Source organism: Fringilla coelebs (genome assembly GCF_963513975.1).
Source record: "Fringilla coelebs genome assembly, chromosome: 29".
Lineage (NCBI taxonomy): Eukaryota > Metazoa > Chordata > Aves > Passeriformes > Fringillidae > Fringilla > Fringilla coelebs.
The window spans coordinates 497,539-607,110 of NC_140055.1; the positions used below are offsets into that span (position 1 = coordinate 497,539).

Below are 109,572 nucleotides of genomic sequence, written 5' to 3' on the forward strand. Positions count from 1 at the left end.
GAGGTTGTGATGTTCCAAACCACAAAGGGAAAGTGTCAATTAAACCCTGATTATTTGCTGGGGAGGTTACAGCTTAACTACTCTGAGCTGGGCTTTGATTCAGGACGGAGGAAAATGAGAGGAGATCTCGTATTTATAGGGCAATAATTCCTTCAATCAGGAAATTGCAGATTTTATCATCCTGGTGATTGTGTAAAGGCCCAGATCTCCTTGAACATTTTAATTTTACTCCAGTGCTGCAGTTCTCCCTCTATCACAAAAAATGCTGTCAGGAATCTTTCCAAACTCTCCTTCCCCCCTTTTTTCCTGCCCATGGAAGGCACCAGAGCAGGATTTCTTCTCCCTCTGGAATCTGGGCACCGCAGTTGTGATTTCTGTGCTGCCGCAGGTCGCCGTCCATCCCAAGAATGTCGTCAGGAGCGATGGTGAGCAGCGGCTGCTCGTCCCCGTGCGAGGTGTCCTGTCCCCAGCCCTTCGCGGACGCCTGGAGCCAGCCCTGTGTCACCTCCTGCGGGGACTCCCGGGCCATCATCCAGCCCCCACCCGTGGTCATCACCTTCCCAGGGCCCATCCTCAGCTCCTTTCCCCAGGAGAGCTTCGTGGGCTCCTCCTTCCCATCGGGGGCCATGGGATCTTCTGGGTCTGGGGGCTCCATTGGGGGATCCTACGGAGGGGGCAGCGGCTCCATGGGGGGAATTGGGGGATCCTACGGAGGTGGCTCCATGGGAGGAATTGGGGGATCCTACGGAGGTGGTTCCATGGGAGGAATTGGGGGATCCTACGGAGGTGGCTCAATGGGTGGATCCTACGGAGGTGGTTCCATGGGAGGAATTGGGGGATCCTATGGAGGTGGTTCCATGGGAGGAATTGGGGGATCCTACGGAGGTGGCTCCATGGGGGGATCCTGCGGAGGAGGGAGCAGATCCTTTGGCTCCGGGGGCTCCTATGGAGGGGGCAGATCCTTTGGGAGCAGAAGAACCTTTGGCTCCTCGGGCGGGGGCTTTGGGGGCTCCTGCGGCGGGGGCAGCTCCTTCGGGGGCGGCTCCTGCGGAGGGGGATCCTACGGGGGCGGCAGCTCCAGCTCCAGGAGGTTTGGAGGAGGAAACTGCGGCTCCTTTTATTACTGAGGCAGCCCCGGCTCCCCCGGCAGCAGCCGCGGGCTGGGCTCAGCTCCTGGGGAAGCTGCAAGCCAGGCAGATCCCAGGAATTGCCTTCTCCAGCCTTTGTGGATCTGCATCGCTTCCCAAAGCCTTGGGAATCATCCTTTGTGCTCCCTGCGTGTGACTCTGCTCCAAACCCTTCCCTGACATTAAAGTTCTGTTGCATTCAAATTCCCATTGTTGGTTTTTTTTTTCCTTATAACTCCTTTTTCCAACTCATCTTTTTTGCCTAATTCAGGAATTTGGGAGTGTTGGAGCCCACCCAGCTCCCTCCTGACCTCTCCAGACCCTTCCCCATCCCAAACTTCCCAAATAATTCATATTTATTTAAATTTCCTTATCTCAACACCTTTTGTCACTTCAGCAGTTTGAAGCCTGAAATCCTTTTCCAGCTGGGATTCCACAACCACTTCCTCATCCCCGATTTTATCCATGTAAATAATAAAAACATGCAGGAGAGGAAATTCCCTCCTGCCTGTGCAAGTTGGGCTGGTCCAAAAGCTCCCTCTGGAGCTGCTCTGGGGAAGGGAATTCGTGCCAGGAAGGGCAGAGCAGCTCTTCCCTTCCAAGGGGCTTTTGGGGAATTCCTGGGGTTGGAACCTGGCGAGGGATGAGGACCTGGGGCTGGGAATGCCCCTGAGAGAGTCAAAAACAGGATAAAAGCTGCAGGAGGCTGCTGCTGTTAAGGAGAGAGGAGGAGGAGGAATCCTCCTGGCACGGCTGGCACTGCTGGAAGGAGCTGGAAAGGAATTCCAGTGTCTCCAAACTTTTCTGAAGCTGCCAGAGGTTGCTGGGTTGGGCTGCTTCAGGGAAAGGTGCCCCTAACAGGGGCTGATCCTGACCCTGATCCATTAATTCCCCATCCCTGGAAGTGTCCAGGGCCAGGCAGGATGGGAATTGGAGCACACTGGGATGGTGGGAGGTGTCCCTGCCCATGGCAGGGCATGGGATGAAGGGATTTTTAAAGTCCTTTCCCACCCAAACCATCCCATTTCTGTGATTCCTTTAAAATCCTCTCTCAGGGGCCCGTCCCACCTTCCCAGCTCTGGAATTCTGTGTCACACTCAGCTGAGGAGCCCTGGATCGCATTGACACCACAATCTCAGGGCCTGCCACCCCAAACCAGGTGTTTTTGAGCACCCCCAACATTTCCTGGGCTCATTTCCCTCCTTCCTGTTGGGTTTGGTTTTTTTTTTTGTTTATTTTTGTCACGACCTCCGTGCTCCCTGTTCCCTCCTGGAAGCAGAGCGATCCCAGAGGCTCCTCTGGGCAAAAGCACTGACGGGGAATGCTGTGAGGAAATGCTTGGGGATGGTTTTGCAAACACCCACTCATGTTTTACCCATGCAAAGCGCCGGGGCTCTCTGAAGTTAATGACAGGCTGCGGGTATTAAAGCAGGACTGAATCATAGCGTCCCTTCCAAACAAATGTGTCAGGGCCACCCACGTGATTCCCCTGACTCAGCCTGGGGAATTCGGATCCCTCTGGTTCTTTGGGATTAAAAGCCTGCCCCTGTGTTTGTTATCCTAATGATACCATTTCAATCCACTTGGCCAAACACTCACCTTCCCAAATCGGGCCATATTTGGGGATTTAAATGGGACCGGGCTTCTCTCACCTCGGGGGCTGAGCTTCCAGCATGCCATGAATTTCTGCTTTGCTCCAGCACCAGCTGGGGCTGTAACTCTTTGTCCTCTGGATCCAAAGTTGTCCTGAGTGACCTGAAATAAATCCCTGGGTTTTTTCCTGGTTTTCCCTGTGTTAAACAGGGAATGATTGTCTTTGGTGGCTTCTCCCCTTGCCCCGAGTTTCCCACACTCCTACGCACTCCAACATTTTTCTGGTGACCAAAACCACCAGGAAAGGAACTGGGGATGGAGTGATTTGTCCCATACCAGCCTCCCTCTGACCATCCCACTTTTCCCAAAAGGGACTTTCCCACTTCCGATTTCTTCCTGGGCACGAATTTTGTGGCAGAGGAGGAGTTTTGTGCTAAACCAGGGCTCCACCGACCTCATCAACTCCCAGTGCTGTTTTATATCCCAGAATCCCAGGATTGCTGGGCTTGGAAGTGACTCTGGAGATGTCCCAGCACAGGTGACACAGGGACACATCCACGTGGGTTTGGGATGACTCCAGACAGGGACAATCCGAATTCCGCCCTCCCTCCATGGAAGGAAGTTCTCCCTCACGCTGAGGTGGAACTCCTGGAGGTTTGGAATTGGGATGAGTCGGATCCTGGACTCGGACACCAAACGAGGAGCCAGAGCCCCACGGGCTGAGCCGGGAGTGGCTCTGGGAGCCAACGTGTCCACTCCAGTCTGGTCGTTCCCATAAACACGTCCCAGCAAGTTTGGAAGCAGCCGGGAACACTCACGGCTAATGCTGGGTTAGGCTCTGCTGCATTCTTGGAGGCCAGGAAAACAAATCCTGGGATTAAGGAGCTGCAAGGACAAGCCTTGCAAAGCTCAGGAGCTCCTGCAAAGCTGAGCTCAGCCTGGGTTTTCACCTTGGCAGAGCTGCAGGGATAAATTTGAGCCTCAAAACTCTGAAATGAGAGGAATCCGGGACCAAACGACAGCGGTCACGTGCCGGTGAGAAAAGGGTAATCAACACAAACAGTGAGCAAAGCAAAGCAATTACTGTAATTACCCCTCAAATTTGGTTTGGGGAGTAATGGGGCCTAATGCCCAAATATGACGTTATTTTCTTGCATCAGCCTGGTGGTCCAGCCGGGGATATAAAAACCATTCCTGACTCAGGGAGCTTCCAGCGGGTCCTGTTGGCTTCTCCTCGGTGAACTGAGTAAGTTGGATTCTGATATAACTTCTTCCTAAAATAATAAAATGAGTCTAATTTTAAACAACGTTTACGTTTAACTCAGCGCTGAATTTTGGATTCGTGTTCTGCCGCTCTGGAAAGCAATTCCATTTATTTTCATGGAATAATCAAAATAATTTTGATTATTCATCTAGAAGCGCTGCGGGATCAAAGTTTAAAAATGTATTTGCAATCTAGATAATATTAAAACCATTTAATTCCATCGCTTTATGGAAATTTAATGGATACAACCTTTAGGTAACCTTAAAATACCTCAGCCAGCAGCTTTCTCCTGGCGGGGCGGTTCTGCCCTTGTGGCTTCCGATTTTTATCTGATTTTGGGCAGAGGGGGTGTGGAAATATAAACACAAGTTTTAGAAATATTGAGATGGGCAGAGCTGCAGTCGCCTGTGGGTGAAGACACAACATCCCTGTGGATGTGGCGCTACAAAATTCCTGGTTTTTCCAATGCGGGAGATACAGGAATGACCCCAAAAATGTCAACTTGGGAAGCTGCTTTAGGTGGTTTTGCTCTGTTTATGCAAAGCTTTTGTTTTATGCAAAGCGAGAATATTTGAATCTGCTTGGGATGTGTGGCGCTCTGTGTTTAGGTCTGGTTTTAAGTTATTCCTTTCCTCTGGTTTGGTCTCTGATCAGGTTCAAGTCAAGGACGGGGAATTCAGAGTTGTAGCAGATTTGAAGGGTGGGAAGCTCAGGAGAGCACCTGGATTAGGGTTTAAATTTGGGTGAATTATGCACATTCGGGCATTGTGTTTAGAACGAGCAAAGAAAACAAAAATGACTTGAGTCAAACTCAACCCCACCCAGGCTTCTCCAATATGCAGCTTGAAAAAGAAATAATCACCTGGGCTGAGCCCAAAATATTCAATTTAATCTGCAACAACAGATTAAGCGGCTCCTTCACTCAGTGCTTTGAGGTGGAATTTGGGTATGGTTGAAATGACAACTTGAAATGGACTTTTGTGCTGTTTTCCAAATCCCCACCCTTAAATTTATTTCAAAACAAGAAAGAAGAATTCAGCCCTGGTTTGGGAACAGTTTTAATCCCTCTGAAATTTAAATTTGGGACAGCTGCTCTCAGGTTTTTGTTGTGCTTCAGTTTTACCTCATGATCTTGCAAAAGGCTTTTATTGAATTTTCCGAGTGAGTTTTGTGCTCAATATCTGTGGCAAAGGCACCTGTTATGAACTGACTGGACTAAACCGAAAATTATTGGTATCCTTATGGATCAAGTCCATCATAGGGATGATATTCCATGGATTTTTATCTTCTCAGCCCAGACTTTGTCCAAACTGGGTCCAGTAAAACATCTCGTGTTCTCCATTCCTACAGTGGTTTAGGTGTTACCCTCATTTTACTGAGCTCCACCTCTGGAGCCCAAATTGCACAGGAGAAAACAGATTTAATTAAACAACAGCTCCAAAGTGGTCATTTGGTGTCCCCAAAGTGGTGTTTTGGTGTCCCCAAAGAGGTGTTTTGGTGTGCTCCAAGAGGTGGCTTGGTGCTCCCAAAAGAGGTGGCTTGGTGTTCCCAAAAGAGGTGGCTTGGTGTCCCCAAAGAGGTGGTTTGGGGTCCCCAAAAGAGGTGCTCTGGTGTCCCCAAAAGAGGTGTTCTGGTGTCCCCAAAAGAGGTGGTTTGGTGTGCTCCAAGAGGTGGCTAAGTGTTCCCAAAAGAGGTGTTCTGGTGTCCCCAAAGCGGTGTTCTGGTGTCCCCAAAAGAGGTGGTTTGGGGTCCCCAGGGAGGTGTTCTGGTGTCCCCAGGGAGGTGTTCTGGTGTCCCCAGGGAGGTGTTTGGGATCCCAGGGCTCTGGAAGTTCACCAAGAAGTGCCAAGCCAAGCAGAGCAGGGCAGTTATCCACCCACCCACCACCTCGTGCCTTTCCAGGGGTCGATCCCATCCCTCCGGCTCCTTGGCATTGACATTTGTCCCCTCCTTTCAGGTCCAGCCCAGCCGCAAGATGTCCTGCAAGAAAACCGTGTGCGCCGAGCCCTGCCCCGAACCGCAGGCCGCCGCCTGCAACGAGCCCTGCGTGGTGGCCTGTCCCGACTCGCGGGTCATCATCTTCCCGCCACCCGTGGTCGTCACCTTCCCGGGGCCCATCCTCACCACGTACCCGCAGGAGACCGTGGTGGGCTCCACCGAGTCGGCCGAGCTGGCCGGGGCGCTGGAGGCGGGCGTGCCCATCGGGACGGGCCAGAAGGGCCTGGAGTGCCTGGATTCCTGCTGCGTGCCGCAGTTTGTGGCCAAGTGTGACCCCCCGTGTGTCACCCAGTGCGCCGCGCCCTGTGTCGCTCCGTGCGCTGCCCCGTGTGCCACCAAATGTGCCCCGCCCTGTGCCCCGCCCTGTGCCCCGCCCTGTGCCCCGCCTTGTCCCCCGCCCTGTCCCCCACCCTGTCCCCCGCCCTGTCCCCCGCCCTGTGCCCCGCCTTGTGCCCCGCCCTGTCCCCCGCCCTGTCCCCCGCCCTGTCCCCAGCCCTGTGCCACCAAGTGTGCCACCAAGTGCGCCCCGCCGTGCCCCGCGCCCTGCGGCACCAAGTGCGTGACCAAGTGCGTGCCCACCTGCACCACGCCCTGCGCCACGCCCTGTGCCACACCCTGCGCCACGCCCTGCGCCACCAAGTGCGTCCCCGAGCGCTCCTACACCTTCTCCACCCGCTGGAAGCACCCGTGCCAGAGGGGCCTCTGCAAGAAGATCTGAGCGGTTTTTGAGGGAAAGAACCACGGAAAGGAACGAGGGAAGAAGTGAAGGAATACGGAATGTGACCCGAAGGCTGCCGGAGAGGGAAGCGCCGCTGGAAACCAGGACCCGTTTTAAGTCTACGATAGAGCTTTAGTTTAGTTCAGGCTTTTCTTTCTTCTTGGGGCTTTGCCTCTTCTGTCTGTGCTTTGGACTTTCTCTGCCCAGTTCGACACCGAGCGTGGATCAGAACCGAGGGATTTGGGGAATGGTCGGGATTGGAAGGTCTCAGCAAGTGTGAAGGGAGGGGGTGTCGGGCTGGAAGGGGTCAGGCTAAAGCGGGTGATCGCGATTTTGGGTGATTTTGGGTGGTTTTGGGCTTTTCTCGGAGTCGGCTCCTCTTTGTCTGCATTATTCTCTCTTCAAATGTTCGACTCCACTTTGCATTCCCATTAAAATGGTGCCGCATCAAACCTGTTCCGAATTCCCTTTTTCCTCTGCTCCTTGGGCTCTCTTGGGGACACTCAGCCTTGGGTAGAGGGACAGGCGACCTCCAGGCTCTTCCCGGACTGCTCCAAACTCGACTAAAGGTAAAATTTAGGGTTAAATTCCTGGGATAAGAGATTTTATCCCTAAAATAAACCCTGGCTCTTCATTTTTCTGGGATAAAAGATTTTATTCCTAAAAAATCCTGGCTCTGCGTTTTATGGGATAAAAGATTTTGTTCCTAAAAACATCTGGCCCTGTATTTTCCAGGATAAAACCTTCAGATTGAAGCAAAACGGGAACTTTTAGTGTCTTGTTCATACCCAGCTCTGTTTGGGGATTTTCTTCCCTCTAAACAAAGGGAACTGAGCCAAACCCAAGCTTTTTTCCACATTTCTGCATCCAAACTTTCCTGAACTGCTTTTCCAAGGACTCTTCTCCACCTCTCGGCGGTGACAGGGAGGGACCTGGAGCTCCAAATTCCAGGAGCTGGTGCCAGCAGCGGATCCCTCCGGGCAGTTTGGGATGCCAGGCGTGTCCTGCTCATCCCATCCCGAGCCATTCCGGGCACTGTTTTTATCCTAAAGACCATGTTCGGTTCGTTCTTCCCTAATGGCCACCTTGGAGCTGGAATTCCGGGTCATTCCCCGCAATTACCCCCGCCCCAAAATATCCCAGGGCTTCCTCACAACAAAGGGAGCCAGAGCGCTTCCCAAACACTCCCAGGCTGGATTACACCTGGACCTGGAATGTTAATTTAATGTTAATCAGCTCTTGTTTGGGTTACGTGCCCTAAGACTGGAATAATCGATTTGGGAAAGAAAAAAAAAACAGGCAATTGTGGCAGCTGGTGAAACCTTCCCGGGATTCCAAGGATGAGGGGCTGAATTGTGAGGAAAGTGGGAATTCTGGTGGGAATTTGGGGTATTAAAGGTGTCCTTGTTAATTCTGTGTTGTGAGTGCTCCTCGTGCCCATTAAAAACCATTTTCTGCGCCGCCCTGCCCTGGGGTTATTCCACCTCTCTCTTCCTCCTGGGATTCCTCATTTCTCTCCCAGATGCTCCGTTTGATTTCCAGGAATCACCGATGGTGGTTTCCTCCCAGCCACAAGTTCTGGGTAATTTTGGAAAATGGGAATTTGGGCCCTTCAGTGTCAGAAACAAATAAAATTTCCAGGGGATAATGAAATTTTAATTGCATTAATCATGCTGACAAGTCCCGGCCATGCCCGAGATCTCCTCCCAGAGGCTCCCCGCATTGCCCCAGGATGTTTTTATAAATCCTCAGGGTTTCTCTTCATCATCTCCGCCAGGACAAAAAAAAAAATTAAAAAATTAAAAATAAAAACCATCAGAGGAGCCTCCCGTGATTCCCTGTCTGGCATGGGAGGTGTGGGCCTGGAAAGGGCAAGGGAAAAGGTGATTATTGCTAATTAATGCTTAATAAAGAGGGATTTTCTGCGGGCTCAGCAGCTCCCGGGGGAAGTGTGGGGCGGGCGTGGGGTCCTGAGTCAGGAGTGACCCTGGGAGAGGCAAAGATCTCTGTCAAAAACATCTCCAAATTCCTGAATCATTGTTTGCCCTTCTTCATCCTCACCCCAAAACCTTCCTCCTCCTCCTCCTCCTGAGGGGCTGGGAATGATCCAGATCCGGGATTCCTGCGTGGCTCCTTCCCTGGAAATCGCCTGTCCCTGTGATGGCACCGGCTGGAGCTGCTGCCAAAACAATTTAATTTTAATTTAAATTTCGGTCTCGGCGCTCTCTGATCTCGGGACGATGCCAAACCCTTGTTTTTCACACCCAACCCCTGGTTTGGCCCGACACCCCGAGGGAATTGGGCAATTTTTGGGGCCGATTTCCTCACGGGGATTATTAAAAAGTCTGAGGTGAAATCCCAGCCCCGGCTGTTGATTCAAGGGGAAGGAGATGCAGGGAGGAGCCCGAGGCCTCGCTCCTTTCATCTCCTGCGCCGGCTCTGAGCCAGGAATTCTTTGTTTGGAGAAACAAAAAACAGGGGATGGAGAGGGGATATTGAATTGGGGGATTTTGGTACAATTTTGGGGAAAAAAATCGATATGAAATCTCACAGCAAAATGAATCTGCAGCTCGGGAGTTGTGCCAAGGGTGGGAATCGCCCTCCCCGTCTGACATCCCAAAATCTCCGGGATTTCAGATGGAGTTTGGGAGAAACAATAGCCAGGATTGACTGAGAGACAAAAGCAAAAATGCAAAAAGTCTTTGAGGGATAATGGGGACAAAGAGGACAGGAGTGGTTCCCTTCCCCCGGGGCCGAGTGAGGCTCTATAAAAGCTCCGGCAGAGAAATTTTAAAGCATTTTTCTGCCATTCTCATCCCATCTCCCGCTGTGCCGCCGTGTAAGTCAGGTCTGGGGGGTCGGGCAGGGTTTGAGCTCGGAAATTGTAAAAATTGTGAATTTTTACCTCTAAAAATGTCACAGGGAGGCGTGGGAGACGGTTCAAGATTTGGGAACAGAACAGTCAGAAATAAAAGGGGTAAAAGGCGTTAATTCTGAGATTAATTTAATAAATGAACAGAATAGATATGAATATAAGAAGTATTAGTATTATAAATATGAAAGTTGAAAATATTAATAATGGAAATATGAATATTGAAAAGATGAATATTTGAATGAATGGATGGATGAAAGAATGAATGAATGAATGAATGAATGAATGAATATTGGAAATATATATATTGAAAAGATGACTTTTTAAATAAATGAATAATTGAAATATGAAGAAAAGAAATATGAGTATTAGAAATATGAACATTGGAACTATGAACACTGAAAATATTAAAATCCGGAATGTGGATATTGGAATATACAAACATTGGAAATATGAATATTCGAATAAATAAATAAATAAGTAGGGGTAATAATAGATAATAACGAACAACAACAAATAAATAAAATTATTCATAAATAAAAATAAAAATAAAAATAAAAATAAAAATTAAAAAAAAAAAAAAGAGGGTTCCCCTTTGCTCTGTCCCCTCACGTTGTCCCCTCTCTGTCACCCCCAGCCCCGCGATGTCCTCTCAGCCGCTCTGCGCCGTGTCCTGCCCCCAGCCCGAGGCCAGCGCCTGGAGCCAGCCCTGTGTCACCTCCTGCGGGGACTCCCGGGCCGTCATCCACCCCCCGCCCGTGGTCATCACCTTCCCGGGGCCCATCCTCAGCTCCTGCCCCCAGGAGAGCATCGTGGGCTCCGCATTCCCCGCGGGAATGGGAAATTCCTTCGGGTTCGGAGGCATCCAGAGCTCCTGCGAGCCCGGAGCCTCTTCTGGTGGCCGGAATTTCTCCTCCTCCTCCTCCTGCTTCTCCCAAAATTCCTACCCCTGCTATCCCCCCAACCCCTTCCCCTCCCGCCCCCCAAAACCCTTCCCCTCCCACCCCCGCCCTCCCACGCCCAGCAAAGGATCCCCGGGGGACCAAAACAAGCAGAAAAATAAATAAATCTGCAAATTGTGAGCGAGGGGAGGGCTCTGAGAGGGGCCAGGGCTGCTCCTTCACCCCAGGAACCATCCCGGGAACCATCCCAGGATCGATCCCAGGAGCAATCGCAGAAACTATCCCAGGAACAATCCCAGGAATGATCCCAGGAACCGTGCCAGGATCGATCCAGGGGCAATCCCAGGAATGATCCCAGGAACAATCCCAGAAAGAATCCCAAGAATGACCCTGGGAACAGTCCCGGGAATGACCCCAGGAAGGATCCCAGGAATGATCCCAGGAATGATCCCTGGAACAATCCCAGGATCAATCCCAAGATCAATCCCAGGAACAATCCCAGGAACAATCCCAGGATCAATCCCAGGAACAATCCCAGGAACAATCCCAGGAACAATCCCAGGAACAATCCCAGGAACAATCCCAGCCCTACAATTCCCTCTGGGTCGGATCCCCCCTCGCAATTCCCATCGATTCTTCCTTGGTGTGAATTTGCCCGAATTCCTCTGGAATTCCCTTGGAATTCCAGGCAGTGCTGCTGTCACAATAAAATCCTTTCTGCATCACAATTTGGAGTTTTCTGTCCCGGTGGGATGAGCTCTGGGAGCAGTTCTGGAGTCCATATGTCATTTTTCATGGAATTTTTTTCCAAGGATTGCGCAGCTCTGTCCCACCAGATTCCCTGGGAAGGTGAAATGGGAATTTTCCCACAGGTGAATCCATAAAAACATTCCCTGGAAGAGCCAAACCCTCCTCCCAAGATCTCTGGGATAATGGCATAGTTTGCTCCCGTGGGTTTGCAGAGGTTTTATAAAAAAGAGAAGAAATCCAAGAGATTTGAATGCAAACACAGAAGTTTATTGGGACAAAAGTGGGCAAACAGTTGGGGGTTTGAGGAGGGAAGAGGCAAATTCGGAGAAAAGTGACATTAAAAACAAGAAGGGGGAGAGGAGGAGCAGCTCCTGGGGGTGCTGAGGAGATCCCGGGGGTGCTGAGGGGTTTGCATGGATGCTGAGCACTTCCCATGGATTCTGAGCAGTTCCCACAGGTTCTGAGCAGTTCCCATGGATGCTGAGCAGTTCCCATGGATTCTGAGCAGTTCCCGCAGGTTCTGAGCAGTTCTCATAGATCCTGAACAGTTCCCATGGATCCTGAACATTTTCCATGGATCCTGAGCAGCTCCCATGGATCCTAAACAATTCCCATGGATCCTGGACATTTCCCATGGATCCTGAGCAGTTCCCATGGATTCTGACCATTTTCCATGGATTCTGAGCAGTCCCCATGGATCCTGACCATTTTCCATGGATCCTGACCATTTTCCATGGATCCTGAGCAGTTCCCATGGATCCTGAGCAGTTCCTATGGATCCTGACCATTTTCCACGCATTCTGACCCTCTCCCAGCCCCACGCAGCCGCATCCCCCCCTCTCAGCCCCCGCCCCAGGTTTCGCCATCCCTGTCCCGGTTCAGCAGGGCCCGCAGCCCCCGGAGCGCTGGCTCCAGGCGCTCCTGGAGGAGGCCAGGAAGCCTCCATAGACCAGGGAGCCCTGCAGGCCGGCGGGGCGCTCCATCCCCGCGGGGAATGCGGAGCCCACGATGCTCTCCTGGGGGCAGGAGCTGAGGATGGGCCCCGGGAAGGTGATGACCACGGGCGGGGGGTGGATGACGGCCCGGGAGTCCCCGCAGGAGGTGACACAGGGCTGGCTCCAGGTGTCGGCGCAGGGCTGGGGGCAGGACACGGCGCAGGGCGCGGAGCAGCGGGAGCTGAGCTGGCTGGAGAAGGACATCCTGGCAGGAGAGAGCCGGAACTGCTGCGGGAAGGGGAGGAGACAGGGTTGGAAATCAGCGCAGCGGAGCCCCTGCTCGTATTGCTCTCTCTTTCCCTTCTCCCTGTCCCTCTCCTCCTCCCTCCTTCTCTCCTTCCTTCCCTCCCTCCAAAAACTCTCCAAAATCTCAGAAGATTTTTCTCTTTCTCTCTTCTCCCCGTCCCTCTCTCCTCCTTCCTCCATCCCTCCCTCCCTCCCTAGCACCTGCTCTGGAAAAACTCAGATTTTTCTCTCTTTTTCCCCTTCTCCCCATCCCTCTCCTTCTCCCTTCCCCTCCCTGCCTCCTTCCCTCCCTTCCAGGCATCTCCTCTCCAAAAGCTCAGATTTTTCCTCTTTTTCCCTCATCCCTGTCCTTTCCTTTTCCCTTATCCCGGTCCTTCTCTCCTCCCTCTCTCCCAAGCACCTGCTCTGGAAAACTCCGATTTTTCTCCCTATTTCCCTTCTCCCTGTCCCTCTCCTCCTTTTTTCCCTCCTTCCCAAGTAACCCCCTCTCCAAAACCTCCAGATTTTCCTCTCTTTTCCCCTTTTCCCTCTCCCTTTCCCTCCTTTGCTCCTCAGGGCTCTCCCAGTCTCCCCAAGGAGCGATTCCCACCCCGGCCACCCCCAAAGCTCCCCCAGACTCACTCAGATCCCGAAGAGGAGAAGCCGGAGGAGCTGAAATCTCAGGAATCCGGAGCTGGGATGGGAGGAATTGGCAGCCGGGAGCTTTTTATCCCATCCCGGGATCGCCCGCGGGGGTTGAGCCATCCCCGGCGTTTCCCAACCCTCGGGAGGCGATCCCTGCCCGGGCTCCGGTTGTTTTATCCGCCCCAAAGCAATTATCAGTTTCTCCCAACACCCTCCAGTTTCTTCCTTGAGTTTTTTTGGAAGCGGTTTCGCTTCCTGCAGCGTTTTGCTGATTTTGCCAAGTTGGTAAAAATGTTGGGGAATTAATTTTTTTTTTTTTTTTGTGGAATTGCTCCACAGGCAGGAGCAGCTTCCATAGACCAGCCTGGCCTTGGATGCTTCCAGGGGTGGGAAATCCATGGAATTCCATGAGCCAGGCCCTTACAGGGAGCAATTCCTCCCCAAAATCCCGCTCAAATTCCCCCTCTGTCCCCCTGAGCCCATTCCCTGTGTCCTGTCCCTGCAGTTCCTGAGGAAAGTCCCTCTCCAGCTTCCCTGGAGCCCCTGCAGATCCTGGAGGGGTTCTGGGGTCTCCACATTCCCAACATTTCCAACATTCCCAGCATTCCCAACCAGGATCCAAAGGGGAGCCACTTCATGGCTTGGGGACCCAGAACCGGGCACAGAATTCCTGGTGGGATCTCAGCAGAGCAGAGCAGAGGGGGAGAATCAACCACCAGGACCCAAAAGGAAGAATTTTAGGGTTTGTTTGGGTTGATCCCACTGGGTTTCTCCTTTTGCCCTTTTAGGAGGATGGGGAGGTTCAGACAGGGATTTCCAGCAGCTCCCAAGGGTTGTGGCCCCACAATTTCTCCTTCCCTGTTTTTTCCTAATTCTGGTTTTGGTTTGGGTGAATCCTCTTAACTGGAAATTCCAAAGGTTGGGAAAACTCGGAGAAACCCCAGGAAAGGCTCCCTGAGGCTTCCTACCCTAACAGTTCCCAATGGAATAAAATGGAATAAAATGGAATAAAATGGAATAAAATGGAATAAAATGGACATTTTGGGACAGAATTCTCAGGGCTGCTCCAAACCCCACTGTTCAGTTTATGGCTCCATAAAAGTGAGGGATTTTTGGGGGGGAAAGCTCATTTCTTGAGAAAATTTGGGAATAATTTTGGGTATGGAAAATGGAGACACAGCAGGAAATGCAATCCGTGAATGACTGGAGAGGGAGAAATCAGAGGAACAAATCTGCTGAAGTTGCAGCCAGACCTCTGCCTCAGCTGGAGCTGCACCTGGACATTCCCAGGTTTTCCCAGGGTGATGCAGCATCCCCTCCCTGACCTGGCTCACCCCAATCCATGAATCCTCCTCCCTCAGCGGTGCTGAGCCCACAGATTCCCTAAAAATTGGATGTGGATTTCTCCTGGAAAGCTCCCAGGTTACTCCCCCTGGACATTTCACAAGGCTGGGAGCATTCCTTGCCCAGGAGGACGGGAAGGAGCTCTTCCCATTCCCAAATTCCCTAGGAAGGCGCCTGTGGACGAACGTGCCTCGAGTCGGAGTCACCGGAGTCACTGTGGGTCAATGATGGGAGAAATTGCACAATTCCCTTTTCCTCGGAAAAAGCGGGGTGGGATCCGCGCCCTGTCAGCGCCTCGTGTTGACGGATCAAGCTCTGAGCAATCGTGAGGCAATCCCAGAAGTAGGAAAAAGCAACGACGAAAATTAAGAAAAAGAAATCATTAGTGCGCCTGAGTAATGCCGTGGATGTAACAACAACAGGAATAATTGCTGAGCGAAATAATCGCTTGATCTGGGCCAGTGAGAGGTGGAGGGAATTTTTCTTGGATCATTCATCAGCCGTGGATGTTTCAGCTCCAGCTGATTGCCCAAGAAAAGGTATAAAAACCCTCTCGGCTCTGGGCTGCTCCAGCAAACCCTCCCGACTCGCTCCGAGCTCCACAGGGGTAAGTCCGAGCCTGGAACTGCTCCTGGAACTGTCGGGGTCTGAACTGAGCTTTGCTTGGGTGCAGAATTGTGGAGCCAGCAGGGCCAGGGCAGGGATTGGAGTTTACTGGTAATTTTGGGGGTTACAGCTAATTTTGGGGGTTACTGTTCATTTTGGGGGTTACTGTTCATTCTGGGTGTTACTGTTAATTTTGGGGGTTACTGTTCATTTTGGGGGTTACTGTTCATTCTGGGTGTTACTGTTCATTTTGGGAGTTACTGTTCATTTTGGGATTTACTGTTCATTTTGGGAGTTACTGTTCATTCTGGGTGTTACTGTTCATTCTGGGTGTTACTGTTCATTTTGGGGGTTACTGTTCATTTTGAGATTTACTGTTCATTTTGGGATTTACTGTTCATTCTGGGTGTTACTGTTCATTTTGGGGGTTACTGTTCACTTTGGGTGTTACTATTCATTTTGGGGGTTACTGTTCATTTTTTGGGATATTTTTGTGTCAAATTGACTCCATAATTAAGAGTTGGGAGGCACAGGGGACCAGGACATGAGAAGATGGGAACCCCCAAACTTTGAGCCTCTTTGTGATCTTTTTGCCGTCCCTTCTTTCTCCTCCCAGCCCAACCTCCCTTCGATCGGTCTCTGACCTTCCTGCTGCCTCGCCTTCGTGGTTCCAGACCCGTCCCCAATCCCAGAAGATGTTTTCCTACAGACAGAGCTCCAGCTCCCGCTGCCTGACCCCCTGTGGGATCTCCTGTCCCCAGCCCTGCGCCGACACCTGGAGCCAGCCCTGTGTCACCTCCTGCGGGGACTCGCGGGCCGTCATCCAGCCCCCGCCCGTGGTCATCACCTTCCCGGGGCCCATCCTCAGCTCCTGCCCCCAGGAGAGCATCGTGGGCTCCTCGGCACCCTCCAACTTCCTGGGATCCGGAAACTTCCTGGGATCTGGGAGTTCCTACGGCTCCTACAGTTACGGGAGGTCCTACTCTTCCTACGGATCCTCTGGGAGCTGCAGACCCTGCTAAACATCCCAGGAATGAGCAGGAAGGAGCCAAGAGCCACCACGGAGCCCCCACAAATCCCAGCGGCTCCCGGAGCATCCTCAGCCCCGCCCTTTAATGCAATTTCCCTTTTTTTTCTTTTTGCAAAAGAAAAAAAGCCCACCTGGGAATGGTCCCATCCATGATCCCTGGCTGGCTGAAAGTGGGATGAGATCGTTCCACCTTCCCACACCCAAAACCCCAGGAGTCACCCCTGTGGAATGCCCGGCCCTGGGCATTCCTCCCTTCATTTCCCCCGGGGTTTTCCATCCCCACCGCGATATTCCCCTTCCTCCTTTCTCATTAAACCATTGCGCATCAAAATCCAGAGTTTTCCTGTGGTTTTTATCCGTAATTTTGGGGGTTTTCCCCCAGTCTGGGTGAGGGCGGCAGCTTCAGGTGCCTTTCCACACCCGGAAGGCGCCCAGGTCCTGTCGGCGGTGACACAAAGTCATTCCGAGAGGGATAAAGAGGTTTTGGAACCCTCCCAATCCCGTTGGGATCTTCCCTCAGGGCAGGCGTGGCCGTTCCCTGTTCCCAAAGAAAGTCAAACACGGGTGACTCGGATTATTTGTGTCTCAATGCCTGCCCCGGGCTGCCATTTAATTACATCCCCACGCGGTAATTTTACAGGGTTTTTTTCATTGTTTAAAAACAGCCTGGGGAAAAAAAAAAACTTTCCTTGGAAAACTTCCCTTGGAAATTCCCACAGGATTTTTTTTTACCTGAAAGGCAAATTTTTGGTGGAATTCTGTGAATTCCTTGAACTTTCCCCAGAAATAAAATAAATTAAAGAGTTGTTAAAGTGTACCCTGCAGAACGACCCACTCTCCCCTGGGAGGGTGGGGAAATTCTCTTTTCCAGGGAATTTCTGGCTGCCCCATCCCTGGAATTGTCCAAGAAGGAGCTGGAGCAACCTGGGATGGGGGAAGGAATCCCTGCCCGTAAATCAAAGATCTTCAAGGTCCCTTCCCACCCAAACCATTTTCGGGTTCTGTGAAACCCCAAAGACATTTATTTCACCTTTAATTCCTTAATTCTCCCTGGGCTTGGAAGGAAAATAAAGAAACAGAGGAGAAAGATCCGAAAATGTCTCAGAATTAAGGGGGTTTTCTCCTCCTTTTTCCATCTCTGTTTTGGAGTAGCCTCTGTGACTCCTGATTATGGAGCCAATTTGATACAAAAATCACCATTTTCTGGCCACTGCAACACTGGGATGTGTCTGTGGCAATTCCTGAAGTTCTCGGGCACAATTTGAAGAGGAACAGGACAGAAAAATTCCGACGGCAGCAACTGAGGCTCCTGATCCCCCTGCCACCCGAACAGGGAATTCCCGGGAGAGGGGAAAAAACTCCGAGGGTGAGAAAAACTCCGCTCTGAACCCCAGAGGTCACTGCGCCCTTGTCTTACCCCGTGCTCAGTCCCAGGACAAGGGAAGAGCTGTTAATTGAGATGCAATCAGCAGCTGACTAATTAAAGGCGTTGCAAACGCCGAATCCCAGCTCGGGGCAGATCCCGATGCCGATTAAATCTCTCGTGTTTGATTTCCAGGCTTTATTTAATGGGTAAAATGTTTATTTAGTGGTTTTTAGGTGCTCCGGGCGGGCAAAATCTTTATTTAATGGGTTTTGAGGTGTTGCAGGCTGGCAAAAATCTTTATTTAATGGGTTTTTAGGTCCTCAGGGCTGGCGAATTCCCTCCCTGGGGAAAAGCTTTCCTTGGAAAACAAAGGCCCGGGGATGTGCCCTGCAGGATTCCAGCATCCTTCCAGGCCAGATTCCCGTGGGATTGTCAAAGGGAGGACTTGCCATTTTTCTCATTTTGCTATTGGAGGAGCTGCACTTCAATTTTTTTCAGGTGTTTTAAATGAAATTCTCAATCAGGCCCATCGAAGAAAATATTTTTTTAGCTCATTCCCTTACTTATTTATTTATTTTAACTTAATAAATAGGAATGTCTGAAATCTTTGATTTTTGTAGTGTTCAAGGGGCTTTGAGCAACTTAATCTAGTGAGAGAAAACCAGAGGGGTTGGACTGGATGATCTTTGGAGGTCCTTCCCAATCCAAACCATTCCCTGATTCCATAATTCCTTGTTAAATAATAAAAAAAAAACCAGAATAACTCTGCCTGATAATTTCCTTATGTCATGTCAATTTTGCTCATGGCCTTTTCCAGCCTGAATGACACTGGAATTATTTTATTTTTATTTTTTTTTAATCTTCAAAGGATGGAAAGCTGCTCCCGAGTAGTTTTATTACAGAAACATTTGGAAAACCAAATAAACTCAGGCTGGGCTCTTCCTTGGGGAGCAGCTCGGACCTGCCTGTGGGCAGATCAGTGTGGGAAGGGAAAAAAAGGGGGGAAAATGGGGAAAAGGGGGCAAAAAGAGGAACCAGGAGGCTGCTGTGTGATGCAACAAAGTTTTAATGAGCGAGAAATGCCCCTTTGCAAAGCCAGAGATCACAGAAGGTGCAAAATCAATTCCTGGACAATTTTGGAGAAAATGCATTCCCAGATAATTTTGGGGAACATCCATTCCTGGACAATTTTAGGCAAAGTCGAACCAAAGTCCTGCTCTGAGACGTCCTCAGCCGGCTTCTCCTGGCTGCTGTCCGAGGGTATTGGTCATTGTGGGTGAAATCCATAGGGAATGGGCTGTCCTACACCGGTCCAAAAAATCGGGAATGCTGGAACAGGGAATGGGCTGTCCTACACCGGTCCAATAAACTGGGAATGCTGGAACAGGGAATGGGCTGTCCCACGCTGGTCCAGTAAATCAGGAATGCTGGAACAGCGAATGTGCTGTCCCAAACATGTTAAATAAACTGGGAATGCCGGAACAGGGAATGGGCTGTCCCATGCTGGTCCAGTAAATCAGGAATGGGCTGTTCCATGCTGGCCCAATAAATCAGGAATGGGCTGTCCCATGCTGGCCCAATAAATCAGGAATGGGCTGTTCCATGCTGGTCCAATAAATTGGGAATACTGGAACAGGAAATGTGCTGTCCCACACTAGTTAAATAAACTGGGAATGCCAGAACAGGGAATGTGCTGTCCCACACTTGTTAAATAAACTGGGAATGCCAGAACAGGGAATGGGCTGTCCCATGCTGGCCCAATAAATCAGGAATGGGCTGTCCTACAGTTCAATAAATCGGGAATGCCGGAGCAGGCAGCGAGAGCAAACAACGAGGAGGTGCCGAACGAGAAGAGGGAGAAAGATCAGGAATGCGAAGGAGGCTGCGGAAACGCCGACCCCTCACGCTCGTGGCCGTGGATTTGGGCATTCCTGGGATTCCCTGTGGGCTCTGGTGCTCTCAGCAGGGCCCGCAGGAGCCGCGGAGGAGGCGGCTGAAGCGGCGCGAGGCGGAGGGGCCGCAGGAGCCGCCGGCCAGCGCCGAGATCCCGTATCCAGAGCGGGCGCCGTACCCCGGGAAAGCCGCGGAGCCGTAGAGACTCCCAAAACCCAGGGAGCCGCCAAAAGCTGGGGCTCCGGCAGATCCCACCACGGCCTGCTGCGGGAAGGAGCTGAGGATGGGGCCGGGGAAGGTGACCACCACCGGGGGCGGCTGGATGAGGGCGGTGGAGTCCGAACACTGCCGGACACACGGCTCGTTGCAGCTGTTGGCCACGGGCTGCGGGCAGGAGATGCCGCCGGTGGTGGGGCAGAGATCGTAGCAGGACATTTCCCGGCAGGGGTGGAGGTTCCTGGAAGGCAGAGAAGGAGCTGCTGAGAACTGAGGATCTATGGAAGGGGCAGGTGGAGGTTTGGGGAAGCTGGGAAATGGGGGAAAACATCCCCGGGGGAAAAATTGGGGTGGGACAGGAGCAGGTTTGGGGTTGGGAGAGGTGGGATGGGATGGGAGGTGGAAATGGGATGGGATGGGATGGGATGGGATGGGATGGGATGGGATGGGATGGGATGGGAGATGGAAATGGGATGGGATGGGATGGGAGATGGAAAAGGGATGGGATGGAGATGGAAATGGGATGGGAGATGGAAATGGGATGGGAGATGGAAATGGGATGGGATGGGATGGGATGGAGCAGGATGAAACAGGATGGAGATGGAAATAGGATGGGATGGAAATGGGATGGAGACGGAAATGGGATGGGATGGAAATAGGACGGAGATGGAAATGAGATAGGATGGAAATGGGATGGAGATGGGATGGAAATAGGACAGAGATGGAAATGAGATGGGGTGGAAATAGGATGGAGATGGGATGGGATGGAGATGGGATGGGATGGAGATGGGATGGAGCAGGATGAAACAGGATGGAGATGGGATAAGAAAGAACGGGGTGGGATGGACACAGGATAGGATGGAGATGGGACAGAAATGGAGTGGGATGGAGATGGAATAGGATGGAAGGAGCATAATTCCTTCATCAGATAAAAATATGGATTTAAAACATTTTGCCATGTGGATATCTGGGCATAAAAGCCTTTGGTTTAATGGGTTTTTTCAGTAAAAAAGTAGAAATATTATTTTATTCACTGGGTCAGAGCATGAGTCTGCTTTCCTTCATTTTGGCTGTGGTGAAAATAACTAAATAATAAATATTTTTATATATATAAAAATGACTGGAATTAAAATAAACTCTTTCTTCAGCTGGGTAGCTCAGGACATGGACGAATTTCCCTGATTCAGTCATGGACTAAAATGCAGGAAAATCCAGCATTTTAAAGCTCGTGCCATCCTTAATTTTCATTCTGCTGTCAGTCCAAGAATGGCCGCATACAAATAACAGGGGGGAAAAAATTCCAAAATGAAAAATGCCTCACATGGATTTGGCTCCTAAAGCCTTGCAGTAAAATACTTGTCAGGATACTGTAAAAATGAAAATTTAAAGAATAAAAAGAAGGACACAGGAAAATTAAAGCCCTGAAAATTAATGTAATAGCTGCAAACAGCAACTGGAATGAAAAATCAGAAAGCAAAGGCATTCTGGAGCTGGGAGAGGAATGAAAAGGCATCGGACTTACCTGACAGAGAGGAGAAAAGCAGGAGAATGATGGAAAAGCTCCGCGGAGCTGCTGCTTTTATACAAACCCTGGGATGCCCCGGGGCTGAACACGCCGGCCCCGGGAGTCGCCACCTCGGACGAGCCCAAATCACTCCCCAAAGTGACGAAACTCTCCTGGCTTTGCAAAACCACCCTGAATCTCTGCCCAGCACATTCCAGCTGCCGGCTCCCTTTCATCTCGGATCCTGATGGAGCAGCTCCATCCCTCCCGGCGGGAATTAAATCCCATTTGCTAAGCCCTTCCTTCATTAGCTTCATTAATGATTTTAATCAGAGTCAGAACCTGCTGCCGTGCACAGGTTTGGGATTTGGGGCTCCGGATCTTGGCTCTCATCACTTCTGCTCCCAGATTTTGCAATGGAATGCTTGGAGAGGTGCAAGGAGCCTCCTGATGGGTTTTGAGACCACAGCCACAAACCTCAGGTCGCTGTGGGAATTGTGGATTTGCCCACTGGGATTGGGAAAGTCCTGATTTTCCTCAATGCAGAAAACACAATATTTTAGTCCCTAAAACAGGGCTTAAATCCAAGTTTGGTTGGTTTTTTTTTTCCTCTGGAGGGATATCAGTGTTTTTTCCCAGATGAACATTGCCAAGTCCCACCTCAAACCCCATCATTTGTTGTGGATGAGTTATTAAATAAACACATTCCCACCAAAGTTACACTGAAACTGGGAGGTTCTTTCCCCCAAATTCAGGGTGTCCCCAGGGGATTACAGGAATAATTCCCCCCCAAAAGTCCGAATATTTTTTTGGGTGTGTTTTTAAGCAATTCCCAAACCCTCCTTAATAGTTTATGCGTGAAATGGGGTGTGATAACTGCTATATAAATATGTGGTTGTGTTCTAACAGTGAGCATTTTGAAATGTAATTAAAATTAATCTTAAAAATATTATTAAAAATAAAACATTAAAAAAAAACTTGTCCAAGTGAATTCTTCCTGTTCCCTTTACCAGCTCATGGCTTCTCACCTCAGTGGATTTTCTTGTCTAATTTAAATTTTCATTTATCTGGGTGAGTTTCTTCTTCAGTGCTGCTGTTTTAACTCTTGTTTTCTCTGTCTGTAGCCTGAACATCTGTGAGACAAAACACGGATCTGGATGGTTTAAAAAATATCTATAATTTCCTCTGAAAAGTTCTGAATGGTTTTGTCCAAATCCAAATTCCAGCCACACATAAAAGCTGCTGATTTCACAAGGAAGGCACCGAGGTTTTCATCAATTTTTTATCTACCATGGGTGAAGAAGAAAGGAAAAAATCTTGCACCTTCAAGCAGATGAAAATGATGATTAACACCTGAGCCAGCATCATTATGCCAGCTAATGAGAGGTGAATAAATGAAGCAGCAGAATCCGTGCTGTCATTCTGAATGTGTTTCATGGAACGTTACCAGGCGTGAACCTCGGCCAATTAAAGCGCTGAGATGAAAGAAATCTTGGGGTTGTAATTTGCATTTTGTGCCGCGTCAGAATTTGAATCAACTCATAAACAGAAACATTGAGCAAAACCCTTTCGTCACATTAGCGTGTTTATCACACCTGGGTCGCCTCGCGGTCTCCAGCCGCTCAGAGGACGTATCAAAAGCCCCTCCTCGAAACTGCCTGGAGTTCCACAGAATCCCAGAGTTATCTAAGTTGGAAAAGAGCTCAGAGGTCACAGAGTCCAAGCGGGAACCAGCCCCTACCTGGTCATCCAGACCAATGTCCAGGAATTCCTCGGACACCTCCAGGGGTGGCCACTCCAAACCTCCCTGGACAGCCCCTTCCAAGCTCTTTCCAGGAGGGATTTTCCCAAATTTCCAGCCCTGGCACAGCTCGAGGCCGTTCCCTCTTGTCCTGTCCCTGTTCCCTGGGATCAGATCCCAAATCCCTCCTGGCAGATCCCAAATTCCCCCTGGATCCCCCTTTTCTCGAGGCTGAGCCCCCCCCCCCAGCTCCCTCAGGATTCTCCAGACCCTTCTCCAGCTGCTCCAGCCCCGTTCCCTTCCCTGGACATTCTCCAGCCCCTCAATGTCCATCTTGCCATGGAACTGGACGCTGGATTTTCCCATTTCCGTGAGATTTCCAAGCTTTTCCCCTCGTCCCTCAGAAGGTTCTGCTGGGTGATGGCCACGCTCACGTCACCTGATGACTGTCACATTTCCCGATGACCAACTCTAGGATTGCCCTGACCCGAGGGTGGTGGCTCAGCCACCCTCCAGTGTCATCACACGGATCCTTTGTCCCTTCCCTCCGGAAGCACCGGGATCTCCGTTAGAGCCCGGCTTAAACCCTGCTTAAGGGCTCCCTTTGTAACCTGAGCTTTTCTTACCCTGCTCTTCACCACCACAGATTTTCTGGCAGATTTTTCAGGTCCTGGCAGGAGGAAGCAGATTTTTCAGACTGATTTTCAGACTGATTTTCAGACTTATTTTCTGACTGATTTATTAGGTCCTGGCAGGGGGTAGGCAGATTTTTCAGGCTGGTTTTCAGGTCCTGGCAGGACGTAGAACATCGACTCCACGTGTCATTTGGATACCACCAGGGAAGCTCTGGGTTCTGCTGGGAGTCGTTCCATTTTGCAGCAGGTTTTGCCTTTTTTAATTCACGTTTTCCCTTCAGTTTTCTGTTCAGAAGTTCCCTAAACGTGGTGATATTCAACAAGTCTTTTTACTGCAGGAAAATGCGTACCCTGAGATCTTTTGGCAGCAGAACCAGATAAGGAAAACTCCCAGTGAGATAAGGATCTGCCTGAATCAGGAGGTGGCTCTGTGCTTTGCTGATGACATAAGAAGATAATGACATTTGTGGTGCAGTGCTTTTGTTGGGTTTTAGGCTACTTATAAAATATGGACACAAATTCTCTTTCTATTTAATATATAAATAAATTAAACCCATGGTCCTGATGATCTTCAAGGTTCTTCCAAGCCAATTCAGTAATTCCAAGACGCCTCATGAGGTCCTTGTTGTGGATTTAAAGAAGTTCCCTCTGCACACAGGGCTCAACATGTGGAGGAAACTTCTGATCACCTTTGGCCACCATGCTGCGACCATGTTGTAATTGCTTAAATGCAAATTTACTGAAATTGTTAATTCATGGCTAAAAACTCCCCATGAGAAGCTCTCCATGGAGACTCTTTCCCCTCTGGGCAGGGTTTGCTCAATGTTTTTGCAGCCTCATGCAGAGCAGGGAGCTTTACCCAGCGAGGTTGGCAAACTCAGGGTGGGTGAGGACACAAAAGCCCAACACAAGGATTTTCAGTGATGCAACAGTTTTAATGAGAATGAAAAGAACACAAACAACATGGTAACATCAGGATTGTAAATGCAGGCAGAGCTTGAAAGGCACTTCAGTCTGTCACTGCATTCAGCTACAGGGGTGATAAAGAAGATAACAAGGAATTGAACTCAAAGAGGTATCGTGAAAGAATTTAAAGGGAAGAAAAATCTGCATTTTGCTTTGCTCTTCTACATCATCCAGAGGTTTTTCCGCAGGGTTCAGCAGGAGCCCCAGAAGCCGCGGCCGTAGCGGCCGTACCAGGAGGAGTAGGGGCTGCAATAGCCAGAGCCAAAGGCTCTGCCAGAGCCATACAGACCCCGGTACCCCCCACAGGACCCCAGACCACCATAGCCCCACAGACCCCCGTAGCCCAGGGATCCATAACCCCCATATCCATAGAGACCCCCGTAGCCCAGGGATCCGTAACCCCCATATCCATAGAGACCCCCGTAGCCCAGGGATCCGTAGCCCCCATAGCCCAGGGAGGCCCCAGAGGCTCCAAGGACGGGCGCTCCGGCAGATCCCACCACGGAATCCTGCGGGAAGGAGCTGAGGATGGGGCCGGGGAAGGTGACCACCACGGGGGGAGGCTGGATCACGGTGGTGGAGTCGGGGCACTGGCGGACGCACGGCTCGTTCCCGCTGTCGGCCAGGGGCTGGGGCCGGAGGACGCCGCAGGCAGCGGAGGGGTACAGGTCGTAGCAGGACATCTTGTAGGGGTTGGAGGTCGGTGGATACTGAGGAGTGAGCAAAAGGCAGAAATTCAATGGTTAAAAGATTTCACAGTTGGACATGTGGGTGAAAATAATTGTTACGTCTCAAGTCTTGGTTGTCCTTCGTTCTCAGCAGTGTTTTTGTAAATCACTCGCTCTCTGAGCTGTCATCTCTCCTGGGGTCTCATTCCCAATTTCTTGCACTTCATTCCCACCATAGAAAACCCATAGAAAATTCTTATTGGCTGAACAAACCTTCTGCAAGGTTTTGGAAGCTGCTTTGGTTTCTAATTCTAAATTTTTCTAATTTCTTCCAAGAAGAAAGAATGATTTTACCATTCAGAACTTATAAATATTCAGCACCAACTAAAAATAAAACCATCACAAAATAGCCCAATTGTTAACAATCTTAGAATCCTTATGGATGATCCCAACCTTGATTAAGACCTGCAGAAAAGAGAGACAGGAATTTTCCAAGGGAAAATTCTAAGGGGAGAGATCCCTTAGAATGGTGCTTACCTTTCTCACGGAGGTGAATGAAGCGAGGAAGGCGAAGTGAAGAGCCCCAGGTTGGGAGAGCTTTTATACCATTCCCGAGATCCTGGGGAACATCTAAGGTGCAATTTGGGGATGTGCATAATTGGGACAAACCCCAAATGAATGTGACACGTAGGTCCTCAAAGTTCTGCTGACTCTTTGTTTATTTGCTGGTCCGAAGTCTCGTGAAATGTGATAGGTGTGTTTCATCAGAGCCCTCTTTCATCTGGAATGGTGACAAGTCATCCTCATTCCTGTTATCATTCCATTCACAGCAGGAATTATCCCAACGCTCTTCTGGAGCTTCTCCATCATTAATGGCAAAACCCATCTGCTCGCTTGGGGTGACCTGATGTGCACCTGATGAGCTTTGTTTTCCATTTAAAAAAACAAAATATCTGGAGAAAAAATGATTTAGAGCAACTTTGGGGTGGTCATTTTTGTCATTATCACTCTCTGCTTAATGTGAGAACAATATGGAACCCAAAGGAAGGCATGGAAAGCATCCTGTGGTCCTTAAATGGTTTTTGTTACAGAATCTTGGAATTATTTGGGTTGGAAAAGTTCTCCAAGACCATCAAGTCCAGGCTGAGACTGACCCTCACCCAAGGCCATTCCCTGTTTTCCTGTGCCTTGTTCCCTGGGACCAGAGCCTGTGGTTGCCCCATCCGTGGAATAAAACATATTTTAAATAAAATACAGTTGGTGAAATTCGGGGTTTTATTCAGAATTTTTTATTTCAAATTCTTTTCCATTGGGGAAAAACCTGAAGGGGCACAAGCCCCCATTATTTGGCCTTGAACTGATGATACCAAGGACACAAATATCTTGACTGAGGTGTTTGAATGTGATGTCATTTCATAATTGTGAGGCATCTAAATCCAGCTCCGTGCCTTTAATCTACTGGATCATCTACAGGATTTGCATGGGCTTGCTCCCTGGAAGCTTGAAAAGATTATTGTCCAAAACCCCCTGCCCCCCAAAGGCTGAGCACCCCACCTCCCCATTTAGGGATCACCTATGGCGTGGAGTCTGCAATATTAAAACGGCCCACCCGTAAACGAGGCCAGAAGGAGCCTTTGTGTCGCACGTTCCAAATTCCTGATTGTTCCCTCACCCCAGAAATTTCCAGCTCAGCCCTTTTTGGGATTTATGACTTGCGTATCACAGGAGCTCATGAATTCCTAAGAACCCGAGGCAATAATTCAAAACATTTGCGTCACATTTTGACTTTTGCACCAGAGGATCCATTTTTTCCCAAAAAATCTCACGTTTCCTCAGGCCCATTCAATGTTCTCAGGTGCCACCTTTGTCCAGAAAACATCAGACCCTCAACACCTTGGAAAATCTCTTCACGACCTCCAATCCCTTTGTGGTTTTCATTAACTTTGTGAATTCATTCCTTGTTTATCTCCCGAACCCAAACAAGCCTCGGGAAGACAAAAGTTCCTCTCTGTCTCCTCTGTGGACCTGGCCAAAATTTAGGATTTCACTGTTTTTCCTGCACAGGATGAAATTCCGGTGGAATTTGTGATTCTGATGAACCCATGAGCCACTATCCAGGTATTCAGTTCATACCAAGAGGAGCTGTCTTGGCAATTCCTGGTGTAATTCCAAGGAAGTGACAGGAATAATGCCGGGTGTTAATCTCCCCCCCAGTTCGTCACAAGATGAAAGAATTCTCTATAATCTCAGGTGATGCTTAGATCATTATTACAAACAAATTTGAAAGGCCTCATAAACGCCAATAATGAACCCAATAATTTCATCATCCTGATGGTTGCATGAGTTTGCAATTGGGGCGGGCAAGAGATGCTGATCTGGTACCTCCAGCTGATATAAAAGCTCCTCTGTCTCCTCGCTCCTCCAAACGCTTCCCTTGACTTCTTGGAGACTTGGGTAAGTCTGAATCTTCTTCACTGCTCATGGTGTAGTTTTTATTGCTGGCTTCAACTCCAGTTGATGTCCAGCATCCTTTCTGTTGGGTGAATCTGCATGGACTTGGGAAAGATCAAGGACCTTTCTGTCTTTTTGGTGTGTGGAGTTCTTGGAGTCAGGAGCTCCAGAGCTTGGAGCAACTGGACAGTGCTCTGAGTCAACTGAGGTGACTGGATTCCCTCCCCTATGGAGTCAGGCTGGGAATGTTCAGCCGGGAGGAGAGAAGGTTGTGTGGAGACCTCAGGATCTGCAGGGGTTCCAGGGAAGCCGGAGAGGGACTTTCCTCAGGAGCTGCAGGGACAGGACACAGGGAATGGGGTCAGACTGACAGAGGGGAAACTTGGGTTGGATATTGGGAAGAAATATTTCCCTGTGAAGGTGGGGAGGCCCTGGCACCGGATATTCCATGGATTGTCCATCCCTGGGAGCGTCCAAAGTCAGTTGGGAGAGGGCTTGGAGCAACCTGGGATAGTGGAAGGTATCCCTGCCCATGGAGGGGGTGGGATGGATGATCTTAAGGGTCTCCTCCAAACCAGGCAATTCCAAGGTTCTCTCTTTAGCTCTAAATAACCCTGCAAAGAGCAGAGAGTTGGACTTGAGACTTTTGAGTCACTTCCAGCTTGAGGAAGCCTGTGATTCTCTGATCCTCATTTTGATACGTTTAACCCATCTCTACATTTGCATAAAAGGTTCAGGGTTTGATGAGGGTGTCACCCCTGCAGCCGTTCACACGTGATAAAGCCATTTGTGTCTTGCTACCACAAATCCTCAGGCTCTCCTTCACCTTCTTGCTTTCAAGTTCCTCCTCGGAACTCTGTTCAGGATTTACAGAACATCGCTGGAGATTTGTTCTTTATTGTCTTGTCAAATGCCTTTCTGGGAAAGCCAGGTGCTCACAATCCTATAATCTGTTGTTCCCTTGACTCTCAGCAAAATTGGGATGAGTGGGATGATGAAGCTACTGTAATTAAGTTCTCTATAAGCTCCATCTCATGCAAACCTGCTGAACCCAAATCTGAGTTTTCCTAATGACTCATCCAACGACCTTGGACAAAGTCACTTTGCTCTCGTTGTTTTTGCTTCCCAGGTTTCAGTTTAATGTGGAGAAATCAGTCGTAGTTCTCAGCAGGATGTTACGAGGGAAAAGGTTTTTAGAATATTCCCCACATGCTCTTGTGTGTGGACACACTTTAGAGAATTTTTGAAAAAAAACCACTTTTTGAGAAAAAAAGAGCACTGAGATTGCGAAGTTCTCAGAACACTCTACTTGTTATTTTAATTTAAATTGCTGAATTTTGAACTCCTTGCCTTCTTTTTTAGCCTGTGTTGACCTCCAACCCCTACAAGATGTCCTGCTACGACCTGTACCCCTCCGCTGCCTGCGGCGTCCTCCGGCCCCAGCCCCTGGCCGACAGCGGGAACGAGCCGTGCGTCCGCCAGTGCCCCGACTCCACCACCGTGATCCAGCCTCCCCCCGTGGTGGTCACCTTCCCCGGCCCCATCCTCAGCTCCTTCCCGCAGGATTCCGTGGTGGGATCTGCCGGAGCGCCCGTCCTTGGAGCCTCTGGGGCCTCCCTGGGCTATGGGGGCTACGGATCCCTGGGCTACGGGGGTCTCTATGGATATGGGGGTTACGGATCCCTGGGCTACGGGGGTCTCTATGGATATGGGGGTTATGGATCCCTGGGCTACGGGGGTCTGTGGGGCTATGGTGGTCTGGGGTCCTGTGGGGGGTACCGGGGTCTGTATGGCCTTGGCAGAGCCTTTGGCTCTGGCTATTGCAGCCCCTACTCCTCCTGGTACGGCCGCTACGGCCGCGGCTTCTGGGGCTCCTGCTGAACCCTGCGGAAACATCCCGGAGTAAGGAATCACCGGCAATGGAGAGACACAATCCTGGCCCCAGAGGAGGTGTTGTGACCGTGGCCACCCCGCTCAGGTGGAGCTGGAAGCACACAACTCCTCCTTGATTCGCTCACCTTCTGCTTGTCGTCTTCTGGGCTTTTTTTTTTCATCTGTGTGTGTGTAATACGTGGGATGAAACAATGATTTATCTTCTTCTAAAATGCATCTTCACTGTCCAACTGGAGAAGAGCAACTACAGAAGGAGTTGACTGTGATCTGATATTCTTCATACTATGCAATGCTTTTCTGTGAATGCTTTTTTCTCATTAAAGTGATTCTGTTCTGCAAAAAACAAAGTTTTAGTTTCAATTTCTCTGGCTGTGGGTTCGCAACACTTCTCTCTGTACAGGGTGGGGGGAAATGCAAATCCTTACAATAGGCTGAGGTTCAGACTTCAAAACCACCTGGAATGTCTTAGCTGTGAGTGAAGTTAGCCACTGTTCCTTGATCCAGAATTTGGGAGCAGGAATAATAACATTACAGAGTCATGGACTCATGGAATGGGTTGGACCCTAAAGAAAGGGACCTAAAGGTCTTCTCCTTCCACCCCCTACCATGGGCAGGGACACCTCCCACTAGACCAGCTTGCTCCAGCCTGACACTGGACACTTCCAAGGATGGGGCAACCAGAGATTCCCCTGTGCCAGGACCAATCCACCCTCACAGGGAAAGATTTCTTCCCAATATCCACCCTAAATTTGCCCTCTGTCATTCCAGTTCCCTCTCCAGTTTCTCTGTAGATCCTGAAAGGTGGAATCCCACCAGAGCAAGAAGGGTGGATTTGCTCACAGGTTAAGGCATTTTCTACCTTTTCATTTTTCCAGGTGCCATTTTCCCAGGTTCTCTCTGCTCCAGCTTTTCTTGCTGGGGTGAATGAATCCTTGAAGGAGCTGATTTTCTGTCAAAAGCCATCCAGACAAATCATGTTTAAATTTCATGATTATTCAGAAAGACTTCAGATTTCAAAGCTCCACTCTGTGGTCCAGAAAACTTTATTTAAAGATTTGACAGGAAATTGATTTAATTTTTTTCCAAGGTTGTTCCTGAGGACAGAATTTAAGTATTTGAGGAAATATTTGAGTCAGAACACAAAGCTCAAAGAGCCAAAGGCTTTACCTGGAATAAATTCATATGGAAATTTAATCTGCCCTGGTTTTTTGGGCAGGACATTCATCTCCATGGTTTAGGGACAGGTTGGATGAAGCTCTGAGCCACCTGGGCCAGCGGGAGGTGCCCCAGCCCACGGCCGGGTGTGGAATGAGATGAGCTTTCAGATCCCTCCCAACCCAAACATTCCATGATTCCAGGATATTTTCGGCTGTTACTGACACCTGCACAGGTGAGGCTTCTCCAAAGGCAAATAACAGTGGTGAAAACAGGAGAAAAGACCACCAGAACATGGCAACTTTGATGCAATAAACTTTTAATGACAGCAAGCAAAATAATGCATTTGCAGAATCTCCAAGAAGCAAGAAATTCTTCTCCAGCCAGAGGCACATTCAGATGGGATTGATTCGGGTTCTCTTCCAAATCCCAGCTGTTCATGTGAACAAGCAGGACCCATTTTGAGCCCTTTTGTTCCATATTTACCCCAGGCAGCACAGAAATGGGGTGGGAGAAGCTCTGATTCAGAAGTTGAAAAAGGAGAAATCCAAAAGGGGCTGGAGAGCTACAAATCCATGGTTTTGGAACGGAGCAGCAGTGGTTCCAAGCTCTTTGGCCGTGAAACCATCACATTTCATCTTCTGGCGAGACATTCCTTGGGATTCTTCCCTCGGGTTTAGCAGGAGCCGCAGCTGCCGCGGCGGTAGCGGCCGTAGCGGGAGGACCAAGGGCTGCAGGAGCCAAAGGATCTCCCAGAGCCATACAGACCCCGGTACCCCAGGGAGGAGCCCCCACAGGACCCCAGACCCCCATAGCCCAGGGAGGAGCCCCCATAGCCACACAGACCCCCATAGCCCCCAGAGCCAAATCCTCCATAGCCTCCAGAGCCAAATCCTCCATAGCCCCCAGAGCCAAATCCCCCATAGCCCCCAGAGCCAAATCCCCCGTAGCCCAGGGAGGCCCCAGAGGCTCCAAGGACGGGCGCTCCGGCAGATCCCACCACGGAATTCTGCGGGAAGGAGCTGAGGATGGGGCCGGGGAAGGTGACCACCACGGCGGGAGGCTGGATCACGGTGGTGGAGTCGGGGCACTGGCGGACGCACGGCTCGTTCCCGCTGCCGGCCAGGGGCTGGGGCCGGAGGACGCCGCAGCCGCCGATGAGGCTGGAGCCACCGGTGAGGTCGGAGCCCCCGATGAGGCCGGAGCAACCGCTGGAGCACAGGTCATAGCAGGACATCTTGCAGGGGTGGAGGTTGATCTGTGGAAGGGGTAATTTGCATTAATTTTAAGGGAATAGCAAGCTTTAGGCTGTGCTGAAGCAGTCTAAGGGTATTGGTAATAAATCTGGGAAGTGAATTTATTTCCTTTTTTTATTTTTCCTATGGCTGTGTTCTCCAGGCTACTCTTGACTTCAACACAGTCTGTACTCTTCAGCTGTATCTTTGAATTTCCAGATCAGATCATTTCATCAGTATTACATTACTCTTAGCTGATGATCCCTACTCAGATTTTATCTTTCCTGTTACAAACTCAGCAAAACTCTGAGTTTTGCAGCTACTAAATGTAGCCACATATAGAGGTTATTCTTTATGTCCTAAAATACAGACAAAGAACCCTTTGGAGTGCTAAAATTATACAAGTTTGGGGTTCAATGCCACTCAGTGAATCTCTCTCTTAAAAGATAGAGAGGTAAATGAGAAATTAAATTCCAAATATCCTACAGAGCAGCAGCAGCCTGACCCCAACCCCCGATTTCTTGACAGAAAGTTCATTTCAGAGAAATTTGAGACAAGAGTGGCTTACCTGGTTCGCAAAGGCAGAACAGGTGAGAGAAGTGGATGGAAGGACCTGGTGCAGACACCTTTTATAGAGCTCCCTGCTTGCCCACAGGGCACTGGGCGCCTGATGCGCCAGCTCATAATTGGGTCCCAACCCCAAATTGCAGGCCACATAATTCCCCAAAGTGCTGAAATTGTCTTTGCTTATTGCTGGTGCATTTCAAACCCACACATAGCGTGAGCTGCACATTCCATCCCAGAGCTCTGTTGTCTCCAGGCTTTATGTGGGGAATTATTTTTTATGATGCCATTGCTTTCCTTAGCGTTAGGGGAGGAAATAAAGCTGACTTGATTTATTTATGAGTTCTTCATAATTAGGGTGACTGAAGGACACTCATGGTTTTGTCCAGGTAAAGGTCCCTGAGTGAGATCAACAGGAGACACGGAGCCAATGGAGTTTCTTTTAGGAACTGGACTGGGGACAAATAACAAAGGGAAAAAATGTTGGTTCTGCAGGCTCAGCATTTCTCCCTCCACCCACTCAAGGCAAGGCAAACACAGCAGTCAGGAGCATCTTTGAATGGACTTTACACCACAAAATGCTATCATGGAACGGGTTGGGTTGGAAAAGACCTTAAAGATCATCCTGGGACACCTTCCATAGACCAGGGTGCTCCAAGCCTCGTCCATCTTGGCCTTGGACACTTCCAGGGATGGGGAATCCATGGAATATCCTGTGCCAGGGCCTCCCCACCCTCACAGGGAACAATTCCTGCCCAATATCCCATCCAAACCTCCTCTCTGTCAGTTTTAATCCAATCCCTCTTTTCCTGCTAATTCAACCCTTAGAAGAAGTCTCTCCCCATGTTCCTTTTTGAACTCTCCACTGGTTCTCTTTCACTTTGTGGAAGCAGAGAAATATTTCACCTGGCAGCCACAATTCCATGGAAATTGAGTTTTCTGAGTTGTTTCATCGAGCTTTCCTTCCCTTTAATTTCTCATGCTTTCCCCTCCTATTTTTACATGTTAGAGACACAACATTCTGTGTATTAAATAAAAATGAAAAATAGATTTTATTCTTAAGGTCAAAGACAGGAAGGTCAATATTAGAAACCAAGAGCTGATTATGGGAAAAACTCAAGTGGCCTCAATTTATGCATTTTAATGAGATAATCTCTTGTAATTGTGGGGTGTTTACACCTAGGCAAAGATTTTATATAACTCTGACACAGTAGGAACAAGTCAGTAATGGGTGTTGAGGAGGAGCTTAAAAATCCCTTGGAATGTTCTTGTAAAACTTCCAGGTGAAGTTTTTTTTTCCAGGATAATGGCTCAGGAACTCCCCATATGTATCTCCAGATTTGAAAAAGCTCATAATTTATAAATAATACATGGTGTGAAGATAACCATGTGGGCGATTATGATAACGATGATAATGATAGAGTAGGACAATCGTGGTGTAAACAGAGACAGAAACCTCAGCAAATCCAACATTTGCTTTTCCCAGCAGATTCCCACCTTGTAATTGCTCTGTGCTGAAAGATGACAGCAAGGATGGGATTAGGTGCAAGATACTCTAAAAACAAAGGGATTTTATTTCCACTACAGGTAAATTTGGGATTTCTCCTATATAGAATCATGGAATGGTTTAAAATTGGCAAGGACCTCAAAGACCCTCTTGTCCCAACCTTTGCCATGGATAGGGACAGCTTTGACCATCCCAGGTTGATCCAACACTTCCAGACATGGAACCATCTCAATAAAACATAAATTTGATTATTAATTCAATGTACCATCCAACTATTTTGAGCTTTCCATTCTAATCCTTAAAATCATATCTCTCCCTTCAGGACTAAACTCAGGTTTAAAGGTCAGAAAAAACATAAGACTTTTCTGGATATTTGTGTCTCCAAACCATTCTGAGAGTTTCATAATTTTTGTAAATGTCTGAGCATAATTGTCTTATAAGACAGGACAAAAAATATTTGTGTGTAAATATCTCAGTACATGGTGTCACCCCAGAAAACTGACACGAATTCATGAATCATGTTTTAGGATGAAAGATGCGCCAATTTCACCCATCAGCATTTCAGATCAAAGGACCTCGTGTGACGTAACGCGACATTTGAAATCAACAATAAACACAAAGTGCAACAATTTCGTCACTTTGAGGAGCAATCAATACAAAAGAAATGTTCTGTGTCAACTAACGAGCTCCTCTGAGCCCTCAGGCAAGTCTGAACTGTATAAAAGCTGCCTCCACTTGGGGTTCTCCCAAACCTCTTCCCTTCACTGGTTCTTGTCAACGACTTGGTAAGTCTGCAGCTGCTCTTTGCTGCTCCTGGAATTGCTCTTTGCTGCTTTTGGAATCTCTCTTTGCTGTACAGTTCATCCAGGGTGCTCTCTTCCACTGGGAACTTGTAGGCGAAATTTTAGATGAAGAGATAAACCTCACAAAAACCTTATGGAAGGCTGCTCTCTGCTTTCGAGGCTGGCGCTCTGTTCCAAACCAAACCAAAAGTTCCTTACCAGAAAATTCTGTTGGAAATTGGGTTGCCTTTGCCAGTTGTATCCATAATGTGAAAGGTTCAATGTTTATTCCTATCCTCTGTTTGGTTAAATGGGTAACTGGAAATTATTTCTTCTGGAAGTTTAGATCTTCCTGGTCCACGGGGAAATGTTGAGCTTAGAGGCAAACCTGCCATTAGATCCAATTTGTTGTATTTCAAATCCGAAATAGATTTGAAAAAATCTAATATAAATCTGAAATGCTTTTAATTCAAGATAAATGGGCATGAACACCCCAAGAGACCAGGCACTGGCTTGGAGTAGGACACAAAGAATTGAGAATTGTTTCAAATGCTCTGCATTAGATTTATTTAAGATTAAAAGGGATCCTGGAGGGAACTTAAGGAGCTGAAACGTGAAGCGCTGGGTTTTTCCAAGCTAATGCGGGCAAGTGGTTTGGTGTGAGAATTTTTCAGAAGAGTTCGTAGCTAAAAATCAAAATACTGGGGAGTTAAGCTCTTTGTAGGGATCTCAAAGCCCTGATTCAATGTTTGGAAATTAGGGACAATCATCTTTGCAATTCCCTTGTAATGGTCTCATCCAAGAAGCTACTGAGCGAATCTGAGCAGACAATGAGTTGTAATCCCTGTTTAGACAAGGATCAGCACAAAGGAGATCAGTGGGAATGAGGAGCTGGAGTAATGAAATCCTGAATAACAACACACTCAACTCCTGGAGCAGAGTCCCACTCCTTGTTGATCCCCTGACTCACCAAAGTGCCCCAGCAAATAATTTTTGTTCTTATAATTTAAGAACAAATAATTGTTCTTATTCAATTTTCATCTTTAAAAGGCATGGGGAAATTCCACTGCTTCCAACCTCTCCTGCCTGGGGAAAAGCAGCCAGCTCCAGAGCCCTTTTCTGTCAGTAAATAACATCTTGTGCTTGCTCCAATCAACTCTTGCAGATCAACCTCCACCCCTGCAAGATGTCCTGCTATGACCTGTGCTCCAGCGGTTGCTCCGGCCTCATCGGGGGCTCCGACCTCACCGGTGGCTCCAGCCTCATCGGCGGCTGCGGCGTCCTCCGGCCCCAGCCCCTGGCCGGCAGCGGGAACGAGCCGTGCGTCCGCCAGTGCCCCGACTCCACCACCGTGATCCAGCCTCCCGCCGTGGTGGTCACCTTCCCCGGCCCCATCCTCAGCTCCTTCCCGCAGAATTCCGTGGTGGGATCTGCCGGAGCGCCCGTCCTTGGAGCCTCTGGGGCCTCCCTGGGCTATGGGGGATTTGGCTCTGGGGGCTATGGGGGATTTGGCTTTGGAGGCTATGGAGGATTTGGCTCTGGAGGCTATGGGGGTCTGTGTGGCTATGGGGGCTCCTCCCTGGGCTATGGGGGTCTGGGGTCCTGTGGGGGCTCCTCCCTGGGGTACCGGGGTCTGTATGGCTCTGGGAGATCCTTTGGCTCCTGCAGCCCTTGGTCCTCCCGCTACGGCCGCTACCGCCGCGGCAGCTGCGGCTCCTGCTAAACCCGAGAGGAAAATCCCTTGTCTCGTCAAATGGCACCAGTGGATCCCCACCTGAGCTCCTGAGGAAGGGGCAGAGCGTCAGACCTTCATTTCAGACCGTGGAGACAGAACCCCTCTAGAAATTCTCCTTTTTGTTTCCTCCTTCCATTGTTCAGTCTCCTCTTCCCCGCCCCTTCCAGTGGCCGAATGTGTGGCTCCACCACCCACTGGCTTCTCCCTGAAACTGCTGGCTCCTGCCACAAAGCTAAGGGAGCAGCTCTAGTGAGGGACAACCTGCCTGTCTTTGCCTCCCGTGTCCTTGTCCAGTGGGGCCTGCCCTGCCCTTGCAATAAAAAAATCCTGCATCCAACATCTGCCTTTGTTTTTCTTGTTAAGCCCCAGAGTGGGATTCTTCCCCCTCAGAACCATGCTTTTGGTCAGACCTGCAGCTGGGAGTCCTCTCTGCCTTACACTGATTCCAGTTCTCAGACTTCCAGTAGTTATTCCAATTATTTCCATCCAGTTTGGCGCAGGGACAGGGAACTCTCACATCCCCAAGGCTGCCAGAGCTCAAGGACAACACTCTCAGACACAGGGTGGGATTCCTGGGGTGCCTGTGCAGGGCCAGGAGTTGGACTCAATCCCCATGTGGCCCTTCCAACCCAGGATATTCCACGTTTATTTTTTTAAGTCATTAATTTGGTGCTGGAATTCCTTTTATTTTTACATCTTCCAGTCGGTGTATTAGAAATCATCCAACTGCCTTCAAAGACAGAGCTAAAAAATACTGCCTGAAGTTCTGCCAAAACACGTTCTGAAAAGGAATGATAGCAGGAAGATGAACAAAGGGAAGCAATTTTTGAGATAGGTATCTGATGAGCAAAGATGAGGCATTACCTTCTCTTTTTTCCTTAATCACTGCCACGATAAAGTTGCCTCGGGGAAGGTTTGGCTGAACCTGTCAGCACGTGAGGCAAAAAGAACATGAACTGATGCATTAGAGAGGATTTACCTCTTCCTTCAGCAAGACTCTTTCAAAGAAATTATCTTGATCAGTGTCAAGGAAGAGCAAATCTTATTTTTCACGGGTAATTTCGATACTCTTCCTTGTATTGGACTGGATCTCTCGGATGGCTGTAAGAAATTGAAATGAAAATTAGTCCATGGTACCTGTGAATGCTGCTTTTATTTTCACAAAAAAAGACTTAATTTTTATAGGTAAACAAACGCTTATTTGAGAATATTTTGACAAAAAACCCACAGAATTTTTTGGGTTGGAAAAGACCTTTGAGATCATCCAAGATGTGCTGGATCCCCACCTGGTCACCAAGCCCAACATCCAGGAATTCCTTGGACATCTCAAGGGATGGGAATTCCAAACCTCCCTGAGCCCCTTCCAAGGCCTGACTGCCCTTCCCAGGAGGAAATTCCCATCTCCAACCTGAGCATCCCCTGCTGCCTCTCCAAAAGCTCTCCCCTGGCAGGTTCTCCTCTCTCTCCCTGCTTCATCCTCCCTGTCCCCTCTCCTCTCATCCAGGGCAGCTCCTGCAGCAACTTTACAAAACACCGATGCTTTTCCCCCCGTTTCTCTTCTGATCTTTTCTTCCACCTGCAGCCTCCAAGAGGTGCTTGGGTGTAAATCATGAGCCATTAACACCTGAGCTGCGACTGCCAAATTTCACCTGATCCTCTCAGCCAGGCAGTGCCAGGCAGGTACCAGCCTAATTAAGTGTTGTGTCAGACAAGTTCTCAGCCCAAGATAACGCCCCTGAAGAGAGCCATTAACACCTCGGGAACCACGATTACACAGCTTTAATTTGGGCTGGATGCCTGCTCAGGGTGAGCTCATGTCTGATTGCAAAATCCAACAAATGGCTGACCTTTCTCTCAGTGGAGTTATGGGGTGGAGGGAGTTCACTCCATTTGTTACTCAAGGATCCATCCCGAAAAGCCTCTAATTATTCATCTGCGTTCCTGGCATTGGCACATCTCTTGGGAGCCCTGATAACAGAAAGCTGAGTGGCACTGAGCCGGAGGGAATCAGAGTTTCAGACTGGAAAAACGAGGTGGCTGAACTGCTGGGAGCAGCAGTAACGGAGTGACCATCATGGGACAGGGCAGAGCTGGGTGCCTGCTGACTGTAGGGAAAGGAGGTGCTGCAATGGCAAGGAAACCTTCCTGTCCCTCCTTCCAGGAGCCACCTCAGCATCCCAGGAACCAGGAAAAAACACCTCCAGCATCATCGAGTCCAAGCCAGGACTGATCCCCACATTGTCAACCAGCCCAGGACAATGAAGGTCACGTGCAGTTGAACAATCTGAGCCACCACCGGTTCCAGTGACCTCTGCTTGAGTCCCCAAACCTCTCACAGTCACAATCACACAAGGATTTCTCACTGCCTCGAGCCCAGGTCTTCCAAGAAGAATTTCAGACCTCTGGATGCTTAAAATAATTTAAATCACAGTGCAAAAATAGAATAACAGCTCCAGATAGTACCACCAAGGAGGGACAAAAAAAGGCCTCGCTGGGATTTTGTACCCTCAAAGCCTGGGGATATCAGCTCCTGCTGTGACCATGAGTGTGCCAGAGATCCCTGTGCCATTAATGAGCTCTGGAGAGAATACACTGCAAACATAAAACACCCAAGAGTCATGGTAACATAAGCAGAAGCTGTAAAACCAAGGGAAGAAGCCCACCCGATTTCAGTTTCACTGCTAACACGCCACTGCCTGTCTGACAGACATACTGAATCCAGGAAAAAAAAAGGGAAATAATCCTGAGTAAACCAAAGGGTAGAACTTGAATTGATACAAACAAACCAGAGATCACCTGATATCTCAAAGAGGAAAAAATCATATGAAAGGCCCGGGCAAAAAAAAGAGTGATCAGAATCAACCCTCAGGATGAAGAGGGAAAAAATTTCCAGAAAAATACACAGAGAGACAGGAGATGGATGCAGGGAAACTTTATTGTAGGAAGAAGGGCAGGAGAGGCAGGGAGAGGGAGGGTGGGCAGGCCCCGGGCAGGCCGGGTGTCACGGGCTGCAGGAGGCCAGGGCAGCTTGGGCACAGCTCAACTTCTCCATGCTGGGCTGAGGCGGCCACAGGGGCTGTGGGGCTGTTGCTGGTGGCTCTAGCAGGGCCCGCAGGTGTCCCAGAGCTTCTTGCTGTAGCGGGGCAGGGCGCAAGGGCTGCAGGCGGGAGCAGCGTAGGCTCTGCCAAAGGTGCAGAGGCCCCCCGAGGCCTGGGTGGCGCCGGCGCCGTAGAGGCCGCCCAGCCCCAGGTTGGCGCCAAAGGCCGGTGCTCCGGAGGAGCCCACCACGGCCTGCTGGGGGAAGGAGCTGAGGATGGGGCCGGGGAAGGTGACCACCACGGGCGGGGGCTGGATGAAGGCAGACGAGTCGGGGCACTGGCGGGCGCACAGCTCGTTGCAGCTCTCAGCGATGGGCTGGGGCACAGCCACGCTGGTCCTGGGCGGGCACAGGTCTGTGCTGGTCCTGGGGGGGCACAGGTCATAGCAGGACATCTTGCAGTGGGATCCGAGGGTGCTCTGCAAGAGAGGGCAGCCATGGCAGGAGAGCAGCCCAGGGCAGCGCCCGAGCCACAGGGCCAGGGTGCCAGGGAGCCGTGAGCAGAAGCGCTGGCACACTTACCCTTGTTCCCGAGGAGGAGAAGGTGGCCAGGGCAGTGCTTGGTCCAGTCTGGCCCAGGCACGGCTTTTATAGCAGCCCTGGCATTGCTCAGCTCCAGCCTGGCCAATCTGCAAAGGGGACACTCCCTGCTGCCCCTGCCCCTCCCTGAGTCAGCATCTCCAAGGTGCCAGCCCAGCAGTGCCCAAGCGATCATGTCCTTCCTGCCACATGAGGGACTTGAAAGCAGGGATGGTACCCAGGAATGGGCTCCAGGAACACCAGGCAGGGGATGGAGTGTGTGCGGCTGGATTAGAAAAAGATTTCACCACGGAGTGAATGTGTGCATCACAGGAGAGCCTCGCAGAGCCGGGCCCATCTCCCTAGCATCAGTGTCCATGGGGTTCCAGAAGGCTGGGACCAAAAATATTGCCTGATCTTCTGAGGTCAAAGAAAAGAGATGTCCATCTGGCACAGGCTGATTCCAGCCTTGCCCCACCCCTCTGGACAATTAAAATTGTTCCTGGCGTCAATTCCTTGGTGCTATCCCTGCTATCAAGAATCTGACGTGGCAGGAAGGCTAAGATCTCTTGGGCAGCGGGATGTGCTGGGCTGGCACCTGGGGGATGCTGACTCAGGGAGGGGCAGGGGCCGCACAGCCCTGGTGTCAGCAGCAGCAGCAGCAGCAGCAGGGAGTGTCCCCTGAGCAGATTGGCCAGGCTGGACCTGAGCAATGCCAGGGCTGCTATAAAAGCCCTGCCTTGGCCAGACTGGACCAAGCACTGCCCTGGCCACCTTCTCCTCCTCGGGAACAAGGGTAAGTGTGCCAGCGCTTCTGCTCACGGCTCCCTGGCACCCTGGCCCTGTGGCTCGGGCGCTGCCCTGGGCTGCTCTCCTGCCATGGCTGCCCTCTCTTGCAGAGCACCCTCGGATCCCACTGCAAGATGTCCTGCTACGACCTGTGCCCCCCCAGGACCAGCACAGACCTGTGCCCGCCCAGGACCAGCGTGGCTGTGCCCCAGCCCATCGCTGAGAGCTGCAACGAGCTGTGCGCCCGCCAGTGCCCCGACTCGTCTGCCTTCATCCAGCCCCCGCCCGTGGTGGTCACCTTCCCCGGCCCCATCCTCAGCTCCTTCCCCCAGCAGGCCGTGGTGGGCTCCTCCGGAGCACCGGCCTTTGGCGCCAACCTGGGGCTGGGCGGCCTCTACGGCGCCGGCGCCACCCAGGCCTCGGGGGGCCTCTGCACCTTTGGCAGAGCCTACGCTGCTCCCGCCTGCAGCCCTTGCGCCCTGCCCCGCTACAGCAAGAAGCTCTGGGACACCTGCGGGCCCTGCTAGAGCCACCAGCAACAGCCCCACAGCCCCTGTGGCCGCCTCAGCCCAGCATGGAGAAGCTGAGCTGTGCCCAAGCTGCCCTGGCCGCCTGCAGCCCGTGACACCCGGCCTGCCTGGGGCCTGCCCACCCTCCCTCTCCTTCCCTCTCCTGCCCTTCTTGCTACAATAAAGTTTCCCTGCATCCAATTCATGTCTCTTTTCCTCATCACAAGTCATGAAGACCCCTGGGGATGGGGACTTCTGGGTTGGGAGGGGAATAATGTTCCTGGGAAGAATTAAAATGGAGTGGGCAAAATGGTAAAATAGAATTGGGAATGTTAAATTGGAGGTTAAAGCGGAGAAGGAAATGGCATCAAAGGGGAAGGGGATGGATATGAAGAAGTGGGACTGCGTCAGGGAAGGAGTAGAAAGAGAAAGAGAAGAAGAAAGAGAAGGACAAGGATAAGGACCAGGACCAGGACAAGGACAAGGACAAGGACAAGGACAAGGACAAGGACAAGGACAAGGACAAGGACAAGGACAAGGACAAGGACAAGGACAAGGACAAGGACCAGGAGCTACCAGGGGTCTAACGGAAGACCGATAGGTGCCCTGCTCACAAGTCATGATACCAGGGCTCTTTACAGTTCTGCAGCCCTGCTGGCAATGAGTAGGATTGTTCCCATATGTGGAGCCATCCAGGGGCAAAGGGCATCAGAGCTCCAGCCCCTCTGTATCAAGCCTGGCTCTCCTAAAGGAGGGAATGAAATCAGAGTGAAAAATCCAAGTCATTCTGCCCTATACATTAAATATCCTCCCCAACAGCTCTCTGTCTTTGTATATCTCTTTGTCTTTGCATTTCTCTTCATCTTTATCATTGCAATTGCCATTTTCTTTGTCTTTGACGACCTCTGTCTCTTTCTCTTTCTGTCTGTGTTTTTCTGTTTACACTTATCTTATGTATTCCTTGTTTGGTTTGTCTTTCAGTTTCTCTTTGATTTCACTTACTGTTTCTCATCTTCTTATTTTTATTGTTCCTTCTTCTTGTTTTCTGTTTTCTCTTCCTCCACCTCCCTCTCTACCTCCTTCGCTGTCTTCTTCCCCTTCAACGCATCCTTAACTGAACGTTTCAAATCTATCTCCTTCTACTACTTCTATGTCAGCTTCGATTTAATTTTCTTCCCCACCTCAACATGCACTCTTCCATCCCCACTCCTTTTAAGCCTTCCCATTCTCCTTCCATTTTCCATTTTCTGTGGTCTTCCAAGCACCATGATTTCCCCTCCCAATCAAGGAACTCCTCCATCCCCAGGGGAATTTATGACTGCAGAAAAAGAGACAGGAAAACAGAAGTTGGATGCAGGAAAACTTTATTGTAGCAAGAAGGGCAGGAGAGGGAAGGAGAGGGAGGGTGGGCAGGCCCCAGGCAGGCCGGGTGTCACGGGCTGCAGGAGGCCAGGGCAGCTTGGGCACAGCTCAACTTCTCCATGCTGGGCTGAGGCGGCCACAGGGGCTGTGGGGCTGTTGCTGGTGGCTCTAGCAGGGCCCGCAGGTGTCCCAGAGCTTCTTGCTGTAGCGGGGCAGGGCGCAAGGGCTGCAGGCGGGAGCAGCGTAGGCTCTGCCAAAGGTGCAGAGGCCCCCCGAGGCCTGGGTGGCGCCGGCGCCGTAGAGGCCGCCCAGCCCCAGGTTGGCGCCAAAGGCCGGTGCTCCGGAGGAGCCCACCACGGCCTGCTGGGGGAAGGAGCTGAGGATGGGGCCGGGGAAGGTGACCACCACGGGCGGGGGCTGGATGAAGGCAGACGAGTCGGGGCACTGGCGGGCGCACAGCTCGTTGCAGCTCTCAGCGATGGGCTGGGGCACAGCCACGCTGGTCTTTGGGGGGCACAGGTCTGTGCAGGTCCTGGGGGGGCACAGGTCGTAGCAGGACATCTTGGAGTGGGATCCGAGGGTGCTCTGCAAGAGAGGGCAGCCATGGCAGGAGAGCAGCCCAGGGCAGCGCCCGAGCCAAAGGGCCAGGGTGCCAGGGAGCCGTGAGCAGAAGCGCTGGCACACTTACCCTTGTTCCCGAGGAGGAGAAGGTGGCCAGGGCAGTGCTTGGTCCAGTCTGGCCCAGGCAGGGCTTTTATAGCAGCCCTGGCATTGCTCAGCTCCAGCCTGGCCAATCTGCACAGGGGACACTCCCTGCTGCTGCTGCTGCTGCTGCTGACACCAGGGCTGTGCGGCCCCTGCCCCTCCCTGAGTCAGCATCCCCCAGATGCCAGCCCAGCACATCCCACTGCCCAAGCCATCTTGTTCTTCCTGCCACGTGAGGGACTTGAAAGCAGGGATGGCACCAAGGAATGGGCTCCAGGAACACCAGGCAGGGGTTGGAGTGTGTGTGGCTGGAGTAGAAAAAGATTTCACCACGGAGTGAATGTGTGCATCACAGAACAGCCCGGCAGAGCCAGACCCATCTGCCTGGCATCAATGCCCACGGGGTTCCACAACGGTGGGAACAAAAACATTGCCTGATCTTCTGAGGTCAAAGAACAGAGATGTCCATCTGGGACAGGCTGATTCCAGCCTTGCCCCACCCCTTTGGACAATTAAAATTGTTCCTGGCGTCAATTCCTTGGTGCTATCCCTGCTATCAAGAATCTGACATGGCAGGAAGGCCAAGATCACTTTCGCAGCTGGATGTGCTGGGCTGGCATCTAGAAGATGCTGATTCAGGGAGTGGCAGGGGCAGCAGGGAGTGTCCCCTGTGCAGATTGGCCAGGCTGGAGCTGAGCGATGCCAGGGCTGCTATAAAAGCCCTGCCTGGGCCAGACTGGACCAAGCACTGCCCTGGCCACCTTCTCCTCCTCGGGAACAAGGGTAAGTGTGCCAGCGCTTCTGCTCACGGCTCCCTGGCACCCTGGCCCTGTGGCTCAGGCGCTGCCCTGGGCTGCTCTCCTGCCATGGCTGCCCTCTCTTGCAGAGCACCCTCGGATCCCACTGCAAGATGTCCTGCTACGACCTGTGCCCCCCCAGGACCAGCACAGACCTGTGCCCGCCCAGGACCAGCGTGGCTGTGCCCCAGCCCATCGCTGAGAGCTGCAACGAGCTGTGCGCCCGCCAGTGCCCCGACTCGTCTGCCTTCATCCAGCCCCCGCCCGTGGTGGTCACCTTCCCCGGCCCCATCCTCAGCTCCTTCCCCCAGCAGGCCGTGGTGGGCTCCTCTGGAGCACCGGCCTTTGGCGCCAACCTGGGGCTGGGCGGCCTCTACGGCGCCGGCGCCACCCAGGCCTCGGGGGGCCTCTGCACCTTTGGCAGAGCCTATGCTGCTCCCGCCTGCAGCCCTTGCGCCCTGCCCCGCTACAGCAAGAAGCTCTGGGACACCTGCGGGCCCTGCTAGAGCCACCAGCAACAGCCCCACAGCCCCTGTGGCCGCCTCAGCCCAGCATGGAGAAGTTGAGCTGTGCCCAAGCTGCCCTGGCCTCCTGCAGCCCGTGACACCCGACCTGCCTGGGGCCTGCCCACCCTCCCTCTCCCTGCCTCTCCTGCCCTTCTTGCTGCAATAAAATTTTCCTGCATCCAATTTCTGTCTCTTTGCCTCCTCTGCCACAACTAGGAAGTCTGTGGCCATGGGGGTGTTCAAAGAGCGGGAGGAGAATTGGTGTTGGGGGATAGCCAGGGGCAATGGAAAATGGATGGGGAAGGGGAAGGAAAAGAGATTAGGGAGAGGGAACAGTGATATGGACAAGAAAATGAAGACAAAATGGACACTGAATTAAAATATAGAGAATATTGGGAAGGGATTGGGCTAGGAGAACAAGAAGAAGGACGAGAAGGATGAGAAGGAGAAGCGGAAGGAGGAGAAAGATGAGGAGAAGGAAAAGAGGAAGGACGAGAAGGAGGAAATAAGAAGAGGAAAGAGAATGTGAAGAAGAATGACAAGAGGAAGTAGAAGAAGGAGATGAAGAAAGAGAAGATGGTAAACAGGGAATGGGGGAAATATAAAGAAGATAGACTGAGACATTGCATTGGAAGCAGAAGTAGTTGATGACAAGGAAATTTGATATCAAGGGAAGAGTGAGGGAGAAATCTCACTCTGATTTCTGTCCCATATCCTTCAGCTGAGCCATGGTGGCACTGAGGGGCTGGAGCTCTGGTAGCCTTTGCCCTGGAATAGCTCCCATCGCCATCGCCAATCCCACTCTTTGCCAACACAACTGTACATGTGTAAGAGCTTCTGGTCTCACGGCTGGCAAGCCGGGGGATCTGTCTGTCTTCAGGCAGAGAGCTTGGGGATCCTTGTCCTTGTCCTTGTCCTTGTCCTTGTCCTTGTCCTTGTCCTTGTCCTTGTCCTTGTCCTTTCCTTGGCCTTGGCCTTTCCTTGCCCTTGCCCTTGCCCTTGCCCTTGCCCTTGCCCTTGCCCTTGCCCTTGCCCTTGTCCTTCTTCTTCTCTTTCTTCTCCTCCTGCCTCTGTTTCTTATCCTGTGTCTCAGTCCCCTCCTCCTAGTTCTTTTTCTCCTAACCTCACTGGTTCCCAAAGTTCTCCTTTGTATCCTTCCACGGCCACTTTGATTCCATTTTGACCTCAACTTCAACCTCCGACGACACACTCCATTTTCTGTATAACCTTCCCATTCCATTTAGAATTCCTATTCGCTGTGGCCATCCCAACATCACCAATTCCCCTCCAACACTTGAAACACCACAAATCCAGGGGTCATTATGACTTGGGAAAATGAAGGAAAGAAACAGGAGTTGGATGCAGGAAAACTTTATTGTAGCAAGAAGGACAGGAGAGGCAGGGAGAGGGAGGGTGGGCAGGCCCCGGCAGGCCAGGTGTCACGGGCTGCAGGAGGCCAGGGCAGCTTGGGCACAGCTCAACTTCTCCATGCTGGGCTGAGGCGGCCACAGGGGCTGTGGGGCTGTTGCTGGTGGCTCTAGCAGGGCCCGCAGGTGTCCCAGAGCTTCTTGCTGTAGCGGGGCAGGGCGCAAGGGCTGCAGGCGGGAGCAGCGTAGGCTCTGCCAAAGGTGCAGAGGCCCCCCGAGGCCTGGGTGGCGCCGGCGCCGTAGAGGCCGCCCAGCCCCAGGTTGGCGCCAAAGGCCGGTGCTCCGGAGGAGCCCACCACGGCCTGCTGGGGGAAGGAGCTGAGGATGGGGCCGGGGAAGGTGACCACCACGGGCGGGGGCTGGATGAAGGCAGACGAGTCGGGGCACTGGCGGGCGCACAGCTCGTTGCAGCTCTCAGCGATGGGCTGGGGAACAGCCACGCTGGTCCTGGGCGGGCACAGGTCTGTGCTGGTCCTGGGGGGGCACAGGTCGTAGCAGGACATCTTGCAGTGGGATCCGAGGGTGCTCTGCAAGAGACGGCAGCCATGGCAGGTGAGCAGCCCTGGGCACCAACTTACCCACAGGGCCAGGGTGCCAGGGAGCCGTGAGCAGAAGCGCTGGCACACTTACCCTTGTTCCCGAGGAGGAGAAGGTGGCCAGGGCAGTGCTTGGTCCAGTCTGGCCAAGGCAGGGCTTTTATAGCAGCCCTGGCATTGCTCAGCTCCAGCCTGGCCAATCTGCACAGGGGACACTCCCTGCTGCCCCTGCCACTCCCTGAATCAGCATCTTCTAGATGCCAGCCCAGCACATCCAGCTGCGAAAGTGATCTTGGCCTTCCTGCCATGTCAGATTCTTGATAGCAGGGATAGCACCAAGGAATTGACGCCAGGAACAATTTTAATTGTCCAAAGGGGTGGGGCAAGGCTGGAATCAGCCTGTGCCAGATGGACATCTCTTTTCTTTGACCTCAGAATATCAGGCAATGTTTTTGTTCCCACCGTTGTGGAACGATGTGGGCACTGATGCCAGGCAGATGGGTCTGGCTCTGCCGGGCTCTCCTGTGATGCACACATTCACTCCATGGTGATGTCTTTTTCTACTCCAGCCACACACACACTCCAGCCCCTGCCTGGTGTTCCTGGAGCCCATTCCTTGGTGCCATCCCTGCTTTCAAGTCCCTCACATGGTAGGAAGGACAAGATGGCTTGGGCAGCGGGATGTGCTGGGCTGGCACCTGGGGGATGCTGACTCAGGGAGGGGCAGGGGCCACACAGCCCTGGTGTCAGCAGCAGCAGCAGCAGCAGTAGGAGGGAGTGTCCCCTGTGCAGATTGGCCAGGCTGGAGCTGAGCAATGCCAGGGCTGCTATAAAAGCCCTGCCTGGGCCAGACTGGACCAAGCACTGCCCTGGCCACCTTCTCCTCCTCAGGAACAAGGGTAAGTGTGCCAGCGCTTCTGCTCACGGCTCCCTGGCACCCTGGCCCTGTGGGTAAGTTGGTGCCCAGGGCTGCTCTCCTGCCATGGCTGCCCTCTCTTGCAGAGCACCCTCGGATCCCACTCCAAGATGTCCTGCTACGACCTGTGCCCCCCCAGGACCAGCACAGACCTGTGCCCGCCCAGGACCAGCGTGGCTGTGCCCCAGCCCATCGCTGAGAGCTGCAACGAGCTGTGCGCCCGCCAGTGCCCCGACTCGTCTGCCTTCATCCAGCCCCCGCCCGTGGTGGTCACCTTCCCCGGCCCCATCCTCAGCTCCTTCCCCCAGCAGGCCGTGGTGGGCTCCTCCGGAGCACCGGCCTTTGGCGCCAACCTGGGGCTGGGCGGCCTCTACGGCGCCGGCGCCACCCAGGCCTCGGGGGGCCTCTGCACCTTTGGCAGAGCCTACGCTGCTCCCGCCTGCAGCCCTTGCGCCCTGCCCCGCTACAGCAAGAAGCTCTGGGACACCTGCGGGCCCTGCTAGAGCCACCAGCAACAGCCCCACAGCCCCTGTGGCCGCCTCAGCCCAGCATGGAGAAGTTGAGCTGTGCCCAAGCTGCCCTGGCTGCCTGCAGCCCGTGACACCTGGCCTGCCCGGGGCCTGCCCACCCTCCGTCTCCCTGCCTCTCCTGCCCTTCTTGCTACAATAAAGTTTTCCTGCATCCAACTCCTGTTTCTTTCCTTCATTTTCCCAAGTCATAATGACCCCTGGATTTGTGGTGTTTCAAGTGTTGGAGGGGAATTGGTGATGTTGGGATGGCCACAGCGAATAGGAATTCTAAATGGAATGGGAAGGTTATACAGAAAATGGAGTGTGTCGTCGGAGGTTGAAGTTGAGGTCAAAGTAGAATCAAACAGGAACTGGAAGGATATGAACGAGCACTTTGGGGACCGGTGAGGTTAGGAGCAAAAGAACCAGGAGGAGGGGAATGAGACACAGGGCAAGAAATAGAGACAGGAAGAGAAGAAGGAGAAAGAGAAGAAGAAGGAGAAGGGCAAGGACAATGGCAAGGGCAAGGACAAGGACAAGGAAAGGACAAGGACAAGGACAAGGACAAGGACAAGGACAAGGATCCCCAAATTCTCTGCCTGAAGACAGACCGATCCCCTGGCTTGCCAGCCGTGAGACCAGAAGCTCTTACACATGTACAGTTGTGTTGGCAAAGAGTGGGATTGGCGATGGCGATGGGAGCTATTCCAGGGCAAAGGCTACCAGAGCTCTAGAACCTTAGCGTCACCATGGCTCTGCTGAATGATAGGGGACAGAAATCAGAGTGAGATTTCTCCCTCACTCTTCCCTTGATATCAAATTTCCTTGTCATCAACTACTTCTGCTTCCAATGCAATGTCTCAGTCTATCTTCTTTATATTTCCCCCATTCCCTGTTTACCATCTTCTCTTTCTTCATCTCCTTCTTCTACTTCCTCTTGTCATTCTTGTTCACATTCTCTTTCCTCTTCTTATCCTCCTTCTCCTCCTTCCTCTCTTCCTTCTCCTCATCTTTCTCCTCCTTCCTCTTCTCCTTCTCATCCTTCTCGTCCTTCTTCTTGTTCTCCTAGCCCAAACCCTTCCCAACATTCTCTAACTTTTAATTCGGTCTCCATTTTGTTTTCATTTTCTTGTCCACATTACTGTTCCCTCTCCCTAATCTCTTTTCCTTCCCCTTCCCCATCCATTTTCCATTGCCCCTGGCTATCCCCCAACACCATTTCTCCTCCCGCTCTTCGAACACCCCCATGGCCACAGACTTCCTAGTTGTGGCAGAGGAGGCAAAGAGACAGAAATTGGATGCAGGAAAACTTTATTGCACCAAGAAGGGCAGGAGAGGCAGGGAGAGGGAGGGTGGGCAGGCCCCAGGCAGGCCGGGTGTCACGGGCTGCAGGCGGCCAGGGCAGCTTGGGCACAGCTCAGCTTCTCCATGCTGGGCTGAGGCGGCCACAGGGGCTGTGGGGCTGTTGCTGGTGGCTCTAGCAGGGCCCGCAGGTGTCCCAGAGCTTCTTGCTGTAGCGGGGCAGGGCGCAAGGGCTGCAGGCGGGAGCAGCGTAGGCTCTGCCAAAGGTGCAGAGGCCCCCCGAGGCCTGGGTGGCGCCGGCGCCGTAGAGGCCGCCCAGCCCCAGGTTGGCGCCAAAGGCCGGTGCTCCGGAGGAGCCCACCACGGCCTGCTGGGGGAAGGAGCTGAGGATGGGGCCGGGGAAGGTGACCACCACGGGCGGGGGCTGGATGAAGGCAGACGAGTCGGGGCACTGGCGGGCGCACAGCTCGTTGCAGCTCTCAGCAATGGGCTGGGGCACAGCCACGCTGGTCCTGGGGGGGCACAGGTCTGTGCTGGTCCTGGGGGGGCACAGGTCGTAGCAGGACATCTTGCAGTGGGATCCGAGGGTGCTCTGCAAGAGAGGGCAGCCATGGCAGGAGAGCAGCCCAGGGCAGCGCCTGAGCCACAGGGCCAGGGTGCCAGGGAGCCATGAGCAGAAGCGCTGGCACACTTACCCTTGTTCCCGAGGAGGAGAAGGTGGCCAGGGCAGTGCTTGGTCCAGTCTGGCCCAGGCAGGGCTTTTATAGCAGCCCTGGCATTGCTCAGCTCCAGCCTGGCCAATCTGCACAGGGGACACTCCCTGCTGCTGCTGCTGCTGCTGCTGCTGCTGACACCAGGGCTGTGCGGCCCCTGCCCCTCCCTGAGTCAGCAACCCCCAGCTGCCAGCCCAGCACATCCCACTGCCCAAGTGATCTTAGCCTTCCTGCCACGTCAGATCCTTGATAGCAGGGATAGCACCAAGGAATTGACGCCAGAAACAATTTTAATTGTCCAGAAGGGTGGGGCAAGGCTGGAATCAGCCTGTGCCAGATGGACATATCTTTTCTTTGACCTCAGAATATCAGGCAATGTTTTTGTTCCCACCCTTCTGGAACTTCATGGGCACTGATGCCAGGCAGATGGGTCTGGTTCTGCGGGGCTCTCCTGTGATGCACACATTCACTCCGTGGTGAAATATTTTTCTACTCCAGCCACACGCACTCCAGCCCCTGCCTGGTTTTCCTGGAGCCCATTCCTGGGTGCCATCCCTGCTATCAAGTTCCTCACATGGCAGGAAGAACAAGATGGCTTGGGCAGCGGGATGTGCTGGGCTGGCACCTGGGGGATGCTGACTCAGGGAGGGGCAGGGGCCGCACAGCCCTGGTGTCAGCAGCAGCAGCAGCAGCAGCAGCAGCAGCAGGAGGGAGTGTCCCCTGTGCAGATTGGCCAGGCTGGAGCTGAGCAATGCCAGGGCTGCTATAAAAGCCGTGCCTGGGCCAGACTGGACCAAGCACTGCCCTGGCCACCTTCTCCTCCTCGGGAACAAGGGTAAGTGTGCCAGCGCTTCTGCTCACGGCTCCCTGGCACCCTGGCCCTGTGGCTCGGGCGCTGCCCTGGGCTGCTCTCCTGCCATGGCTGCCCTCTCTTGCAGAGCACCCTCGGATCCCACTGCAAGATGTCCTGCTACGACCTGTGCCCCCCCAGGACCAGCACAGACCTGTGCCCGCCCAGGACCAGCGTGGCTGTGCCCCAGCCCATCGCTGAGAGCTGCAACGAGCTGTGCGCCCGCCAGTGCCCCGACTCGTCTGCCTTCATCCAGCCCCCGCCCGTGGTGGTCACCTTCCCCGGCCCCATCCTCAGCTCCTTCCCCCAGCAGGCCGTGGTGGGCTCCTCCGGAGCACCGGCCTTTGGCGCCAACCTGGGGCTGGGCGGCCTCTACGGCGCCGGCGCCACCCAGGCCTCGGGGGGCCTCTGCACCTTTGGCAGAGCCTACGCTGCTCCCGCCTGCAGCCCTTGCGCCCTGCCCCGCTACAGCAAGAAGCTCTGGGACACCTGCGGGCCCTGCTAGAGCCACCAGCAACAGCCCCACAGCCCCTGTGGCCGCCTCAGCCCAGCATGGAGAAGCTGAGCTGTGCCCAAGCTGCCCTGGCCTCCTGCAGCCCGTGACACCCGGCCTGCCCGGGGCCTGCCCACCCTCCCTCTCCCTGCCTCTCCTGCCCTTCTTGCTACAATAAAGTTTTCCTGCATCCAAATCCTGTTTCTTTACCTCCTTTTCTGAAGTCATGAAGAGTCCTGGGGATGGGGGATTCTGGGTGGGGAGGGGAAATGATGTTCCCGGGAAGAATAAAAAAGGAGTGTGTAAAATTGTAAGATAGAATTGGGAATGTTACATTGGAGTTTAAAGTGGAGAAGGAAATGGCATCAAAGTGGAAGGGGATGGATATGAAGAAGTGTGACTGAGTAAGGGAAGGACAAGAAAGAGAAGGAGAAGGAGAAGAAGAAAGAGAAGGACAAGGACCAGGAGCTACAAGGAGTCCAACTGAAGACCAACAGATCCCCTGCTCACAAGTCATGATACCAGGGCTCTTTACAGTTCTGCAGCCCTGCTGGCAGTGAGTGGGACTGCCCCCAGAGCTGGAGCCATCCAGCGGCAAAGGGTGACCAAGCTCCAGCCCCTCTGCATCAATCCTGGCTCTCCTAAAGGAGGGAATGAAATCAGAGTGAAAAATCCAAGTCATTCTGCCCTATGCATTAAATTTCCTCCTCATCAGCTCCTTGTCTTTGTATATCTCTTTGTCTTTGCAATTCTCTTCGTCTTTATCATTGCCCTTGCCATTTTCTTTGTCTTGGACTTGGACTTCCTCTGTCTCTTTCTCTTTCTCCTTGTCTTTTTCTGTTTACATTTTTCTTGGGTAATCCTTGTTTTGTTTCTGTTTCCTTTCTCGTTCATTTCACTTATTGTTTCTCATCTTATTTATATTGTTCCTTCTTCTTGTTTTCTGTTTTCTCTTCCTCTGTCTCCTTTGCTGTCTTCTTCCCCTTCTCCGCATCCTTAACTGAACCTTCACGTTCATCTCCTTCTTCTACTTCTATGTCAGCTTGGATTTAATTTTCTTCCACACCTCAACTGTTCAATCCCCACTCGTGTTTAGCCTTCCCATTCCCGTTCCATTTTCCATTTCCTATGACCATCCAGCATCAACATTTCCTCTGCCATGCTTGGAACTCCCCCATCCCCAGGGGTATCCATGACTCCAGAAAAGGAGGCAAGGAAACAGAAGTTGGATGCAGGAAAACTTTATTGTAGCAAGAAGGGCAGGAGAGGCAGGAAGAGGGAGGGTGGGCAGGCCCCGGGCAGGCCGGGTGTCACGGGCTGCAGGAGGCCAGGGCAGCTTGGGCACAGCTCAGCTTCTCCATGCTGGGCTGAGGCGGCCACAGGGGCTGTGGGGCTGTTGCTGGTGGCTCTAGCAGGGCCCGCAGGTGTCCCAGAGCTTCTTGCTGTAGCGGGGCAGGGCGCAAGGGCTGCAGGCGGGAGCAGCGTAGGCTCTGCCAAAGGTGCAGAGGCCCCCCGAGGCCTGGGTGGCGCCGGCGCCGTAGAGGCCGCCCAGCCCCAGGTTGGCGCCAAAGGCCGGTGCTCCGGAGGAGCCCACCACGGCCTGCTGGGGGAAGGAGCTGAGGATGGGGCCGGGGAAGGTGACCACCACGGGCGGGGGCTGGATGAAGGCAGACGAGTCGGGGCACTGGCGGGCGCACAGCTCGTTGCAGCTCTCAGCGATGGGCTGGGGCACAGCCACGCTGGTCCTGGGCGGGCACAGGTCTGTGCTGGTCCTGGGGGGGCACAGGTCGTAGCAGGACATCTTGCAGTGGGATCCGAGGGTGCTCTGCAAGAGAGGGCAGCCATGGCAGGTGAGCAGCCCTGGGCAACACCTTAACCACAGGGCCAGGGTGCCAGGGAGCCGTGAGCAGAAGCACTGGCACACTTACCCTTGTTCCCGAGGAGGAGAAGGTGGCCAGGGCAGTGCTTGGTCCAGTCTGGCCCAGGCAGGGCTTTTATAGCAGCCCTGGCATTGCTCAGCTCCAGCCTGGCCAATCTGCACAGGGGACACTCCCTGCTGCCCCTGCCCCTCCCTGAGTCAGCATCCCCCAGGTGCCAGCCCAGCACATCCCGCTGCCAAAATGATCTTGTCCTTCCTGCCACGTCAGATCCTTGATAGCAGGGACGGCACCCAGGAATGGGCTCCAGGAACACCTGTAATGGTCCAATGTGGAGGGCAAGGCTGGAATCAGCCTGAGACAGATGGACATCTCACTTTGACCTACAAAGACAAGGCCTGACAGGAGAAGTTTTTGTTCCCAGCCTCGTGCAACTCCCTGGGCACTGAAGGCAAGCAGATGGGGTCCGGTTCTGATGGGCCCTCCTGTGATGCACAGATCCGCTCAATTGTGAATGCGCCGGACACTCCTGTCCAAGATGCTCCTGCCCCTGACAGGTGTTCCCGGAATCCATTCCTGGGTGCCATCCCTGCTATCAAGGATCTGACGTGGCAGGAAGGGCAAGATCGCTTGGGCACCGGGATGTGCTGGGCTGGCACCTGGGGGATGCTGACTCAGGGAGGGGCAGGGGCCCCACAGCCCTGGTGTCAGCAGCAGCAGCAGCAGCAGCAGCAGCAGGAGGGAGTGTCCCCTGTGCAGATTGGCCAGGCTGGAGCTGAGCAATGCCAGGGCTGCTATAAAAGCCCTGCCTGGGCCAGACTGGACCAAGCACTGCCCTGGCCACCTTCTCCTCCTCGGGAACAAGGGTAAGTGTGCCAGCGCTTCTGCTCACGGCTCCCTGGCACCCTGGCCCTGTGGCTGGGGCGCTGCCCTGGGCTGCTCTCCTGCCATGGCTGCCCTCTCTTGCAGAGCACCCTCGGATCCCACTGCAAGATGTCCTGCTACGACCTGTGCCCCCCCAGGACCAGCACAGACCTGTGCCCGCCCAGGACCAGCGTGGCTGTGCCCCAGCCCATCGCTGAGAGCTGCAACGAGCTGTGCGCCCGCCAGTGCCCCGACTCGTCTGCCTTCATCCAGCCCCCGCCCGTGGTGGTCACCTTCCCCGGCCCCATCCTCAGCTCCTTCCCCCAGCAGGCCGTGGTGGGCTCCTCCGGAGCACCGGCCTTTGGCGCCAACCTGGGGCTGGGCGGCCTCTACGGCGCCGGCGCCACCCAGGCCTCGGGGGGCCTCTGCACCTTTGGCAGAGCCTACGCTGCTCCCGCCTGCAGCCCTTGCGCCCTGCCCCGCTACAGCAAGAAGCTCTGGGACACCTGCGGGCCCTGCTAGAGCCACCAGCAACAGCCCCACAGCCCCTGTGGCCGCCTCAGCCCAGCATGGAGAAGTTGAGCTGTGCCCAAGCTGCCCTGGCCTCCTGCAGCCCGTGACACCCGGCCTGCCTGGGGCCTGCCCACCCTCCCTCTCCCTGCCTCTGCTGCCCTTGTTGTTGCAATAAAGTTTTCCTGCATCCTATTTCTGTCTCTTTGCCTCCTTATCGCAAGTCATGAAGACCCTTGGGGATTGGGAATTCTGGGAGTGAGCGTGGACATTGTGTTCCCGGGAAAACTGAAAATGGAGTGGGAAAAATGGTAAGATAGAATTGGGAATGGCTACATTGGCAGTTTAGGCGGAGAAGGAAATGGCATCAAAGGGGAAGAGGATGGATATGAAGAAGTGCGACTGCGTCAGGGAAGGAAAAGAAAGAGAAGAAAGAGAAGGAGAAGAAGAAAGAGAAGGACAAGGACAAGGACAAGGACAAGGACAAGGACAAGGACAAGGACAAGGACAAGGAGCTACAAGGAATCTAACTGAAGACCAGCAGATTCCCCTCTCACAAGTCATGATACCAGGGCTCTTTACAGTTCTGCAACCCAACTGGCAGTGTGTAGGATTGCGCCCAGGGCTGTAGCCATCCAGAGGATGTCAGAGCTCCAGCCCCTCTGCATCAAGCCTGGCTCTCCTAAAGGAGGGAATGAAATCAGAGTGAAAAATCCAAGTCATTCTGCCCTATGCATTAAATTTCCTCCTCATCATCTCTTTGCCATTGTATATCTCTTTGTCTTTGCAATTATCTTTGTCTTTATCATTGCCATTGCCATTTTCTTTTTCTTGGACTGACATCCTCTGTCTCTTTCTTTTTGTATTATCCTGTTTACGTTTGTCTTTTTGTATTCGTCTTTATGTTTGTCTTTCAGTTTCTCTTTGATTTCACTTACTGTTTCTCATCTTCTTATTTATATTTTCCTTCTTCTTGTTTTATGTTTTCTCTTCCTCCACCTCCTTCTCTACCTCCTTTGCTGTCTTCTCCCCCTTCACCACATCCTTAACTGAACCTTTCGCGTCCATCTACTTCTTCTATAGCAGCTTGGATTTAATTTTCTTCCCCACCTCCACATGCACTGTTCCATCCCCACTCCTGTTGAACCATTCCATTCCCCTTCCATTTTCCATTTCCTGTGGCCACCCAGCATCAACATTTCCTCTGACATGCTTGGAATTCCCCCATCCCCAGGGGACTTCATGACATGGGAAAAGGAGGCAAAGAGACAGGATTTGGATGCAGAAAACATTTATTGTAGCAAGAAGGGCAGCAGAGGCAGGGAGAGGGACGGTGGGCAGGCCCCGGGCAGGCCGGGTGTCACGGGCTGCAGGAGGCCAGGGCAGCTTGGGCACAGCTCAGCTTCTCCATGCTGGGCTGAGGCGGCCACAGGGGCTGTGGGGCTGTTGCTGGTGGCTCTAGCAGGGCCCGCAGGTGTCCCAGAGCTTCTTGCTGTAGCGGGGCAGGGCGCAAGGGCTGCAGGCGGGAGCAGCGTAGGCTCTGCCAAAGGTGCAGAGGCCCCCCGAGGCCTGGGTGGCGCCGGCGCCGTAGAGGCCGCCCAGCCCCAGGTTGGCGCCAAAGGCCGGTGCTCCGGAGGAGCCCACCACGGCCTGCTGGGGGAAGGAGCTGAGGATGGGGCCGGGGAAGGTGACCACCACGGGCGGGGGCTGGATGAAGGCAGACGAGTCGGGGCACTGGCGGGCGCACAGCTCGTTGCAGCTCTCAGCGATGGGCTGGGGCACAGCCACGCTGGTCCTGGGCGGGCACAGGTCTGTGCAGGTCCTGGGGGGGCACAGGTCGTAGCAGGACATCTTGCAGTGGGATCCGAGGGTGCTCTGCAAGAGAGGGCAGCCATGGCAGGAGAGCAGCCCAGGGCAACACCTTAACCACAGGGCCAGGGTGCCAGGGAGCCGTGAGCAGAAGCGCTGGCAGACTTACCCTTGTTCCCGAGGAGGAGAAGGTGGCCAGGGCAGTGCTTGGTCCAGTCTGGCCCAGGCAGGGCTTTTATAGCAGCCCTGGCATTTCTCAGCTCCTGGCTGGCCAATCTGCACAGGGGACACTCCCTGCTGCCCCTGCCCCTCCCTGAGTCAGCATCTCCGAGGTGCCAGCCCAGCACATCCCGCTGCCCAAGCGATCATGTCCTTCCTGCCACGTGAGGAACTTGATAGCAGGGACGGCAACCAGGAATGGGCTCCAGGAACACCAGTCAGGGGCTGGAGTATGTGCGCGGCTGGAGTAGAAAAAGATTTCACCACGGAGTGAATGTGTGCATCACAGGAGAGCCCTGCAGAGCCGGGCCCAGCTTCCTGCCATCAGTGCACACAGGGTTCTAGAAGGGTGGGAACAAAAACATCGCCTGATCTTCTGAGGTCAAAGAGAAGTGATGTCCATCTGGCAAAGGCTGATTCCAGCCATGCCCCACCCCTTTGGACAATTAAAAATCTTCCTGGCGTCAATTCCTGGGCGCCATCCCTGCTATCAAGAATCTGACGTGGCAGGAAGGCCAAGATGGCTTGGGCAGCGGAATGTGCTGGGCTGGCACCTGGGGGATGCTGACTCAGGGAGGGGCAGGGGCCGCACAGCCCTGGTGTCAGCAGCAGCAGCAACAGCAGCAGCAGCAGCAGGAGGGAGTGTCCCCTGTGCAGATTGGCCAGGCTGGAGCTGAGCAATGCCAGGGCTGCTATAAAAGCCCTGCCTGGGCCAGACTGGACCAAGCACTGCCCTGGCCACCTTCTCCTCCTCGAGAACAAGGGTAAGTGTGCCAGCGCTTCTGCTCACGGCTCCCTGGCACCCTGGCCCTGTGGCTCGGGCGCTGCCCTGGGCTGCTCTCCTGCCATGGCTGTCTTCTCTTGCAGAGCACCCTCGGATCCCCCTCCAAGATGTCCTGCTACGACCTGTGCCCCCCCAGGACCAGCGTGGCTGTGCCCCAGCCCATCGCTGAGAGCTGCAACGAGCTGTGCGCCCGCCAGTGCCCCGACTCGTCTGCCTTCATCCAGCCCCCGCCCGTGGTGGTCACCTTCCCCGGCCCCATCCTCAGCTCCTTCCCCCAGCAGGCCGTGGTGGGCTCCTCCGGAGCACCGGCCTTTGGCGCCAACCTGGGGCTGGGCGGCCTCTACGGCGCCGGCGCCACCCAGGCCTCGGGGGGCCTCTGCACCTTTGGCAGAGCCTACGCTGCTCCCGCCTGCAGCCCTTGCGCCCTGCCCCGCTACAGCAAGAAGCTCTGGGACACCTGCGGGCCCTGCTAGAGCCACCAGCAACAGCCCCACACCTCCTGTGGCCGCCTCAGCCCAGCATGGAGAAGCTGAGCTGTGCCCAAGCTGCCCTGGCCTCCTGCAGCCCGTGACACCCGGCCTGCCGGGGGCCTGCCCACCCTCCCTCTCCTTCCCTCTCCTGCCCTTCTTGCTACAATAAAGTTTTCTGCATCCAATTCCTGTCTCTTTGCATCCTTTGCCAAAACCTGGAGATTCCCCCAGCCTCGGGGTGTTCCAAGAGTGGGAGGAGAAATGATGTTGGGGGATGATAGGGGCAATGGAAAATGGAAGGGGGAGGTGATGGTAAAAGATAAGTGGGTAGAGGGCAGAGGAGGTTGATGCAGAGGAGAATATGAAATCAAAGGGGAAATGGAATCAGAAGGTAAAGGACTGTGGGAAGATTTTGCCTTCGAGGGAGGAAGAATTGGAGAAGGAGTTGGAGAACGTGAGATACAAGGTGACAAGAAAATATAAAAAAGAGAAAGAGAAAGAGAACGGAAGAAGGAGCTGATGATGGGGAAATTCAATGTATAGAGTGTAACAATGAGCAAGTTTCTCCCTGATTTCCATCCCTGGACCTTTAGCAGAGACACGGCTGATACAGAGGCATGGGAGCACTGACAGCCTTTCCCCTGGATTTCTCCCAGATGATCCGGGGACAATCCTACTCATCACCAGCATGGCTGCAGGTCTGTAAAGGCCCCCTGCAGGTCTATAAGGCGTCATGGCCTGCAAGAGGATATTTAAATGTCGTGAGTCAAAGTGCTTAGAGCGCCTTCTCCTTCTTCTCCTTCTCCTTCTCCTTCTCCTTCTCCTTCTCCTTCTCCTTCTCCTTCTCCTTCTCCTTCTCCTTCTCCTGCTCCTGCTCCTGCTCCTGCTCCTGCTCCTGCTCCTTCTCCTTCATCTCAAAATTTCATGACGCATTCTCACTTCTGTCCTTCATATACATGCACTTCTACTTTGATGCCATTTCCTATTCCACTATAACCTCCAATAAAACATTCCGGCTCCTATTTTACCATTGCTGTCCCCTTCCATTTTCAGTTTTTCAAGGAACACCATTTCCACGCTCACTCCCACAATTCCCTACCCCCAGAAGTATTCATGATATGGGAAGAAAAGGCAAAGAGACAGAAATTGGATGCAGGAAAACTTTATTGTAGCAAGAAGGGCAGGAGAGGCAGGGAGAGGGAGGGTGGGCAGGCCCCAGGCAGGCCGGGTGTCACGGGCTGCAGGAGGCCAGGGCAGCTTGGGCACAGCTCAACTTCTCCATGCTGGGCTGAGGCGGCCACAGGGGCTGTGGGGCTGTTGCTGGTGGCTCTAGCAGGGCCCGCAGGTGTCCCAGAGCTTCTTGCTGTAGCGGGGCAGGGCGCAAGGGCTGCAGGCGGGAGCAGCGTAGGCTCTGCCAAAGGTGCAGAGGCCCCCCGAGGCCTGGGTGGCGCCGGCGCCGTAGAGGCCGCCCAGCCCCAGGTTGGCGCCAAAGGCCGGTGCTCCGGAGGAGCCCACCACGGCCTGCTGGGGGAAGGAGCTGAGGATGGGGCCGGGGAAGGTGACCACCACGGGCGGGGGCTGGATGAAGGCAGACGAGTCGGGGCACTGGCGGGCGCACAGCTCGTTGCAGCTCTCAGCGATGGGCTGGGGCACAGCCACGCTGGTCCTGGGCGGGCACAGGTCTGTGCTGGTCCTGGGGGGGCACAGGTCGTAGCAGGACATCTTGGAGTGGGATCCGAGGGTGCTCTGCAAGAGAGGGCAGCCATGGCAGGAGAGCAGCCCAGGGCAAAACCTTAACCACAGGGCCAGGGTGCCAGGGAGCCGTGAGCAGAAGCGCTGGCACACTTACCCTTGTTCCCGAGGAGGAGAAGGTGGCCAGGGCAGTGCTTGGTCCAGTCTGGCCCAGGCAGGGCTTTTATAGCAGCCCTGGCATTGCTCAGCTCCTGGCTGGCCAATCTGCACAGGGGACACTCCCTGCTGCCCCTGCCCCTCCCTGAGTCAGCATCCCCCAGGTGCCAGCCCAGCACATCCCGCTGCCCAAGCGATCATGTCCTTCCTGCCATGTCAGATCCTTGATAGCAAGGATTGCGCCCAGGAATGGGCTCCAGGAACACCTGTAATGGTCCAATGTGGACGGCAAGGCTGGAATCAGACTGAGACAGATGGAGAACTCACTTTGACCTAGAAAGACAAGGCCGGACAGGGGAAGTTTTTGTTCCCAGCCTCGTGCAACTCCCTGGGCACTGAAGGCAAGCAGATGGGGTCTGGTTCTGAAGGGCCCTCCTGTGATGCACAGATCCGCTCAATTGTGAATGCCCCTGACACTCCTGTCCAAGATGTTCCAACCCCTGACAGGTGTTCCCAGAATCCATTCCTTGGTGCCATCCCTGCTATCAAGGATCTGACGTGGCAGGAAGGGCAAGATGGCTTGGGCAGCGGGATGTGCTGGGCTGGCACCTGGGGGATGCTGACTCAGGGAGGGGCAGGGGCCCCACAGCCCTGGTGTCAGCAGCAGCAGCAGCAGCAGGAGGGAGTGTCCCCTGTGCAGATTGGCCAGCCGGGAGCTGAGAAATGCCAGGGCTGCTATAAAAGCCCTGCCTGGGCCAGACTGGACCAAGCACTGCCCTGGCCACCTTCTCCTCCTCGAGAACAAGGGTAAGTGTGCCAGCGCTTCTGCTCACGGCTCCCTGGCACCCTGGCCCTGTGGCTGGGGCGCTGCCCTGGGCTGCTCTCCTGCCATGGCTGCCCTCTCTTGCAGAGCACCCTCGGATCCCACTCCAAGATGTCCTGCTACGACCTGTGCCCCCCCAGGACCAGCACAGACCTGTGCCCGCCCAGGACCAGCGTGGCTGTGCCCCAGCCCATCGCTGAGAGCTGCAACGAGCTGTGCGCCCGCCAGTGCCCCGACTCGTCTGCCTTCATCCAGCCCCCGCCCGTGGTGGTCACCTTCCCCGGCCCCATCCTCAGCTCCTTCCCCCAGCAGGCCGTGGTGGGCTCCTCCGGAGCACCGGCCTTTGGCGCCAACCTGGGGCTGGGCGGCCTCTACGGCGCCGGCGCCACCCAGGCCTCGGGGGGCCTCTGCACCTTTGGCAGAGCCTACGCTGCTCCCGCCTGCAGCCCTTGCGCCCTGCCCCGCTACAGCAAGAAGCTCTGGGACACCTGCGGGTCCTGCTAGACTCATCCCAGAGCCTTTGCCATCTGTCAGCAATCTAGATCTTGTTCATCTGAATTGTTGCTGCCATTGCTCTTTCCTTTATCACTTTTCTTTTCCTATGTTTAGTATTTTACTTTGTTTCAGTTTGGAGATCTGGTCCCTACTGTTTTCTTTTGTGAATTTATTAAGTATAACACTGTCATTGCTCTTTCCTTATCTTTATTGTTTATGTTGGCCCTGTCGTACTTGCATTGTTTTAGCTCTGCTTCTTGACAACTGCATGAGCTAAAACCTTTAGCTTTATTTTTTGGATTCTCTTTGCACCTCCTGTTTTCCCATGTTTTCCTTTGTACTCCATGTTGTTTATTCAAGTTGTTCCTACAATAAATCTTTCATGCATCGAATTTTTGTGTTTCCATCTTTTTTTTTTTTATTTTAAATGATTCTGCGTGCTCACTAGAGGTCTCTACCTGCTCATAACAGAGCTATTCACCTTGACCATTTCTTCTTGCTTAAATCTCTGGAGAGCCACTGGAGAGGGCCTGGGAGTGCTGGAGCCACTCTGAGAGGAGCAGCCTGCCCTGGATGACACAAAAGGGAAAGTAAGGGCAGGGCAGGGCCCAGCCTGGCCAAACCCAGCGGCTACGAACGATCTGATCAGGGCTGAGGTGCCTGGCAGCTCCTCCCTGCTCTGGGCACTGTTACTCAGCCCTGGGACGTGCGAGGGCTACAAAACAACAAAACAGGGAGCAGAGCTCATTGCTCAGTGCTTCCCAAGTGCTCTCACAGCCCTTGTTGCTCAGAAAATCTGGACTTAGATTTTTTTTTTCCTCACAGGAACCCTCCAAATAAATTTTGTAGCCCAGAGAGCGCTGAAATCGGGGTGTTTTTAATACAAAGTGGAGAGAGGCAATCACAGAATCATGGAAGGGTTTGGGTGGGAAGGGATCTTAAAATCATCTCGTTCCACACCCTGCCATGGGCAGGGACACCTTCCTCCACCCAGGTTGCTGCAAGCCCTGTCCAGCCTGGCCTTGGACACTGCCAGGGATGGGACAGCCGTGGAATATCCTGTGCCAGGGCATCCCCATGCTCACAGGGGGGAATTTACCCCCAAAATCGCATCTAAACCTCCTCCCTGTCAGTCTGAACCCATTTCCCCTTGTCCTGCCACTCCATCCATTGGGAATTGTCTCTCCCTGTGTTTCTTGTAGCCCCTTCATGTCCTGCAAGGCCACAGGCAGGTCAGCTCAGAGCTGCCCCTTCTCCCAACAGAATAATCCCAGTTCTCTCAGCCTTCCCTCCCAGCAGAGCTGCTCCATCCCTCGGATCATCCTGGAGCCTCCTCTGGGTTCTCCCCAGCAGCTCCAGGTCCTCCCTGGGCTGGGATCCAGGGCTGGGGCAGCTCTGCAGGTGAGGTCTCACCTGAGCAGGGCACATCTCCCCTGCTGCCCACAGGGGTTTTGATGCAGGCCATCCAAAGGGGTCGGATTTGAAGGGAGTTTGGGACAGGGATGAGGCACAACTTGCTCTGGCTGTCAGATTTTTGTAAAATATAGATCAAGGCAAGGAAATCCACCCCAGGCTGGGAGGTGTGGGAACCACTCCAAGCCCTTTCTGTGCTTGGAGAATAATTTTTTTCCTTCCCCTGCAGCAAAAACAGGGAAATTTGTTGAGGCAACAAACAAAACCCAAACCTAAACCCAAATCTTTTTCACCTGCCGAGAAAATGAAAATATTGGCATGAACCTGGACTGCAACAACCAATCTTCAGTGTAGGAATTCAGAGCAGATCTCTGGGGGGATTTCTGAGGAATTACAAGAAGGGTCTGTAAAATGCACTGGATACAGGTGAAGATCTAAAAGTTGTGCTCTGAAAAATCACAAAAAAAGGTATATAATCACAAATATTTAATTTTTAATGGAAAATATAGCTTGAAATAAGGCAAATACAGCAAAAGTGGAATCTTAAACTCACAGATGATTCAACCATATACATGGAAAGAATGTTTTTTTAAAGAAGGAAAAGAAGATCTGCATTCATTATTAACCCTTGACTTCCAATGGCACAAATAATGATTTAATTAAAGTAATGGCAGGCACCACCTTGTTTCCTGCACATTAAAGCAGCTGGGGTTGTGTAAGAGTGAAATGTCTAAATCACTCATGTCATACAACACCGAACATTAGCTGGGTTGAACAGCAGATAATGAATGCTTGTGAAATCATTACAAAGTATTTTTCTCAAGAAGAGCCAGAACACTCTTGATAAGAAATTGCACCTGCGACATTAAAGAAAAACCTTGATCTGCCTCTTGGTTTTTCCTCAAAATTGGAATCAGAGGGCTTGATGTGGGAACATTCAGCACCATTGCCCCCTTTAAAACTGAATTTCACTTCCCACTAAAACCTTTTTAGTAAAACAAGGTGATTTTTATCAGCGATTGATTCCAAACCTTCCTCTCAATGGAAAATTATTGGGGAATTGCTGAGTGTCCTGGATGATCTCAGCAGATAGTCATGACCCCTCAAATCCATCTCAGACCAACAAGGTCTCTTTAATTAGGGGTGGAAAACACATTTATTCCTGGGTAGTTCTGGAATAAGCTGGTTTCTGCTTCTAATTAATTTATCAGATAATTTTAAAGGGCTGTTAAGGAAAAATGTCCTTGTCAGCCAAAGAGGAGTCTTACAAAATCTTGGAGCAGACAAGCTCATGACAAGGTTGTAAAGGAAGAAGCAACATGTGGAGTCAGCTTAATGAACATGGCAATTCCAGTGAGGTCACTCTAATGATGCCAGGAGTTGCCAGCGCCAATTAAGACCCAAGATTAAAGAAATCAGGATGGTGAAACTGCGACATCACACGATAGGAGAATGTGAATGAAATCAGAACTGCCACAAACTCCAAACTTTTGTGACTCAAAGCTGGTAAACAATTTATTCCAGGCAGAACCCCCACTCCAAGCAAGATTCCAAGCCCTCAGGAATGTTGGGATCCTCTATATAAGCTCCAGTGCCTGGGTCCATCCAGACACTTCTCGCAGCTCATTCACCTTGTGGAGCTTGGTGAGTATGAATTTTTAATTTCTTTCTATTTATTTAATCAGAACCCGTACCAGAGCAGTTGTAGAAGATTCCTTTAGGAGTGCTGAGATTTAGAACAGCTTTACATTGTTTCTGTCTGGAATTACTCTCAATGAAACCGGTGGGAAATGTGGGATTTGGCAGTCCCCAAATCTTTGGGAGTCCCCAGATCTTCCCAGCTTCCCACCTTAAGGGAAGTTCATAGGAGATGGGACTGGGGTTTTTATATTGATCTTCAGGGTAGGCATTTCCAAAAGCTAAACGATACAACCATGTGGGGCCAGAAAAAAGATCAGTCTGTGAGGTCTGGTCATTCTGAGGATGGTTTTACACAGGAATTTCTTTATTAAGGTGCTCAGTGGGTGTACACCATGACAGTCAAGGATGAGCATAAACCACAACGCAGTGATTTCACTCATGTTGAAAATTTCTCTCATCAGCTTCTGAGTTTTTATAGTTTTTATGTCTCTATCTGTCACAAACCAACCCTGAGCAGTGCAAGATGTCCTGCTATGACCCCTAGGTCAGGACTGACAGAGCCAGGCTGGGCACAGGGTCTGGGACAGGGATTGTGAGGTCTGGGGGTGTGGGGGTCAGGGCTCTGAGGGGGCTGCAGGGCACAGGGCCAGTGCTGAGCAGGGTGGGCAAGGCTGTGAGACTTCAGTCAATCAGGATTTGTGGCAAGCCTGGGAACAGGCAACTGCTGAACTGGGAGCTCCCCATGCCTGTTCTAAGCCCTGTTTTTCGGAATTCCCTTTCAGCTTCATCTCTCTCACTGCAAGATGTCCTGCTACGACCTGTGCCCCCCCAGGACCAGCACAGACCTGTGCCCGCCCAGGACCAGCGTGGCTGTGCCCCAGCCCATCGCTGAGAGCTGCAACGAGCTGTGCGCCCGCCAGTGCCCCGACTCGTCTGCCTTCATCCAGCCCCCGCCCGTGGTGGTCACCTTCCCCGGCCCCATCCTCAGCTCCTTCCCCCAGCAGGCCGTGGTGGGCTCCTCCGGAGCACCGGCCTTTGGCGCCAACCTGGGGCTGGGCGGCCTCTACGGCGCCGGCGCCACCCAGGCCTCGGGGGGCCTCTGCACCTTTGGCAGAGCCTACGCTGCTCCCGCCTGCAGCCCTTGCGCCCTGCCCCGCTACAGCAAGAAGCTCTGGGACACCTGCGGGCCCTGCTAGAGCCACCAGCAACAGCCCCACAGCCTCTGTGGCCGCCTCAGCCCAGCATGGAGAAGTTGAGCTGTGCCCAAGCTGCCCTGGCCGCCTGCAGCCCGTGACACCCGGCCTGCCCGGGGCCTGCCCACCCTCCCTCTCCCTGCCTCTCCTGCCCTTCTTCCTACAATAAAGTTTTCCTGCATCCAATTTCTGTCTCTTTGCCTCCTTTTCCCAAATGACAATGACCCAAGGGCCTTGGCCAAGTGAGGAACTCCAGGCATCTCCGTCCAGCACAAGAGGGAATATACCCCCAGAGGAAAACAAGGACCAACGAAAACCAGAGAGGCTTTTGTGCAACACCAACAGGGATTTAATGTCAGAGAGAAGAGCAACAGCCGAGGGCAGGGAATCCAGGCGATCCTGGGAAAAGCAGGGGATGCAGAATTCGTGCTCTGGGAACAGGGACCAGCTCAGGACCAGGATAAGCCAGGGATGGAGGACTCAGGGAATCCCTAGGGGATGGAGGGCTCAGGGAATCCCAAGGGATGGAGGGCTCAGGGCAGAGAGGGGATGGAGGGCTCAGGGCATACCCAGGGCTTCTGGGCACACTCAGCTGCCGCTGCCAGCGGCTCCTGCCCGGTGTCCCCATGGCCCGGGCTGGGCTCCAGGGCTGGCACTGCCTCTGGAGGCTGGCACTGCCAGGGGGCTTTAGAAAACCCCACAGCTCCCGCGGCGGGACCTGCCCCATCTCTGGGAGCCGGGCTGGGAATAGCCCAGGCCCCGCGAGGAGAAACCGGAGCTGTAGGACCTCCCGCAATTGCCAAAGGAGCCCCCATAGCCCCCCTGGGAGCCCCCATAGCCCCCGAGGGAGCCCCCATAGCCCCCCAGGGAGCCCCCATAGCCCCCGAAGGAGCCCCCATAGCCCCCGAAGGAGCCCCCATAGCCAGTGTCACCTCCATAACCCAGGGAACGGCCATAGCCAAGGGAGCCCCCATATCCCAGGGAGTCCCCATAGCCCTGGGAGCCCCCATAGCCCCCACAGCTTCCTAGACCAAAGGAGCCCCCATAGCCCCGGGACCCCCCATATCCAAGGGAGCCCCCATAGCCTGAGAAACCCCCATAGCCCCGGGAGCCCCCATATCCAAGGGAGCCCCCATAGCCCAGGGAGCCTCCATAGCCAGAGGAGCCCCCATAGCCCAGGGAGCCCCCATAACCTCCAGACCCAAAGGAACCCCCATAGCCAGAGGAGCCCCCCAAGGCCAGGGAGCCCCCATAACCCCCAGATCCTCCCAGGCCAAAGGAGCCCCCGTAGCCCTGGGAGCTGCGGGAGCTGAAGGAACGCCCCGGCAAGGCTGGGCCCGACGATCCCACAACGCTCTCCTGGGGACAGGTGCTGAGCACGGGGCCCGGGAGCGTCACCACCACCGGCGGGGGCAGGATCAGGGCTCTGGAGTCGGGGCACTGCTGCACACACGGCTCGTTGGAGCTCTCGGCGATGGGCTGGGGGCAGCTGACGCCGCAGGACTCGCTGGGGTAGGACATCCTTCTGTGCTGGGAGGCTGCAAGGCACAGCAGGAGAAGGGTTTCAGATCCAGAAATTTCCACCTGACTCTGCCTGTGCTGTGCCATGGAAAATGTGGGAGCCCAGAGTTGGTTGCTTTCCAAATCTGACCCGTATCTGACCACAGAAATCACATTCTAGACTCTGCTTGCTGTAAGGTCCCCAAGATGTCACACACAGATGAAAACATCTGGTGTCATCTCTGGTGACACTTCTTACACTGTGACAAATCTGTTTTTTTCTCTTTATAAATTTATTAAGGCCAACTGAAATCTAGCAATGTATCTAAAGGAAGTTAAGAAGTGTCTGATACACAGCAGCAATTTTTGTAGTTTCATATCCTTTCCCAAGTAGCCCTCAGCTGCCAAACCAGAACATTTACCCTTAGATTCCCACAAGGTGGGAATGATCACTCAGATATTTTTAAATTTTACAGTCATGCATTTTATCTAAAATGCCTGGAAATGGTTATTCCAGGCGGCATGGTGAAAATTCTCATTTTATTCTACAACGGCCTTCTCAGACCCACAGTTTTCAAATCTGCCAATCCATAAATCAAAGAATTGGACGGGGAAAAAAGAAGGATAGAGAAGGATAGAGGAGTTCAAATCGGACTTACCCTGTTCACCAAGGCGAATAACTCAGGAGATGTGGATGGAGAGGCTCAGAGTGGTGGCAGCTTTTATACATTTCCCAAAGTGCTTACAGGGACGAAACGCCCTCCGTGCCTCCGGTCCCACACAGAACAACCCTCACACGGAGGGATTTAATTCTGCTGGCTTTGCACTGCCACTCCCCACACACAAAAACGGGCGTGAGGCCATGTCAGGACAGACTTGAGGGCATCGAGCTGGTGAAGGATGAGGTAATAATCCCCATCACGAGCGCTGTCTTTGGGTTCGATGAGTTCAGATTAATTAACTTTGTCTTTTAAAATTCAAGTGAATCCCCGTGAAAATCCACGGGAGCTGCACAAAAAGAGAGAGACGGGCGTGAAAAATGAAGAAAATATCAATTATTTCCAAATGCTTCAGAAACATGAGGGGTTCTTATCTGTATTTGCAGCTCAAATGCCATTAATTACTCAACAATTCCAAGTTGGGCTCCATTGTTCCATTCCCTGCTGGCTTTGGAATGTGGTGACACTTGGAGGATGTTCCAGATCCTTCCAGCACCATGAGGGGCTTTGTCAACGCCCACAGGAAATTCATATTTGGTGGGTTAGGCACAAACACAGAAATGTCAGCACCCAAAAGTGGGGCAGGAGCGTCAGTTCAGAGACGCGTGAGCTGAGGGCTCCGTGTCATGGGGCGCAATTTCATGGACAAAATATTTACAGGCGAGGCTCCAAGAGCTGAGATTTTAGAACATCAGTTTGAGACCCCTTTTGTGCAGAACATTGATAGTTAAGCCTGAAAATTTAGATAATTTGCAATCAGGCTTTAATTTCTCCCCTAAAATTTAAGATATTTCATCAAAGTGCTGCCTCATAAATGAAGAAGAAGCTGCGCTCGATGTGGCAGATGATGAACATGTCACAGTCATTCCAAACATGTTAATAGCTTAATAAAATAAAAAATTTGAGCTCATGAATGAAAATTAAATCATTGCCAGCACTGAAATTATTAATCAGAGGCTGATTAAGGATTCAAGAGGAGTGACATTGATTGATATTTTCAAATGATGCTGTTTCATAACAAGGGAGCTCCTAACTCAGAATAAATCCTCAGAACTCCCAGCGTCCATTTAATAGGATAATAACAGAAACTGCAAGCCCTGACTATTAATGAGTATTTGTGAGGCAGCTTAAAGTCATTAACCTCCAGTACCTCTCATTATTATCAGCAAATCCTGATGACACTTCACAAACAGAGCTATTTTACAATTTAGAGGTAATTTATTGCCTCTCTTTTGCAATGTCATAAAATTAGAAAACAATTGCAAGAGGAAGGAAAATAAATACCTGCAGGATGTCCCAGACTCATCCTAATAAAATATATTTTTATTTTATTATTACTGTATTACATTCTCTTTTTTTTCTGTAGTGGTCAGCACTTCATGTGGGGCGGGAAAGAAAATTAAGATTTTTAATGTATTTCAAACTGAACTTGTGGAAGTTGAGACTTCAAATGAAATCATGAAATATTTGGAATTAGCTTAAGGCCGAGATGTCTTCAGGCTGCACCAATTTCTGCCTCTTTGGGGACAACTTTTACAGGTCCCTACTCAGCTACAAAGAGGATTCATGTCCTCTCAGAGCCACGATTTTAGGTCCAGCTGGGCGATCTTCACCTGGCGGCACCACAAAGGGCTCCACACCATGGAAGTGACACCATGGCCATTAAAATGCCCCAATTTAACAGGATATTAAAATTGGACTGGCTTTAACCGATGACTCCACGACCACCCTTCAGCCCCATGTTCCCCAAACCCCCTGGGATCGCCCTCAGAGGGAGCTGATTGCCATCAGCAGTTGTGTCATAGCCACGCGAGTTTGGGAGGGGACATTGCTGAGGTGACAGAATGGAAGCGCCCACTGTGGCATTGGTTTTGTAATAAACCAGGATGGGAGGCTCAGAGGGTGGCTTTGAGGAGGATATAAAAGCTCAGATCACCCACAGCCCTTCATCCACTGCTCCTGCTCCCATCCCTGCAGCGAACAAGGTAAGCGTTGTCGCTCATCCCCATAAAATCTGAATTACAGCACGAAGTCAACGAGCTGTTTTTCCTCTTCCTCTTGGCTTCCTTTGCGTTGGTTGTACAACTTTGACTGAATCTTTGTGCTATAAGTTTGTTTAATTTATCCAGCCCAGAATTTCTCTTGCAAGGATGATCGTGGTGAGAGGAAAGCTAAAGGTGGAGATGAGACTCCCTTGAGACTTCTTTGACATCACCTTTGAATTTACCTGTTTCCCTCTGCTATTTCACACACGCAGTTTAATTTCGATTCTTCTCAGCCAGTTTAGCTCCAAAGTCCTTTCTGCTGTGCCTTGCAGCCTCCCAGCACAGAAGGATGTCCTACCCCAGCGAGTCCTGCGGCGTCAGCTGCCCCCAGCCCATCGCCGAGAGCTCCAACGAGCCGTGTGTGCAGCAGTGCCCCGACTCCAGAGCCCTGATCCTGCCCCCGCCGGTGGTGGTGACCATGCCGGGCCCTGTGCTCAGCACCTGTCCGCAGGAGAGCGTTGTGGGATCGTCGGGCCCAGCCTTGCCGGGGCGTTCCTTCAGCTCCCGCAGCTCCCAGGGCTACGGGGGCTCCTTTGGGCTGGGAGGATCTGGGGGTTATGGGGGATCCCTGGCCTTGGGGGGCTCCTCTGGCTATGGGGGTTCCTTTGGGTCTGGGGGTTATGGGGGCTCCCAGGGGAATTGGGGCTCCTTTGGGTGGGGACCTTATGGAGGTTCCCAAGGCTACGGGGGCTCCTTTGGGTTGGGGGGCTCCCGTGGTTATAGGAGCTCCTTTGGGTTGGGAAGTTATGGGGGCTATGGGGGCTCCCAGGGCTATGGGGGTTTCTCAGGCTATGGGGGCTCCCTTGGATATGGGGGCTCCCGGGGCTATGGGGGCTCCTTTGGCCTGGGAAGCTGTGGGGGCTATGGGGGCTCCCAGGGCTATGGGGACTCCCTGGGATATGGGGGCTCCCTTGGCTACGGCCGTTCCCTGGGTTATGGAGGTGACACTGGCTATGGGGGCTCCTTCGGGGGCTATGGGGGCTCCCTGGGGGGCTATGGGGGCTCCCAGGGGGGCTATGGGGGCTCCTTCGGGGGCTATGGGGGCTCCCTGGGGGGCTATGGGGGCTCCCAGGGGGGCTATGGGGGCTCCTTTGGCAATTGCGGGAGGTCCTACAGCTCCGGTTTCTCCTCGCGGGGCCTGGGCTATTCCCTGCCTGGCTCCCAGAGATGGGGCAGGTCCCGCCGCGGGAGCTGTGGGGTTTTCTAAAGCCCCCCTGGCAGTGCCAGCCTCCAGAGGCAGTGCCAGCCCTGGAGCCCAGCCCGGGCCATGGGGACACCGGGCAGGAGCCGCTGGCAGCGGCAGCTGAGTGTGCCCAGAGGCCCTGGGTGTGCCCTGAGCCCTCCATCCCCTCTCTGCGCCTGGACCCCTCCATCCCTGGCTTATCCTGGTCCTGAGCTGGTCCCTGCTCCCAGAGCACGAATTCTGCATCCCCTGCTGCTCCCGGGATCTCCTGGATTCCCTGCCCTCGGCTGTTGCTCTTCTCTCTGACATTAAACCCCTGTTGGTGTTGCACAAAAGCCTCTCTGGTTTTCATTGCTCCTTTATTTTTTCCTCCGGCAGCAGAACTCCCCAGCGTTCTGAGGGTTCCTTATCACCGGATCTGCCCTGCTCCCCGTGTTTAAAATGTGGAATGGGAGTTTAATTGGGGTACTTAACACGATGTTGAGGAATGTTTGTTTAGCAATTTGCCCGTCATTAACTGCCCCGAGGTTCTGAGTAATTGTTCTTGCTCTGAGGATTCCTGGTGACACCCCAGGCCCCTCAATCACCACATCGTTTAGCAAACAATTAAGACATAATTGCAGCGTTTCCAAGCTAGCAGGATGACAAGACCTACGTTTTTATTTTGTCGTTGAGTTTTGAAAGTTCTGCCTGGGTTTGTTCAGCCCGAGGAAGAGAAGCTTCGGAGTGACCCGATTTCACCTTCCAGTGTCTGAAGGAGCCGACAAGAAATACGGGGGAAAATTATTTCCAAAGGCCTGGGGGGCCTGGACAAGAGGGAATGGGTTCGAATTTATGGAGAGAAGGTTTAGAGGGGATACTGGGAATAAATTAAGTTTTGTCCGTAAAGCTGCTTTAGCTTTCCCACCACTTTTTCCCCATTTGTTGCAAACCAGGAGGGATTATTTCATATTGCTCTTCCAGAAATGAGAAAAAGGGAAAATATTCCCAAAACAAACAAACAAAAATCCCAGGATATTACTCATTGTTTATATTTACCTAACTCCTCAGTGATTAGCGTGGTGTAACTTAAATGCAGATCTGCTTGGTACTCACAATTTATGCACAGGCAAATTTCTGCCAGACAAGACTCCAAAGAGAAAGAAGGAACATTGCAAACCACAAATTGTGATGCGCCATCTATTTAATGAGCAAGAAGTGCAATTAAAAAAAAAAAATACAGCAAAAGAAAGCAGAAGGGTTGAATACGGATTAAAATTCATCACCGATTTCCAGGCAGTGCTTTACAGCTGGACACCCAGCGACAGTCAATCGAGTGACATTTTTCACCTCCCTGATTGCGCAGAAAGGCATCAAATGGGGAAAGCCAAGCTCCTGCAGCGCCGGGAGCTCGGGGAAAAGCTGCGGGGGTCAGCCAAGGAGCGGGCACGGGCTCAGTCCTGCATCCGATCGCGCTTTCCTGCATCCATCCGATCACGCTTTCCATCTCCTGCTCATCCCTCCCGAGGCTCCCTCAGGGCCCGCAGCGGTTGGAGCGCCGGTAGGACCTCCCATAGAGCCCCCCCAAACCCGAGTACCCCAAACTGCCGAGCCCCGAGGAGCTGCCCGAGTTGATGGGCACTCCCCCGGCGCTCAGAGCATCCCCGACGGCCGCGGATGCCGAGGATCCCACGGCGGTGTTCTGGGGGAAGGAGCTGAGGATGGGTCCTGGCAGGGTGACCACCACGGGGGACGGCTGGATCACGTAGGTGGAGTCCTGGCACTGCCGCACGCAGGGCTCGTTGCAGCTGTTGGCCAGCGGCGTGGGGCCGCAGGACGTGGGGGCGCAGAGGTCGTAGCAGGACATGGCTGTGGGGTGAGAGTCTGGAAGGCAGCGAGTTCTGGAATGTAAGGAGCGAGGTGTCATTAGTGGCGTAATTGGGCTGTCGTGGTGATGGAGAGCGCGAGGAGGGCGTGGGGAATGGAAGGAAGGGTTGGTCTGGGGTTGAAAGGGGATTTCAGTGAAGCTCGGGGCTCTCCGCACCACAAAGGGCAGCTCCACCTCATCCCGAGCGGCTCTGAGCGCTCCTTCCCCACCACGCTCCTCCTGCAGCCCTGAAATAAGCGGGGAGGTGAGGGAGCAGTCGGTCAGGAAAGCGAGGAAAAACTGTGACCCAAAACAGAGGGAAAAATAAAAAAAAAACTCCTCAGCAGGTAAAAATGAGGGGCAGAAATTTCACCGTGAGGCCTTGGCACAGTGGCACAGAGCAAGGCAGTTCAGGGAATCTCCCTCTGGACATATTCAGTGCCCAGCAGTCTGCCTCTCCGGAGTCCCAAACCCGCCGGGAGGCTTTCCTGTGTCACCTGCCCCGGGAGATCTCCAGAGGTCCCTTCCAACCCCAAATATTTTGTGATTCCATCCCGAGAGCCAAAAGCTCTGCACAGATTCCCCACATCCGCTCCCAGCTGCTGAGCAACGCTCAGGCAGAGCTCGGGACTCCTTGGAACGGAAAGATTTGGGTGACACAAATGAAAATATCCGGGGTCAGCACAGGAACAACCTCCACCCTTCACAAAAGTCCCGCCCTGGAGAAAAAGCTGCTTCGAGGTCTCCCCAGCAATTTTAAAGAGCGCAAACCTCGGGCTGCTACAGACGAAGAGCAGAAAAATAAAACACAAAGACAGCAACAATCCAAAGAAAATGGGAAGCAGATGCAGACTTACCCTTTTCTCCAAGGAGAAGAAAGCAGGAGTGGTTGTAGCTCCTCCGACCGGGCTGGTTTTATACCCTGGCCCAGAGAGCCCGAGGACCTGGGGCACAAATTGTGCTTGTAGCTCATTAGCAGCCAATTGCTAACGATTCCTCATATGCAAAATACCCCTGGCTGGGGATTTACTTTTCCTGTTGGTTTGTGTTTCTTGCCTGGATTTCGTTTCCTCCCTGTAATGTATGCATTCCTCCGGAGAGGTTCCTTTTATCCTCAAATCTTAGGAGCCCGGGTAATTCCTGATCAGAGGCTGATTCATCTGGGTTACTCAGGAAATTGTTTTGCATCCTAAGGAACCATGACACGGATGAATGAAACCCTCGGGAACGGTGCAGTGACCTTCGCTGTGAAATCCCTTTCCCTCTGCATGGAGGGCACAAGTTTTTGGCACACCTGGCTCTGAGAAGGGCTTCTGCCTCAGTGTTTCACCAAATTCCTCTCAAGCAGAAGAAGAGACACAAAAATAAAGGAAATAAAATCGTTAGGAACCATTTAGAGCTGAATAAACTCCCTCACTCTCAAAGGTGCTGGGAAATGGATTCTTTGAGAGAACAGATTTTATTTTCTTGACTCAGCACAGAGGATGAAAGAGGATCAGCATCTGATCTATTCCTTTATTATTAAACCACCATGCTCCCATGATGGAATCTGAGACACAATTTGGCAACTGAGTGTCCAAGTCCTTCATCTCAGGAGTCTCCAGGTTGGGTTTTCTCCCTACATTAAACCAGGACAGCGATTGAGGTCAGCTGGAGGATGCCTGGGAATTTGGGGTTACTCAAAGCCTTGCCCAAGCTCATCTTTGGGGTCATCAAAGACGCCAAAGCCTTTTACATCTGCCACCAAATTATTACTTTCCGCTGCTGGGCTTTGCACCATTATGCAAAATTGTTCCCCAAATTAATAGCAGTTATTTAGAGATGTTTGTAATGTTCCTGTTCCTTTTTTCCTTCTTTGAAAGCCAATTCTGCCTTTCACTTTGCACGTCTCAAAGATCACCTCAGCGTGCAGCAATTCCAGTTCCTTTTCAAAGGCAATTCCCAGATTAAAAAGTCATCGCAGACAATGCCGGAGCAGACTGGAGGGCAGGGCCGAGCATTCCAGCCTCTCGTGGTGTTTAATCTCCGAGGCAGAGACAGGCAAATCAGCCCCGAACCGGGAGTATCTTCCCCAACATCTCCTGGGAAATAAACGCCGGTTGGAGACTTCTGAAGAGCAGAAGTCTTCAAAGTTCCCCAAATATTTCCCTGGACCACTCAGACATGCAAATGGGGGACGATCAGCAAATGGGCAGGGAAGAACTCTTTGAACATGACCAGGGGTTCAAAGGGGTGGCCAAGATTCCTGATGGATTCCACAAACTTCCCCAACAGCTCCAATCCTTCCCCTTTTCCTTGAAATACAAATCAGGATTTGCATCCACTCAATTCCAGCTGGATGTCCCCGGTTTGGGATGACCCAAAATGATGACACGATGGATGGAAACTCTCCCGTCCCTCAGGATTGACCAGACCTTCCCAAAGTTCTCGCTGCATGCACTGAAATGTTAAAAAATTGGTCATCCAGAGAAGCTGGGGCTGCCCCATCCCTGGAAGTGTCCAGGTTTGGACAGGGCTTGGAGCACCCTGGAAAGGTGTGGAAGGTGTCCCTGCCCGTGGTTTGGATGATATTTAAGGCACCTTCCCACCCAAACCATTCCATGATTCCCTGACTTTCCTTAATAACAATAATTATCTATCGATTCCAAGAGCAGCGTGTGGTTTGAAAGCCAGCTCATCCAAAGCTACAGAGAAGATAAAAAAAAGCCCAAATTCCACTTCTGAAGGTGATCCTAAGTCCAGCTTGTCTGGCTGGCTCCATCTTCTCCTCCCAGGAGCCGAGAGCTTTGGGGACGTTGCTCATGGGAAGATTACAAGGAGCAGCGATCTGAAATCTCCTGGGCACTTATCCCGGCTGGAATTGCACACTCAGGACTCCCATTAAAACCCCCTGCCACACCAGGGGCTGCTCCCAGGTGCGTGCCCAAAATGCCAGAAGTCCTAAACAAATGGGATTTTGACTCATCCCCACTTTGGGAGGTGGAGTTGGGGCGATGGAGTCGGGAATATTTAATGGATGCAAAGCAGGGAGATGAAAGCGGCCTCGCGGGTCGTGGGTTTCATCCGTGGCCAGGATAAACCATCATGAACATAAACAATAAACAAACCAATTTCCCTGTTGGGAACCCAGCCAAATGCAAAGCAAACACACAGCTCCTGCAGGGACTTGGTTATAAAAGGTGCAGGAATGTCTGGGATCCTCCAGGCAGCCACAGAAAGCCATAAAAGCTCTGGAGAGCCTTCCTGCCTCTTCCCTTCTCCCCATAAACCCAGGAGATGCTGCAGCTCTGGCCTCAGCTGTGCAGAATTTGGTGCTGAAAGGGATTTTCACTGACAACAAATATTTCTGCAAAAACGTCTCGTGGTGTTTTTTATTTCTGTGGCACCAAGTTGTTGCAGGTCTTCAGGAGAAATCCTTTCCTGTGAAAAACATTCAACACGATATTCCCACTCATTTTCCGCAGCAGTGAATAAATCTAACTGGCTGCAAACCCACCCTTATTTCCCTTTTTTCCTCAGAATTGTGCTTTACTGGCTGCCACACCAAGTTTTAACCCAAAAAGTCCATTTGGGACAGGAATGAAAGGGGGAACTGGTGCTTGAGGGTTGTCTTTTATTCTGATGTGATTTCAGAATGTTTGGAGGAAACACCCCAACTTTGAGGGGAGTTTTTTTGCAATCTGGGAAGGGATTTGGTTCCATTAATGAGAAGGGAGTTGCAAGCATAAGGAAATTAATTTTGTTATGAGAAAAATCCACCTGAACCTGTCCAAGGCACCTTCTCAGCAGTGCCTCAGTGACAGCCCTTTGGAGCCATTGGACTTTTTGGAATTCATCACCTTTGATCAGGGAATAGCTTCAGTTGAGATGGCAAAAAATATTAAATTAAACATTTAATCCAGACCAAGCTCCTCCTGTAATAGAACATCAAACTGCCAGCTTTCCACTGTCTTCTGGTGTTTATTAAAAAAGCCTCCTCCTTAAAATTATTAATTCTTTCATTTACCTCCTTTAATTTCATTCCACTAATTACTGCAGTCGGCAGAACCTCATCAGCATCTTTAATTACAGTTCAGCCTCATTCTGGACAGGCAGACAAAGACTCCAAGCGAGACTTTTCAGAGATATCAGGAGTTTTACTGGCTGACAGGAGGTTGAGTCACCTGGAGCCCTCAGGGGAAGTTTTCCAAACCTTCTTCCTTTAGGGTGTCTAAACCTCACCTTCTTCCCAATCCAGGAGGAACAAAGCCGAGCCTGATAAAGCTCAGCTCTGTCTTAAAACACCCTAAGAGAGGGTTGGAACTAAAAATTCTTAAAATTTTAGTCCTTTAATCTTGCTGTCCCAGACTTGCTTCCCAACCCAGCAAATTTGAACGGGGGAAACACTCCCCATCCTTCTGTGCCTCCCCTCCCAGACTCACCAGGGGCTGAGCTCAGCTGCCAGGAGATGCTGCACCCCAAAAAAGGATGCCCCAGTTGCTGCTTCTCTCCCTCCACATTTCCCTGAGGAATCTCAGCTGAGCTCCCTTCTTTTAAAAGGCTTTTCCCAAGAATCACATCTTTAAAAATTCCCTTCTTATGTCCCGGCAGGAGGCACCCATTTCAGGGTCTCTTTTGCCTTTAATAAAGGGGTCTCAGGCTCGGTTTTAAAAGTTTTCCACCACCGGAATCTGACTCGTTCTCCTTTGAAATTATTTGTGTGATGTTTTCTGGAAGGCACTGGAAAAGGGGCTGGGAGAGCAAAGAAGGCCAGGCAGACTCGGAGGGTGATGCAGCACGAATTTAATGGGTTGAGGAAGGGAAGGAAGCAACAAAAAAGTCAGGAATATATTTCCATGGTTCAGTAAGGACAGAACCCACTCAGAGACACTCAGTGAGTGGGAATCTTCCTTCTTCATCAATGAACGACCTGTGCTAATCCAGCCATGCACAACAATTGCCAACAATTAATATTTTGCCTCTTATCAAATACAAAAAAAAACCCCAAAACAAAACAAAAAAAAGCAGCACAAGACATTTGATCAGAAATACGAAGTAAAGCACAACAAAAGACAAGCAAGGGCCTGCTTTGGGGAGATGCCAAACTCCCACAGCTCCTTTAACTCCAGGCTGGGGGCAGCTCATGTGGCATCCAAAATCCGCGGCCGTGAGCTCAGTCCTGCTCCGGGGACGGGTCGGGGCTCAGCATTCCTGGTCTCCTCCTCCCGCCCTAGCAGGGCCCGTAGAAGCCGCTGCGGGAGGCGTTGTAGCGCCGGTAGGGCCGGCTGTAGCCGCTGCCCAGCCCGGGGTAGCCCAAGCCCCCAAAGCCCCCAAAGCTCAAGGAGCTGCCCCCCGAGTTGATGGGCACTCCCCCGGCGCTCAGAGCGCTCCCGACGGCGGCGGAGGCCGAGGATCCCACGGCGGTGTTCTGGGGGAAGGAGCTGAGGATGGGCCCGGGCAGGGTGACCACCACGGGGGACGGCTGGATGACCACGGTGGAGTCCTGGCACTGCCGCACGCAGGGCTCGTTGCAGCTGTTGGCCAGCGGCGTGGGGCCGCAGGACGTGGGGGCGCAGAGGTCGTAGCAGGACATGGCTGTGGCCGGAGGGAATTCTGGAATACAGGAGCTGAGTTACACCCACATTTATCAGCAGCTTTGCAAGGGTCCATTCAGGATTGGGAATGGAGAAGGAAATTGGATTTTTAGTGCTGTTTGTGTGCCGGCCTTAGGTGAATTCTCTGCTTGGGATGTGGTGGGATACGGCCGCACAACTGAACAGGCCTGAGAATTCACTGCTGATATTAAAGTGCAGCTGCACAACCTTAAAACTGCCTTGGAACCCAAAACTGAATAAATAACCCCTTTAATAAATAACCCCTTTAATAAATAACCCCTTTAATAAATAACCCCTTTAATAAATAACCCATTTAATTAAATAACCCATAGCCATTTAGCTAACATGGCTAATTAATGAATTTAATAACTCGCCACCAGCACAAAACTCCCTCTCTGGTATAAAACCCCTTCCTCCCTCTGAGAAGAAACTGCGACAACAGGAGTGAGGGAAAAGCTACAAAATCAAGGCAGAAGTTCTCTGTAGAAAGAGAATAAACAGGTTCAAACTCACCTTACTCACGGAGGCAAAGGAAGGAAGAGAAATGGCTGGGAGAGCCTGGAGTTGCTCAGGTTTTTATACCGAGTTTTGAGTTGCCCAACAACTTGGGCCACTCTTTGTGCAAGAAGTGATTTATGGGCCACGACTGATTACAGGGTTTTTTGCCTCAGTATTTGTGTTTTTTACTGCTTCACTTCCTTATCTTGTGGTTTGTCTATCTGACCACAGGGTGCTTTCATCTTAAAATATTCCAGGCCGGGTTCATTCCTGGGAAGACTGCAGGGATTAATTCAGCGGGATTTATTCAGCCTTCAAACCCCTTTGGGATCTGCTTGGTGTCATTACAGGAGATTAGGCTTCATTTGCATAATGCAGCACCCTTTTCTGCAAGGTAAATCCTGGGGGAATTCACGGAGAATTGCAGGTTTTGGAAGGCAAGCCACGAGTGTTTCCAGCTGCTTTCCACAGGATCCATGAGGTTGGAGAAGACCTCCAGGACCATCGAGTCCAAGGTGTTCCCAAACCCAGCCTGGTCCGCTCTCCTTGGACACCTTTGGGCATGGAGAGGCTCTTCGGAAAAGGAAAAAGGAATTTTTCCATGGAAGAGGCTGCCCAGGGAGGTTTGGAGTCCCCATCCCCAGAGGAGTCCCAGGAAGGAGGGGACATCAAGGGATCAATCACAGGTTGGGACTGGTGATCCCAGAGCTCTTTTCCAACCCCAAATCCACAATCAGTCCTGGATGCAGGGATTAACCCCGAGGTCCTGCTCTGCTGGCACATCCACTCCCGAGACATGCAAATCACATTTAAATTAGGGCTGTCTCTGTGGGGATCCCCTGGGAACAGAAACTTGTTTGGCTTGGGCAGAGCTTCCTGAGGACTTCAAAGTTTATCAGCAGCTTTATTGGAGTGCCACCATGCAAATGTCCCGTCCTGGGCACATTTCAGATGCCTGACCTAGATCTGAATTCTTGTATTTTATTTAATAAGATGTTACGAAGATTTGGGGGTGCAGGGCAGTAATTGGGCTGTGAAATTGATGCCATTGTTTCTATCTGCAGGAATTACAACTGCTTCATTTTAAATCAAAAAGGAAAAGTTCAAGGTTCGGCTCGAGCCATCTTATATTTCAGAAGGATTCTCAAAAAAATTCCTTAGCTGTGCATTCCTCACTATTTCTCATATTTTAAGGAATTAGCAGCTATTTTAAAAAGTATTTCCTATTATTCCTAATATTTCCAGGAGTTAGTTGAGGAATTAACATGCATAATGCCATCCACGGTTTCTTTTCATATTTTAAAAAATTTTCTTCATTATTTTTATTCCTCCTTCATCTGAGCTTTGCTTGGAAAACACAAAGCATGTTTCAATTTCAGCTGTGAATTTAAAACCAGACCTGGCAACATTTCAAATCTGTTTGGAGACTTCCTTGTAAGCAATTACAATAAATATTGTTCCAACTAAAGCCTTTATTTTATTGTACTCTCAGAATGACTTAATGGCCTGATTTTGAGACGAATTAAAGTGAGCAAATTAAGAGTTCACAGATTTTTGTCATCAAGGCCAGACCTAAATATTCAGATTATAATTAAGACTTTGCATAATGTGAGAACATCCTCCTGAGACACCCGTGAGTGACTGAACATCTGAAAAAAGAGATCTTCAATCAAAATGGAACTGGGAGGTTACTCACAGTCATGCCTGGGTAAAGTCTCTGGGCACAGAGGTGACCCCAAAATCCACGGAGAAGCAGAGGGAATTTCCCTGGCAAGAGTGGCATCTGCAATTCGTTTTGAATTGTAATTAATTAGCTCGTTATGAAGAATTAGTTCCTCAAAGGCTTGGAGCCTCTGTAAAATTCTTGGAGCTCCTGAGTTCCCTCCTGTGCTGAATTTTGGTTTTCTCTCAGAAATTCTGGACTGAGCTCCTGAGGACTTTATGGAGCCATTTGAGGTTCCCACCATAATCCAGGTCAGTTCCAGAGCTGGACACACTTCTAGAACTGGACACAATTCCAGAATTGGACACGATTCTGGAGCTGGACACCATCCCAGAGCTGGACAGGATTCCAGAACTGGGCAGAATTCCTGGTGGAATCTCCCCAGAGCAGAGGGGCAGAATCCCCTCCCTGGATTCTTGGGGTTGCCCCGACCTGGGTTTGGGACTTTGCCCTTGGGCTTGGCCCAGTCCCACCTCTCCAGCCTGTCCAGCTCCCCCTGCTTTGGGAATTGTTTGAACCCAAAGGTGTTCCTGTAGTTTAAGGTGTTTAATTCAGTCCCTCTGGCCACGTCTGCCTGGAATTTGGGGTTTTTGCAGCCACCCCCCATTCCTGGCTGGAATTTGCTGCCCGGCCCAGGCAGACGAAGCTGTGGATGTGGGATCTGAGATGGTTTTTTGGGTAGGCAGAGCCTGGGACCTCACCCCTCCTTGAAGAACCCCCCTGAAGTCACAGGGAGATGTGAAATCCTCCATTTTCACACCCAACTGGAGCTCATTTCCTTGTTAATTTTATTCAGATTCTGTCACAAATAACTTTAAAATTACTCAGGTTTGGGGTTTGCTTTGGCATCTTACTTTGGATAAATAAACTTACACAATTTCTGTTACGATTTCTGGTTTTGTCCAAAAATAAATGTCACTCATTCCTGGATGGATCTGCTGAGAATTCCTGCAGGGAGCCAGGGCAGTGTGGAATTCCCGGCTGGAATTCTTCTGGGAACAGCAGAAAACAGCTCCAGAAATTAATTCACACTCTAGGGGAGAAATTATTTACTCGCCAGAACCTCTGCAAAACAACACACCCAGAACGGGAGGGTTTTGTTTGTTTTTCAGACCTGTTTTTCGCGAGCTTTCAAATGCAGATTTTAATTACGTTTCAAATTGGATGAGTGCAATTAGCGCTGCTGCCCTGCGTGCCAGCTCCACCTTCCTCACAGAACTTTGGTGCCACCCAGGCTGGTGAATTTGGGATTCTGATCCATCCCCTGGGAGCTGGGATTTGCCGGGATTAATCGCGATAAACCCCATGCACAAAGCGTTTCTTTTCCATCTAAACCCCCTTTCTGTCATTCCACCCCCTCTTGCCCTGGCACTCCCTGCCCTTGCCCAAAGTCCCTCTCCAATCCAAACGCCCACAATCCTGCATTTCTTTACCCAAATGTAAATTTTAATATCTTCTCCATGCCCGAGTCACCCCCATTCCCGCCCGAAATCCCTGGAAGTTGCCAAGATGTGCAGCAATTTTCACAACAAATTTAATGTGAAGCTGGATGTTGGAGATTAATTCAAATTTTGGGGGTTAGAGGCTGTTTGGTGTCATGAGAAGCTGCACCTGGGTCTTCATCCCATTTATCACAGCTCGATTTGTCCCTGCTGGAAATTCCTGCACGAAAATGATGCAAAAAACCGGGATGGGGAGCAAAAGATAGGAATGAACTCCACATGAAGAGGCTTTGTACAAAGGCTGGGCTCGGACTTCAGAGGAATAAAGGACTTCAAAGCTGCCAACACTTCTCGCTAATGGCTCAAATATGCAAAGTTTTGGCTGCCCGAGGTACTGCAGATATCTCGGCACCTGCATCCCCTGGGTAAAAACTTCAAGAGAACTCAAGAGAACTCAAAGTACTTCACCTAATTTGAGGTAAACACCATCAAAAGCTTGAATTATTTTATTAAACTTTTCTATCATTTATATTAAAAAAAATAAAATTAGGCCAAATCTTCGTCTCCTTAAAATCCTTTGACTCCTCCAATTTTCTCCACAAGGAAATTTTCTTCTTTTTTAGAGTCTGTTCTACAAAAAGGTTTTTCTACAAAAGGAGACAAGGAGAAAAGGAGAGCCTTTCTCCTCCTTCTCCTCAAACTCTCCACAACCCAACATCCCATAATCTTTTCCAATAGGTTACAAGATCCATTCCTTCTAGTGGGGATCCCTCCCAAGGAAAATTTACTTCCTTTTGATTGGTAAAACTGAGATAACCCAGGAACGCTTCTTCTTCCTCGTCCTCCCCTCCAGGCACAGAAACTTCTGCTCTTGGAGGGGAGATCCCATTTTGGGAACGGCCTCATTAAGAGCCTGGCAGGGATTCCAGCTCCCTAATTAACACCCGGAGTTCATCCAAGAGGTTGGGAGCCCTTGGATGGGGAACCAGGACACACCAACCCCAGCTCCTGGAGTCTGGCACTCCCCACACTCAATTAACGCCTTTGGAGCTCCCGGGACAGGTGAGGCACCAAAGAGTTGACAAATTACTGCGTGAATTGAAATTTGTAGCGTTGTGTTGGCTCCAGAGCCATGGGTGTGATGGAACAAAGGGTTGAAATGAACGCTGGGTCCCGGAGATGAAAGAAGCTTTGAGGGAGGTTTTTCATCTCACGCCAGGCTGGGACATAAACCGTGAGCAGTTTAACTCCTGGAGACAGCTCAACCTGCTGCAGACATTGTTTGTATAACTGGTTTATTGGAATGCCCCAAACCTTCCCAACAAGAGGCTTTCTTCCCTTTTTTCCCCCCAGAATGGACTGGTTTAGTGCCTTCAGTGGCTGTTGTAAATCTAAATCAGATCCTGGAGGTGCTCGGAGTTCTCCACACTCCAGGCTGAACATTCCCAACATTCCCAACTCCCCCGGACTATTGATGATCTACTCAGTGATAAATTTCACCTAAAAAAATGAAACTGAAAAGGTGTCAAATTAGAACAGGAGGGGAGGGAAAAAAACAGCAGGAGACTCAGGAGATTCTGATAAAAGCATCATTTTATTAATCCCCAGGAGAGGATTAAAGCCCTGCAAAGCACCGAGGGTAGGTGGGGGAGAAAGGCTCAGCTCAGGGAGATGTGCTCCCAAGGCAGAGCTCTTCTTCCAGCACACCCTGAGAACCACGTCCCGCCTACTTCCTAAATTTCAAACTTTACACCGGGTAGTACCGAACACACAGAGCAACAGAGCTACAAACAGGACCAGAAACACCCAGGAGTAAAACAGGAGCATTCCAGGGCCTGAAGGACTCCGTTCAGTGGAGCTGTGAGGATCCAACCCCGCTTTGGGCACCGAGTGAGCTCAGTCCTGCTCCGGTGACGGGTCGGGGCTCAGCATTCCTGGTCTCCTCCTCCCGCCCTAGCAGGGCCCGTAGAAGCCGCTGCGGGAGGCGTTGTAGCGCCGGTAGGGCCGGCTGTAGCCGCTGCCCAGCCCGGGGTAGCCCAAGCCCCCAAAGCCCCCAAAGCTCAAGGAGCTGCCCCCCGAGTTGATGGGAACACCCTCGGCGCTCAGAGCGCTCCCGACGGCCGCGGAGGCCGAGGATCCCACGGCGGTGTTCTGGGGGAAGGAGCTGAGGATGGGCCCGGGCAGGGTGACCACCACGGGGGACGGCTGGATGACCACGGTGGAGTCCTGGCACTGCCGCACGCAGGGCTCGTTGCAGCTGTTGGCCAGCGGCGTGGGGCCGCAGGACGTGGGGGGACATCGCTCGTAGCAGGACATGGCTCGGGATGAGGTCTGGAATACAGGAGCACACCTGAGGGCAAGGCAGGAGCTGTGTCACACCTGCATTTACTCAGCTCAGGTCATTTACTCATTTTAGTTCAGTTATCGGGACACCGACTTTGCAAGGAGCCTTTTAGGAACTGAGCCAGGAAACCAAATTCTTAAATAAAGAGAGACAGAGGCTGCAATGTCCTCTGGGCTGTCAGTGATCCTGGCAGCAGAAGAAAAGAAACAAACCTGTGTCATTAATTTAATTGTAGGATTTTGATTGCACGTCTGGAGAGACCCAGCTCCGCACACCCAGAGCGTTGGGGGAGCAGCAATTAGGAGTGAAACCCAACCACAAATGGACCTGTGGAGAGAGGTCCACGGGCAGCTGGAAAAATGAAAGGGAGGATTCGTTTCAAGGCTCCAGCTTTGCCTACAGAGCGGTACAAATTTCAATGACAAATTTCAACCTCATTAAGCAGCCTTGAAGAAGAGGTCTTTGGAATTTTTCCCAGGCAACTCATCCATGGATGTGAGAAAAAAGCAGGAATTCTATGGGTTCTATCCACACCAGAGCAATAAAACCAAAATTCTCTGATTTCTAGGGGGTGCTCAGCTCTTCTCCAGTTTTTCCCCTTCTTTCCCTTCCACCCCACAATCCCTGATCCCACTTCCCAACATTCCAGGAGATGTCTTTTTTCTCTGGAATGAAATTTCCACACTTGGACACCCAGCTGTCATTCCAGGATGGAAAAGACACTGCAAGATATAAAATGCTGCTTAAATGTAACCGAGCTCCTGGATTTTCTGTTTTAATAAATGGTTGGAGTTTAAAAGGACCTTTAAAGATCCCAGAGTTCCAACCCCTTGCAGAGTCATTCCACCCAAGCAATTCATTAATCTTTATTAGTTCTAATATTTTCTATGTCATTTAACATGTCTGAAACCCTGCATTTGAATAAATTTCTACCACCAATTCAAGGATCTCTGTAGCCAAGTCAGGACTCCAGAAATTCCACGAGTCCAACAGCAAACCCCAACTTTTTGAACAGAAAAAGTCCCCCCCCCCAAAAAAAAAAAAAAAAAAAAAAGAATCCAGCAAGCAGCAGAACACTGTGGGGGAAAAACCCAGATTATTAAAAGGCAAGAAGTCAGTAAACAGAGAAAGAGAAGTGGATTTGAACTAACCTTGCTCACAAAAGAGGAAAGAGAAGTGGTAGGGAAGGAGTTGGGCTGAGTTGGTTTTTATACCTCAGCCCTGATGGCCTGGGGACCACAGACAGCCTTTGTACCTGGAATTAATTCCCAACGAGTATGTCCTGAATGTCAAATGTTCCACCTGATTAAATGTTCTTTTCCTCACTGCTTATTTACTTTGTTTTTATTTCCTCCTTATCTTCTGACAGACAGATTCTGTCCCGCAGGTTTCTCTCATCTCGGGAATTAGGGACCAAATTTATTCCAGGGCCACCTTTCAGTCACAACAAAATCCAGAGTCTGGTGTATGTTTGACTTTAGTCATAAAGAAAAATACTAAGAATGTCTATAATACATAATTCATCATTGCAAGGCGTTCTTTTATTAAGGGTATGAGTGTAAATCCTTAATAAATTCCTGTCTCCAGCGATGCTCACCAGGCTCTGCCTCCAGCCGGGCGTCGGAACAATCTCAGTTCTGGGTCTGGGCAAGGCCCTGCCTCAAGAACACATCCAGCCCTGAAATCCCACAGAAGCCAGGCAGGAAGTGCAGGAACTGTGGAATTCAGAGACAAATTACCACTTTATCACATTGAATTCGGGTGGTTTTATGGCATTAAGTCTGGGTAACAGAGTTTGAGGCTCAGCTGGAAGAACAAGGGGACATTTAATCCTCATTTATCAGTTATTTTACAAAGGGAACCTCCAAACCCCTCCTGTTCCACCTCAGATCACAAACACCAATCAGAATTATGGGATCATGGAATGGTTTGGGTGGGAAGGGACCTCAAAGCTCATCCTGTGCCAATCCATGTGCAGGGACACCTCCCACGATCCCAGGTTGCTCCAAGCCTCGTCCAGCCTGTCCAGGGACACTTCCAGAAGTGGAGACTCCATGGAACCACCTGTGCCAGGGGCTCACCACCCCCACAGGGAAGAATTCCTTCCCAAATCCAACTTAAATTTCCCCTCTTTCAGTTTTGCCCCTTTCTTCCCTTGTCCTGTCACTCCAGGCCCTTTGGAAATTCGCTTCTCATATTTCTTGTTGGCTGCTTCAGGTCCTGGAAGGCCAAAATGAGGTCACCCCAAAGCTTCTCCAAGCTTGGAAAGGTCCTCAGAGTTTTTTTTTTTTTGGAGATGTGAACGTTTTAATTGACAATTGTTTGTAAGTGGGTCAGACTGGGGATGGCACACAAAGAGTTTTAGCTCCTCATGGATTTGATCTTGGATTCTAAGGCGGCCACAAGTGAACAAATTGCTGAGGAGCTGGAAAAAAAATTGCCTTTATTAGACTGTGCTTGAAGTAATTTCACGTTGACATTATTAGAGTCAGTCTAAAAGTACCAGAAATTAAAAGTACCCATAAATTGGGAAGATGAAAGAATTTTTAATGGGTGGATGATGCTTCTCACGCAATGCCAGCCTAAACCAGGACTGGGAAACAAAAGCAGGGCAATTCCTTTATCAGGAAAAGGTTCCACATGAAAAAATATGGGTGGGAACTAATTAATGCCAAAAAAAAAAAAAAAAGATGCTTCAAAAACCCCATGAAGTCAAAAATATCTAGAGAGTTATTTTTCCACCTGAACATCTAAGGGGGACATGGCTTCCAAACCATCTTCACATTCTTCAGATATTCTCTCTCCAGTGATTTCAGTCATTGCAGGTGAGGGACCAGACCCTTAAAGGTAGAAAATTCTGCTTGGAATTGAACTGAGCACCTCCATTTAATAAAAACTTCAACATCCTGCACAACCCCCCTGCCGTGCTGGGCTGGGAATGTTCTGGAACACGGCTTTTTTTTCCTTTTTATTTCCTTTAGGCCAGCAAGGGGAATTTTCAGGGTTTATTTCCCCCTACCCAGACTCTGCACTCTCCCAAATTCCCTTTCTCCACCCCTCGTGCTCTGTGTCCATTTACATTGTGGTATAAATAGATAAAATAGATAAAATAGATACAATAGATTAAATAGATAAAATAGATAAAATAGATTAAATAGATTAAATAGATTAAATAGATCAAATAGATTAAATAGATTAAATAGATTAAATGGTGTGTTGGTGGTAGATACAGAACACATTTTCAGATCCCTTACATATGTTTCAATAAAAACATTTAAACTGATGTTTAAGCCCCATATTTCTTAGTGGGTACTGCATCAATTTGGGGTGCCACTTTAGCTGACCACGAGGATTTGTTTTTATATTTAAAAAACTAGAAAAAATAATCTGATCATAAATGCAACTGCAGCGGTTCTGCCGCGCGGAACGCTGCCGCCCTTGGGCTCCTCGCGGATCCCAGGGAACAACTCATCCCACCAGTCCCTCCAATCATTTTTTGGAAAATTTGCCCACGGAAAGCTCTTTTCCAGCCCAAGCTCCTCCAGTCTGGGACATTTTCATTGCCCTTCTTTCATTTTTTTGGCGTTGCTGCCTCGAGCCGCAGGCGGAAAGGGGCCCCAGCAGAGTTCCTCTGCTCCCCGTGACCAGGGAATGGCTGGAGCAGCGCCAGGGAGCTTTGGGCTGGAATTTTCTGGAAAATTCTTTCCCCCGAGGGTGCTGGGCGCTGCCCAGGCTCCTCAGACCCCAGGGCTGCTCCTGGAGCTTTTGGGGAGCGGTCCCAGGGGTGTTTTGGGATTTTGAGGTGACTGTGCAGGACCAGGAGCTGGGCTGGATGACCCTTGAGGATCCCTTCCAATGAGGATATTTTAGGATTCTGTCCCATCTTTTTACTGAACTCTTCTCCTCCCAAATTTGTAAATTTGCAAGTAAATAATTTTTAATAAACTTTAAACAAAGCATAAAATGTTTGAATAGGAACCCCCACCTCTCTCGCCTGTCCTGTGGACATTTGGACTGGCTCCATAATTGAATGTCCGGAACCTTCCCTCGAGCTCCTCAAATATTTATGTCTCAGCTCCAGGATGATTTAATTTTCAAATAGATTTTATTTCATGGCTTTATTTTTCTTGGATCTGTTTCGGTTGCCACAATGGCAAGTGTTGCTTCTGCCATATTAATATTCATTCAGATTCTCAAGAGTTTCAAAGATGCCAAATAGGGGAAAAGATCTAAAATCTCTCAAGCTTAAACACCACAATTGTACTTTTAAATACAGAGGTGGGATAAACAAATTGGGGGTAAAACATCTGAGAAAGAGAAATGTATTTGAGAACCTGTTCAGTGCTTCTCAAAAGTGTAAAAACACAATGAAATTATTTTTATCAGATGAGTTGTGGTGACTTTTGGATACACATTTTCCTCTGTGAAATCCTTGCATAGATTTTCACATAATTCTGCCCCAAGGGGAGGTAAAAAGGAGAGAAAAACCACAATGAAACTCAAAATCAGATGCAACATCAGTTTAATGATAAACAGTCGAGCAGCATTCAGCAAAAACAAAGGGAAAATATATATTTATGAAGGGAAAAGAAACCATTCCGACTGAGAGACAGAAAGCAAGACTCCACCTTTCCTTAATTCCTCAATAAAACCCCTCCACTGACTGTCGGCAATCACAGCATCAAACCGCCGTGAAATGCAAAATCAGAGACAAGGAAGCTCTTCAAAAGCAGGGTGTTCAAGGCTGAAACAGGCTGGCCACGAGACCAAACAGCACATCCCTCCCTCCCTCCTTGGCAGGAGAGCCAGAGGGGGCCAAAGCCACTGGAAACGCTGGCCAGCAGCTCCAGGGGACGCTGGGCCTGGGGAGGCGCTCGCCGGACGCGCGGCCCCGCTCTAGCAGGGCAGGCACCTGCGGCCGCAGTAGCGGCCACCGAGGCCGGAGAGCCCCGAGAGGCCAAAGCCCCCCGAGTTGATGGGCACTCCCTCCTCGCTGAGGATGCTGCCCACGGCGGCGGAGGTGGAGGATCCCACGGCGGTGTTCTGGGGGAAGGAGCTGAGGATGGGCCCGGGCAGGGTGACCACCACGGGCGAGGGCTGGATGACCACGCGGGAGTCCTGGCACTGCCGCACGCAGGGCTCGTTGCAGCTGTTGGCCAGCGGGGTGGGGCCGCAGGGCCGGCACAGGTCGTAGCAGGACATGGCTGGGGCTGGAGCAGAACCTGCAGGGAAAGCACCCACGGGCTGTGAGGCACACGGGGAGATGCTGCTGGGCGGGAGGAAACACAGCCTGGGCACAAGGGACAGCCTGGAGAGGGAGCAAGGGAGGAACCCAACAGCCCTGAGCCCAAAGAGTTCCCTGCAAAGAAATCCCAACGTCTCCCACCTCTCCCCAGGAAAAACAACCACAAAAACCTGGTGAGCGCAGGATCAAGGAGAAAGACTCTCAGAGAGCACTGCGGAGAGGCAAAGATTCCTTTGAGGGCCAAGGCAGACAAGATGAGAGGGAGAAGAGGGAGGCAAAGGCCCTTGCAGCTCACCTGTGTCACCGAGGAAGAGAAGGCAGGAGAGGTGGATGAGGGATCCTCACTCGCTCTGCCTTTTATACTGTCCCACACAGCCCCGGGCCCACGGGCACCCTCACCACATGGAACGTGTTTACCGAGCTCATCCTGCATGCAAAACATCCCCATTAGAGAAATGGGGACACTGCAATGCTGCTTTTCCATTTCCCTGTGCAGGACATGCCCAGTCAGCCTCCCAGGCTCCTTTCAAGTGCCAGGATTAGAGGCCAAAACGTGTCTGGGGGCAGTGCCACGTCAGCAGGGCAGTGCTGAGGAGTGTCCGACATCCCAAATAATTCCAGCCCTGGCCCTCCAGGGCAGAACTTTAAAGTGCTTCCTGATGGTGGGGCCGGGCTCCTCAGGGCCCTGAGGCTCCAGCCTGGCGATTCCCCTGCGAGGGTCAGCTCTGCCCTTCTCCTCTGTCCCTCTCCAGGCTGGGCACTGCTGCTCTGGCCTTGGCAGGGGTGGCCCAGGGGCGTTTGGAGTCACCATCCCCGGAGGTGTCCAAGGGGAAACTGGACGTGGCACCCGGTGCTCTGGGCTGTGTGACAAAGTGGGGATGGGTGCCAGGTGGGACTCAGTGTTCTGGAAGAGCTTTTCCAATCCCAGGAATCCCTCCAGATGAGGGACCAGCCCCAGTCCAGCCCCGTGGTGCCAATGTCCAGCAGGGAACACGGGGCTACCTCTGCACTTGAAAGTCCTGCCCTGGAGGGCCAGGGGCTGGCACCAGGTGGTCAGTGGGACACTTCTCAGCCCTGGCTGCATCACCCAACCCTGCTGACAAGTCATTTTCCCTGGAAATATTTTGGCCTCTAATCCTGGCACTTGAAAGGAGCCTGGGAGGCTGACTGGGCACGTCCTGCGCAGGGAAATGAAAAGGCAGCGTTGCAGGGCAAAAATAAAAACACTAATTTTTGTAATTGGGATGTTTTGCATGAGAGATGAGCTCAGTAAACACATTCCCTGTGCAAAGACTGTCCCTGGGCCCGGGGCTGTGTGGGACAGTATAAAAGGCAGAACAAGTGCAGGATCCCTCATCCACTTCTCCTGCCTTCTCCTCCTCGGTGAAACAGGTGAGTGCTTTCCTCTGCTTCCACTTCTTTTCCTCTGTTTCTTCTGGCTCCCACTGGGGCTTTGCCTCAGTTTTTTTTTGTCGGAACAGTTGGTGATCGTCTCCCCTCTCTGTGCCACACTTGAGGGAGGTGGGAGAAGGTCTTGTTTGTGTTCTCAGGGTCCTCTTGGGGACTGCAATTCCTTTTCCTTTCTATCTCCCTCCCCAGGCTGTCCCTTCTGCTCAGACTCTGCTCTTTCTCCTGTGAGCAGCATCTCCCTGTGTGCCTCACAGCCCGTGGGTGCTTTCTCTGCAGGTTCTGCTCCAGCCCCAGCCATGTCCTGCTACGACCTGTGCCGGCCCTGCGGCCCCACGCCGCTGGCCAACAGCTGCAACGAGCCCTGCGTGCGGCAGTGCCAGGACTCCCGCGTGGTCATCCAGCCCTCGCCCGTGGTGGTCACCCTGCCCGGGCCCATCCTCAGCTCCTTCCCCCAGAACACCGCCGTGGGATCCTCCACCTCCGCCGCCGTGGGCAGCATCCTCAGCGAGTCCGGGGTCCCCATCAACTCGGGGGGCTTTGGCCTCTCGGGGCTCTCCGGCCTCGGTGGCCGCTACTGCGGCCGCAGGTGCCTGCCCTGCTAGAGCGGGGCCGCGAGTCCAGCGAGCGCCTCCCCAGGCCCAGCGTCCCCTGGAGCTGCTGGCCAGCGTTTCCAGAGGCCTCGGGGCCCCTGCAGCCCTCCTGCCAAGCAGGGAGGCCAGCGTGGCCGCCTGAGGTTTCTGCTTGTCCTGCTTTCCTCCGCGCCTCCCCGGCCCTGCCGTGCCCTGCTCTGCTGGCCCAGGGGCTCAGCCCCAGCCCGGCCCGGCCGCGGGGTCCTGCTGCTCCCGCTGGCCCCGTGCCCGCCCCAGGCAGAGCTGTGTCCCGCTGCTGGCCAGGCCTGCCTGCCCACCCCTGCTTGGTTTCTGTCTTCACACTCAATAAAGTTCACTCTGCATTGGAACTGGAGTCTCCTGGAGTTCCTTCCGTTTTGGGATCCCCAGCTAAAGCTGCTCTATGGGGAGGTCACAAAATCACGGGTTTTGGGGTTGGAATACACTTGCAGAGGTGACATAGCCCAACCCTTGCTCATGTGGGACAGCCTTGAGGGAATTGCTTTAGATGCCAATGGTTTCTCAATCTATCCAAGGATGGACCCCCCATAATAACCTCCCTGGTCCATGCGCTCCATCACTCAGTAGAAAACGTTTCTTGAGACACCTTCCATGGCTCATGTCCTGTGGGAGAGGTTTTACAGGGACTTCTGTGAGCCAGAGAGAAGTTTGAGAAGAGGATCCACATTTACCCTTGAAAGAATTTCCTACCAAGATCCTTGACACAGAAACCAAGAAAGAAAAAAGGAGAAATAAGAGAAACCTGCAAATGCCTGTCCCAATAAACACTTTGTTTGTCTTTCCTGACCAATGAGTAAAGTGTAAATTTAGGAGTTTTGTAAGAATGCATAAAAAGCATTTATGCTATAATAAAACCTCCAAAAGCCTTCAAAGAGGTATGAAGCCTTCTGAAAATGGCGTGTTGCTTTGTATTGTGACCGCCTCAGCTGTGACAGTGTCCTGCATGCAACAGAATCCCAAGGAGTTGTCACCCTCCCCTTCTGCCACCACAGCATCCCCTGTGCCCTCCTGTCCCTCCTGGAGGGATGTAGGCACAGCTCAGGAGGTCACAGGGACACGTTGGGCACGGGGAGAACATTGCTGGAGCGTTGAGTGGTGATGCAGAGGAGGACAAGGTGCTCCTGCTTCCTCCCACGTCCTCTACTCCCTGTCATTCAGGGAATCACGGAGTTGTGGAATATCCAGATTGGAAGGGACCCCAAAATCATCAAATCCAACTCCTGGCCCTGCACTGACACCCCAAAATCCCACCCTGTGCCTGAGAACGTTGTCCAAACACAAGTGACCCTCGCTCCATCTGGAGCAGAAGAATGGAGGGGGCAGAGAAATTCCAGGGATGGAGGGCAGGGAATGGAGGGGGCAGAGAACATTCCAGGGGATGGAGGGCAGGGAATGGAGGGGTCAGAGAACATTCCAGGGGATGGAGGGGTCAGAGAACATTCCAGGGATGGAGGGGTCAGAGACCACTCCAGGGCAGCCCCTCAGTGCTGACCAGGGGACGAGGCCAGGCCAGGTGAACCCTGCATGTCTGAGTTTGCTGACAGGATGGAAGAGGAGCCCGTGATCTTGCTGTCTGCTCGCCTCCAGTGTTTTCCTGCTGACATTCCCAGACCATGAGTCCTTCTGATGTGTTTTGATGTCTCGTTGGAGAGCTCTGCAGGCTCTTTCCACTGCCTGCTACGGAGTCTGAGTGTAGGCTCCCAGGAGGGTTTTGGAGATTTGGGGATGGAGAAGGAGCAGTGGAAAAGGCCCAGCATGGACTCTTGGTGCTGGGTAGAGAGGTGGGAGCAGAGTTAGGGTGTGTTGGAGAGGACTTTCTGCTTTTCAAACATCCTTCTGTTGACTCAAGGATGCTGGGGGCCCTCCACGAAGGCATGGAAGGGCAAAGAGCACATGGATTTGTCTGGATGTGAAATCCCTGATTCCTCAGGGTCCAAGGTGACAGGGAAATTCACACCCAGCTCTGCTGGACTGGAGTATTTGGTAACCCAGAGGATGAGGTGACTCCTGTCACAGAAAACACATTTTAAAGCGTGGCTTGTTATTTTAGGGATGCCAGAAAAAATGCCCTGACCATTCTGGGAGTCCTAAAGTGAGGCCCTGGAGGGCAAATGGCCTGGAGTCCCCTGGTGAAATAGCACAATCCCCAACACCAGCTGCATCACCCAGCCCTGCTGACGTGGCACTGCCCCCAGACACGTTTTGGCCTCTAATCCTGGCACTTGAAAGGAGCCTGGGAGGCTGACTGGGCATGTCCTGCACAGGGAAATGGAAAAGCAGCATTGCAGTGTCCCCATTTCTCTAATGGGGATGTTTTGCATGCAGGATGAGCTTGGTAAACACGTTCCATGTGGCGAGGGTGCCCGTGGGCCCGGGGCTGTGTGGGACAGTATAAAAGGCAGAGCAAGTGAGGATCCCTCATCCACCTCTCCTGCATTCTCCTCCTCGCTGACACAGGTGAGCTGCAAGGGCCTTTGCCTCCCTCCTCTCCTTCTCTTTGTCTTTGTCTTCATCTCTGGCCATGCTGCTGTGAAGTTTCTGCTGAGAACTTTGCTCCCAGATCCTGCTCCCAGCCTCTGCTCACTGCGAGGAGCTGGGAGAAGCTCTTGGGCTCTTTGCAGGAAGCCGAGGGGATGGGGCTCCTGATCCTTTCTCCCTCCCTCTTCCCCGTCCCTTCCCTCGGCCTCTGCTCCTTCCCCTGCTGAGGCCGTGCCTCACCTGCTGCCTGTGCCTTCCCCAGGAGCTCCTCCAGCCCCAGCCATGTCCTGCTACGACCTGTGCCGGCCCTGCGGCCCCACCCCGCTGGCCAACAGCTGCAACGAGCCCTGCGTGCGGCAGTGCCAGGACTCGCGGGTCATCATCGAGCCGTCCCCCGTGGTGGTCACCCTGCCCGGGCCCATCCTCAGCTCCTTCCCCCAGAACACCGCCGTGGGATCCTCCACCTCCGCCGCCGTGGGCAGCATCCTCAGCGAGTCCGGGGTCCCCATCAACTCGGGGGGCTTTGGCCTCTCGGGGCTCTCCGGCCTCGGTGGCCGCTACTGCGGCCGCAGGTGCCTGCCCTGCTAGAGCGGGGCCGCGCGTCCAGCGAGCGCCTCCCCAGGCCCAGCGTCCCCTGGAGCTGCTGGCCAGCGTTTCCAGAGGCCTGGGGGCCCCTGCAGCCCTCCTGCCAAGCAGGGAGGCCAGCGTGGTCGCCTGAGGCTTCTGCTTGTCCTGCTTTCCTCTGCGCCTCCCCGGCCCTGCCGTGCCCTGCTCTGCTGGCCCAGGGGCTCAGCCCCAGCCCGGCCCAGCCCCGGGGTCCTGCTGCTCCCGCCGGCCCCGTGCCCGCCCCAGGCAGAGCTGTGTCCCGCTGCTGGCCAGGCCTGCCTGCCCACCCCTGCTTGGTTTCTGTCTTCACACTCAATAAAGTTCACTCTGCATTGGAACTGGAGTCTCCTGGAGTTCCTGCCCTGCTGGGATGTGCAGCTAAAGCTGCTCCATGGTGGGGGGAGTGATCCCCTGGGAGGGTTTGGGTGGTTAAAGGGCATGGTTGGACCTTTCTCACACCTGGGCAAGGTGAGAACCTCCAAGGCAGTCACTGAAAGTGCCACAGGGCAGTGGAGGGTATGTGGTCTTGTGTGAGTGAGCACAGGGTGACCAGGAGGTGCCCCAGGGGACATCTGAGCCAGGGCGAGGTTGGACAACTTCCAGCTGATGAGTCAAGCCGCTGACCCGATGCTTCTGTGCCAGTTTCACCCACCTGCCCAAGGCCATGGTTGTGTTTTACCACCTACCCCTGGACCTTTGCCTTCCTTCCTCAAGCCCTGGATGCAGAGGGAGTCCCAAACGAGTTGAGGGGACATGTGCCCAACTGCCAAAGCCAACGTGATGCCCAGTTTTCGTTTTCCTGCATTCTGTGGAGTGTTTGTCCCCAGGGAATGGGGTGTGCCTGGCCCTGCAGCCACCTGGTGACAGTCAAAGGCTGCTCCTCTGCCCTATTTTGGGCTTCAGTGTCTGAAATAAAGCCATCCTGCCGAATTCCTCCGTCTCTTTATCTGCTGTGGAAATGCCCTCCTGTCCTTGCCTGAGCCAGGAGGGGACATTGGAGCCACAGGGTCACAATGGAACCAGGGAAGAGGGGCAACACCCCCAGGACACCCCTGAGAGAATGGGGTGGGTGGGCACACCCCGGGCTTCATGGAGCCCCTCATTGGGGAGGGCTGGGTGGGGGAGAAGGAGAGAGGGCTGGAAATGCCTTTGTTGCCTTCTGTGGAAGGGATTTGAGTGGAAATGCCTGGGTGGAAACGTGATGTGTGTGAGTTTCGAAGGAAATCTCTGTGTTAGATCTGCCCTGCCACATCTCAGGGCTTCTCCTGAATGTGTTTGTTTGGAGAAACTTCTCCTGTCAACCTGAGAGCTCCCTTCATCTTCCTGGATGAGGAATCTAGCTTGGACCTCTGGGATTTAGGATTTTTCTGTCTCTGATGGAGCCCCAGCCTTGCTGGCACAGGAGTTTTGCCTCATTTGCCCTGAGGGGCGTCACAGTGGTGCCCAGGTGGGATTGTCACCGCTCCTGGGGACACCAGCTCTGCCCTTGCCCCAGGAAATGCAGCTCAGAGCATGGAATCCTTCCCTTGGCCATCTCTGGGGACATCCTGGCCCCTGCTGCTCCCCAGGCTGGGTTTGCAGGCACTGCCAGCCCTCAGCTGCTCCCTGTGCCCTGCTTGGAAACATCCCCGAGTGTTTGGGATGGGGTTTAGGGTCTCTCAGAGGCGGGGGGGGAAAGGAGTGGAGGGATGGCCATGAGGAATGGGAGAAGGAAGAGTTTTGAAGTCAGATGTTCTCATTAGGGAGCGTTTTCTGCAAGATAATGACCCTGACTAACATTTGTTAGGAAACAATATTTGTTGGGAAAGCAGCGTCCTTCCTTCTGGAACTGTCCCATTCTGCTGATTGGAGAACTCCAGGCGATGCTGAAAGAGGTGAAAGGCAGGAGAAACGAGATAATTTCTTCTAAAGGCAATATGAGATCCCAAAGACAGTTCAAAACCAACCCATGTAGTCTCTCTGATGAATAAATGATGTCTAAGAAGGCTTGAAAGGCCTTGGAGTCACAGGGAGCAACGTCTACGGCCAGTCCCTGCCAAAGCCAGCCCTTTAATCCTGAGTTTATAATAAAAAAAGCTGCATTTATCACTCCAAAGGCTCAGAGCTGCCTCAGGAGGGGAAGATGCTGACATCACCTGGAAATACAGCACCACTCCACCCAGCTGGCTGAAACATCAGCCTGGTTCTGGCTGAAAAACACCCTAAAAACATTTTGGCCTCTAATGCTGGCACTTGAAAGGAGCCAGTTTGGCTGAATGGGCATGTCCTGCACAGGGAAATGAAAAGGCAGCCTTGCAGGGAGCGTAAACAACCTCCAGTTTACTTAATTGGGGATGCTTTGCATAAAATATGAGCTTGTTGGTAAACATGTTCCCTGTGCAGAGGCGCGTCGGGCCCGGGGCTGTGTGGGACAGTATAAAAGGCAGAGCAAGTGAGGATCCCTCATCCACCTCTCCTGCCTTCTCCTCCTCGCTGACACAGGTGAGCTGCCAGGGCCTTTGCCTCCCTCTTCTCCTTCTCGTCTCGTCTGCCTTGGCCCTCAAAGGAATCTTTGCCTCTCCGTAGTGCTCTCTGAGAGTCTTTCTCGTTGATCCTGCACTCACCAGGTTTTGTGGTTGTTTTTTCCTGGGGAGAGGTGGGAGATGTTGGGATTTCTTTGCAGGGAACTCTTTGGGCTCAGGGCTGTTGGGTTCCTCCCTTGCTCCCTCTCCAGGCTGTCCCTTGTGCCCAGGCTGTGTTTCCTCCCGCCCAGCAGCATCTCCCCGTGTGCCTCACAGCCCGTGGGTGCTTTCCCTGCAGGTTCTGCTCCAGCCCCAGCCATGTCCTGCTACGACCTGTGCCGGCCCTGCGGCCCCACGCCGCTGGCCAACAGCTGCAACGAGCCCTGCGTGCGGCAGTGCCAGGACTCCCGCGTGGTCATCCAGCCCTCGCCCGTGGTGGTCACCCTGCCCGGGCCCATCCTCAGCTCCTTCCCCCAGAACACCGCCGTGGGATCCTCCACCTCCGCCGCCGTGGGCAGCATCCTCAGCGAGGAGGGAGTGCCCATCAACTCGGGGGGCTTTGGCCTCTCGGGGCTCTCTGGCCTCGGTGGCCGCTACTGCGGCCGCAGGTGCCTGCCCTGCTAGAGCGGGGCCGCGCGTCCAGCGAGCGCCTCCCCAGGCCCAGCGTCCCCTGGAGCTGCTGGCCAGCGTTTCCAGAGGCCTGGGGGCCCCTGCAGCCCTCCTGCCAAGCAGGGAGGCCAGCGTGGCCACCTGAGGCTTCTGCTTGTCCTGCTTTCCTCCGCGCCTCCCCGGGCCGGGCAGACGAGTGTCCCGCTGCTGGCCAGGGCTGCCTGCCCGGCCCTGCTGCTGGGCACTGCCCACCCCTGCTTGGTTTCTGTCTTCACACTCAATAAAGTTCACTCTGCATTGGAACTGGAGTCTCCTGGAGTTGTTTCCGTTTTGGGATCACCAGCTAAAGCTGTTCTGTGGGGGATGTGGTGCCCTGGAGGGTTTGGGTGGGATTGGAGGGAGTGTGGCTTTGTGATTGTGCACAGGGTGACCAGGAGGTGCTCCAGGGGACATTTGACCCAGGAGGGAGGTTGGACATTGGGTTCCAGCTGATGAGGCAAAACATTGACCTTCCAGAAGAGATTTCTGTGCAGATTTATAGGCACCTTCCCAAAGCCTTTATTGTGCATTTCCAGCTATGAGGGTTTGTTTTCCTTGCCTGCATCCAAGAACAGCGTCCAAACCCTGGGGCACGGGGACAAGCCAAGGTTCTGAGGTGACATATGGCACCCAGGGCAGGGTGCAAAGAGAAATGTGAGTCCTGTGCCAGGTGCTGGCAGAGTGGAAATGGACTGAGGATGGGTCACTCTTCAAGAGGAATCCCAGAGTCCTCAAGGCTGGAAAAAGGCTCCAAGATGGAGTGGCCAGTCAACACAGCAGAGTTCTGCAGTTCTGCTCCAGACTCCGGCTCCTCCAGGACACGGTGACACACGGAATGAGTCCACAGCAATTACTGCTCCTGACCACAGGACAATTTGGGTGGGGAATAACATGGATCCACTGCCCCCTCCTAGGCCTGGTACAGGCCCAGACCATGTCACCATCACCCTCAGAGGTGGAATCATGTTCCCTATGTGTCCATCCCTGTCCCATGTCCACGTTACCCACCCACCTTCAGCATGTCCCCAACCTCACCCTGGCTCAGATGTCCCCTGGGGCACCTCCTGGTCACCCTGCGCACACTCACACAAGGCCACACACCCTCCACTGCCCCGTGGCACTTCCAGCAACTGCCTTGGAGGTTCTCACCTTGCCCAGGTGTGAGAAAGGTCCAACCATGGCCTTTAACCACCCAAACCCTCCCAGGGGATCACCCCCCCACCATGGAGCAGCTTTAGCTGCACATCCCAGCAGGGCAGGAACTCCAGGAGACTCCAGTTCCAATGCAGAGTGAACTTTATTGAGTGTGAAGACAGAAACCAAGCAGGGGTGGGCAGGCAGGCCTGGCCAGCAGCGGGACACAGCTCTGCCTGGGGCGGGCACGGGGCCGGCGGGAGCAGCAGGACCCCGCGGCCGGGCCGGGCTGGGGCTGAGCCCCTGGGCCAGCAGAGCAGGGCACGGCAGGGCCGGGGAGGCGTGGAGGAAAGCAGGACAAGCAGAAGCCTCAGGCGGCCACGCTGGCCTCCCTGCTTGGCAGGAGGGCTGCAGGGGCCCCCAGGCCTCTGGAAACGCTGGCCAGCAGCTCCAGGGGACGCTGGGCCTGGGGAGGCGCTCGCTGGACGCGCGGCCCCGCTCTAGCAGGGCAGGCACCTGCGGCCGCAGTAGCGGCCACCGAGGCCGGAGAGCCCCGAGAGGCCAAAGCCCCCCGAGTTGATGGGGACCCCGGACTCGCTGAGGATGCTGCCCACGGCGGCGGAGGTGGAGGATCCCACGGCGGTGTTCTGGGGGAAGGAGCTGAGGATGGGCCCGGGCAGGGTGACCACCACGGGGGACGGCTCGATGATGACCCGCGAGTCCTGGCACTGCCGCACGCAGGGCTCGTTGCAGCTGTTGGCCAGCGGCGTGGGGCCACAGGGCCGGCACAGGTCGTAGCAGGACATGGCTGGGGCTGGAGGAGCTCCTGCAGAAGGCACAGGCAGCAGGTGAGGCACGGCCTCAGCAGGAGAAGGAGCAGAGGCCGAGGGAAGGGATGGGGAAGAGGGAGGAAGAAAGGAGCAGGAGCCCCATCCCCTCAGCTTCCTGCAAAGAGCCTAAGAGCTTCTCCCAGCTCCTCGCAGTGAGCAGAGGCTGGGAGCAGGATCTGGGAGCAAAGTTCTCAGCAGAAACTTCACAGCAGCATGGCCAGAGAAGAAGACAAAGAGAAAGAGGAGAAGGAGAAGGAGAAGGAGAAGGAGAAGGAGAAGGAGAAGGAGAAGGAGAAGGAGAAGGAGAAGGAGAAGGAGAGGGAGAGGGAGAGGGAGAGGGAGAGGGAGAGGGAGAGGGAGAAGGAGAAGGAGAAGGAGAAGGAGAAGGAGAAGGAGAAGGAGAAGGAGAAGGAGAAGGAGAAGAGAAGGAGAAGGAGAAGGAGAAGGAGAAGGAGAAGGAGAAGGAGAAGGAGAAGGAGAAGGAGAAGGAGAAGGAGAAGGAGAAGGAGAAGGAGAAGGAGAAGGAGAAGGAGAAGGAGAAGGAGAAGGAGAAGGAGAAGGAGAAGGAGAAGGAGAAGGAGAAGGAGAAGGAGAAGGAGAAGGAGAAGGAGAAGGAGAAGGAGAAGGAGAAGGAGAAGGAGAAGGAGAAGGAGAAGGAGAAGGAGAAGAACAAGGAGAAGAACAAGGAGAAGAACAAGGAGAAGAACAAGGAGAAGAACAAGGAGAAGAACAAGGGAAAGAACAAGGAGAAGAACAAGGAGAAGGAGGAGAACAAGGAGAAGGAGAAGAACAAGGAGAAGAACAAGGAGAAGAACAAGGAGAAGGAGACGGTCTTTGCAGCTCACCTGTGTCACCGAGGAGGAGAAGGCAGGAGAGGTGGATGAGGGATCCTGTGCTCAGTGTGGGTTTTATACCATCCTGGGTAGCCCCAGGGCCAGACTTTGCTCATGGGATGTGTTTCCCAAGCTCATCCTGCATGGAAAACACTCCCTTCCTCCAGCACCAACCTTTGATTTGGGGCTGCAACGCTCCTTCCCCGTTTCCTTGCTGCTGGCATCCCCATTCCAGGCTGGAACCTCGTTTTATGTGACTTAATTAGAGATCAAAGGCCTCTCCTGGCCAGCACTGTTGATTCAGGTAATTCAGGCCTTTGTGGCCATCTCCTTGGAAAGCAACGTGTTTTTCCTCCTCTGTCTGGCAGTTTAGTCGCTGCCTCATCTGTCTCGTGGCCATTTCCAAATTAAGACCCTGCCAGACTCATCCCAGATAGCTCCAGATTCACACAGCATTTGCATGTTTTGCATAAATGTAATTGCAGCTATTTTTCCCTGTGTTGTCAGATTGTGCCACATGTCTGGTTTGAATCTCTCATCGAGAATGAAGCCCTGCTTTAGGTGAGAGCCTAATTAGGTCACAAGCCCGGTGTGGCACCATTTTTTTTCAGCTTTTCAGTCAACATTCAGCATTTTATTCTAGAAACCACCTCATGGTTTGTAGTCACTACCTTCAGCTTGTGTAGAACCTCCAAGTGCGTTTAATAACCAAAATCTGAATTTTTTAAAATGTGTTTCTTTCCAAGTCAGCGTCACACTTGAAGCCCTTTTTGGGAATAATTCCCCCTCGACCCTCAGAGCAACTTCTGCAAAGTTTCCAGGAATGGCTTTTCCTTCCATTTTTCCAACAAGGAGCTGAATTCTCTTTCTCAGTGGAAATAAAACATTCAGCAGCTGGTGTTGGCTGTGGGCTACTGGGCAAGTTGCTTCCCTGGCCTAATTAGGGCTGGAATGAGCTCAGGTTTTATGTCCTGCCACCACAGTTTGGAGGCCAGGATGGCCACTGGTGACATCCTGACAGCCCTGCTGCAGGACAGGAATGGGAGCAGTTGGGAACACAGCGTTGGTGGCATCCCTGCAATTGCTGGGACACCTAATTTTGGTTTATTTATGGCCGTCCCCAAAGCCAGAACCCCAAATGCTTCGTTCAGGCGGTGCAGCCAACAATCATTTCTGCTCAACTCGGATAATTTGAGTGGGTAATTTTGGCTAACCAAGGGGAGGAAATATCCAGCTTCCATTTTTCCACCCCAAAACATTTCTGAGGAGAGAAATGTTTCATTTTGTTCATTAAAGCAGAGCTTAGTACATCAAAACAAGAATTAAACTGACCGTGAAGGGATAAAATGATTCCATCCCCAGAGAGGGGGTTTTATTTTTAGAATTATTTGAAGATTTCAGTTCAGAGAAGGACTGAATTAATTGAGAATGCTTCCTGTGGTGACTGAGGCTGAAGAAATGATCAATTCCAGGATGTGATCCATTCCAGGCCGGGCTGGATGGGATATTGAGCAACTTGACCCAGTGGGAGGTGGCCCTGCCCATGGAAGGGGCTGGGACAAGGTGATCTTTAAGGTCCCTTCCACCCCAAACCATTCCATGATTCCACAACTAATGGGATATTTTTTTCCTGAAGTATTTTTTTTTTTAATTTTAAAAAATGAATTATTTTAGCAAGTATTTTTTTAATCAAAAAAAACTCCAGGATATTTCCCTCAAAGTGTAATTATTAGGAAGTATTTTTTAATAATAAAAAAAAGACATTTCAATATTTCAAAAGGAAGTATTTTTTTATTTTAAAAAAAGGAATTTTTCAGGAAGTATTTTTTAAATTAAACAAAAAAAAAGGGACATTTCACTGGAAGCTCCCTCCCAGCAGTATCAGACCCTCCATCTCTCATTTAGCTCCATCCCACATCCCGAAGCCTCGGAGGTGTCTGTCTGCAGAACAACTGAAGCTCTTCAGCTTCTTGAAAGGGAAGAACTTCAAAGCCAATCCCAAATATTCATTAAATGGTTGAGACACCCAGAGTGCATCAGCCATGGAAATATTGCAGCTACCATGCAAAATTGGGATGGTTTTGTCACTTGGGCAACAACGTCACCCTAAATTTGGTTACTCCCCGGGCAGACGGCGTTTGACAGCGTCAGAACCCAGGGTTATTAATTTTTTCATTAAAAAGTCGTTTTGTGTGTCACAATAACCTCCCACGGAGCCTCTGGAGCAGATCCAAGGCTGCTTGGGATTCCTGGGACAATTTCAGGCAGCAGCACTGGGAACAAAACGAGGTGGGGATGGGGAAGGGGGTCCAGCAGGGCCCTGCTCAGGTGAGACCTCACCTGCAGAGCTGCCCTGGATCCCAGCCCAGGGAGGACCTGGAGCTGCTGGAGGGAGCCCAGAGGGGGCTCCAGGATGGGATCAGAGGGATGGAGCAGCTCTGCTGGGAGAACTGGGAATGTTCAGCCTGGAGAAGCTTTGGGGTGACCCAGTTATGGCCTTGGAGGACCTGAAGGGGCAATGAGGAACAGGGGGAGAGACAATTCCCGAGGGATGGGGTGCCAGGACAAGGGGGAATGGGTTCAGACTGACAGGGAGGAGATTAAATGGGATTTTGGGAAGGTTCAGACCAACAGGGAGGAAATTAAGATGGGATTTTGGGAAGGCTCAGACCAAAAGAAAGGAAATTTAGATGGGATTTTGGGAAGGCTCAGACCAAAAGAAAGGAAACTTAGATGGGATTTTGGGAAGGAATCCCTCCCTGGGAGGGTGGGGAGGCCCTGGCAGGGGTTATCCCATGGATGCTCCATCCTTGGAAGTGTCCAAGGCCAGGCTGGAGCACCCAGGGATGGTGGGAAGGTCCCTGTCCATGGCAGGGGGATATTGAGATGAGTTTCAAGGCCCCTTCCATCCCAAAGCATTCCATGATTTCCTGGGAGACCGATTGGAAATCACAACACAAACCCAGGGAATGGATTTGTGAAACCCAGGGAAAGGAGTTTATTCACCTCTCCCTGGATCCAGGTTATTCCATTAATTATAATGGAATTTATTCCATTGAAATTATTCCATTACTGGGATTTAATTTATTCCATTTTAGGGATTTAATTTATTCCATTTTAGGGATTTAATTTATTCAATTTTAGGGATTTAATTTATTCCACTACTGGGATTTAATTTATACCATTACTGGGATTTCATTTATTCCATTCTTGGGATTTTATTTATTCCATTACTGGGATTTCATTTATTCCATTACTGGGATTTCATTTATTCCATTCTTGGGATTTCATTGATTCCATTCTTGGGATTTAATTTATTCCACTATTGGGATTTAATTTATTCCACTACTGGGATTTCATTTATTCCATTATTGGGCTTTAAAATGCAGGCAGCATAGGAAATAATAAAATTTTAAAAAGCCTTAGGAGGCCAAGAATCCTGACCTGATTAGGAGCTGATTACTGGAATGACAGCTGAGCTCTGATCTGTTTATCTTTGAGGGTTTTTATTGCTCAACCCATGGGTGGCTGAAGCCAATTCCACGCTGGGGATAATGACACAGGGATGTGCAAACCATTAATGAGCACCTGGGATGGCACTTTTGGGATCAGAGTCGCTGCCTCGGGGCTCTCCCCGTCCCCACCTCGTCATTTAGAGGGATTTAAAGGGGGGAAAAAAATAAAAATTGCTGCTCTATTAAAGGAGCAAACAAGGAGCAGGTGAAAAACAAATCTGGCTGTAGGGAAGGGCAGAGCTCAGGGGACACCGGGCACTTTCCCTGCCTCGTGCCCTGGGCTGAAAGCTGCAGGTTTTGGTAAAATGACCCCAAAATGAGCTCGGGAATGAGGATTTTGTCAGCCCCGGGGCAGCTCTTGGCCCTTGAATGGGGGGTGATGCTCAAAGAAGTGTCCCAGAGCACAGCCAGGGTGGCCAGAAATGTTCTTTATTATATAAATCTATAGAAATGTTCTTTATTAAAGAAAAAAAATAAAATCCCAGTTTCTGTGTGGGCAGAACAATTCCCTCAGCCTTTCCTCCATCCTCTCCAGGATGCATTTATATTTATATAAAAATATATTTATATTTATATGCACATCTCTATTTTATATATGATAAAAATTATAGATCTATAAAAAATATAGATCTATAAAAATTATAGATCTATAAAAATTATATATTAAAATATAGATGTAATTATATATATGTGACATTTTTATATATGTGATTATTATATATATAATTTATTATATATAAAATCTATATCTATATCTGAAATAATCGGAATATTGGGAAATTTCAGTAGGAAAAGGGCTCATGCTCCATGCCTCTTTCCCTGAAAAATCATTAAATTGCCCATTTTCATTCCTATTTCCCCTTTTTCAATAACTCATCCCATTTCTCTCTGGAATTATTCCTGCAGAAATGGGTGACTCTGCAAAGTTCCCAAGGCAAGGCCAGCCCCCGGGAACAGCCCCGGGAAGTTTCAGATTAAAGGATTTCAAAGCCCTTTGCAAACTCTCATGAATGATTTATTCATGTAAAACATTCATTAGCAGCTCTCAGGGATGCAGCAGGATTGCAGAATCACAAAGAGAGTCACAAAGTCACCCCGAAGAAGGACGTGGCAAGATTGGTAATGGACATTCTCTGGTCATAAATGAATATTTTTAAAATACATAATCAAATAAATAAATAAATAAATAAATAAATAAATACATACATAAATAAATAAATAAATAAATAAATATTATATTACATATTATATTAAATATTATATAAAATATATTCTATCAATATATAATATATAAAATAAATATATAATAAAATAAAAATAAAAATCTTTTTCTATATTTATAGAAATAGATTTAAATATTTAAATATTAAAAAATAAATACATAAACAAACATTAAATCGATTATATGATTACAATTATTGATATAATGTTTTACATATAATAAAGTATAAATATTCATTATATTTATCATAAATATTACTATATTGTAAATACTCAAGTTAATAAATAATCAAATTTCTTATTATAATCATATTAATAATTATAAATATTTTCTCTGGTTTGATTTTGATTTTAAAACTTTGGGTTTTTTACTTCTGCCACATTTCCCAGAACAGACAAATGTTAGAATTTGTTGCAGAGAAAACCTGGACATTGGACAACACTGATTGCTCAGGAATTACACAAGCAGTAAATGATTGTTCAATCAAAATGTGGAGATCATTCCTGGTTAATTTGGATTTAGGGGAAGGGGCTCAGAGTGGAATTTTTCATATTGGTAAAGGCATAACAAATAAATAACTTTGATCAAGATTTAATAAAAATTTGGGGCTTTTCAGGGAGCGACTTGAGAAAAAATAATCGATTTTTCAGTTTAATTCTGAGCCTCGCAGTCTCAGGAAAAAACAAAACAAAAGAAAAAGCCCCTGAAAAAAAAAAATACCCAAAAAACCCCAAATCTTCTGGAATTGTGGGATGGAAAATATCCCTGAGGAAGGAGCAGGAGCAGAGTGGGAAGGTCAGAAATGCAAACGGGGCCAGCGTGACCCACAAGGAGAGAATGCAGAACTCAGTCCTGAAAAATTAACCTGGAATTAATTAGCACCTCACACACACACAAAAGCCTTTGTTAATATTTCAATTAATTGAAGAAAATGCCCACAGCTTCACCCTCCCGTTTTTATTATGATCATTATGATTTCTTTGCTTGGTTTCCCCACTCTGACTGTTTAAAGCAGATAAACCCGCGCTGATACGATTATTCCTCGGCCTTTCCTAAGGGGTGATTTTTGAGGCGGGATTTTCATTAAAAAGGAATTATTTTCTGCCTGGGGATCATTACCCCATCCATGGCAGCAATTTGCAGGCCCCACTAATTGCAGATTTCTTAAGTGGCAGCTTCAGGTTTCGAAAGACATAAACAAAGGCCGGGGTTTTAATTAGGGATCAGGCCCTTGAAGGCCTTCAGCAGCTTCGGGAAACTCAGCACTTTTTTGGGGGGGGAGAACGGAAAGAAATCAAAGTTTGCTGCTCCTTCTGAGGGAGAAATTCGGGATAAAATTGTTTTTGCAGGGAATTGTGGATTCCCCATCCCTGGAAGCATCCGAGACCTGGCTGGATGCTCCTGGCAGGGCTTGGAATTAAATCATTTTTAAAACTCCTTCTTTAAACCTTTCCAGGACTCCACAAAACAACACACCAGGAGAACATGACTACACAGGGCACTTTGAAAAGGGAATCATTTAGTAAAATAAAAAACCCAGGGCTGTGTTTACTGGCGGAGATTTCCAGGCCCCAAGTGGAAAAGCCATTTCAGGACACATCCAAAAGCGCTCCCAGCCCTTCCCCAAATCCCTGCCAGGGCCTGGAGCTCCCAGCCCTTCGTTCCCAGCTCCATCCCCCTGATCCTGGGATTTGGGGGCTCTCCATCCCCCCACGGATCCGTGGAACCGCCTGCAGGAGCCGCCGGAATTCAAATCCGGAATTGAAATAAATTCAAATAAACGGCAGCCCCGGTTCAGCGCGGGTTCCTCCGGCTGCTCCCGGGGTGACCTCGGAGGATTCATTTGCCTCCTGTGCTTCCCTACTCCCAGATAATAACTGGAATTAAAATCTGCCAAAGGCGACGGAAAATCCGCCCGCCAGGGAAGGGCCCGAAAGGTTTTTCATAGAGGGCCCAAAAATACAGAAATCCCCGCGAGTTCCGGAACGTTCTGCAGCACAAGGGGCTGGGAAAAGGGGAGTGTTCACAGAATCCCGGCTCCAAGGTCATCAAATCCAACCTCCCATGGATAAACCTTCAGGTTTAAGGTTTACGTGCACTTGGCATTGTGTGAATTTTATATAAATACAGCTGATTATTGTCTTTGAAAAGAGTGTTGAGGGGTTAAACGGCAAGAAGCAAATCTTAGTCCGTGGGTTCTGAAAGGAAATAAAATGTAAAAATATAAAAAGGCAAAAATATAGAAATAGGGAAATAAACATATAGAAATAGAAATATATAGATCTAGAAATATAACCATAAATGTCAATATAAAAACATACAAATCTATACATTAAAATATAAATATAAATGTATTAAATGCCTGTATATAGAAATATAGGAATATACAAATATAAAAATATAAATATAAATATGAAAATATAAAAACATGCATTAGTGTCCTTTTATATCTTTATAAATTACATTTCAGCTGAATTAATCCAGCTTTCAAATAACCTTAGGCTGGTTAATTAGAGTTAAATCTTGGACACTTCCAGGGATGGGATATCCACAATTCTCATTCCTCTTTCCCAGGATTCACATCCCAAGCGAGGTGCCAGGAAGTTGAGCTGCCTCCCTTTGTTCCTAATTATTATTTACTCTCAATTTTCCCTCCCAGCATAAATTATCTGCAGCCTGAGAGGGGTCCTAAGGCAAAAGCGTTTGTGGGCACTTGGGAACAAAAGGGTTTGGGCTGATCCCAAGGGATTTATGCAGATTTGGGCATCAGGGATGAAACACGGAGCTGGAATTGTGCTTTTAAGGGTGTCCCCGAATATTTAAGTGAGCCCCATCCCGGTATTCCAATAGGATTTAAATTAATTTTATGTAGTAAATAAATGAAACTGTCTGGGGGCTGTTATCCCAAAACGTTCCTGGCTGCCCAACTGGTGGCTCCCTCAGAAATGTCTTTCTGTGGGAATGCTGATTTGTGTCTTTATTATGATTTTTCTGTCATCGATTTCCTCTTTAAAATCTTAATAAAAACATTTTAAATCCATGTCTGGCTCACTCAAAAATGTTGATAAATGTCTACAACTACCCACCGCCATTTTCTCCAATATTTTAATGGTTTTATATGAAACTCACATCCCTAATTTGTGTTAGATTAAATTTTCATCAGGACAGAACAATTTCTGGTTAACTTTCCCCCATCGTTAATTCTGTCCCAGTAAACCTGCATGGTTCCAGCCTTCCCTTTCTCACAATTTTATCCTTTCCAACCCAAAAACTGGGGGAAAAGGGAAAAAAAAAACCCCAAAACACCAAAACCGAAGCGTGTGAGGCTCGGTGACTTCACCTTGAGTCAGGAGCCAGAACCGTGGGTGGGATTTGGGTGCCTTTAATTGCACTGGGGTCAAACCCTGCAAAGCCCAGGAGCAAATCCAGCTGCTCCACTTAAACCCCATCCCAGGATTTGGAAGGAGAGGATGGGAGATAAGGCCGAGCTTTCTCCACGGGGTCACTGACGCCGTGAAATTAAAGATTTATTGAGAATTCGTGGGATTTATTGAGAATTCGTGGGATTTATTGGGAATTCGTGAGATTTATTGAGAATTCTGGAATTGTGAATTTCTTGTTTCTCCTTTTCTGTGGATGTAGGGGTACGATTGATGCCCCTGGGGATGGTTTTGGGAATAAAAAAAAATCCCATCCGCACTGGGAAATCATAAAAATAACGCAGCTCCCTGCTAGGAAATGATGCCACTGCAGCTCCCTTTCACAGAACCTGAGAGGGAAAACCCAATGCCAATAAAAGAACCCTTGATCAGGCCCCGAAATAACTGAAATGTGGTTAATTAGCAGCAGATCGAGCCCTATTTTTGGCCCTTGAAAGGACAAAGTGAATCCTGCCCGGAGGGCGTCGCACGCTCTGGGAAGCTCCGGGAGGGAACAAACACAAACAGGGAGCAAAACAGTTTCATTACTCGCAGAAGTTATGCAGGCAGCAAAGTTTGTTTTGCAACTAATTAAGACTTCATGCAAAGAGGGTGTCACATCCTCCAGGCGCTTCGGGGACGTGTATAAAAGCATTTGCTACGTAGCAGCCTCCCTAATCACTTTTCTTTTCCTCTCCTCCTTGGGTGATCCAGGTAAGTCAATTTTGAATCAATTATGGAATTTTAAATTCATTATTATTACTATTGTTATTGTTGCTATCTGAATATCAAACGACAGGGTGAGCTCCTGAAAGGACAAGGGGGTGTTTTAGCAGAAAAAGCCTTTTTATT

The 109,572-nt window shown here is 51.5% G+C and overlaps 31 protein-coding genes across 31 annotated transcripts; 14 read left to right on the plus strand and 17 right to left on the minus strand.

The window, feature by feature from the left end:
• Positions 1-12,102: 12,102 nt before the first annotated feature.
• LOC311164038 (feather beta keratin-like) lies at positions 12,103-12,423 on the minus strand (the record flags this gene model as incomplete). Its single annotated transcript, XM_084223295.1, has 1 exon — positions 12,103-12,423. One exon carries the CDS (start codon positions 12,421-12,423, stop codon positions 12,103-12,105), a length of 321 nt encoding a protein of 106 aa, XP_084079421.1.
• Positions 12,424-19,394: 6,971 nt separating this feature from the next.
• LOC311163873 (scale keratin-like) lies at positions 19,395-19,763 on the minus strand (the record flags this gene model as incomplete). The annotated part of the gene is made up of 1 exon (XM_084223021.1): positions 19,395-19,763. The coding sequence occupies one exon, from the start codon at positions 19,761-19,763 to the stop codon at positions 19,395-19,397; it is 369 nt and encodes a 122-aa protein (XP_084079147.1).
• Positions 19,764-24,581: 4,818 nt separating this feature from the next.
• Positions 24,582-25,073, minus strand: LOC311164000 (uncharacterized protein; the record flags this gene model as incomplete). Its single annotated transcript, XM_084223224.1, has 1 exon — positions 24,582-25,073. One exon carries the CDS (start codon positions 25,071-25,073, stop codon positions 24,582-24,584), a length of 492 nt encoding a protein of 163 aa, XP_084079350.1.
• Positions 25,074-28,898: 3,825 nt separating this feature from the next.
• Positions 28,899-29,390, plus strand: LOC311163999 (uncharacterized protein; the record flags this gene model as incomplete). The annotated part of the gene is made up of 1 exon (XM_084223223.1): positions 28,899-29,390. One exon carries the CDS (start codon positions 28,899-28,901, stop codon positions 29,388-29,390), a length of 492 nt encoding a protein of 163 aa, XP_084079349.1.
• Positions 29,391-31,233: 1,843 nt separating this feature from the next.
• LOC311163811 (uncharacterized protein) lies at positions 31,234-31,794 on the minus strand (the record flags this gene model as incomplete). The annotated part of the gene is made up of 1 exon (XM_084222939.1): positions 31,234-31,794. The coding sequence occupies one exon, from the start codon at positions 31,792-31,794 to the stop codon at positions 31,234-31,236; it is 561 nt and encodes a 186-aa protein (XP_084079065.1).
• Positions 31,795-35,831: 4,037 nt separating this feature from the next.
• Positions 35,832-36,368, plus strand: LOC311163812 (scale keratin-like; the record flags this gene model as incomplete). Its single annotated transcript, XM_084222940.1, has 1 exon — positions 35,832-36,368. One exon carries the CDS (start codon positions 35,832-35,834, stop codon positions 36,366-36,368), a length of 537 nt encoding a protein of 178 aa, XP_084079066.1.
• Positions 36,369-39,479: 3,111 nt separating this feature from the next.
• LOC311164005 (feather keratin 3-like) lies at positions 39,480-39,872 on the minus strand (the record flags this gene model as incomplete). Its single annotated transcript, XM_084223229.1, has 1 exon — positions 39,480-39,872. One exon carries the CDS (start codon positions 39,870-39,872, stop codon positions 39,480-39,482), a length of 393 nt encoding a protein of 130 aa, XP_084079355.1.
• Positions 39,873-40,919: 1,047 nt separating this feature from the next.
• On the plus strand, positions 40,920-41,312 carry LOC311164034 (feather keratin 3-like; the record flags this gene model as incomplete). The annotated part of the gene is made up of 1 exon (XM_084223290.1): positions 40,920-41,312. The coding sequence occupies one exon, from the start codon at positions 40,920-40,922 to the stop codon at positions 41,310-41,312; it is 393 nt and encodes a 130-aa protein (XP_084079416.1).
• Positions 41,313-42,824: 1,512 nt separating this feature from the next.
• LOC311163968 (feather keratin 3-like) lies at positions 42,825-43,217 on the minus strand (the record flags this gene model as incomplete). Its single annotated transcript, XM_084223185.1, has 1 exon — positions 42,825-43,217. One exon carries the CDS (start codon positions 43,215-43,217, stop codon positions 42,825-42,827), a length of 393 nt encoding a protein of 130 aa, XP_084079311.1.
• A 1,054-nt stretch (positions 43,218-44,271) lies between these two features.
• LOC311164060 (feather keratin 3-like) lies at positions 44,272-44,664 on the plus strand (the record flags this gene model as incomplete). Its single annotated transcript, XM_084223323.1, has 1 exon — positions 44,272-44,664. One exon carries the CDS (start codon positions 44,272-44,274, stop codon positions 44,662-44,664), a length of 393 nt encoding a protein of 130 aa, XP_084079449.1.
• Positions 44,665-46,201: 1,537 nt separating this feature from the next.
• LOC311164102 (feather keratin 3-like) lies at positions 46,202-46,594 on the minus strand (the record flags this gene model as incomplete). The annotated part of the gene is made up of 1 exon (XM_084223415.1): positions 46,202-46,594. One exon carries the CDS (start codon positions 46,592-46,594, stop codon positions 46,202-46,204), a length of 393 nt encoding a protein of 130 aa, XP_084079541.1.
• A 1,059-nt stretch (positions 46,595-47,653) lies between these two features.
• LOC311163883 (feather keratin 3-like) lies at positions 47,654-48,046 on the plus strand (the record flags this gene model as incomplete). Its single annotated transcript, XM_084223041.1, has 1 exon — positions 47,654-48,046. The coding sequence occupies one exon, from the start codon at positions 47,654-47,656 to the stop codon at positions 48,044-48,046; it is 393 nt and encodes a 130-aa protein (XP_084079167.1).
• A 1,483-nt stretch (positions 48,047-49,529) lies between these two features.
• Positions 49,530-49,922, minus strand: LOC311164035 (feather keratin 3-like; the record flags this gene model as incomplete). Its single annotated transcript, XM_084223291.1, has 1 exon — positions 49,530-49,922. The coding sequence occupies one exon, from the start codon at positions 49,920-49,922 to the stop codon at positions 49,530-49,532; it is 393 nt and encodes a 130-aa protein (XP_084079417.1).
• A 1,107-nt stretch (positions 49,923-51,029) lies between these two features.
• LOC311164100 (feather keratin 3-like) lies at positions 51,030-51,422 on the plus strand (the record flags this gene model as incomplete). The annotated part of the gene is made up of 1 exon (XM_084223412.1): positions 51,030-51,422. The coding sequence occupies one exon, from the start codon at positions 51,030-51,032 to the stop codon at positions 51,420-51,422; it is 393 nt and encodes a 130-aa protein (XP_084079538.1).
• Positions 51,423-52,818: 1,396 nt separating this feature from the next.
• On the minus strand, positions 52,819-53,211 carry LOC311163894 (feather keratin 3-like; the record flags this gene model as incomplete). Its single annotated transcript, XM_084223059.1, has 1 exon — positions 52,819-53,211. One exon carries the CDS (start codon positions 53,209-53,211, stop codon positions 52,819-52,821), a length of 393 nt encoding a protein of 130 aa, XP_084079185.1.
• Positions 53,212-54,280: 1,069 nt separating this feature from the next.
• Positions 54,281-54,673, plus strand: LOC311163961 (feather keratin 3-like; the record flags this gene model as incomplete). Its single annotated transcript, XM_084223177.1, has 1 exon — positions 54,281-54,673. One exon carries the CDS (start codon positions 54,281-54,283, stop codon positions 54,671-54,673), a length of 393 nt encoding a protein of 130 aa, XP_084079303.1.
• A 1,446-nt stretch (positions 54,674-56,119) lies between these two features.
• Positions 56,120-56,512, minus strand: LOC311163902 (feather keratin 3-like; the record flags this gene model as incomplete). The annotated part of the gene is made up of 1 exon (XM_084223072.1): positions 56,120-56,512. The coding sequence occupies one exon, from the start codon at positions 56,510-56,512 to the stop codon at positions 56,120-56,122; it is 393 nt and encodes a 130-aa protein (XP_084079198.1).
• A 1,068-nt stretch (positions 56,513-57,580) lies between these two features.
• LOC311164008 (feather keratin 3-like) lies at positions 57,581-57,946 on the plus strand (the record flags this gene model as incomplete). Its single annotated transcript, XM_084223232.1, has 1 exon — positions 57,581-57,946. One exon carries the CDS (start codon positions 57,581-57,583, stop codon positions 57,944-57,946), a length of 366 nt encoding a protein of 121 aa, XP_084079358.1.
• Positions 57,947-59,272: 1,326 nt separating this feature from the next.
• LOC311163901 (feather keratin 3-like) lies at positions 59,273-59,665 on the minus strand (the record flags this gene model as incomplete). The annotated part of the gene is made up of 1 exon (XM_084223071.1): positions 59,273-59,665. The coding sequence occupies one exon, from the start codon at positions 59,663-59,665 to the stop codon at positions 59,273-59,275; it is 393 nt and encodes a 130-aa protein (XP_084079197.1).
• A 1,060-nt stretch (positions 59,666-60,725) lies between these two features.
• On the plus strand, positions 60,726-61,118 carry LOC311163796 (feather keratin 3-like; the record flags this gene model as incomplete). The annotated part of the gene is made up of 1 exon (XM_084222925.1): positions 60,726-61,118. One exon carries the CDS (start codon positions 60,726-60,728, stop codon positions 61,116-61,118), a length of 393 nt encoding a protein of 130 aa, XP_084079051.1.
• A 3,848-nt stretch (positions 61,119-64,966) lies between these two features.
• LOC311164041 (feather keratin 3-like) lies at positions 64,967-65,359 on the plus strand (the record flags this gene model as incomplete). Its single annotated transcript, XM_084223299.1, has 1 exon — positions 64,967-65,359. The coding sequence occupies one exon, from the start codon at positions 64,967-64,969 to the stop codon at positions 65,357-65,359; it is 393 nt and encodes a 130-aa protein (XP_084079425.1).
• A 684-nt stretch (positions 65,360-66,043) lies between these two features.
• On the minus strand, positions 66,044-66,877 carry LOC311163813 (uncharacterized protein; the record flags this gene model as incomplete). The annotated part of the gene is made up of 1 exon (XM_084222941.1): positions 66,044-66,877. One exon carries the CDS (start codon positions 66,875-66,877, stop codon positions 66,044-66,046), a length of 834 nt encoding a protein of 277 aa, XP_084079067.1.
• Positions 66,878-69,909: 3,032 nt separating this feature from the next.
• On the plus strand, positions 69,910-70,827 carry LOC311163814 (uncharacterized protein; the record flags this gene model as incomplete). The annotated part of the gene is made up of 2 exons (XM_084222942.1): positions 69,910-70,452; positions 70,693-70,827. The coding sequence occupies 2 exons, from the start codon at positions 69,910-69,912 to the stop codon at positions 70,825-70,827; spliced, it is 678 nt and encodes a 225-aa protein (XP_084079068.1).
• Positions 70,828-72,316: 1,489 nt separating this feature from the next.
• LOC311164011 (feather beta keratin-like) lies at positions 72,317-72,649 on the minus strand (the record flags this gene model as incomplete). Its single annotated transcript, XM_084223235.1, has 1 exon — positions 72,317-72,649. The coding sequence occupies one exon, from the start codon at positions 72,647-72,649 to the stop codon at positions 72,317-72,319; it is 333 nt and encodes a 110-aa protein (XP_084079361.1).
• A 5,209-nt stretch (positions 72,650-77,858) lies between these two features.
• On the minus strand, positions 77,859-78,221 carry LOC311164010 (feather beta keratin-like; the record flags this gene model as incomplete). Its single annotated transcript, XM_084223234.1, has 1 exon — positions 77,859-78,221. The coding sequence occupies one exon, from the start codon at positions 78,219-78,221 to the stop codon at positions 77,859-77,861; it is 363 nt and encodes a 120-aa protein (XP_084079360.1).
• Positions 78,222-83,859: 5,638 nt separating this feature from the next.
• LOC311164009 (feather beta keratin-like) lies at positions 83,860-84,222 on the minus strand (the record flags this gene model as incomplete). The annotated part of the gene is made up of 1 exon (XM_084223233.1): positions 83,860-84,222. One exon carries the CDS (start codon positions 84,220-84,222, stop codon positions 83,860-83,862), a length of 363 nt encoding a protein of 120 aa, XP_084079359.1.
• Positions 84,223-89,146: 4,924 nt separating this feature from the next.
• LOC311164012 (feather keratin 1) lies at positions 89,147-89,452 on the minus strand (the record flags this gene model as incomplete). Its single annotated transcript, XM_084223236.1, has 1 exon — positions 89,147-89,452. The coding sequence occupies one exon, from the start codon at positions 89,450-89,452 to the stop codon at positions 89,147-89,149; it is 306 nt and encodes a 101-aa protein (XP_084079362.1).
• Positions 89,453-91,201: 1,749 nt separating this feature from the next.
• LOC311164013 (feather keratin 1-like) lies at positions 91,202-91,507 on the plus strand (the record flags this gene model as incomplete). The annotated part of the gene is made up of 1 exon (XM_084223237.1): positions 91,202-91,507. One exon carries the CDS (start codon positions 91,202-91,204, stop codon positions 91,505-91,507), a length of 306 nt encoding a protein of 101 aa, XP_084079363.1.
• Positions 91,508-94,294: 2,787 nt separating this feature from the next.
• LOC311164015 (feather beta keratin-like) lies at positions 94,295-94,600 on the plus strand (the record flags this gene model as incomplete). Its single annotated transcript, XM_084223239.1, has 1 exon — positions 94,295-94,600. One exon carries the CDS (start codon positions 94,295-94,297, stop codon positions 94,598-94,600), a length of 306 nt encoding a protein of 101 aa, XP_084079365.1.
• Positions 94,601-97,437: 2,837 nt separating this feature from the next.
• LOC311164016 (feather keratin 1) lies at positions 97,438-97,743 on the plus strand (the record flags this gene model as incomplete). The annotated part of the gene is made up of 1 exon (XM_084223240.1): positions 97,438-97,743. One exon carries the CDS (start codon positions 97,438-97,440, stop codon positions 97,741-97,743), a length of 306 nt encoding a protein of 101 aa, XP_084079366.1.
• Positions 97,744-99,401: 1,658 nt separating this feature from the next.
• Positions 99,402-99,707, minus strand: LOC311164014 (feather beta keratin-like; the record flags this gene model as incomplete). Its single annotated transcript, XM_084223238.1, has 1 exon — positions 99,402-99,707. The coding sequence occupies one exon, from the start codon at positions 99,705-99,707 to the stop codon at positions 99,402-99,404; it is 306 nt and encodes a 101-aa protein (XP_084079364.1).
• Between the last annotated feature and the right edge of the window lie 9,865 nt (positions 99,708-109,572).